Source organism: Manduca sexta, chromosome 28 (genome assembly GCF_014839805.1).
Source record: "Manduca sexta isolate Smith_Timp_Sample1 chromosome 28, JHU_Msex_v1.0, whole genome shotgun sequence".
In the NCBI taxonomy this organism is placed as follows: Eukaryota; Metazoa; Arthropoda; class Insecta; order Lepidoptera; family Sphingidae; genus Manduca; species Manduca sexta.
In genome coordinates this window covers 14,109,415-14,253,593 of record NC_051142.1, presented here as the reverse complement: position 1 = coordinate 14,253,593, position 144,179 = coordinate 14,109,415, and the positions used below count along the sequence as shown (strand labels likewise).

At 34.6% G+C, this 144,179-nt stretch overlaps 1 protein-coding gene across 1 annotated transcript; it reads left to right on the top strand.

The window, feature by feature from the left end:
- Nucleotides 1–56,389: 56,389 nt before the first annotated feature.
- On the top strand, nt 56,390–140,847 carry LOC115455614 (neuroligin-4, Y-linked). Its single transcript, XM_030184246.2, has 11 exons — nt 56,390–56,712; nt 100,194–100,642; nt 101,961–102,178; nt 120,029–120,181; nt 121,975–122,175; nt 129,603–130,101; nt 132,360–132,450; nt 136,050–136,223; nt 136,532–136,683; nt 138,594–138,712; nt 138,988–140,847. Exons 2-11 carry the CDS (start codon nt 100,317–100,319, stop codon nt 139,989–139,991), a joined length of 2,937 nt encoding a protein of 978 aa, XP_030040106.2. The 5' UTR covers nt 56,390–56,712; nt 100,194–100,316; the 3' UTR covers nt 139,992–140,847.
- Nucleotides 140,848–144,179: the final 3,332 nt, after the last annotated feature.

The following is a 144,179-nucleotide window of genomic DNA, read 5'->3' as shown; positions in this document are numbered from 1 at the left end:
CCTCTTTCACGAAAAAACTACTGAATGGATTTAGATGAAACTTTATAGTAATATTGGTTATACATCAGAATAACACATAGGCTACAAATTATAATGATTTTGTGTAATTTGGTTATAATATAACGATACATATCAAGTCAGAAAAAAAAATATCCCGGAAAACTCCTTCACGCGGGCGAAGCTGCGAGCAAAGGCTAGTGGCCGATAATTGTACGTAGAAACTAATAGACTAACAATGTGTATACAAACTCATTTTTGTAACGAGTATAAAAATACGTATACATACGTATGAATCCACCACTCGTCCTCGTTTTAACAAAATACCAATTTTATGTGTATTTTACGTCCCGTAAACATGGATTAAGTTAAAAGTGTCGTAAAATGTATGAGACGTAATGGATTCTTATTTGTATCCTCGCGTCGAGTTTTCTAGTGAACATCAATATAATCTAGCTTTATTTTCCTAGATATATATACTACGTACTAAATTTGGCGTTCTGAACATTCACTGTGTTCAACTAAATTGAACTGCAATCCGTTCAAACTGACTTTAGTATGGTCAATATTGACAGCTTGTGATTGTGTACGGAGTAGCGCTAATAATATAAGAACTCAAGTTGAAGTGTAAACCTGGATGTGAATAAAAAATATTAGTCAAATAAGTAAAGTTATTTGATGTTCAAGTGAATAAATAGGTTATAACAGTGACATTTTGGTTGCCATTTTAGATAAATTTTTGAACAAATAGTTTTTATGGCCGTTCGTGTCTATAAAATATATCATGTTCATATTTATTTTATATAAAATGCAATTTATACTTATATACTTTCGTTATATACCTAGCTTCTGCTTTTGCCTCTAATTATATGAAGGTCCAGATTTTCTCCTAAACCTTAACAATCTAAATATTAAAAGAAAATATTTATTCATCACGTAGGCGAACATAGTTGCACTTATAAGTAATAAGGTACTTACATGAGAATATTTAATTATTACATAAATAAAGTCGCTTATAATATCTTTATTTAAATTAATTGATAATTATAAATTATTCAATCTAAATTAATTGATAGATTATAATTAAAAGTGAGTCAAATTGCAGCGTATGTTATATGCTTTAAATCAGGCAAGTCCCAAGATAGCTCCCGAGGCAGGATTTTGTCACTTTGATTCCAGAAACAAATGTTAATTGGAACTAGAATTGTATCTATTTCGGCAATAGACAAACACTATGACAATTAAAGGCTACTCTGGCATAGCTCTAAATATCCCTTCAGAATTTATGGCATATACGTATATAACATAGATTCTAAATAAAATCCCATATAAATGACACAAAATATCACAAATACTACCTTTCATATTATTATTAACATTTGCAAACATATTTATTCATTTCATATAAATGAACCGTAAAATTGAAATTTATATGGACGTCAATAACTATTTGAAATTTGAAGTCAATGTACCGTTATATTTCACCATCGCTATGCAAAGAACTCTATAATCACAACACGAAATCTATTAGCTATAGTTCATTGGGCATAAAGATGGAATATACGGTCGGGAAGAATGACCAATAAAGTTTCAATAACTGAAAATTATTTATTCGTAACTTAGTAGACAAAATTTGAAAGTAAATGTTATCATTAAAAATAACTATTTTCCGGATTTTATTGCGGTTTTTATATATTAATTTTCTCCCGACGTTTCGAAGACTTTGCAGCCTTCGTTGTCAAGGGACTGATGACTGGCAGCCCCCCCCCCCCCCGTAAAATATAAAAACCAAAATAAAATCCTAAAAATAGTTTAATTTTAATGTCTAACATTCGCGTAAACATAAAAATAAATGTAATATTTTTTTTTTTTTCACCTTGCAGTGAACATTTTTGCTTTAACTTTCTTTTGGTATTCAAAATAGCTATAGATTAATATAAACTATTGATTTCAAGCTTTCTGAGTACTCTTATGTTGAGCTGTTTTTTCCATTGTGCTATAGACCAGTTTATTTCATATGATAAATCTTTAAAATGGAGATTGTATTTACAGATAAAAGGAGCTGCGCTGTTACAAAAAGTTATCCGGGAGTATGTAAAAGTAAAAGAAGACGTCCAGTTAAGAGATGAAGTGACGATATCAATGAAGTAGTAGGCAAAGTCTGGACCAGAATTGTACAAAACAAAATGAAGTGGAAGAAACTGGAGGAGATGTTATGGCAAGAAAAGTTGGACCATGAGGTTCTAAACCCATATTTTGTAAGAAAATATAATAATAAAAATAAATAAATAAATATATATAGTAGTAGTAATAAGAAGTAGTTATAATAGTATATATATAGTAGTAGTAATAAGAAGTAGCAATATAGCAAGTTAGTCATAATGAATTCTTGTATCTAGCATAGATATGTAGTTAGTAAAACAGTTTAAAATGTTAGTATTTTTTCAGTAATTATACATCTTATTATTATTATTAATTATACATCTAAAATAAATACTATTATATTTTTTATTTTTATAAATATTAAATACGAAAATCCATGAAATCGGTCGCATGATCGACTTGTTTGTTTATTTACTAATATCATGATATTTCTATTTCACGAAATCGTTAATCTAAAATACACATACACTAACGCTTTTTATCTTTGAAGGGGTAGACAGACGAGCAACTAGTGCGTCCAATTTTTACCATTTAAAACCGACGTTTTTAAGGCTAGCTAATCTGCGTAGCAGTGTGTATCGTAGTCGTTAGCCAACGATTTTATCGCCTATGCTCGTTACGAAAAAGACCATTGAACTAAATCAGAGAGCATTTGATATGGATTTGCGAATGACGCGACGCGAGTTCTGTCAGCTAATACGTCGCTTTGTCAAATCGCTGATAATATATTCCACTTTGTTTCGATAAGTTCAATGTATTTTGATATTGTTGTATAAAGATATTGGTAAAATTTAAGTGAAATTAATAACGGTTTTTACTGGACTTTTTATTGGCTTTCTATTTACAAAAAAAAAAACTTTGTAATTTGGTTATAAAGTTTAATTTTGTTTGCTTGTAGGATATTATTATCAGTTTTCCACACAAAAATTTACTCAAAATTTACATCCAAAATCACTATAGAATAATTAATAACAATTAATTTATATCTATTTTTAATAATTTTTAATTTACTACATAAGATTAATTTCAATTTTAATTATCACTTTTAGTCTTTTGTATCGTTTGATAATTTCATTTTCACTTTTTTTATGCCTAATATGTATATATCACTCATGTTGTATTCATCTGTTATTAGAGATGCAATGAAAATGTAATCGTATGTACATGTAGATTTATGTTCATTTTATATTGTAATCTCTATTGATGTTCCTAAATAAATAAATTTTATATATTTTTTCACTCCATTTCATTGTTTGCCCTCCGTTATAAAAATTGTGTTTAAACTATTCCTTACAGTGCTGGCTCGGAAGCTGTCCAGTGGTTAATAAATCCTTCTTTGGCTGCCTGTTCGCACGTCACTTGGGTAACCACTGGAATTACTGCTGCGGTTTCAACCAGCGCGACATAAGGTTGAGTGGCAACTTGTCATAATCAACAGTTGCAGAATATTTTTTCACTATATAGGATACATTTTTATTTATTTATGTATTATTTCAACATACCACACCAGTTACAGTTAAAGACAAGTATTAAAAGGTATTTATACGTTTACTTTACTTTTAAAATTCGTTAAATGAACCTATTATTACTATAGATGCGTCTCGAAAGTTGTTTATTTGGTTGTTTGTTAATAATATAGTAGCCCTGATCGACCAAAGTGATATTCGGATTTTCTGTTCGATATCACTCCGAAGTCTAGAATTTGTGCCCATTAAGGAAAAGAATACGATGCAAAGTCTGGAATTTGTGTCCGATATTACATTAAGAGATAAAACAAGGTGAAACGTTGCTGTCCTCGGTGTATCTTTGCCTAGCACTACGGAGACTAAGGCGTAATGTGTTATTATTCTGATTTCTTTGCTTTTATTATAATTAAACCAAAGCAAGCAGGCGGGTACGGTTTCTGAGTCCATGTAGGAATACAAAACTGCTAATTAAAATACGACAATATGTATCAATCCCAAATCTCCTGGGTGATCTATCCAGTACAAAATACCGTATAACGCTAGCGGATCCAGCGTTCGGACGAGTGACATATGGAACCTGCGTCGGAATAAATAACCAAATTTACCTGAATCCAGTGATGTTTGTTATCTGGATATGGCTCGATTTGATACTAGAATTACTTTCGCAACGCTTTCTGAGCATTGACGTATATTCTATAGACACGAACGTCCATATAAAATATTAGTTCAAAATCTGAACTAAAATGGCAACCAAAACGTCACTTATATATTCACTTTGACATAAAATAATTTTACTATTTGACTAATATTTTTTGTTCAAATCCAGGTTTACACTTAGACTCGAGTTCTTATATCATGAGCGCCACTCCGTACACAACCACAAGCTGTCAATATTGACCATACTAAAGTCAGTTTGAATGGATTTCAGTTCAAGTCAGTTGAACACAGTGAATGTTCCGAACGCTAAATCTAATACGTAGTACATATATATCGATGTTTCTGAGGCTATCTGGAGCACATGATAGATGCAGGCCGTGGGACGGTTTCCTGTCCCAGCAAAACATGACTTCTTCAAATCCTTTAAAAAAAAGATGAAAGTTTTCTTTAGCTTTTTTGACTAATTCAAACATTGAATTAGGCAGTGATTAAAAAATTAATTCGCTGAAAATATTTTAAAAATAAATTTATATCGCATAATTAGGAGATCGGCTAGTTCCTTGTCTTATGGTAAACTCTACACCAGTCCTTAAACAGGAACCATCATCAATATATATTTATACATCAATGGGAATCACACAGAACTATGATTTAGAAGTCACCTTGAGGTGCTAGATGGTAAATTATACCCCGCTTCATTTCAAATACTGAATAAATATTACCATGTCTCTTTTTAAATCCATAACAAAATATTGCAATTTAATTAATATCTTAACAATATCCATGAAAATAGTTTCAAATAAATAAGCTAAATAAAACCAAAAATAGGTTAAAATACATTGATATTAACATGCCTAAACAAAACGAAACTTCACATACTCCAGGCAACCTAATTCGATTCCGCCTAAAGGATCAATTGGACTGAATTTGTCAGTTGGACAACGCGTGATGTATCACTCAGAATAAATCAAGCACATTTGGGCGCACCGTTTAACTAGATGTGACCTATTAATTACCTTTAGCCTTTGATATAAATGACAAACACTTTGCAACTTTGTTTCTTCATGTTACCTCTTCTTGATATTGTTTTTTTATTTATTTATTACACTTAATATTCAAATGTATACAGATAGACTTAATGCCATAGGCATTCTCTACCAGTCAACCTTAGGGTGGTGCAGAGGTAATCAAGGCAGGTGCATCACGGTAATATGACACTGAGAAAGAAGATAAATATATAAAATAACTATAAATACAATATAAGTAACATTGCAACTATCAAAATACATAAAATATGTATTATCTCCTTGGTCTAAGTAAAACCAATTTCATTTATTTATAACAAATATCCAATGGCATTGGTTCGATCTGATACATATTCGCAAACCGGAATCAATTACATGACCACTTTTATATAGATGTTAAAAAGAGGAAACCTAATTTAAGATGTTTTCGAGAGACGTCTATCGTTGGGTAAAAATTGCATTTATTTGGATTTCAAAATGCTTATTATAATTGAAATACAACTACAATGCCACGATAGCAATAAAAGAGCGACGGTAAATTCACCATTCATAAGTTAAGTAACAGATTACCTCCATCGTCTTCTTGCCCGTAACACTGTTGACAGAGTGATCGTGGTACATTTTTTCGAAGCAAAACAAATGCTCCTTACGATCTCTTCAACGTAGTTCATCAGTTATTTCGTAAACTATTAATTAAAATAAAAACAGTATAATAAAATCTTATAATTAGTCACATCTAGTATTCATACAGCATTGTGGATAGAAACAGAGGGCGTACACAGGCTGTATCCAGTGGGTCTGTATGGCCGATCCATTTTTTTCATGAATTATGATCCGCCGGGGAAAATATGGGGAAAGTGGGGCGTCGCTATGACGTCACAGGAACATGACACGCCTGATGGAAATGTTTTTACACGACACGCAATCTCTGCAAGAATGTAAAAGGGTTTTTGCGGATCATTGTTTTGGTAAATTAATTTCAAAAGGTCACAAACTTAAACACGCTAGTCATGTAGGTGCGTACTTAGCGCCAATTCCTTACAACTCTATGTATGAAACAAGAAAGTGCATTATATTCAGTATTATTAGACTATATAGGTTTAAAATTGATGTAGAATTTCTGTATATCCTTACTAGTCAGATTATTTCTGCCGTCGAACAGCAAGCATTGTTATGTTCACAAAAATATTATTTATTTATGATAGTATAGAAAGGAAATCACGTCCTACATCTAGTAGTCTCAGGAAAACTATTTATAGCTTATCTATTATTACCATCAAGCACATTTCGTTCATAACTTTACACGAATATCAAACCGATATAACAGCTGGTTTACAAACTATTCAATCTAATTTCAATATAAGTAAAGAGCAAATAAAGTCCAATATAAGCTGTAATAACAATATGTTATTCAGAACTGCATGTGAGAAAAGATAACATTATGCGACTGGTTAACCGCTTATGTATGTAGCGACTACGATGCAGAGTTTTGTAATAAATCATAGTCCGCAAGAGCGCTTTCTGGCTCATTGTGGCTGATACTTCCACCGTGGTGGGGCAGCGAGAATTATCTAAAAAATGAGGTTATTAAGCAAATTTTTGATATGGATGTTACCATTGCAACAGATGTTTCATACTTTTAATATGGTATTCTGGAGTTTATTTCAGTTTAATAATAAAACCTTAAACTGCATTGATGACGTTATTTACGTAATTGAATTATGTTCAATTGTTTATAGTATATGTGTTATAAAAATGCATTCCGTTTGTCGTCACTTAAGTAGTACATCATTTCTGCAGCTCCGCTTCCAATTTTTGCAATACCATAAAAACAATACACTAAATCATAATACATAATATAGTCTCCACTCCATAAAAAAGTTCTTGTGTCAGTAACTATTAGAAACTTTCTCTGACCAATATCGAAATCTGACAGAACTGACAGAAATCGGAAACAGATCACATTAATAATATGTGTCTCGCTGCAATTGTTGCGTATCTGACACACAAACGGACATTACGTAAATAATTGTCTAAGACCAAATATTTAGTTTATAACCTTTCAATTTACTTTCATCTCATGACAATGCGCCACGACGCTGATCTATAAAATTCTTTTCTTTGAAAATAGTTTGTAGATATTAGTTCTTTTTTTTATAATTACTGTTTTATTTGTTGATTACATTTTCTTTGCTGTTTCCATTGTCGGCTACTAATGAGTTAGCACTGCCATTATAGGTGCCCCAAGATACAGACATGACCTAGTTTGGCGGCCCTGATAATAATGAAATTCTTAACTCACATATATCAATCATTGCTTAAGTAATTCTTAATGATATTATTTTCGTTGCAATAAAGTTCTATTATTAAATATGATTGAATTTCGGTCAATCACATATCCAATAGATGCAAGCCACAAATCCGACTAAAATCGTTTCGGTGTAACGGCGACCTTATTTTACACAATGATCCAATGAAATCCTTTTATCTGCAAACACTGATCCCCTTTCTCAGATATATCCGTGATTCTCCCGCTGGAATCTTGAGGATCCAGCAATTAGAATGAGATGGAAATGTTAAGACTTCTCGTTATGTGAGCTAGATATGTATATTTGTTTATACAATAACGAGACGAACAGTTCTTTAATCAAAGGCAATGCCACTTTGAACTACAATGTGTTGGTAAATTTTTCACTCGATTACGTTGAATCAAGTTTAGGTAATGATTTTAACTGCCTATATATGTATGTACCTATGTATCTATGAATCCATTTTATGTTCAATTCTAGTGTCGCTCTTAAAAAAATTGAATATTTTGATAAATTAAAAGTCTATCTATTCGTTTAAAATTGATTGTGCGATGATTATAAACTTTATATTTTTCAATATTCTTTTACGTTATTTTTTTTTTGTTTGTGTGGAATGGTTATATGACAAACTAAGCAAAGCATTGCCAAAATAATAAAAAATAATAATTTTCACCTATTCAAACTGATATTTGCTCACAGCAGCATAATTGCTCCTAAGTTGTGGTAAGCTACCACCACCTTTTACCATATTTTTCTTAAACTGATACCCAGTAACTCACACTGCGTAGCAACAACAAACCGGCCTTACCAATACATACAGATCCTTTCATACCAGAGTAGCAAGCACCTAGTGACGACATAAACGGATTATTGAAACCACTTGTTTGAGGAATAAGGGTCATTAATCACTATAAACATGGTTGTTATGACAAGACTGATTGATTAGGGAGGTAAGGTGACCTATGTTATAGACAATAATAATTTAGAATATCAACTCTGTGTAATTTTTTTTATTGCTTTGAATGAAGAGACGAACTTGCCATTCACCTGATGGTAAGCGACACGACCGCCCATGAATAGTAGACACACCATCCAACACCTTGAATTACAAAGTATTGTTTGGTATTCCACTGCGCTCGCTATCCTGAGACATGAGATGTTAAGTCTCACTATCTCCAGTACTTACACTGGCAACAATGTCCTTTATACTGAAACACATCAGTGACTACACACTGATACTTACAGCAGAAATAGACATTGCGGTGGTACCTACTTAGACGGAGTCTTACATATGATAGACCTACCACCAGTAGTTTGAAGTAAATTAGAGGAAAGTGGTGAGCACGAGGTTTTACTGATTAGAGAGATTAACCATTTTATGTACTCTGGGTTGGAAGATTGTGTATACCTCGCAAATCTATATGAAACCATCTCTGTTAAAGCTTTTAAGCCCAAGGAGCCTGTCTATGCCCTGTTCTACTGATGTCGGTGGCCGCACCATTTGCGCGAGCTCTTCCAGGATGCCACTTGACCACCGAGCCGTCGTCCACCTTTGTAACAAACAGTTACAAAGCTGGACGACGGCTTTATTATGTCCCACTGCGCTCGCCATCCTGAGACAAGAGGTGTTAAGTCTCATTATGCTTAGTAGTTACACTGGCTACAATGACCTACAAATCGGAACACAACAGTGACTACACTGACACACTACACAATACATACATAGTTTTTTCCTTGGCTATAATAATATACAGTCCACAAAGTTGTTTGTTTTATTTCGCCTCCGCATCATCACTTTTTTAAAGATAATATTTTCCTCACGCGTTAGAGGTGATTTTACATTAAAACACACGTAATACTTTTATTATGACATTATCATTTTGAAAAGTCAAAGATGCATGTCCAGTACTTTTATATCAAATATGTGGTATTCGCGTCGGAAATGCAAATACAATATTTTTATTTAAGTATGACAATATACATTGCCGAAAACCATACTTCAATATTTAATAAGCAACTGATAGACTCAAATCACACAATGGAATGAAAACAAAAGGTTTGAAGCTCCCTGTAACTGTATCATTATGTGACATGACTTTATTAGTAGGTACTAAATATTCGTGCCATCTTTGCAGCACTTTATTGCTAATCCAAATTCGATCTTATTAGACAAATAAAAAAATTTAAGCGAGAAAGACAGTCAAATTTAATCATTCAAACCATTACTTTTTTTACTAATAGCAAAGCCATTAGTAACAAAAATACTGTCTCAAAAAATACCTCTAAGTTTGCATTTACAATATAAATATACCTTGAATTTGAAGGGTTGGCTTTGTCCATTAAAGAACGTATTTTGTGTAATAAAATAAATGGTTCTGTTAAATTATTCCTTAAGATAGACCAAAATTATAAATGTCATTTCTGTTCGAAAAAACTTAATGTAGGTGTTATGTTTTGAATTATTTTTATTAGATTATATACTCATAATATCTGGATTATATAATATTTAGCAAGCATTTTCAGTCTTACTTATAAAAATTTCGCAAAGCTATGCTTAGTTAAAACATAAAATACAAATTTACTCGATCAACTGTTCCAACCCGCCATCATGCCTCTTAATAAGGTTTAAACTAGAAAACCGGTAACGTCTTCGACAGCTATTTCAGCAATTCTTAATCACCTCTTAATACTAAAACAAGTTTTATAAGTAAGACTGTTTATGTTTAGAAAAAAAACAGCGAAAATTTAATTTCATTTAAATCAGTTTTTTTCATTCATAATACAAGGGAAAATTCATAATTTAAACCATATCTTTATCCCCACTTATGAACAATCTATCACCTCTGCCTAAACCAATACGTAGCCATGAGCTCCACACTTGCAGCCACCATTAAAATCCATTTTACTATCAGCGTGGTTTTATTGGGGGGTCGTAAATTACCCCCCGGGGGGTCGGTGCACCTCCGTCCCTGTAAGGTAGCAAAATTCCGAAGTTCGATGGGACAGGTCGTAAAACACGGTGTCATGTGTGTAGGAACGCCAACATTTTTGATTGTGTTGGATATTTCAAATTTGAGTTTTGGGGTTGACTGGCACGATTTTAAAATACATATACTTTCATGCCTTTTATTCCGAAAAATGTAGGCAGAGGCTCATCACGTGGTAGGGGCGAGCCTATTGCCATCTCAGGCATAAATTAGAGACTCCGTGCTGATACTGATTAGAAAAACCGGATAAAACTGCCCGAATCGGAGGTCGATTCCGAGACCTCAGCACTGCAGTCGCATCGTAATACGACTACGCCACCATAGCAGTAAGACAGGTTTTTAAAGGCAGGCAGCCAAATATATATTTTAACTGTATAATAAATTATGGATCTCTCATATGCGACATTCATCTAGATAGCTACCCTTACTTTTACTATTTCTGTTGCTAAATATTTGTTTGAAGAAATCTGGCTGCTAATCCTGTGAATTGCAGTTTCTATATGTCTAGCGTAGAGCATTACTTTATTATTCAATGTTCAAGGCGTTGTTTGGTAGTTATAGCGTATCAAGTGAGTGGCTTTCTCGATTCGCTAACAAGTTTAAACAATTATAGAAACTAGGGTCATTCAGTGCAATGAAGCGTTACAGTGGAGAAGGTTCGATATAACCCGATTCTTGTCAACTTCCCTTTAACAATTTGTGTAAAAAATTATTATCATTAGATTCGCAGTAATTGTATTATGTTGATGACCGAGTTTCCTTTCAGGTAATTTAGCCAATCACCACTAAATCCCGCTTTAAAAAGAAATGAATGAGGTAAAAGGATGAATGATAAATATATTTTGTTTAAACCGATTTTTATCAGTAATCCATTGTTAGCATAGTGTATATTATGGCCAGATGTTTTTTTTTATTTTCTAAAAAAAAGAATATCTCTTAGTAAAATAAATGTCTGATATATTACGGTCAGATGCATGTTTTTAGTTTTTAAAAAAAATATATCTCCTTGTAAAATAAATGTCTAAGATATTATGGCCAGATGATTTTTTTTTGTTTTTAAAAAAAAGAATATCTCCTTGTAAAATAAATCAACGCCACCTCACATCTCAGGATCGCTTAACTCTCATTACGTTGGAAACTATTTTTATGATGCAATTTATAAAAGATATTAGTGGAAAAGACTAAAAAACTATCGTAAAAATATCATCGAACACTTCAATCTTATCGTATATTAATAACGTTTGATTTACCCGAGCAGAAGATAGCAGCATTATAATTTAGGGCGGGCGGTTTTTAAACTTTATCCATAAGTTTTAAGGTCTGTTTTACGATGTTAAAATAAAATATAATCCATTGTTAGAAACTGAAGCGATTTTATATTAAAATAAAGAGAAATATCACTGAGTACAGATATACTTTCACAAATATTACACAAGCCGAACAACTGGTACGACTGGTAATGAACAACTGTTCGCTGCTGACTGACGATTGCCTCGGTCTGTCACACGCTGTGTGTTTTTATAGCAAAAGGTATCACAAATACCCTCACTAAAATATTTATATCCTAACACCATTATATAAAGTGGATTATTTAGCTAATATTAGTAGCACCTACACAAATGATTATATTATGTTTGTAAATATAGTTGACAGCTTAACCTTTGTAATTGGTCGTGTTATACCATATTTAATGCCTACTACTTCCTGCTTAGTATTTTTTTATTGCCTTAGGAAAACGAGCAGACAGTCCACCTAAGTAAGCAGTATCAACCGCCCATGGACTAAATCAATGCCAGAGGCACAGCCAAGCCGTTGCCTACCGAGAGGTGAGCACTGTTTTTAAACCTTGATCAAAAATGGACAAGTCATAATGCTCGGAAAACACCGATACAGGGACTTCATTCCAAAGTATTCGATTTTTAAATATCTGTCTCAATATAAATTTTACTAATAAAAAAATAATATATTTTTTTAAATTATGCTATCAATAATATGCACAGCTGCATGCAGGACATCTTGGATACCCTTACACCAATGTCACGCACAAACCGACGCTGTTTAAAATAATCATTCCCGTATACTTATCAGAGATAGCATTGTGGAAACCGATTTATGTCGGATTAATTGCTGGTAAATCAGTCGAGTGTGGTTGGTCTATAAACGTTGCGGTGTTGGGGACAGTTTTAGTAATTTGTGATTTGCTAACCATTTGCAAATAGAAGACATTTAGGCTGTATGTTAATTGCTTTGACTGAATAAGAGTTTTAAGAAATAAATTGATGGAGAAAATATTACGCATATATGAAACGTGATTATTCAGAATTAATGTCATATTCTCTTTGCATCATATTTGAGAATATGTGTTGAACGGCCTCATCGTGGAGTGGGTATGAAGTGGGTGACTTTCAAAGAAATGTGAATGAGAAGCAATTAATGAATCATGGTGAGATGATAGCTTATCCTCCTTATATATTATGATATTTTTTCTGCATCAAACTATAATTAATTACCGCTTCTATTATATCTAAGCTGTAATAAATAATCTGTTATATCAAACCTATTTAAAATAAAAATTAACACACAATTTTCTAAAACGAAAGGTACGAAATCTTATCCTAAGGTCGTTTAAACCTTTGAAAGTTTGAAATTTACCTTTGAAATATGAGTAGGTAAAATATTTTTTGGGCATATTATGTAAGTTTTCTTTGAAGTAATAAATTTTATGATTGTATGACAGAAAATATAAACGAGTTTACGTAGAATATATTTCTATGATACTTTTTGAAGTGCAGAGTTTATATAAATACTAGCTTTTGCTCGCGGCTTAGCCCGCGTGAAAGACTTTTCCGAGATAAAAATCCCGCTACATATTTTCCCGGGACAGAAAGTAGCCTATAACCTTTCTAGGGTCTAAACTATCCCCATAGCAAATTTCATAAAAATCCGTTCAGTACATTTTGAGAAAATCGATAACGTACAGACAGACAGAAAAAGGTACTTTGTTTCATAATATGTCTATACATAAATCTATATTTTACTTTATATTTCTCATGAGGATTTAATGTGCTTTAACATCTTCTCGATTATATTTCTCTAAACCCTAATAAATACTACAAAAAACCAAAGAATTTAATTTAAAAAATTACATCGATTCTCTTCACTGTCTACAAATTTTAACTTTGTATAAACTAGAATTACAAGATCAGGAAGTTGGTAAGGAGATTGGAGCCATTCTCTCTGTCTCAACACACTGTTCCAAGCGAATATGTGCGAGTCTTAAAATTTGTCTCCGTACGGGGATTTGCCTCGCATCTTTTATTTTACTATTCCCTGCGACATAGATGCAGGTAAAAATAACCAAATTTATTCCATGGATTAACCATCTGATTAACCAGACAGACAGGAAGCTGGTCGATTCCTAGAAACCTTAAGTGGCACTAGCTCACAAACTTAAACCACTCAACGTTTGATGCGAAAGTTTCATATAAAAATATCAACCCTCGTGCCGTCCAGTACTTAATCACGTCATCAGCAGACATTTCCTCGGAAAGCCACAAGACTAATCGCATAAGAAACTAAGAGTTAATCAAAGTTCCAACGTCTTTACCCATTTTATACGCGGCCGCGGTGTGCTCTACCACAGACATCCCAACTCGATCCGATACAAGGGACCGATAACTTTTTTTTCTTGAGTGAGATGTAAAATGTATTTTACCAGCCAGTTATAGTAATGTATGTAAACTGGTAAAATCTTATTCTTGTCTTATATTATTTCTGAGCTATTATGGCGAAAAGCTTATCTCCTATTTTATTATGGACGAAATCGATTTGGCGAAAAGCGGGAGCCCTAGTTGAACGTCCACTTACCTCTTCAAGAATCAAGGCGTGATGTGCATTTGTTTCTTTATACAAGCTAATAAGTTAAAATAATATGGAATGGCTAATGGAACCAATGGTAAGAGGCGAGAGCATGTTGGGAATCACCGTCAAATCGTCTCGGTAACTGCAAACAAACTTTTCGAATCAGCGAACAGTTTCCCAATCTTTTGATGTATCGGAGTGCTAACTGTATCTACGCCTTCGCTCCGGTTTATGGATGAAGTAATATTTTGTGTTGGACTTAGTTGTAATTAATTTTCGTGGTATTCTGTCTGTGCTAATTTAAATTGTGAAGTAAATTAGTTAAGACTTCTTATATAAACGTTTACTAAACGTAAAAGGGTATTTAGACAGCATAAGTAGCAAAGGGATCTATTCACTTCTTAAAAGCGTCAATGTACGCCATCAAATTGTGATGGAAATGTTTTCACATTCAAGTTTGTCATGTTGATCGGACCTAACTTATTTCAATACACATATGTGATATTGCAATACCTTGGTTTAATTCCAGAAATTGAGGTTATTAGTCAGCATTCACCATTAATCGTTTGTGAAGACTTCGATTTCTAACAATTTTTCATTTATTTCTTTAATTATTATACTAAAAAAATTAAATACAAAATCAAGACTTTGAAGTCCAACATTCATCACTAAATCTTTGACATTGTATAGATAGTCAATAATTTATAATTTATGTCAACTGTAATTCCGAGAAGGTCGGGAATTGAATCTACGTCTCTAAATTTGAAATAGCAATCATCGCTACCAACCAATAGTTGCCAGCGCCTTGCTATTTCATTATAACACCAAGCAGTTCAAAAACGTTTACTATCGATCGAGACAATAAAGACCCGAATATAATAAATGTCCATTTCTGCTGAGACCCAACAACAAAGAAAACATTTTCTTTTGTCTAAGAGGATTACAATAATCTTCGGGGCGACAGAAATGCGTCAGTAACTCAATTAGATCCACACAAATATTGCGTTAAAGTTCTTCTGTAACTGGCTTTTATTACTATTTATTACATGTTCATGCTTTAGTAAATTTGTTTAAATTGTCCAGATCCTTGATTTTTTAAAAGCAAGCTAGATTCTGGATTATATAAATAAAGATTTAGTTTGCATTCCATATCCAAATGGTACTAAGAAACTAAATGTTATTGATGAACAGCCTACATCAGAAATATAAGAAATTTTAATAACGACGCAGCATGTTAGTGTCCTGATTGTAAGATGGCTCATAAACTGTAGACCAGACTTAACTGACCCGTGACCTTTAGATGTTTAGTCTCATAATGACTAATAACATTGACCACAATATCCTTCGAACCGGAACGTAACTGCTATTTGGCAGCAGAAATAAAAAAGTGATGGTATCTAAACTATATCAAGTAAAAAAGACCTACTACCTTCTGTCACATAAAAATATTCGAATTGCTAGTCGTCTTATCAAGTTTGGAATAGTGACAGATTAAGTTTTCAAATAAAATTTCGATAACATTTGCATTAGTTAACTGTATCGCACGTATTAACATCCACCTACATAGTGTTAGTTGCTTTTACGTTTCTATCTTCTTTTTTTTATACGTGTAAAGCAAAGTTTGCCGACAGCACCTAATGGGAAGTGGAGCGGGGTCTAATAAAATTTCGACTGACGAGAGATGATTACCCCTCAGCAGTCGACAGAATTATGCCGGCCCGTTTGAACCGGATATACACAGGCTGATCCCGGAACGCGACACTTACGTGGGCCACTATTGCGGGTTTCAACACCTTGTACAATGGTCATTATCCGGACGGATATAAAATATATCCTACCACCAGCAAACTCTTCTACTTGCACAATATAACAAAACCAACAACAAAACGATAATAAAATCAAAACTCCATCTAACAAAGGCAAGATTCGCGTAGTTTAACCGACGTTAAACAAACAGTGCTAAAAGGCTGTGTAACTCATTTCTTTTAACGATACAAAAATGTTTATCCAAACTCACCACCCTCGGCAGAATTATTGCTTTTTCCTTGTGGTAGCACTACTATTTAGGTATCTGTCCTACTTAGAATGTTAGCTTTAGCAGATTTAACATATAATTTATAATATTTATAACATCAGAGGGGCCTATTCTATCTACGAGGGTATATTCGTAGTTTTTTTATTACGGGCGTTCTTATCGAAAAACAGCTTTGATAGCTGTATAGGTTGGTAGGGAATTTTTTGACTCTTACCTATACGGCTATCGAAGCTGTCTTTCGAATAAAACGCCTGTAATTGTAAAAAAACTATTTCGCCCCTATAGACTGAAGAAGCCCCTGACCTTTATAATGTGCAAGCTAATAATATCTATATGTTTTAACAGGAAAACGAGGAATTATTAATAATGTTTAGATTATTTGACGAAACAAAATAAATGACCAAACAAAAACGCTGATTAATGAGACTTAAGCTTAACCTTAAAATGGTGCAGAGATAAACAAGGTAGGCATCTGTAATTGGTGAAATAATTTTATTAAATGTATATGTATATACAAAATACAACATATACATATATAATGTAACAACTACTGTTAGAAATAAAGAAATAAAGAAAATAAAGAAATAATAGATAAATTTAAAACGTTTATGGTGTGTGGAAACCTAGACTCGTATCGATTCAAAAAAAATCTTAAACGAATTCCAAAATTCGCGAACGCTTCGCATCGCCTCCTTTCCCTCTCGTGTGTCCAGTGACGTGATTATTTCGTTATTACAGCCCGTGACGCAGTAAATTCTTTCAGATGGCTTGGTTTTTTTCTTTTAGGACCATGTTTTTTTTTTATCACGTTCATATGTGTACAGTGTACGCTTCTATGGGTAAAATCTGTCACTGAGTGTAATCGAATCGTCTTGATACTGAGTTTTTCTATGATGTTGTGTAGATTGAGCGATGACGAAATAAAACACCAGAAACCTAACAATATAAGCTTGTAGTTTTTCAATCAAGATTAAGTAGATACATTAAGTGCGAAAATCGCTACCTTGATTAAATTCATAATAGGAATAGAGAATATTTACCTATATAGAAGGCAAATAAATGTGTTTAAGGTGGTAGCTCAAGGTCCATTTTCATACATTTTGTTTCGGCTTTAATCTGGGTAACTAAACAAGTATTGGCAAGTAAAGAATTTAAATTCACGTCTAGTTAGTGATTAGTTCTCGCAGTTGAAGAAAAACGTAAAAATAATTAATAATCATGGATATTTCGGCCTTTAAAATTTAATATGACGAAATTTTAAAGGCCGAAATATCCATGATTATTAATTATTTTTACGTTTTTCTTCAACTGCGAGAACTAATCACTAACTAGACGTGAATTTAAATTCTTTACTTGCCAATACTTGTTTAGTTACCCAGATTAAAGCCGAAACAAAATGTATGAAAATGGACCTTGAGCTACCACCTTAATACATTTTACAAAATCGCTATAAAATGCTCAAAGTTTGTGTTCCATCATAGTTTTTACGTTAGTTATGTAATTATCTTTCTAAATCAACTTTGGAAACGACATTTTCAGATCTATCCTTAATCATATAAAGTACCTTTAGTTGCGAATCGCGTCATTAATCATTTGTTAGAACTAGGTCTTAGTTGAAGACTGAACTTTGAAATGAATTAAAAAGATATAAATTCAAGTAACGACATTGTGACGTCATCATAGTGCTCGGATTTTTTTGCAGATGATGGAACAAATAATTGGGTATTTTGAGAGTGAACACCTCTGAACACACTTACTGCGACAAGTATTTGGGAAGAGCTGGCAAACTTTACAAGAAATTTGTTTAGCCCCGAATATTGTGCAACCATTTATAATTATTTTCATATTTAAAACTACTCATTTACACCAATTAGGTTTTATACATTCTATGCAAGTCCAGTAAGGCAAAATATTAAAGATTTTTGAACCGATTTGTATATTTTATAACTAGTTTAGCTGTTAAAATGTACCGAGATGTGCGTGTCCGTATGTCGGTCTAAGGCTATGTTCGGCTTGCTTATTGACATCCAGGGTTTGTGAAGTGTACGATTTATTTATAAATTATATTAGTTTTTTTGTTAATGCTTTCCCATACATTCTTTCGTTGTGTACACCTACCTTCTATAGTCTCTGAACCATCTATTAGTTGACTGGTAGAAAATGCTTTCGGCATTAAGTCCGTATGTATGCTCTTTGTATATAGTGTAATAAAAAATATATATTACGTCGAACGTATGTTACGAGAGGGTTACAGATACTGGCTTAATTACTAGAGCGCTTGCATAAATCTACATGTTACTATTTATTTTCAGATGACTATGCGAGTACAACGTTCACTAATCTGAACTAGATTGTTAAAAAATGACAGTATACTAAGCTGATGCAATCGGAGCTATGAGTAATCGAGGTACACAAGCATTCCAGCTGTGTAGATCAACTATTATATCTTAGACCTTTAAACCAGAGCTACAGTAAAGATTTATACCGCATCATCGTGATAACAATAGTCTGACAGCGATTGCATCGGATCACAAGTATTGTACCATGCGAACCGGGTCACACCTGATTGTCAGACTGCATCAATATTTAGACATTGGTAGATCTAACAAGAGCCTTCCATACCAGCAAACCCGCATAGGACTTTTTTCAACCTCTCCGTTTTTTATTAAAAAAATATCCAACAGTCGACACCATTTATTGCTAAATCGGTTATGCTCTGTTACTTTGCAATGTACGAAAAAAGAACACAGCACAAGATTGCGCCCTGGATCGTCGCCAAATGTCGCCTGACCCAATATCATTTTGCGCTTAAAGCCTCGCGCACACGACCGGAAATATTGATGATATATTGAAAAAAATGGCAGTAAAGGAATTTTATTGCCTCGCTTTCAAATTGATGGGAATTCGGCTATTAGATTGTTCCATCTAACTTTAGTTGTGTCTTTATTGCAAGTGAAATCGTTATTGAATGCGGCTTCGGCCCGCACAGACGCGGTAAACTTGTTGCAATGTTACAAGCTGTTAATATTTTAGTTCCATATATTTAACTGGTAGGATATATTTTATATCCGCCCTGATAGCAACCACCGTACACAAGGTGTTAAAACTCGCCATAATGGCCCACGAAGGTATGTTGCGTTCCGGGATCAGCCTATATATATCTGGTTCTAATAGGCCGGCATAATTGCGTCGACTGTCGAAGGGTTCATCATCTCTTTCATCTCTCATCAGTCAATATCCTATAGGACCCCACTCCATTTACCATCATGTGCAGTCACGTCACTGCCTTGTACGTATAATAAAAAAAATATGACATATGCGCTTTTTGAAATTGCATACACATATTCAAATATTTTAATTACTTAATAACTATGACAATGTGTTACAAACTGCCTCGCCGTGGTCTGGATATTGTAAGCACTTGTAGCTTTGTATGCAACTAAAAGTAATTAGAGGCCACTAATTACTGCCTATAAATTATAGTTAACATTTCAGCAGTAAGTTTAAAGTTCTTATCAGTTGTAGTAATAACAATTTCTGATCGCGGCTTCGTCTATATTAAATTCAATTAAAAATACACTTTAAATTTAAATTCTAGTGTATTCCCAGCTTTACTTTCTACCTAGCAGCATAAATTATTAAAATTCTCACTTGGCCGATTCTTGCACCATGGCTTGTCCGATCTCTACATTTGTACTGGCGTATCGTTTTATTGGGCTTGAAAAGACAGCTAACAAGTTTCGTCCGTGATTTTACCATTCTAATAGTTGTTTAATACCGAAACAGTGAGACTATTAATGTTTTTTGTAGAAGAGGGTAACATTGAAATATTTGGTGGTCTGCTATTATTGGAGTGGATGGTGACCACTGTTACATGCTTGATCGCAGTGGAGAAGCGTACATACTACCCAATTCCTACTTCTTCCCTTTTAGGTTTATTTACGTTTGTCTTAGATTTTATTTTCTGTTAAATTAACAATATGTTAGTTCAGATTTTCTTTTGCGTTGGGTTATCTTTTAAAAAAATTCACCCTTCCCCACTGCTTGGTCGTAATGTCATGATATTATTACCCAATCAATATCTATAATATACAGAAGCCAACTTATTACAATTTTATTCCATGTTAGAGATACGTTGCAGATTTAAAAGTCTTAAAACCTATTTTACTTCTATTGCAATTTGCATAGATACTCCTTGAAAAACATTGGTCATATTGTTATTCAATGTCATAAATTATTCAATACCACAATGATTTTAAAACACTTTAATGTTGTAAGAAAACAATAAACTTTACAATTTGCCTCTCGAGAAACTTCCGAACAGTTTTAATTTACGGATGCCGAGACATTTTAAATTCAAATATGCATTCAACCGAGTTACTTTACCCGGTTAATGTAAAGAAAATAGACGGTGTGTTGCCTCTGAACGCAGCGGGAAGTGTTGACAAATATGAGTTTCGTATGCTTTGCAAATGGAGTATAGAGTTTTGGAACATTTCGAGGTTATTTTTCTTTGTTAATTCGTCAGCAGTGAGTCTTTACTTATATTGAAGCTTTTGTAGCAATAGGTAATGAAATTAGTTGATTAGTAACAGGTCACGTGGTCACCACAAGCCACACGCCCAAGAAAATATAGTCCCCAAAATCATTATATTCGAAACGTTAGTAGTTTAAGACGAAACTACCTTATAAAACTTACTTGCTTACATTATCCAAGGCATTTTAATAGTACTAAAACCACACCTGCTCTTTCTAAAATACGCGCGACACTCTCATAACCCTAAAAGACACAAAGAACGATACTAATTTATATGCTCGGCAACCATTTCCGCGCTAGTTCGCTGCGCAAACGTACCCAGAGATAATTGCATAATCTGCCCGCTAATGGAATGAAAATACTAATATCCTGCAGTCGACTCGGTCTCGGACGGGTTGCTTCGAGAATAGGGCTGTCGCTGTAAATGTTAACATAGAATTGCGGCGTTAAAATGATTATTGTTTTGAATTAGACTTTGCGGTGAATTTGAATATCTATATTCTATACTTATAATAAATCTGTAGAGAAGTCAATTCTGTACATGAAATATATTTCCAAAATAACTATCAGGGGGTGATTAGGGATCGATACTGATGCCAAAAATGCAATTAGTAAAATTTTTGTCTGTCTGTCTGTCTATCTGTCTGTCTGTATAACCGTTATAGAAACAAAAACTACTCGACGGATTTTAACGAAACTTGGTACAATTATTTGTCATACTCCTGTGCTGGTTATAGTATACTTTTCATCACGCTACAATAAATAGGAGCAGAGCAGTGAAGGGAAATGTTGGGAAAACGGGAGAAATTACTCAATTTTTTAAGCTTCCGTCGCGTGTGCAACCTTAATGGTTAAAGCTATATAGAAATCATGTATGACGGAAATGTTCTCCTTAAAATTATGTAAAAAATATCCCACGACAGCATATGTCTATCTTTTATGGTTGACTCACAATAACACGTGTAACTCCCGATAGCTTAGCAGTTCGAAGCTTTCTCATTATATTTGTCTACTCTTACGTTTATAACACTCTCAGTCATCCCTAATTTAAAAGTTAACATTATTAAATATTCCATAAAAAAGAATCATAGAAATCGGTATAGAAACACCAAAATTATACATGAAATACGCTAATAATAAGCCATCACGCGTGAATACTGAATCATGCTATAAGTTTCCTTCGATTTCACCAGGATCCCATCATCAGACCCTGACCGGACAATTGGACCACCTGCATACCACCATACATTAAAAAAACATCCCGACAAATTGAGCACCTCCTCCATTTTTGAAGTCCGAAATCCACGCAGGCGAAGCTGCGAGCGGAAGCTAGTTATTAATAAAATATTTCGTAGGTACAAATGTTTCATATTTATTTTTTTGGACAATGATCATATAATATAAACACGATGAAGGTAATGTAAAAATCCTCGATGTTCCTGGGACAGGGCATACCAGTACTGAAGGTACAATTTGTAATTTGATAATCAGTGTACAATCTTGTCTTCAGGTTTGAAGGACATTCTGTTGAGTGTAATAGCTGGCATATGTCTTAAAGCTAAAACTCATTAATAAGACCCCGTACAAAATATCAAAGTTGTAAATGTAGACGTTATATAAACTAAATTATGCACTAATGTGTAGGTATAAAAAAAAAAACTTACAAAAAATTATTAGGATAGAACATATATATTTCAAGCGTGCCAACCCTAACTTCATGTTGCATGTACATCCCTTAGTACAGGCAAGGCACTAACTCACGTATTTATATACGCCGTAAACAGTTTGTCGACGCCTCCATTGGTATACATCGACTTGTAATCCAAGGTGTCTACGAGTAAGGAGTTACATAATATATATATAATCGCTCAGTATTATATACTGTCCCACTGTTGGGCACAGGCCTCCTCCACTACCGAGAGGGATTAGGCCTTAGTCTATCACGTTGGTCTAGTATGGATTGGTAGACTTTACACACCCTCAAAATTCCTATAGAGAACGTTTCAGGTATGCAGGTTTTCTCACGATATTTTCGCAATATCGTTCGCAAATAATTATTTCATTTGGATTTTATTTTTTCTCTTTAGACTCGAGTGTGAAATTTCAAATTATACTCAGTTTTCTTTGTCAGTTTTTTATCACTCAGATGTTAACTACATTTGAAGTGTCAAACCTCGACCAAAAAAAATATCCAAACTGATTTTCACTTCAATACATTATTATTACTGGGCCAAACACACAAGTCAATGAAAGCAAGATAAATGACACAAAGACACTAGACTCAAGACAAACCCAAGTGAATAAAAACAATCACTTCCCAAATGATCTTAGTAGAGCAGACATTAACGAATGCCTCCATTAATCCACGTATCAGTCATGATGGAAAGGAGCATCAATACCGAGGCTCTTTCAGATGATGGTTGCGAGTGATTCGTCACTCTTTGTGCCATAATAATTGATGGTTGATATCTCTTGTACCTGGTTTCCGTTTGGCGGGATTTGAGCAGGTTTTCGTGTGAATTTTGCGGTTTTTCAGGGATATTTTTTAGGTTTTTTTTCAGAATATAAAGGTAACCGAGCAGTTTTTGCAGTTGCGATGACAAAAAGCAGAGAATCATGATGAACATTTTATAACTCATTTCATAACTTTAAATCTCAAAATATAACAACAACGTTTCAACTTTTCTTTTGAAACGTAAATATTTCAAGAAATAACTTTTCTGTTACAATTTACTGTTACCACTAAACAACATTCAACAAATGTTATTTGAATCAGAGAAATTAAATTAATTTAAACAGGTGCTAGAAATTTATTTCAAACTCTAAAACTCAAGACTGAAGTCGCACATTAACATTTTGTTTTTTTTAAAGTCGCGCCAAAGTTTGCCGTCTGCGGTTACTCAGACTGTCCGAATGCAGGATTGGTCGACTTTTATACAACAACCAGTATTTATAAACTGTAAATTTTATTACAACAATGGTAAAGTAAATGCAACAGAATTGCCATAAACTCGTCATAGTTTTGGCAACAGTAACTTTGATAGTTATTGTCAATAAAGCAACTGGTGGTAAGTGATGAACAAGAAAATCTTATCTGATATGCAGTGTTACAACTGCCCATTGCAATATGCTATTGAGCGCTTCTAATTACCAAGAACTTCGAGGTTACATTTTATGCGGCTCGCTATCCTAAAAAATAAACATTATGACTTACCCTCACTGGTAATAATTTCCTTCAATCCAGGATATCACAATGCTTGGTGGAAAAAGAAAAAGCTATCATACCTATATAGGATAGGATATATATAGAACTCTCACAAGCAAAAAGACGTACCGACCCCTAGTGCGCGAACACGCTTTGCCGCGGTTGGATTTTTAATATTCGCACATCTGGGAGATCATGGTAGAAAAAAAAGTTACCAAATAGTAGTTTCTAGATTGCACATATGCCCGTTCAGTTTAAAGATTGTTTAAGTACAAAAAAACACAAGTAAAAAAAGATAGAACCATCCACATTACTGAGGTCGAAGTCCCAAGGCGGCCAGACGTTACAAGGCTGTGCACACTTCGATAAAAGTATTACACTATGCATATATCAAATTTTGTTTTAAACTGAAATGCTAGTGCCGCCCGCTCTTGGAGTAGAGCCACGACACTATGTTACGTAACTGGCAATTACTAGTCTAATTGAAGAACAGTGGCTGTTACGTATCTAAAACGGGAAGAAACGCAAGGAAGTGTATATAGATTTTTTGAGTATTCTTGAAATGTCCAAGTAGTGTCCAAGTAGCTTGTATAGGCATGCGAGGAAAACAAATGGTCTCATATCCGTCATTAGTAGAAATAGTTCGTGTAAAACGTTGCAGTTACGTATGCTAGGATATTTTAATCGGTTATTACTTACTGCACTTTATTGTCCTGTATTTACAGTTTAATTTTAAAAAACATATAAGAAGAACATGAACAATGATCCACACGTTTTAATTGGGCTCATATTAATAAAAGTGCAAGAATAAAAGCGGAATTTTTAGTATAAAATTCAATTTCATATTAAAAATAACCATAGCACTTAAGTGACAGCCGCAAAATGTATAATAAAATCAATATTATCACAATACGGGGCTCACTTTAAGGTATGGTCAGTAAAATAGATTTTCTTGAAAGAGATAAAAATGGCAAATTTGTTAAACCATACAATTAATTTACAAAATGTATCTTTTATATTATTACTTAAGTTGGCCTAATAAGTTTAAATTATTGCTATATATTATTGTCCAAATATTTTGTTTGTGATATCATTGGAATTAGACATCAATACCCTTGAAAAAAAGTATAAATTACGAGTTTCCCTACTTACTAAACCTACGTGATATTTTTTTTTTTTTTATATGCGTGAATGATAGATGACCATAGCAAGCAGTATGATTTTTATCTTATCCAATTAAAACACTTCGATAATGTCAATAAAAAGAGTACAATATTTAATTATCGATAAAACAGCTTCGGTTTGACTTACAAGAAAAGTTAATGGAACTCGATAGATTTTAATTTAATCTCTACATTTTACATTAAAAATGTTTAGTTTAACATGCAAATGCATTAAGTGATTGCATTGTTAATTCACTCTAAACTTTTTATTTAACAATCACAATTTTGTTAAAATGTTTTCTTTTTGTGAATTTTAAAATAGCCGCTATTTTTTCTTTTGAAACTATGTAAATTTTACAGCGTTTCAGCCTGAATAATTTTTAACTTTAACATTTACAGGCTACAGCTGCGTTTAATTTGGACTGGAAGTATTTCGGAGAAATGAACTTGATACGGAATATAAAAATATTTATCCGTTTGTATGATGAAATCGGAATATTTTTACCTTTGAACACAATGAGCACTACAGAAAGGCCTTTGATAAAATTTTAGTTTATTAAATCTGCAATATTTTACAACAAAAGGGCACACACCTCAGACTTCTTTATGAATTATCCCTTGCTTTAACGACGAAGGAAAACATCGTGAGGAAACCTGCTAACCTGAGAAGTTGTCTATAGGAGTTTAAGGGTGTGTGAAGTCTACCAACTCGCTCTAGGCCAGCATGGTGGGCGAAAGCCTAATCCCTCTCAGTAGTAGAGGAAGCTTGTGCCCAGCAATGGGACAGTACATAATTCAGGGCTGATATTATTATAAATTTGGTATATATTTAGTGTTTTTATGAATGAACGCGTTTTATTTGAATTATTAGATGATTGCCTGTTTGAAACTATACTACCATTAAAAGTACTTGATAACATCATAAGGGATATCCACGATTGGAAGACTAATTGAAAGCGACATTGAGTTTTATAATATTTGGAATCAGCACATTCTTCTGTGTTTAAAAAAAAGTCGCTTAAATCAATTAGCCTGCCAACAATCGATACAGAATCTCGTGTCTATTTACTTATTTAATTACTTGTTGGAAGGCTTACAGATTAAGAACTATCTCATAGATACAGCAAAAAATGTCTATCTATCCCTGTAGGATCTGATAATACTGCTTTTCTTGGCCACAATATAAGTGATATTCTTTCTATTAAATTTTTAAGAAGTGTAGAATTAATCCATGGTTTTGAAAACGGTTCGCACAATGTTTTTGCAAAAAAGTCATTAAACTGAGGATTAGCATGTCGGTAGAAAGGCAAACAAGCAACGGTGCATTACATACATTGTTGGGGTTAGGTTATTTAATGTTTCCATAAAATCTGAAAAAAATATGATATCATAATACAATATTTTGCTACGGCAATCTGTCCCGCCCATCCCTTCACAGAGACCGTTAAAATAAAAAATGCACAGTCAAATTGAGCACGTCAAGTTCATTAACCACCGTGCCACGACGTGTCTCCCAAACGAAATTATTAACACGGTGCAAACTTACAACGACATGTAAATTGTTTTGCTGACTGTACATAATCACTTTTTTAATGGAGTTCGTGACCGAGCGCGCGGTCGCGTGTTGTTAATTAATATTTTGCCTTTTTTCGCTGTCTGTACTGCAAAACCGGATGGTGGTTGTTAAAATGGTCCGCGTATAGAATTTAATTGAAACATTATTTGTTATTTGGACAGACTGTAGCTGATAAGTTGATGGTGTTCGTTTATGTCAACTGAAGTGCAGAGTCGACGAGTTTTTGTATTCAGATGCTGTATGTATTTGTGGCTGATGTCATTTTCCTGTTTATTGATTGTTTTTATTGCAATTTATGTGTAAACGAGTAGGCCTTTTGATAAGATAAAAATATTTTACAAGAATGCGAAGGTGAGAAGGCATTTCGTTTGTCCCTCTAGAAATATTATTACGTTCCTCATACGAAACGCAACAGTAATAAGCTTAGTTTTCTCTTACATTAGAAGTCTTTAATTTTTTTTCCTACGGTACAAAGATTTTATTATTTTCTCACGTTATTATTCTTTAGACGAAACGGCTTCTTATCTAGCTTAGTCATAATTATATTAATATTAACATTTCTAATATATTTCTTAATAATAACTTTAATATGGAAGGCGTTGAACTTAAGACGAAATCACAAAGCGTTTTAATGTAAGTTAAGGCTCAAGGTTACTTTTTGTGCCCCGACATCGAACTGAATATTGGACTAAATTCTGCATAATATTGCACCTGCTGCCAATTACTATTATTATATATGCAGTAATTAATGATTTTAATTTCTTCGAGCCATTTTGACTAAACATTTCAAGTATTTATACTTTAACACAATTTTCGTCTCCGCATTCATCATTCATTTGATGCGAGCTCAGTCAGTTTTATCCTTTTCAAAACCATAACTCACTTTAACAAACACGCTTGCAGGACGTAAAACTCAATAACTCGCAGATTGAGATGCGTATTGGATCCAGAATCATATCGTGTGAGTAACGATCAGTCTGATCAATTTCGATATTTTCCAAAATGGTGGAATTTTTATTTGCTTGTGTGCTCGTATGACTTCAATATATATTTGAGTATTGAAGATTTATGCAGTAACTAGCTGTGCCCGTGGCTTCGCCCGCGTGGAATCAGTATTTCACAAATCTTTTCCCGCGCAAATCCAGACCTACGATTTTTTTTTCACCCACGCGACCGCTTCAACAGTAATCGTTACATTTCAGTCAATTTACATATAACTGTTATATATTATTATCCTAAACCTTCCTCAAGAGTTGCACTATAATTTAGTAAAATTCGTACATAAATCCATTCAGTAGATTTTGAGAAAATTAATGCGAACAGCTTTTGGGAACTTTGGTTTATAATAGTATGTATAGATTAGTTGTCACTCGCAACTACACTCTCTTTTAAAAATATTAGAACAACAGTCTTAATATGCCCGTTTTTGGGTTTAAAAATTACCAAAAGTTTTACACCTTGTGAACGGTGGTCGCTATCCCGACGGATATAAACATCCTACCACCAGCTTATACAGATTTCTCATAAGAATGTATTTTTTATTGCTTTGAATGACGAGACGAATTTTGCCTGATGGTAAGCGATACGACCGCCCATAAACAATTGAAACACCATCCAACACTTTTAATTACAAAGTATTGTTTGGTATTCCACTGCGCCCGCCATCCTGAGACATGAGATTTTATGTCTTTTTATATCCAATAGTTACGCTGGTTACAATGTCCTTCAAACCGGAACACAACAGTGACTGTACACTGCTAGTTGGTGGGAGAAATAGACATTGCGATGGTACCTACTCAAGCAGCCTCACACATATGAGAGACCTATCACTAGTAAGTAATTAAAATGTGTAACATGAATCTCGCTATAGCTATTTCTATGAAATAAGATAATTGATCCATATTAACCAAGTCAAAATAAGGGGTGGCCGTCATTGTGCCACGTATTAAAGTTGAAGCCTTTATGATCAATTGTGAGACCGTGTTTCGAATTCTTAATCCGTTCCCATAAAACCGAGATTAGCTATGCAAATGTGCGTTTTGAAACGTAACACCCATTAAATTCTCTTGTGTAAGTCTTTGATGAGCTCTGATATTAAGATGTAATTACTATCTGGTTTACGGGGAGAATAAGAGCTGGCCACAATCACAAGTTGACCGAGGTTAATGATTGTTGAAATTAAATTATTATTACATTAGCTTATGGAGATTCTTGCTAAATCTGAAATAGGTAAATAAATTGGCCTTTCATACTTATTTATTAGAAGACTAGATTTTGTCCGTGGGTGCGCTCGCGTGAATAAGTTCTTCCGGTATAAAAGTCTCGCCTTATTTTTTCCCAAGATAAAATATTTTAGTAGCCTTTACTACTCAGGAGTATTGTAGTGTCCTATTAGCGAAAAAAAATCAATATCAGTTTAGTAGCTCCTCAGAATAGCACGTTCAAACAAACAAACTCTTCAGCTTTATATAATAGTATAGATGTGAGAGGTTAACCTTCTTACAAAGAACTCATCATGTAAGGAATATTCTTATAGCATTTTCAAATAACTAAATACTAATCACTTACCTGATAAGCAATTACAAAGACCCGTGAACTTTGGTCACTCTATACTAATACTTATGGTTTGCCAGCAAAAGCAAATTAAAAGTCTCGGAAGTTTTACCGCCATTCAATAAACGATTCCAATCGCTTTATTCAATCCATGTCAAAAATGGACCAATCAGCACAAAGATTTCGTTTGACATTCTCAAAAATGAGTTATTTTGATTGGTTGATTCTCGGACGCGGATTAAAGATTAAGATTGCGATGAAGATGCGATCGTTTATTGAAAACTGCCGTTATTTAGTAAATCTGGCACCTAAATCGAATCTAAGGTATACACAAAACTTGCTGTAATATGGTTATACAACAATATTAAATAACGTACATGCATAAAATAAAATAAGCGAAGAAAACTTGACGCCACGCAAACAGCTGGTCGTAAAGCCGCAAGATTGCCTTAATATTACTACATGTAGCACACTAATCCCACATTATAGCATTATAACGTTCAAGAGATCATGAGGCGGTTAACATATATAAGCTCACGGTTTTATTCCTAAAGAAGTAGGTAGAGAAATAATGAGACCACACATATTGTGCTATACTAAAGGCTATACTGAATTCCGTCTGGTTCAGTAGTAGGGATGTGTCATGTGAATCATAGAATAAACGTCCGTACGTGACTCGGAGAGCCTCATTGAAAATCAGCGCTGCGGTATCAGACTGGTACTGCAGCAAGAAGCCGAATGAGGGTTCCCATCGTTGGCACAATAGGTATAATTTATTTTTCTAATTTTATGTTTTTATTCTCTTTTTATTACTATGTGTAGGTGCGTTATACTGTATGTGTGCAATAATAAAATCTTTCTTTCTTTCTAAAAAATCTTCTAATCCATGCTTGTCTATGTTCCGAATTAATACTAAAACGAATTTATTTTCCAAATTGATTTTACAACTTATAACACACACTGACAACAGACGAAGGGTTAAATCCATCCAAAATATTTTACGAACAGCCATATCAGATTTAAATTTCATTTTCCATTATTAATTTTAAGAAATATAGCATTAACGTCATCCATCAAGCGTGGCAGATTATTAGAAAAACTTCAAACATGGCCGTACAAAGTGAAAAAATAAACCACACTTTTCAACTTCAAAGCTTTTCGCTCAGAAATTGAGAGAGATTTTTTCGTTACAACAAAGGGATTCGATTATAGTCGAAGAAAGGGAGCAAGCTGTGGCGCCTTACATTTGTAAGGTTCTGAGCTTAGTGCGAGCGGGTTTGAGTTGATCACCATTTAATTGTATTAGTTTTTATATTATGTTTGGGGTTTTTGCTTAAATATAAAACCTATTTTTGGGTGAATTACGGGCAGACATTAGTTCTTTGAGGCTTTATAGAATATATTTTGTGCTTTGTTGTAGCAAATACATTTTCGAAATACGCGAATTGATCTTTTTGATTGTGTTGTATTTAATTTCGTTATTCAATTTTATCTTATAAGTAAACAGGTTGTTCTTCTTTAATGGACTTAATCTTGTGAATAGCTATATAAGTATTATAGTAGTAATAATTCCTCTATTTACCTATACTGCCAACAAAGCTGTCCTTCAAATAGAACGCCCTTAATTGTAAAAAGTCGGATATTCCCCCATACACGGAATAGGGCCCCCTAACCTAACTTTACAATATTCAAACCTAAAAAGTCAATAGCTATTACTATGAAATCAAAAGTATTTCTTTTTGCACCACAAATACAATATATTCTTCAACAATCAATCGCTTTCAATATTTCCATGTGCCCATCCGAACAACATTTTCGTCTGAGATTGCACACGGATGTTATCACAGAGCTCATTATGTGTCTTGTTGCCTATTTATTTCCCTGAGAAGGTAAAAAGGCCAGCCCTTGCCCTTTCGTGAATTTCGTTCGGTACTTTTGGCAGAAGATAGTTTTGTGGTTAGTTCTTGGTTTCATTTGAATATTATAGATTTTGTTAATACTGTAAGTATTTTTGCTTCGTGTTTTTGAGAGCACTATTTATATTCTTCTGTGAGACGGCAAAGTAAACTCACTGCATCTGATAGTAAGTAGGGTGGGATCCAATAGAATGTCGACTGATGAGAAATGAAAAACTCTCGACAGTCGACAAAATTATGTCGGCCTATTGGAATCGGATATACACAGGCTGATCCCGGAACGCAACACACTTACGTGGGCCACTATGTCAAGTTTTAATACCTTGTGTACAGTGGTCGCTATCCGGGCGGATATATAATGTATTATAGAATGTATCCTACCACCCGTAAATTTGATTTCGATTCGAAATTCGATACATATTGTAAAGAAATTGCATCACACTATAAAGAAATTCCAAATATCTTAAGGGTGATAATTATTTTATACTAGATTGCAAAAAATATTAAAAAAATGGGCCGCCCTGCCCGCAATAAATACTATGGAATTTGGAGATCATACTACTTTGAGAACACAGTTCTATTATGTTACAAACGTACCAATTAGTTTATTTGCTAAAATGTATATATTTTAGTTCCTTCTAAGCTCAATTTAGTATTCCATTAGCTGATTCAATCTCAAACTAATTAGAATGTGAAGTTGAAAATCCTCTCCGATAACAGTTAGGGATGCAAGAAATGGCGTCAATCAAAGTTGATAAACGTCATCTGTGCAGAGAGTAAAATCAAAATGAGAATCTGGAACCAATACTCCAGATATACCAAATATGAAATTTGAAATAACCTTACCGATCAACTATGATTGAAAATTGACGTTAGATTTGTAAGTGACCAAATGCCGATCATTGACTTGGGTGGCGTAGGTTTATTGCGTATTTGTGTTAATTGCGGTGTCGGGTTGAATCTCCGGGTCGGGTAAAGTGATATTGGGTGACTCTGTAACAGCCTGGAGTCTGAAGTGTGAGCCCGTTATGGTGCTAGGCTTGCCTCCTATCACATAATGGGACGGAATACACACGGCGGAATGTTGGTGCACTAATTGCGCCTCTTCCTACTCCTTCGGGGATTAAAGGCGTAAATGTGTGTGTGTGTGTGTGTGCGTGTACTGTGAGTGTGTGTGTGTGTAAAATATCGGAAATATATACAACTCTTTAAAAGTGTGAAAATGCGTGCATTCCGTGAAATTCCGACCACCAATAACAATCAAAATATAGAATATCATGGCTAAAAATAATAAAACCGATTTTAACCCCTTCACGCAAAGAAACGTCCAAACTTTTATCGAGTTTACGAGAACATTTCCACGAAATCCGTTATGACAAATTATCCGGCGAGCTATGAAAATTCCCAGGAACAGCACGGATTAAGTTCGTGGATTGCTAATTCTGGAATTCCTGTAAAATGTTATTAACTCAGCGTCCCGGGCGGAGCACTCATTACCGCCCGACGCAGTTGTTTTGCAGTATATTTTATTCTTTGTTCCCGTTTTAGTATTTTTATTGTGGTTTGTTGGAAATGTAGCTAAGATTATCGAGATTTGTAGAAGGTATGGGTATTTTTACTTGAATTGACGACTTATATGTTTATTCTGAACAATATATAATTGATTTACAATAATAATAATATCAGCCCTGTTAAAGCCAGCGATAATTCACAACGCATACCCACAAAATTTTAAAAAATTCTGAAGTTCTAGTAAAATATAGAAGATATATGATCCTCCAAATACGAGAAACGTCTCAAAACAGCTCCTCCGGTTGTGGGTAACTTCAAAAAATACCATCAAAATTCTAGGAAACAATTCAAAGTAAACGAAAAGGTTTGCAATTGCGGAACGTTGAAACAACTCTTCAAACTTGTAAGTCGTATTTTCAAAATTTATTTAAAAGGGAAGGATATTATTCTCTAAAATTTCGGATCCAAAGGTTGAAGGTCGCTATCCATCTATTCAGTTGTCTGAAATAACTTTAAGAAAAAGTAAACCGTGTAGAGCCAAAAGAAATTACCATAATCATAGAGTTTGACCTAAATGTATTTCGGGTGAAATATTTTATTTTAAGTTGAAAGGGCGATTTGGGATTTTAATAGAAAATATTGGTTTACATTCTGAATAAATTATGTTTAAAAGTAAGGCGAGTAATTAAAATAGCTTCTAGTACTAGCTTCTAGGTGTTTGACTGGTATTAATGGACCCTTAATACTTGGGTTTAACGTCTAAATTTAGATGAAAATAAATTGAATACTACAGACGAGCAGTATTATCATATTGTGTTTTACTTTGAATAACATTTTAAGTTGTAATACTGCGCAGTTGCTTCACAGATATGTGGTACTTTATGGTAATTGTGTGATAACACACAATTACCATAAAGTAAGCAATTTGGTGTATTTTATCTAATCTGAATATGACTTTTTAATATACGGGTATGATCTACTATTGCAAAAAAATGCGTGATTAGTAGCTAAGACTACGTTTTTAGGGATTCTTGCTTTCCTATTGGTCCCTTTGCAGAAAAGACGATAAATGCCACATCAAAACCATCACAAGCGCCATCTAGCAACAATGCGTCTAAACATGGTGTTAAAATGACCGCATCAATCAACGTCGCGAGAAGACACAAAGATCTTACGTCTGTAAGGGTTTTATTGGACCAAGTTTTTATAAAGGATGAATCTAATACGGATTCTCAAAACATCTTTGATGGTTAGTTGAAAGACTTTGGAATCTTTCTATATGTCTGTATGGATAATGATTACAATCCGGAGTACCAGTGATATGTATTTGTAATGTATTTAGTACAAGTTACTCGCCTGGTTAGATCCGCTATTTATAAAGTTTCACAATTTTGAATTACAAGCTCCACGAGGTTATATTATATTATGGCCGTCACTCCTAGATATGAAACAAAGTTCATAAAATCTAAACACTAGAGCTAACAGACTGCTTGCCATCACAAATAAGCAAAACGGTAATACGTATTCAGAATCACTCTGGCTTTTTCTTTGATTCTTTTTGTAGAAAAAGAATCAGAATCAACAAAAATATTTAGTCTGCAAACATTTGACGTACACACCTCAAAATTTCTACGTATATTTGAACAAAGCACCACTAAGATTACGTGTAATGACGTAATATCAAAAGTAATTCAAAATAAACGCGGGGAGAATATAAAGAATTCTATCATCGCGGAATTCACGCCTGTTCACATTTGGCCGGGTTTCATATGAAGAGAGGTCGGTGGTGGAGCGTCTGATAGCGGGGCGCGTTGGTAATTAAAAGAAAAAGGATTTTTTATTTTTGCTACATTAAAATAAAGTCATTTTAATCATTAAGCTATGTAAAACTCATAAGGATCAGACGATATAAAAAGAAAGTCACGAATGAGACGATAAATAAATAAGAACAACCAGCTTAGACGAGAATGCAAGGACACAACAAATGTGGATGGACACTTAATATGAAATAGTTTGATAAGTTGTGCCCTTCGACGTTCGTCAAAATTACGCTGGCAATCATCGGTTGAACCCAGTACGCGAATCGCCAAATCAAAACAATGTTATGTATATTATACTCAATTTTGTAAGTAATGGTGTATAATAAAACTTGATGTACTATCCAGTTGGGTAGAAATTATAATTACATTAGGTACCCTTCATTAGATTATGTTTTTTTTTTCATTGAAAATGAAAGAGACATTGAGTGGTCCTCAAATAACAATCATTTTTTTGTTCACTATTAAAAACCCGCTTCAAATGCAACTAAATTACGTGACCTACTAACACTATTCGCCTTCGAGCCAATTAATAAATCCGCTGCAACATACACCATACCATCTTCTCACTTCACGCAAGCAAGTGTAAATATAAGACGACATGACGACTGAGATGAAATAAACTGTACAATCTGAGGCATCGTTTGTGATATCATTTCGCGTGATACGAGCCGTCCTGCTCAGTGGATTGGGATATTCATTTGTAATTTGGGCCCAGTTACGCTTTGGTAATTTGTTTCTTGGATTTTGTGGGTAACAAATTAAAATTTCGGTTTATGAAGTGACGCTTTACCAATGTTCTGAATTTTTTGTTTAAAAAGCGGTGTTCTAGGAAAAAAAAGGTTCAAGTAATTATCATGCTGGTGGTAGGATGTATTTTATATCCGCCTAGATAGCGACCACCGGGTGTTATAATAACAATTATTAACACTAGGTGTTAAAATCCGTTATAGTGGACCACGTAAGTGTGTCGCATTCCGAGATCAGCCTGTGCATATCCGGTTCCAACAGGCCGGGATAATTGTGTCGACTGCTAAGGGGTATATATCTCATCAGTCAAAATTCTTTCAGACCCCACTGCACTTACCATCAGGTGCAGTGGGGTCCCTTTTGTTGTAACCATATAAAAAAAATGAAATTTGATCTTGAATGATTTTCTTCATTTAAAAATTTAAAAACAATTTCACAATCATTTATTACACCTTGTTTAGAAGATTTATTTATTTATTTATTAATAGACACACCAACGATTTATCACAGAAAAATACAAATGAAGGATCCACAATATAAGGTACTTATTCTAGGCGATTTACACGTGTATACAACACTATTGGCTAAATATTTCATTCTCAGAATAATAACAAAAGCTGTCACTTATCATGTTTTCATGCTTGATATAGTTTTCGATACTGGTTATTGCTTACATCATAATGTTCGTGGTCGGCAGGGAATCGAAGGTATCCCGACAATTATTAAGTGCTTACAGCCGGTCCCTAAAGGAGACTGATGACTGATTCTAGATTGAGTTGGGTGGAAATTGCTCATGTTGTTGACATGTTGGTGAATTAGATATCTTAGTAACTAGTTTAGGATATAATTTTGCACTAGTATTAATTTACTTGGTTAGTACCGTTTTACAAAATAAATTATTTGAAATTATCTCCTTAATAAATGTACCAGCTATTTCATCCTTGTTAAAATTAATTAGCATGATATCGTGTAATTTCTTATTCTTTATACTTTTGTTTAAAATTTGCATTTCAGTAGGAGTATTAGTAGTAGTTATACCTTGATAGCGAATCACGATTATCTTGTATAAATAACTCGCAGTAGATAACTTTTGCCTCATTTATTTAGTGATGGTTCTAATTCCAGGTCTCGAAATAGAATACCTGTAATATTTTTAGTTACAAAATACCCTTAAGTATCCCCGGATTAAAAAAATTGTGTCCCATACTCAGGGCAATATGCTCTTTACCTATCTTATCATAGGACGGATATATAAGCCAGCGCGTCTCTACCTAAACGTTCAGGCATACAGGATTAAGCTTGTAATGTGTTTGTATATACATATGAACACATGTTCATGTTTTATCTTCATTGATAAAGCATTCTGTAATTAACAATAAGTAGGTACACACATAAATTCGAATGCCAGAAGCATGACAAATATAAAGGAAACGGGAAATATTTTTTGTTTACACTGAATCGAACAAAATATAACATTTTTTCATCATTTTATTGTCCGTAAATGTTTATTAGTTCGTATAGTAAAAAATATTGTAACATCTTTATTTATAAGCACTTAAACGTAAACTTTAAACTAAAACGAAAAGCCACTAAACTAAAAGTTGATCTCGGTTTCAAATCCAATACAATTTGTATACAAATAGAAAAAAAAAAAAACCTCTTCCGACCCAAAAGTTGTATTCTTCGACCTCTACGGTATCACCTGTATTATCCCCTCGAGTAATAAAGACTAACGCCAAGTAATATTTTTTCGATTTATGCGGCCCTGGTAGATGTTTCGCCCCTTACTTGCTCTTAGTTAGCTAATGATATCGATAGATCTCTATGTTTTGTGTCCTTTATGTAACACCACCTCGGTGACGTAGTTATATTGTATGCGCGGACGACCACCAGTTTGATGTCCAAAATTCGATTCCGGGGTCAAGTAAATTGATATTTGCTTTTTCAGATCGAAGCAGCCCGATACAAAATTCTGAAATTCGTGCCCGATATGTCGATAGACTCTCCTTCCCCTATCATATCATGAGACGCAACACGCATGCCGAAAAGTTGGGTAAAGGGTGCGGTGAAAAGCGTGAAGTGTCTTTGTAAATTGGCATAATGCTACATCACACGAGATGTTAATTAAACAGAGCAAAAGAATGGTTGCACTAGGTTCGATATCTAGATATCCTGCATCGACAAAAGAATTGGCACAATTGAGTCCAAATATAGTATAGGCGTAACATCCTTCGACGTTCGCGAGGATCAATCAAACTGGATATATACAACAGCTATTGTTGCGAGAGTAATTTACAGCGATTCTTTTATTATGTGTAAACTATCTCAACACGATATCATTACAAACATTGAACAAATTTACTTACAGTCCTGAGCCCACGCCTTTGTCACGAGGTACTAACGATTCGTTCGCACAGGCCCGAGACAAATATTTGCGGATCACACAAACTTTTGTCCCGGTGAATAAAACAGAGCCCTTCTTTAAAAATAAAGGTATAAAACTAAACAAAATCGACGTAACATTGCCGACAAAAGCCACTGCCAATCCAAATAATATTCAGTTCAGTTCACAGAATTATATTGAGCGACAGTCGCTCTCTTGGGACTGTGTTGGTTATTTCAATTGAAAATAATATAATCATAGTTACAATACCCGTAATGGCTTCAAAATTGTGTTGATTATTGTTTAATTATACTAATGTATTGAGGGTATTGACTCGTTAAAGCTATTGTTTTTGTTATGATGAATTAGTATTATATACAGAGTCGTTTGGACATTACATTACTGACTGAAACTACATACTTATCTACTTGAAAATAAAATTACAATAAGTTACTTGAGACGTAGATGTAAAATAAAAGAATTTAAGATTCGATCAAAATAAATGATAATAAGTAAAATAATAATTTTATGCGCCCTAATGCCACTAAGAGAAGTACTCTAAGAGAATTCGTCGCAGCGGCAACATCATACTTTCAGCCAGTAATACACTCATGCACACGCCATATTCGCTTAAAACTACAAAATAATAAAAAAAATAAAACAGAAAACTAAAACCAGAATTTTTGGTGAAAATATTCGTTATAAATGGATGATTTTTGGCAGAATGTCAGCAAAGGTGAATACGAGTATATGGTTTCATTTAGTAACGCAATATCATAATCCCTGTATAGGATGTTAAGAAGATTTGTATTTATACCCTGCTCAGGAATATATCATGCTTTCGGAAATCCTAAATGTGTCGGTGCAAGAAATGAGCCATAGTATTATTCGACAATGCAAATCAAACAATTTCCTTTATTTACCTACTTTCCATTCCTTTTGCGAAGTTTATATCCTGAATTGTATTGAAATCGAAGGAACCACTCGATCGAATTGAACGAATCAAGATGTTCATTTCTCTTCCTCATCACTATTGTTTGCGATAGAAAGTAATTTGCAAACAAATTATTCCGAGTTGTTGAACTTTGTTTTCGAGTTTAATGAAAGATTTGATTCCAGTATTTGTCGCTGACAAGTCGGCTGAGATTTAAGAGCCTGTCTCAGTGCTGACGAGTAAACATAATATAAGAGTTGTGTTAAGTAAAAAAAATAAATATATATGTTATTAAAAATGAGTTGCGTGTCCTTGTTTCACTGGTTTATTGCAACAAGCGAAATATATTTCACAAGTCAATTGACGTTTGGTTTCAGAAAGTTCTCTTGGTATATTATGAAGTTTATCTAGATAGCCTATCCCAACAAAAACCGCTATGATGCTTGTTGATCAGATTACTTTTTTGAGATCATATAATCATATGCAGCTTAGATCACTCGTGTCGCCCTAGTGCCTTGTAATGACTGCCTCGGTAGTAACTCTATTACGTGAACGATACCACACCGGACTTTGCTCTGTCAGCCCGGAGTTCTAAAGTTGTGCCAAATATGATTATAGGCTCGCCCTCTATCACATCACATTACGGGATGAAATACACAGGCAAAAAGTGGGTGCACTGGTTGCACCTCTGTCAACCCCTTAAAGGATACGGGCGTGATGTATGCCGGTGCAAGTAATAATCCGTTTATTTATCATCACACTTATTAACCTATAACACTAACGATAATTATATTCATTTCTTATTATAGAAACTCGATACTAATTTATTGATGGCCTTATTTATTTATTTATTATCTTAATAAAATTAGAATGGTATTTAAAATTAATTTAAATTACAATATTATGGTTTATCGCTATTCGTCGTCAGTGAGACAGGATCATAACCTAACTTTATACGCTTTGACTCGTCGAAATTAGAAGGGTTTCTCGTGTTCTAATGTTAAATTTATTTTCATCTGCATCTCAATTGTTTTGATTAACTGTTTTAAAGATAATAATAGATTAGGATTTAATATATTGATACATAGAGCGTGACCCGTGTCGTAAGAAAATGTATGTGTTAACTAAATTCTGTGATTCGGCTGTATCTGTTCCGTGTGTTGTAATTATAAATACATACGAGGAAATATACATCAGAAAGTCTTTCTTATCAGCCCGTTGTAGTCCACTGCTACTCATACTATCGTGCTTAGCGCCAAAGCGGTATGTCAGGGAAACCTTATTTCGAGATAATCGAAGTTTGGTAAATATAGTTTTATAGTTTTGTATGTAAAACTGAGATAAAGAAGCACTTTTAAGGATTTTTTTAACAAGTTGTAAACAAGATACCGTTATTTATGTAAGTTCATTAGATGGACATTTCTTTAAGCTATGACGAAATAAAAATCATGATTTTGATTTTTTTTTGAGATACCGCCTATGAGCTTAGCACGGCAGCATAGGCAGAGGCCTATGGGAGAGCCCAATGTATGCCTGCCTGAGCCTGTTCTGCTGCGTTATGCACCCAGTAGCTGAAGACCGTGTTTTGTAAGTGCTACGTTTGCCAAGACGCGGTCTGCACTCCAGAACACGGTTACTCCAGCGATTAGCTGTTATGCAACATATTATGTGGCAAGCCTATTGTCCTTTTAACTTATTAACTTTCAGAGTAAATCTAACCTAAACCTAATTTCTGTACATATTCTCTTTACATGTATGTAATTTTAATAGCATTTAATGTGATGATGAGATAATAATAAAAATAAATAAGTATGGCAATAAATTTCTTTAGTAAAATTTGGAAGTCCAAAAATAAACCCAAGAGCGAGGTGTCCGGAATAAACACAATTTGATTGAACAAAACACCCACACCTTATTCTATAAATAATACGTAGGAATGTTCTAATTACCATATATATTTACACACGCGAATTCCGTATTTATTTATTAAAAAAACTTCTACGCAAGTTCGGTTATGTCCTTCCGCTCGTCGTTTCAAGATATTTTCGTAATCATAAATAACTATGACTTTCCTAGTTTCTGATTTTATACAAATTAATTATGCGTGATACCCCAACAAATCACAAACTTTTGAATATAAATACGAAGCAGGAGATAAAAATAGCTCTTGAATTGTTGTACTACTATACTAAAATATAGATAGGTATATATTATTGAGTTACTATACCGAGTTATATAATAATAATAAAATAATAATATCAGCCCTGTATTATATACTTACTTGCCCACTGCTGAGCACGGGCCTCCTCTACTACTGAGAAGGATTAGGCCTTAGTCCACCACGCTAGCCAAGTGCGGATTGGTAGACTTCACACACTTTCGAAATTCCTATAGAGAACTCAGATGTGCAGGTTTCCTCACGATGTTTCCCTTCACCGTTAAAGCAAGCGATAATTTACAATGAATAAACACATAAAACTTAGAAAAGTCAGAGGTGTGTGCCCTTGAGTTTCGAACCTGTGGACATTCGTCTTAGCAGTCCGTTCCACACCCAACTAGGCTATCGCCGCTTTATCTATCGAGTTGTAAAGGCCGGCTATTTCGGCAGTCTTGTCAAATTATACATTTGAGAAACACGAACAGTCACGAGATTGTTGTAAATAAGGATGAATAAAAACACAACTCAGTACACGAAAACAAAAAAAGAAGCTGCGTTGAAAAAAAGATAATCGGCTACAAAAAATATATAAATTTCCTTTGTTTAGAAAATGATTTAAGGAGGATTTATGAGGTACAGATTAAAGGGGCTGTTCCATTGGCATTTTAAAGCATTGTATTTCTTGTCTTATTGGTCTAAAATATGGGCTTTGAATTCTGTCAGACGTTGGAGAGAATCTTATGCTGTTCGAAAAAAAAACATATAAATGTAGACTCACAATCTCAATAAGTTTCGACTTTTAAAAATTATTCTGATTACATAGAAAGGCTAAAATCTAAATATATGTACACATCGTATATGGTAAGTGAAAATTTGTTCCGATACAACTGTTTGACGTAGTGTAAAGCACCTCATCTTTTTTTTATTGGTTTGAATGACGAGACGAGTTTGCTCTTCCCCTAATTGTAAGCGATACGACCGTCCATAAATAGTAGAAACACCACCCAACACCTTGAATTACAAAGTATTGTTTGACATTCCACTGCGTTCCCATCCTGAGATACATGTTCAGTCTTATTATGACCTGTAGTTACACTGACTACAATCTGCTAAGAAACAATATCAATACTTTCGTCTTTAAATTAAAAGTACTGCAGCTCTCATGACATGAAACATAAGAAGTTTGCCCTCACAATAAACAGTAACAAAACTTAAAATTAAACTATATTTCGGATTTTATCGCGGTTTTAATATTTTCGTTTACTTCCGACGTTTCGAAGACTTTCCAGCCTTCGTGGTCACAGGGGGACTGAGGTGTTGGTCATCCGCAAAGTCATAGTTACAATATCTAACTCCATTTTACAATTATACGACTTTTTAATTTTTTTCTGTTGGTAGTCCGATCTACGCAGAATGAGCTTACAGTATCTTTAAGTCAGTAACAAAATTGACATATATTCTAACAGGAATACAATGGTGTACAGCAGAAATAATTCATAAAAGCAACGCAAAAGATTTTAGTATATTAAAATGCTTCTCTCGAGGTTTGCAAGTCGTAAAAGGCAAGTCGGCTGGGTTGATGGTTCCGCCGAATGTCGATATGTGACGCGATATTGCTGACTTTACCTTACAAAGTAGAGTAAAGGTGGTTAAACAACTTCCTTTGTACTCTGTACGTACCGTGGATCAAAAAGTACTGGGTTTAAATTGCCTGGTTGGACAATACTTACAGTTGTTCTTATTTCTTGTAACCAGACCGCAGTGGAAGTAGTTGTTAGTCAAGTAAAAAGCACTAAGTCAATTTCGTGCAACATTTGAAAAGGTGTGTTGCGCTAACGCACATTAAAGTATGTCGTAAGAAAATGATTTTATTTTTACTTAACAAGTTGTTGAATTTATAGAAAACACGATAAAAACAAAAAAAAAACCAACAATCCAGAACCTCTACTACTAATTACTAAATTAGTTACTAAACTACACCGCAATCTCACATTACGTAACATGGAGAAAGGAACTTAACGTATACGTTCCTACCGCAAGCAATACATCTACGATCCATTAACACCTAGCTCGGTGCATCTAAATGGATGCTGGAGCTCGGCTTACATATGCCTTGGGGTGTAAACTAGCACTCGCATAAGGACACCTCTAAGGGCAGACAAACCAAATTCGAGCGTCAAATAGCTTTAAATTTTATCGTCGACAAATCTGTTACATGGTCATTGAAATACATGAGTTATTCCGTTACATCTTTCACTAATAAGGTTACTTTATCTGACTTAGATGTATTAGGATATGATGTGACTGACATTCCTTTGGATAAAAGTCTCTAAATGAAAATATTATTAAAAAAAAAATATTGAAATAAAACAGTATTTCGGATATTTAGCAGTTTTTATATATTATTACTGGAAGGAATTATGATATATAAACAAAGGCCGCATTAAAATCTAAAAGAGAGTTTGATTTCAATGTCTAACTTTCGCAATATCATAGAAAAATAATTTAAGTACGTATCTGCTTATTACACGTCTCAATACTTTTAAAAGTAAGTGAAAAATATAGCTTAGTGATGAGTTATCCGTGCAGTAATTTGATTTAGATATCGAATGAAGCTCGCCCGAAATTATAATATAGAAAACTCGATGAAGTAAAAAATACATATTTTATAATTGCCGGAACTATGTTTAGGCTCAGATACGTAGGATTTACAGGCTAAATATTCTATCAATATATAATAAGTAATAACAATAATATTATGATATACGATTTTATTTGAGAGTTTCTCCATAATAATTTCGAATGTATATATGTGAAGTCTACTTTTACCGCACTAGGCCAGCGTGGTGGACCGAGGCCTAAACCCTCACAGTAATAGAGGCCCGTGTCGAGCAGTTGGACAATATATTTATACAGGGCTAATATTATTATTAGTTTTTACTATATATAAGATAATAAAAATGCCTCATCCGCGAATGGAACCGAACCTTTAGGCCCGTACTTCACTGATTGTTGGTTGAATTATTTTTTATAGAAAAACAATGGGCGACACGAAGCGATTTAAGACGAAGACAATGACTAGCACTTTCAATGTAATGTTTTCCTATTTTAAACTTTGAAAGATAAGATTGTTTGTGTACTTGTATAGACCTATATATTGTGTGTGTTTATGATAATATATTATATATATACTTATCGGGCCCTAGGTGATACAGCGAAAATAGTAATGTAAACCCAAAAGACCTAAGTTCATTTTTCAATTTTTACATTATGCCTCATTACATTTGTATTCGATTTTCGAATCGATTTCGAGATTCGATTTTACGGCTCTGGATACTAGTGAATAAGGATGGTCAAATTGAAGATAAACAGTATTTATTTATCTTTATTGAATAGTGGGTACGATTAAAAAATGACATAAATACCATTTCCTAAAAATCATTAAATACATTACGTACCCGTATTATAATAAAATCTCAAAGAAATCTGTTCTTATTTCAAACCAATAAGGTATTCGATAACGACTCATTTGTATTCAATGTTCATATTCAACGGTGTACTTATTCTGAAGGCATTGTTATTATGGTCATCATAGTATTTTTATCTCGAACATTATTTTACCATGGACTTCAAAGGAGTCAATAATAGGGAAGGTGTACAATTAGTTACTAAAAACTAATAAACCAGCCTGCCTGAAGAACATCAAATGGCTTACCCATTCCTTATCTTCCAAAATCAACATGGTGGTTAACATGATTCCATAAGAAGTATTGGTGTATGGACTGTGGTGATATTATATTAAAAAACTCACTTGTTTGCTTACTCCGTAGTATGAAACATCAAATAAACAATTGAATTTAAAAAAAGCTGAGGGTAAGTAATTGCTTGCTTTGGCGTTCTATTGGCTCACATTAGTGAGTAAAACTTTTGAAAGTCCAAACCATTCTTCTAATCCTTTTCTTTCCTTTAAGGTCTCCGGAAAAATCACCATTTTACAAGGATCATGACTATATACCGTCTTGTAGCTATTACTCATATAATTATAAAAAAATAAATCATCAATATCGATAACCGCTTATCGTTTATAAGTGACGAAACTCTGTCAGAATAAGGTCACGTCGATCGATGTCTCCAATACGGAAATTAGTATGGGAGAGCTGATGTTTATAATAATAAACATTGCGGGCGGGTTTTTCCCCGCTCCTGTGAATTTACTGCATAATGTTATCAAGATTTAGTCCCTCGACCAAGAAATTTCATTGGAAAAGATTTTAACGTTACTGAGTTTTTTGAACTAAGACAACTTTAGGCTGCTTTGAAATTCTTTGTTAAAATGAAAATTTTTGTAAATAATATTATGCAGAAGATATTATTGCGTAATCCTCCGGTCGAGTAAATAATAGATGAACGTGATTATAACTATTACTTTTAATTAATATAAAGGGATACTCTACATATAACAAATAATTTTCTTGACACCGGCACTCGCGCCTCCTCAGTTATCACGATAAATAATAATTCGACCGTCCGTTTAGTGTTGCCATATTTCGAATGTTGCCGCTTTATCATTAATAAACCCTTAATGCCAAATTTTAAGACAATAGTATGTTTCATTCTGTTTTTTACCGACAACGCTAACAATATCTATACATACATAACATCACGCATTTATCCCCGAAGGGATATGCAGAAGCGCAACTAGGGCACCCACTTTTCGCCAAGTATGTTCCGTCCCATGATGTGATAGGGGGCGAGCCTATCGCCATATCGGGCACAAATTCCAGACTCCGGGCTGATACTGAGCAGAAAAACCCAAATATCACTTTGCCCGACCCGGGATTGGAACCCAGGACCTCAGAGCGCTATTGTACCGGACATGCAATACAACTACGCCACCGAGGCAATATCTATACATATAATAAAACTGTAACTGGCCGATATCTGATTTTATTTTTCTATGTGGTCACGGCGAGTCACTCCACTGCGCCTGGTGGTAAGTGGAGGTAGATACAATTAAAGTTCTACTGACTAGAGATGATTACTCGTCGACAGTCGACACAATTATGTACATTATATATATTGAAGAAAAACTAAAATTAGGCGTCTTTATAAGAGCAATAGAAGCTAAAACAACAGTTTTTAGAATTTTTGTCAGCAAAAGCACCTGTTTCACACAGCTTTTTTTGCGTTTATTTTATGTAGCTTTCATTAATGTAGTGAACCCTCTTTCCGTCGTGTGACTTTCGTTCCATAATGTGATAAGGAGCGAGCCATTGCCATATCGGACACTAATTCCAGACTCCGGTCTGATTGAAAAAACTCTATATCACTTAGTACAACCCAGACATCGAACTCGAGACCTCAGCATTGCAGTCTTACCGTAGGAGATAATATGTCTAAAAAAACCTTCCTAAGAATTTCGAAATTATGTGAATTCAGTGAAACCTGCACTAGACCCCCTTGGACTAAGGCCTAAACTCTCTCAGTAATAAAATCTATGACCATCACAACAATATAATACAGAGCTGGTATTATTCATTTGATATTTGTTTTTAATCAACCTAGTATTTCCACGTCCAATTTAATATGGTATTATTACCTTTAGTCATAAACAAAGAAAAATATGTCAAAAACACCAAAGGTATCACTAAATAAACAGAGCTATCTCTAGCTAGTTTCACGTTTCCCGTTTCATCGCAAAGTGGGTCGCGTTGTGCCGGGACGCGTATCTTTGTTACAAGAGTACCAACGCCTACAGTTCACGATAATTACAAGGCGTTTTCCCGGCATATGATTGAAATAATTTACCGGAATTGGGTGTTACCGGTATTGCCACTCAAAAGAAGGAAACCTGGAATTAAACTACCATGTCAAAAAGTACTGATTAGTTATTGGTTTTTAAGGTTTTTTAAGGTTCCGTAACTCAAAAAGAACGCTTATAGGATCACTTTATTTCCGTCTGTCAGTCTGTCTATTAAGGCCCTTTCCTCAGAAAAGCATACAGGTATCAATTTTAAATGTAAATCAAATACTCGGGACTACGGTCGCTTTCAGTTCTGAATAAAACTTCTAACTCAACGCGATCAAAAGAAATTACAGTTTATGTCTCATGTTTTGCGATAAAACAAGAGAATCAAAACCTGTAGGGTACTTCCCGCTGACCTAAAATAATTAAATTTGGTAAGAATCAATGTCTTACAGCAGACGTAAAGGAAAAAATGTGAAAATCCTAAATATGTACTTATGTACTTATCTTAAGCACAGCCTGTACGGATCCGTACGGAACCCTTGGTACGTATATCCAACATGCATTTGTCCGGGTGTTTTACGTCTGAAATACACAATCGAATCGCGTGCCTCGTGTGGCGACTCATGACTGGCAATATTGTAGACCATTTTAGCAATACCTTCAACAATAATCATCATTATAAAATATAGTTGAATCATCATCATCATCAGCCCATTGCAGTCCACTGCTGGACATAGGCCTGTTCCAAGGTACGCCACAGAGCCCGATCTGCTGCTTTATACTCCAGTCGCGACCAACCCTCATGTTATAGTTTAAATATTGCCTATTAATAATATAGACCATCATTCTTCAGAACATAACAGTAGCTGCACATTGGCAACAGAATCATACTTGTGTCTTTTTAATAAACAAGCTTTCATACACAAAAAATCTACTCTGTATTTATGCTTTTAAGTTACATTTTTCTTTGACATAAAAATTATATTTAGCTTCATATTATTTTAGATCTAAAATAAGTATAAAAACGCTTCATTAAATCTACACCGTTATTGGAATTGTGGAGCCGCAATACAAATCTTAGATCTTTATTAAATTTACCTTTATTCGGCTACTCTTGAGAAACTTAATAGACACCAGCAAAAAATGTCTCAAGGTCTTCTTTATTTAATCCTAATATAACTAATATGTATAACGGTTTGTGAAGACGTTTGTATGCTTTGATTTTATTAAAATTAAAATCATAAACTGATGAATGGATTTGGTTGAAATTTTGCATACATAAAGACTATGTTCTAGATCAGAGGTACTCGAACTTTTTTCTCATAGGTCACTTTCAATATTTAGCTGATAACCATTTGATTTTTGTCGCGGATAACCTGCATTACCATAACCGCTCAGCCATCGCGGAGGGCGTCTGGACAGTTATGCTGGGTGCCTTACAACTTCTATCAGTATTATCTGCCTACATTGATAAGTGAAGTCCAGCCAACATTTTAGTACTTTAATATAAAACCAGAAAAAAATTCATGGACCCCGCTTATGAATTGTGAACCATCATTTTTGGTCACGCCAACGTAGACCCACGTCAAGTTTCCCATGGACCCCTGAGCGTCCTGGACCACTTTGGGAATCAATGTTCTATATTGACTTACGCCATTTTTAGTTCGAGACAGTACGCAGTAGGTCTTTTATATTAGAAAAAATCATGTAAGCGAAGTCGCGAATAAAAGTTAGAACAAAATAAATATATATCTTTTTTCGTAAGTTAATAAGGAATAATTAAAAGTATTGCGTCTCTCACAATAACCGGCCACCGGTAAGTATATCACGGTTAATTAATCTCTACTAATCATTATAAGAGAATCATGAGTACTTATTTGGGTTTTTCCTGCTCAGTATCAGCCCGGAGTCTGGAATTTGTGCCCGGTGTGACGATAGGCTCGACCCCCATCATATCATGGGACGGAACACACTTGGTAAAAAGTGGGTGCCCTAGTTGCGCCTCTGCATACCCCTTTGGGGAAATGCGTGATGTGTGTTTATGACTACACCTAGTGATTAAAGGAATGGGAATTAGGAAGGAGGCAGTTTAGGCCGGCGTAAATCTCAATCATACACAATGTTACCATAAGATGTTATTAAACAAGAATTATTAGATGTATTTAATTTGATTATCCGTGACACAATAGTACCATCCTTCTCGAGCCAGTCTCTTTATAGTGTATAATATATTATCTTCAACAACCCTCAACTAGTTTTAACCGACTTAAAAAGGAGGCGGTTAGTAATTCGTGTGATTATATTTTTACTGATTTCTCTAAATTTTGGAATCATACTAATGGTCTTACCATTAGTGTTATTAATTTTATTTTTGAAATAAATCAATACAATAAAGCATTAAGTCCATTATATTTCTTATGTTCCGTCTATTTTGACAGACAGACATATTTCAAAAATCTGAAGGCGCCACAATAACCTTTGCCTAAACAAAACTTAAATTAATATCAGACTAAAAAGCTTACATTAATTTACTTTATAATATTAAATATATTCTTAATTCGATAACCTAAATTCGATAAATTCGATAACCTTTCCAATTATCCTTGCAGATGCAAGAATAATTGGAAAGGTTCTCTCATTATATGGCACAACTTTAATCTTCCCAAAGAATGTTTATTTAAAAAGCGAATAGTATTCTATAAACTTGTCTGAAAATATACCAATTCCACCAATTTACATTTTACACAACTAATCAACGTTGACCAGTGGTTGCTAAAAATCGGAAACGCATTCAACGTACAAACAGAAGTTCGTAACTGGTTTAAAATATGCACATCAAATCAGTTGTTTTACACATAGCGAACTCGATACCCTATGCTTTTAAATTCAAAAATAAATGCTTTTGATACGTCCAAAATTTACTTTTTTTATTTTTTGGGGAATATATTTTCTTGTATGAGTTATTCTTTTAGTGTTTTTAATACATGGTGAGCCAACTTGCAAATCCAGGATAGATCGAAGGTCGTAATATGCTTCAGGTATGAGCAAAAAATGAGAAAATAAACTAAGATTTACAAAGGCAGTGCAATGTTAATGGATTGATTTAAATTAAGTAAAAAAAAAATCCCAAGCATTTTATACAAATCAAGGAGAAGACCATCAAACTGCTTGCCTGATATACGATACGACTGTCATAAACTAGAGCAAAACCAGCTGAGCTCGAATCACAAAGCACTGTGCGGCACATCAAGGGAATGCCCTTGATCCGCACGCTGATTTACTGGTTGCAATATCAAATCGGAATTTAACATCGCTGGTCAAACACTAGTGATGACCAGAACTACAATATACATAGTGATTCAAAATAATCCATTACAATTCTACTATACTGAAATCACACAATCACCAAAAAATTTTGCTGCTGTAGTACATATTTTATATCCTCCCGGATATGACCACCGAACATAAGGTATTAATCCGCCATATTGGTCCACGTAAGTGTTTCGCGTTTCAGGTTCAGCCTGCATAACCAGCTCCAACAGACCCTTACAATCAGGCAGGCGGTGATCATTTCTTTTCAGTCGACATTCTATGGAACCGCACTCCGCTTACTATCAGGTGCAGTGGCGTCACTATAGCACGTATAAAAATAAACAAAATTGTCCGTAATATGAACATGAAACCCAAGTTCCAAATATAACTACAATTCGTAGCATTAAAATTGACATGTATCTCAAAACATCAAAAGAACATCGAATCAATCATGCCAACGATGATGGATTGCGTTCCGTTCTGCCAGTAATCGCTCGATCATCGAAAGATTTGCTATTGATTGTGCTTGTGAGGAAACTGCTTACGGAGTGTGTTGTTTTACTAAGTTTTACATTACTTTAAAATTAAGAATATCAACAATTAGGTATTGTCTAAAAATGATGCGTCCAAATTAAAGCAATATTCAAAGGGGTTTTGAATTAAAAAAATATTATTAAGTGTTCATTCATATTATAAACATAATCTTTGAAACTAAAAAATCTCTTTAACCAAGACTACATATTCAAATGATCTATCTTCAACAACTCTCGTGGGTAAAGTAATTATTTTTTAAGCCATCGTCTGCCACTTTGAAGACATAACGTTACCGAGCTATATAATCATATCCCAAGTTTCATCTTCATCAAGTATAACGTTCTTCCACTAACCTACAACTTGTAAATAAGTTTAAAAGTAAAAAGGAAACAAAACTTCATCGTTAAAACTTTACCTTTAGCGGTTAGGAGATAAACGCCGTTAAAAATTAAGCTGCGGACTCTTTTAAAGTATTTGTACATACTTTTTACCTTCACGCAACTTTTGATGGATATTAAGCAATTTTAACGAGTTTTATGTTTGGCGGATAACTTTTTTAATTTCTTCGTGAGAATTTAATGGCTATATAGTGATCGGCTATATAGCGGCGATAGCCTAGTTGGGTGTGGAACGGACTGCGGAGACGAATGTCCGCAGGTTCAAATCCCAAGGGCACACACCTCTGACTTTTCTAAAATCATGTGTGTATTCTTTGTGAATTTATCGTTCGCTTTAACGGTGAAGGAACACATCGTGAGGAAACCTGCATATCTGAGAAGTTCTCTGTAGGAATTTCGAAGGTGTGTGAAGTCTACCAATCCGCACTAGGCCAGCGTGGTGGACTCAGGCCTAATCCCTCTCAGTAGTAGAGGAGGCCCGTGCTCAGCAGAGGGCAAGTATATAATACAGGGCTGATATTATTATTTTATTATTATAGTGATCGGTGAGCATTTTCATTTAGATCATTGAACTTAGCAATCTTTTTTGTACTATGTGACCACAGAGGCTACAAAGTAAAAAGACAAAGGTTTAGCTTTGAAACGTTTAATGAAAGTCAGTCAGTAAAGTCTTGAAGAGCTGAAATCTATAAACCGGAATTCGACTAAAAGTAAATTTTAATTCGAATAAATACATAATGTACGAGTAACTACGAATCTTTTTAAAAAAAATCTTCGACGTAAGATGAAACAAATAAATCTTTAGATTTCGAAATGGAACTAAAATTACACCATAATTCATTTTAGGTCTAATTCTCAGAGCAATTGTACATAGTTTATCTGGCTTTATACATTGTCAATAAATATCTAAAGGAGCCTTCACTGCATTTACACGTTATGTAACATCCCGAGTCCCGGGCCCATCAATCTTTAAAACGCGTTTCTAATTTATCAGTGTACGACGTAATTCGGAACAGGGCGAGGTGTTTCCCAAATAATAGCTGCTTCTTTTTTAATTAAAGCCATATTGAAAAGTTTTCAATTTTGTTTACTTTGGGTAATTGGGGCTCAACGAGACAATGGTGAAGAGGTTTGGACGTTAAAATGAAATTCTTAAAATTATTGTAAGTCGGATGTTGATTGAAAAAATATTAGCAGTATTATTAAAGCGACAGTTTGTGAAAATGTTTGGATGTTTGTTAAGAGTAAACTTAGAAACAGCTGAACGGGTTTGGATGGAATTTTTTACACACATGCGCCATGTCCTGGATTAGCACATAGGTTACTTTTTATCCCGGAAATTTAATTCCGTGGAAAATAGTTGATATTTTTAATGTTATCTTTGAAACAGATGGCGCTGATATCGTACCCATGAAGTTATGGATCGTTAGTGATTTAAATGCTTTTGTAGATGGAAAATTTTAACGCGGATGAAGCCGCGATTATCGCCTAGTAATAAATAAGCACGAATGACTATAGCAGTCACAGTGTTTGAGGAATAATTCTGAACTCGTTACTGACTGTAATGTACGCAATGAAACACAAGCTATCGCAAACTGATCGTTTATTAACAGGCCTATAATACTGTACACTTATGTGGGTTTTTATATATAATTTAACATTTATCTACCGTATATACTATGACACTAACTCATAAAGACAATAATTGATACGAATTGGCTTAGGACTTGTCCATATTTGAGATGTTGCTATTGTTTACTAGCAAACAAACTCGATCGTTCCATTCAGTTGTCTAAAATTCATGGTGCTATTACTTCACCTTATTAACTGAAAATATATGCTCAGAAATGAACTCCAAACTTTACGATGTAATCGATTCTACCTCTCAAGTGGCCTGCGTCAATAATTGAACGCCTCTGGTGTGAGGGGAAGTGAAATCGGAAATTATCTAATGGGTCCATTTCCACGATATGCTTGAGAATTTAATTTAAACCTTAATGAAATGGTAATAGGATTTTAAATATCTTTATAAATACTTATGTTTTTTATATATTTGGATGTTAGAAATAAATTTAGAGACAGACGAATTACCATTCAATTTTGTTCACAGGTCGACCAAGAAAAATAAACAGTGGGATTTTTATTATTGAAAAGCTGCTTCATAGTATCATAGACGTGTGCATTAGCGACTTTTAAATATAAGTAATTTGAATAGTGTATTATATTAATAATATAATATTTTGATACCTTCCAAAATTTGTAGAGGTGCAACTAGGGCACCCACTTTTCGCCAAGTGTATTCTGTCCCATGATATGATAGGGGGCGAGCCTATCGCTATATCAGGCACAAATTTCAGACTCCAGGCTGATACTGAGCAGCAAAACCCAAATATAATTTTCCCTGACCAGGGATTCGAACCCAGGACCTCAAAGCGCTGCTGTACCATCCATACAGTACAACTATGCTACCGAGGCAGTCACACACTCAGTTTTAGTTGTGTCAGTCGAAGTTATAACACAAACCCGAAATATTAATATAGTCCTTAGGACGATTGAAATAGAATCCTAAATTTAAAACTAGGAAAGATGTTTAACAAATTTAATATGGAGACACGAGGCACCGCGTATGATAAGACGGTTCCTTTGAAATACGAAAACGACAATCATTGTAATGGTATCAACCGTCACTTTCTAAAAGTAAATCAGTTCAAACTTCCAAAAGCCACGTACATCAGATCGCTTAAAAAGATAAAGCAATTTAATATTAATTTGGATGGTAATGAGAATTAATTGCAGACATTATGCATTTATATACTTATGCTCAAGCCATTCTAGATTTTTGGTCATGTCGGATTGCCGTCACATCGGACTATGAGAGTGAAGGAACGGAGAGTGCACCTGTGTTGCGCATACACTTGTGCACTATAGCATTGCCGCCGAGCCGAAATTCGACTAAGAGGGATTCCATAATATAAAATCCATTACCAGAGATAGGTTCGATAATCTTCGTCTTATCACTTAGTATTAAATATATTGCAAATTCAAAATTCTTAAATTCAAATGACCTCGTTCCTAAGACCTATTTTAGGTTCGTACCATTAACTTGTGAACTATAATATGTCCTACGTACTTGGCTGATCTCCGTTGTGCTTGGCCGCCGTGGCGAAATTCGGTTAAGAAAGAATCTATATTATAGATCTAAAAAACAGTAGAGGTGAAAATAGAGAACACAAGTTTCACCTTATTTTAGCCTCTATTGCAATGTCAAACACCATTTTCGCGTCAAGCCATTATTTTTTACACAAGAAATTACACATTTTTAGTTGCCCGAGAGTCTGGGAATCCCATTAAGTACTTAACATAAAACTGCTAAGTATTAAGTCTCATTTATAGGGATAGTAAAGTCTGTCTGTATATTTGTTCACGTGTAGCATATTTACTCAAAGTATTTCGATGTAGGTTTCTGGATTATGCAAATCGTAATTCCTGTAATTATGGGCTATTTAAATAATCCCGATTTATAATGATATGGTAAATATAAAAATAAGTCATGAAAATATAGATCCAAATGCCATTGCTGGTGGTAGAATTCATTCAATAACCTCCCGGATAGCGACCACAATACACAAGGTGTAAAAATCCGCTATAGTGGCCCACGTGTGTCGCGTTCCGAGTTCAGCCTGTGTACATAGGTTCCAACAGACCGACATAATTGTGTCGACTGCCGAGGGGTAATCATCTCTCGTTAATCGACATTCTTTTGAACCCCACTCCAATTACCATCAGATGCAATGGGCGTCACTTTACAGTGCCCGAATATAAATACGTTTATTCAAGCATTAACTTCAGAAATATAAATACAAATGCTTTTGATACTTTTCTAGCATTAACTTCAGAACACAGCCTCAGCAATTTGATAAAATAATAACTTGATCTATAATGGGTATATGTATGTAGTTTAATTATAATTCTGTTTATATAAGTCGATCAACGAATGATCTGAAGGATGCCAACATTATAATGTAATTAATGTGTGTAATTGTTCTGTCCTAGTAGTCGATATAGCAAAAGTCTGAAAAGGCTGTTCTCCTCTATTACATAGTTAACTAGATTATTTTATCGTTCTTACTGCTGTTTTTCAAACAAGAAAATGCATTTCTAATTTACGTAGATTTATGAAACCTACTTAAGAAAACATTTAGTGTAAATTCCAAATCAGTAATAAATTGGCAGCCTTTGACTTACTGCCTTCTCGATTACGGCAGTTTTGATGTTGATCGGTTGAACGTTCGGAACAAATTACATACATCGACTGTTTTGTTACATAGTGATTGCAATTCAAACTTATTTCAAGCTTCACAATTAATATTTATTGAAATACTTGCGTTTGTAATAAAATCAGTCCCTTTTATAAATGTAAATATAATAAATTAGTACACCTCGCATCTCTGTCTACTCATTCAAAAAACGTCGTGAATTTATGTGAAAAAATGTCTTTGCGCATAATTTCTCCATCATGGAATATAAACACATAATAGCAATTAACTTTATTAACTGTATTGGTAACGTTTGGGTACAATTTTATAATAATTAATTTTGATACGTGTGGAGCGCGCGGGTGTGCGAGTGTAGTGTATTGCGCATGCGTCGTGCCGCCGTGCCGCCGAACTGAGCTGTGGGGTGACCATGATGACGGGAAATGGAGCTTGCTTCGGAGTTTTTGCGGTTCGATTTTTTTTTTCAAACTTTAACCATTTTTTAATATTTAACAGTCTTTGAAAGAGAAAATAAAGACTAAGTTAAGAGGTTATAATATGTGCTATAGATCCTTAATGTCGTAGATAAACAGTTAGGAAGCGACCCTAACACTCCAAAGCGGGCACAAACTGTAGTCAACTAGCTTTAAAAAAACTTTTTTTACATTTATATATTTTCATCATGGGTTGGTTTGTTCTTTAATTTCATTAGTTTATATTTGTCGCCTTTTTTAAATATTTGTTGACCGTATAAATTCATAATAACTTCATCTTTATGTGGTAAGTTAACTTCCGCTTCATTTAGTATATTTTATAAGCTAATTATGAAGCAAACCTCGATTGTAATCATGTGTATTACGAACAAAACCTTCAAATCTTAAGAATTTACAGAAGCGTTTTTTATTGAGAGACATATTAATACATTACTAAATCAAGTAAAATATATTTGTTTTGCTTATAGTGCCGTACTTCTTCATTTTTTTAATATCCCAAATAGTCGAGAGTAGAAGCAGGCACCCTAACTGCAGCCTCCAGCGCCCGAGAAGGTTTCATATTGACCTATACGTATTACGAGTACTCTCGCCACGCTCTCTTTCAGGTTGTGCGAAAGGGATGCAGCACAACATAGCTGGAAATCCGCATGCGAGCGAAAAGGACAGCGATAGTCGGATAGACGGCCGGGCTTACTCATTTCAGTGTGCTCTGAACGCCAGTCAGCCGCGGACTGACGAAACTTTCCAAATTCAAATTCGTGCGCGTGTGGTGTTCTTTTTTCAAAATAGGACCTCGCGTGTGCACACTATAAACAGTGTAATCCTGACAAATAAAATAGTTGTGCTGTGTGTTTATTATAAATTGATAAGTGTATGTTGTTGAAAACGGTCGTATAGCCGTGTGTGAAGTGCCGGTGACGAAAAATATTTGTGACAAGACCTATTTCCCAGAGGAATCGTGCCAAGTAAGTAATACGAAGCTTAAAAACATCTTTAGGTTTTGACCATCTAGTTGGTATGAAGGCCTTATTTGTAGGTTATTATCGGTAATTATGCATATTTTGGCTCATTTGTTAATATTTTAGGTAAATGTAATCAGAAGACGTTTAAAAACTATTGAGAGTACGTAATTTAATTTTTTCTCTTATCCGAGGCCATAGATTAAGTAGATTTATTTCGTTTTCCTCCTAACGCTCCCATTTCAACCGTTCCCGCCGACTTTACTTAAATTATTATTCTACACGGGATTCTTTCTTCATAAATTACCAACATTATAATTTTATTTTAGTAATATTCTTACGATAACAATGAGAATAATGCAATATTTCAACAGTATATTCAATGTGAACCTAATTTCAAATTATGTTAAAAAAAATATTAGCTATATTATTTAAGGGACCTAACTTATTAAAACTGATTTTATCCCAACTATATTAATTAAGGGGCCTACCTGATCAAAACTGATTTTATCTCAATATGATTTTGTAATCTAGTGAACTTATAGCATCGAACTTATCCATTAGGGGTTTTCAAGAGGTTAACATTGATTTATTATGATTATGCACTACGTAAGCTTTATCAAAACCGATTAAGTAATATAGGTGTGGCATTTAAGAATGAACGAAGGTAATTAAATAGCAATTTAAGTAAAGCTAGTAGCGACGTTGTAAATTCAAGATTTGGATATCAAATAAAAGAGGAGACACTATTTACCTATTTATTATCAGATTCTATACATTCCTAAATAAATATTAAATTGATTTGTGAATGTTTAATTAATTGTATATGTCATTAGGCGTGTAAAAGTTAGCTAAAAATAAATTTTCAAATCGTTTATTTATTAAATTTTAAACAGCATCATTAAACATTAATAAATAAGAACACAATGTAGTTATTACGTTGTGTATGCATACATCTTAATTCGAAAATGATTGTCTTCATATTTTGTTATGGCCTCTTCTAATTAAGGCTTCAGAAGTTGAAGGAAAGTAAATTAAGTTTTGAAATAAAATGAATTTATATTTTTCGCGTAAATTTTAAATATCTCGTGTTATTTTTAACGCTGAACGTAATAATCACACAAATTACCGAGAAAATTATATTTTCTTCAAAATTCTTAACATAAATCTCGCCGTTTTCCAAATTAAGGATTTTATTTCTTGTAAGAAATAGCGATGTAATTTACGAAAAAATTCTACGAAATGTACAAGTTTCCAAAAATAGAAATCTTCTGCAAACGAATTAATAAATATTCTTTGAATGTTTGTTGAATAATTATCTCTTAGATGAATTAGAACCAGGTATCAAAATGTACCAACCCAAATTATCTAAAAATAAATTATTTGTATGTAACAAACAATCAATCCAAATATGATACTTTACTGTTCAGCAAAATACGCCAAGAACTAATTATATCTGACAGGAACAAAATTGTGAACTAATTCACACATTTCTTTATACAAATAAAAACTCTGTTGTAACAAATAACAATCCACAAATGTTGTTTAAAAGTACTTGGAACTTTAAGCATAACAATTTAGTTTTTTCGAACATTTTAACTGACGTTCGACTTTATCCCCGAACGGCTAGGCAGAGATACAACTAGAGCACAGTGGCGAAAGGTAAAAATTTTCATAAGGTAACCCATTGCAAAAAATATGTCTTAGTATACATATCTCGACCAAATTAACAGAATATAAAACAAACATAAATAAACCTAAAAGGTAAGCCGGTAGAAATCGGGTTATCTGGACGCTTCGCCACTAAGAGCTACTACTCTTCGCTGAGCGTGTTTTCCATCCCATCTTATTATAGGTCTCTCATCATTTGAGCACATCTGTATAGAATATTACAATCTTTGAGGACACAAGCCCGGCTATTCGACTTGTACTAAACTATAAACCAATAAACGGATTTCCCGTAGTAATGAAAGAAATTAGCCTTCGGTCTACGAAAACGGGCTAATACGATTTGGACGGCTTTGTGTATCTTAGAAATTCTTATAGATCTTCAGGTATATAGGAGTCCTAGCGATATTGTCTTCGTTAATAAGGGGTGATTAGGATTAAATACGTAACTTATACTAGTCAAAGGAATTGACTTCGGGTCGGAATAATCCAGTGAACTTCGCTTTGATAGTCCATTTCCCTTCAGGCTGTCAGCGTTTCTGACTTATTTTATATCATTTATGTTTCTACTACGTCATTCGTTTGTACAAATAAAGGTATTTAGATAGGCTACATTATTTTTTTTGTATTGTATGACGAGACGAGCTTGCTATTCGCCTGGTGGTAAGCGATACGATCGCCTATAAACCGTAGAAACACCATCGAACACCTACAATTACAAAGTATTGTTTGGTATTCCACTGCGCTCGCCATCCTAAGACATGAGATGTTAAGTCTTATAATGTTCAATAGTTACACTGGCTACAATGTCCTTCAAACCGAAACACAACAGTGACTACACACTGCTGCTTGGCGGCAGAAATAGACATTGCGGTGGTACCTACCCAGGCGGACCGAACTTATGAGATCTACCACCAGTGATCATACCTATTAGCTACGCGAAATGCGGGTAGTTGCGTCTCTACTGACACCTCCCTGTGAAAAGGCGTGAATATATGCATAAAATATATGTCAGCCGGTGAACAAGGTCCCTAGCTCATGCTAATAAATGTTCTTTCAGAGCGAATGTTCATAATTTTTTCACTGTTTTCCCGGAGGCATTTATTAGGGTCCGCACGGCATAAGTATAATTTTAGTACGTTTTTACAAGCAATGTTAGTTAATTTACTTTATAAGCTGGCATGAAAAGTTAATTTTGTAATATTCTTGATATCTCACAAACAGAGTTCCAAAACGTGACTTTGTAGATTACACCGATCTGTCTTGTTAAAGCAGTGCAAGAGTCCTCGAATGGAATATTACGAGTATTGTTAATGTGAATTATGATACTTCTGCATAACATATGAGCTCAGGGGCCTTATCTTCTATACCACGAATAAGTTAGAAAATGCGTGACATGCACATAACGCATCGCGTCGCATTCAAAACATCAGATATTTGCATACAGAATACCATTCCACGATAATTTCATAAAGACAACGCAACACTGCGTTACGGGTTTACACACAGAGAATAAGGCCCCAGAATGACGACCGGCATTATCAGTGAATACTGTGCCTTATTGCTTTCAACACATGGAGTGAATTCCAATGACATTCAACATTTCTTATGTCAAAATTGTGAAGACAATTGCTATTTATGGACTGAGTCTTATCAAGCGCACTTTTCGTGTTTTCTAATCGTAATAAATCATTTCGACGATTTGCAATATGATTGACTTAAGTGACTTGTTTTAACTGAAACTAGGTTCAAAAAACGGTGGAAAATTTTCCATTTCCAAATATGTATAAGACTCAATATCGCTGATAAAAGTCGCTTAAGCCAATTAGTCAGAAAACCGTGCATAATATAACCGACTTTGAGAACCCATATTCTCAGATTTAACAATACAATTCTGACTGCAAATATGACTAAAAATAACACGTATGAAATAATATGTTTAGCAAGATAAACTTAGTTAAGGGTTGACCTCAGACGGCCTATCTTGGAGCCCTTAGGCGAAACTTTGTAACAACATGACAACTTCAAAATGGGATCAGCGTGGGACGTAATATTTTAATAGCCTCCTAACTTATACGCGTTTGTGTAACAAATTACAACTGTGTTACTTTCTTGATGTCATATTTGCAAAAATAAATATAATAATACTAGCGACCCGCCCCGGCTTCGTACGGGTGCAATGCTGACTATTTAATGGATGTTATTATTATACATATAAACCCTCCTCTTGAATCACTCTATCTATTAAAAAAACCGCATCAAAATCCGTTGCGTAGTTTTAAAGACTTAAGCACACATAGGGACAGAGAAAGCGACTTTGTTTTATACTATGTAGTGATAATGTAATATCAGCCCTGTATTATATACTTGCCCACTGCTGAGCACGGACCTCCTCTACTACTGAGAGGGATTAGGCCTTCGTCCATCACGCTGGAATAGAAATAATATTTTTTTTTTACGGGCAAGACAATGACGTGATGATAAGTGAAGTGGGATCCAGATAGTATGGACTGACTATAAATAATCATCACTTGCTAGTCGCCACAATTATGCCGGCCTGGGCGAACTGGATATATACTAACTGATTCCCGAACGCGACACACTTATGTAGGCCATTATGATGGATTTCAACACCATATATGACATGGTCGTTATCCGGGCGAATACAAAATACATCCAGCCATCAACTTAAAATATTATTACAATTTTTCGCTCCAGTTATATTCATATCTAGATTTTACATCCAAAATTAGCCCTCGTGAAGCAATATCACATTTGAAGACATACAGACTGACAATTTAGTGTAATGCAAGAATAGAGTTTCCGAACGCGTTGGGTCGCAGCCAAAAATTTAACCCAACTTCGGAGCGTTCTATTGCAAGAGTAGGGTTGTTCGACAATCGACTTTTAATGTCTTTTGAAGAGGCACATCCACTGTGGTTTGTGTTTCGACAAATTAAGGGCTAGATTAAGGGTCATCATCAGTGATGCTTGGTATATATTTTCTACTTGATTAGATGACCGTGTATATAAAAAATTTGCTTTAGTTACTATTAAGCAGGTCGTGTTTGTTACATGTGGCAGTGTTTAGGCCAACATAATATTTACGATGGTCAATATGTTCGAGTGTTAATATCAAATTTGTATAGATCAATCTCAGTATCCAATAATTACACCTTACTGTACAATTATTTTACTAGAACCTAAAAGAAATTATGTACCTAAAATAAACAAAAAGATTACGTTGCCTGTTTGTTATTGTTATTTGGTTGGAAGGTATTATTATTATTGGGTTATTTGATTTGCTGGTGGGAGGATACATTTTATATCCGCCCGGATAGCGACCACCGTACACAAAGTGTTAAAACCCGCCATAGTGGCCCATGTAAGTGTGTCGCGTTCCGGAATCCGCCTGTGTATACACAGTTCCAACAGGCCGGCACAATTGTGTCGACTGCCGAGGGATAATCATCTCTTGTCAGTTGACATTCTATTGAACCCCACTCTACTTACCATCGGGTCACAAAAAGGTAGGTCTATCTGGAAAGTAGTTCTTCAAAATAGACTACGACATAAAACAGACTTAATAAAAATTGCCTTAATGTCTAAACTTCAATGGACTAACATTCGAATTAAAAGCACATACTTCAACGAATCTATTCGTGGTCCAACAGACCGTTCTACAAGTACCGACCATATCTCATACTCAACCCTTCAAACACGCGAGCCGTTCCGAACTGCGAAAACTAATTTCCCACTAAAAACCACAGCAAAACCAAACATTCAACCCTTACATCGCTCGTGTAACGGTAGAAATGTCTAATTGGGTTAGATATACCCTTTCCAATCCCTTCATCCGAGACAATAGGCCCTGTGTAATTTTACCATTTCTATCGGCGATCGGTTTTCAATTATTCACGTTGACTTTTGGCTAACGCAGCGGGTCCTTGCTTTGGTTGAAGCGTGCGATTAAGGTTTGGTAAGGGATTTATTTTTTGCCAACGAATTGATTTTGGGGTATAATCGGGCGATGTTTGCAAACGGGTTGATATTTTCGTATTGATTTATGAGATTATGTTGTTTTCGAGTTTATCCTTGGTTCTACCATTCGAGACGAGAGGCTGTTTTCTTTTTTTTATAATGTAATAGTAACTGCAATCATTAAATTTTTCGCGCTAGCTTTATTATTAACCGCCTATTTTAATAAGCGATCCCAACCATAATCTTCATCCGATCTCGAGGATTCAATCAAAATAAGTCATTCGTAAGCATGTCAAGAATAACTCTACTCTGTTCGGTGCATTTTGCGATCGATATTTTTTTTATTGAAATCCATGGTAGTAATAGGACGAGTAAAGGAACAAAAATTGTACCTGTGTATTGCGCAGTACTATAATATCACCTACGTACCTGGCTGATCTCTATATAAATTGGCCCCCATGGCCGAAATACGGCTAGAGATTCATTCATTCAATTTTAATATCTGAATTGAGGATATTTTATTTGGTGAAAAGCATATTGACATTTTAGAGTCGAAATATATCATAGATCAGGTTTTGAATGAGATTCCAAGTTCGAGCAATTCTGACACATTTTTTTTATGTTAACCCTACTTAACCTTACTTAGAATCTTAGAACTTGTCAGTTATGCAGGTTTCCTCGCAAACTTACATGTTTAATAATAATTTGGTAAAAATTACATTATCAAACAAGGCGGGCCCACTTTCCACTAACAGGTTGGATAGGAAGCAGTCGATAAGGTTCATAATAATAACGCGTAAGTGCACCGCGACATGCACGTTATTATTTACACGAGTTTTGACCACTGCATTACACGGGTATTTGGTGCATAGAAAATATTTATTTATTTATTTATTTATTTATACATATATTATAACACCATAGGTAGCTCTATTGGAAAGGTAGTTCTTCAAAATAGACTTCGACATAAAAAAGACTTAATAAAAGTTGCCTTACTGCCTAAACTTCAATTTGTGGAATAACATTCGAATTAAAAGCACATACTTCAATAGAATCTATTCGCGGTCCAACAGACCGTTCTACTAGTACCAACCATACTCAACTCTTCAAACACGCGAGCCGTTTCGAACTGCGAAAACTAATTTCCCACTAATATGGATGTAATTGTAATGATAAGTAATTTCTACTCGCGGTTCCGCCAGCCTGATTCCATTATAAGTATCTTCGTGTATTCTATCTTTAAATATACTGGAATAATATTGTATCTAACATTTATCAGTGTAATAATTTCCAGAAATGGAGCTATCCTTAAATTATCTACTGCATTAAAAGTAATACAGTTAATATTTACTTAATATAAAATCCATCACGCGTCTGTCTGTTTCAACGCGGTGAACTCAAAACTAACAAATTGTCTACTGCATTAAAACTAATATAGTAATTATACCATCATATACATATAAAATCCTTTGCTCCGTCGTCTATCTGTCTGTTTGAACTCGATAAAATCAAAAACTACCAAATGTTGATGTTTGACATAGAGATAATTTTAGCCCCTGACAACGACATATTTAACTGTGTTATCTTTGACATAGAGATATTCTACTGTTCTTATCCCCTGACATATTCTACTGTTTTGTCTCAAGAAAATATGTATCGTGACTTTTAACTCGGAAAAAAGTCTTTCACGTAGTCGAAGCCACGATCAAATTCTAGTATAAAATAATCATATTGTAAGGAGTGGAGTACAGGAAATGTAGTACAGAATGGTCTCTCAACTACCCTTACCCCTGTCACCTTCATACATTCAAAAGTATGGGCAGCTTTCTGACAAATCTTGTATGTAACTACAGACGTTAAGGTAGGCCATACCACCCCGATTTTGAAATTCACATTTATGCCCAATTTAATTCTCTTACAACAAAAAACACTACAGTTGATATTAAAATTAAACTATTTTCCGGATTTTATCGCGGTTTTATATTTTAATTTTCTCCCGACGTTTCGAAGACTGCAGCCTAAAAGAGAAAATTAAAACATAAAACTCGTGATAAAATCTGAAAAATAGTTTAGTTTTAATGTCTAACATTCGCGTAAACTTAAGAAATAATTACTACAATTGATACCAAATTTTGCGCTATCAAAACATAATACCCATCGTAGTTTCTAGAACATATCTTCTATGTGGACGTAATAAGCTAATTAAAAAGTCTTTAAAAGAACTTAAAATGTCACATAACTTTCCAACCTATATAAATTCTCTTCAATATTAGTTAAAGCTCTAAACGCTTCGTTTTAAAGATTCAGCGAAACAAAAGCAAAGTTATAAATCATTAAAGAAACAACAAACTTACAAAATTATTAAAACATCCAGCAAGTAATCTGTTACGGCTTCAAAAATTATTCTAAAGGTGAGAACAAATTAGTTGAGAGTTGGCGGATTCATTTTGTTCAATGTTGTCAAATGAGACAATATTTGAAGATCGAAAATGTTAGCTTTTAAAAGATGTTTTTTTTTGTTTTTTCTAACATTATTAGTGTAATTTAAAAATTCAAAAATAGATTTACAGCTAATTATTATTTATTCATTATAAACTCTACGGTTATGATTTTATACTTAATGAGAGCACCAGTGGGCTTTTCAAAAGGCCATAATAATTAGGAACAGGGTACATACATCTAATATGATCTGCACATTTACTTTTTGATTTAAAATTCTAATATCAAACGTTTCCTACGTCTACAATCTCGAGTGTATTTATAATAAATACATACTAAAAGCCTATTGCCCAAGTTTCAAGTAAATTTTATATGTCAGTTATTACACAGCTAAGGCACATAGAGCTAATTTTATTGCCCTTTATTTGGGAGCATAGATTAGAGTGCCATTTGTATTTCGTCAGCTTATACATTTATGTGACGAGTAGCATTTATTTAGAAGCTGTAAAACGGGCCCTTAATCGTTTCCGCTGTCGCTTATATTATATAACATGTACCTAACATAAGCCAACTCTATAAATTATACCGTACAACGAAGTTTACGTAAGCATACGTCTTGGAAACTTTATATAATAGCTCATCTGTATAAAATTACCATTCCATTCTGTAGTCTGCACGTAATATTATATTTCTTTAATTTAATTTCGTATTTTCTATGTAGTTAGGTTGAATTTCTATTATGAACACGCTTTTCGAATACAATTGTAATGAAATCATAATATTATTTATGATTCTCAGAATTTATAGAGTAGTTTGTTTCTTTAAGTTTATATACGCGAGGGACATAATTTTACACTTCAGTTTATTTTTCTTTAAGTTAAGAAGGTTTTATTTGTTTATTTTTGTTGTTGTCGAGTTCAAGAGACTGTGAAACTAGTGATACTTGGGAATGGCGACAGTTTCTGAGAAACAGGTTTGTAACTTAGTTCAGCAACATCTACTTGCCTTATTTTGTCATTGTATAAGATGGTGTGATTTTTCTTTAGCAATAAATTAATATTGTATATATTATCAGCCTTGTATAATATACTGTTCCACTATTGGGCACGGGCCTCCTCTACTACTGAGTGTGGTTTGGTACACATATCCTCAAAATTCCTATAGAGAATTTCTCAGGTATGCAGGTTACCTCGCGATGTTTTCCTTCAGCTTTAAAGCAAGCGATAATTCATAAAAAATACACACATAACATAAAAAAAGTCAGAGGTGCGTGACTCTTGAGTTATAAATCTCCGGACAATGGCCACGCCAGTCCGTCCCACACCCAACTAGGCTATACCGATTTTAAAATAAATATTGTAAGTTGCGTAACATCAAGCACTATTGATAATTATTGATTATAATTATTGCAAAAAAATTAATATCATCAGAAACACTAAAAGATTCTACACAATATTTTCTTCGTATTAAAGTAGTCGTTTTCTATCGTGATATTATTTTCTCATAATACATAAAAGACAGCTTACCAATAATATTATATGCACATGTTATCATTAATGTAAATAAATTATGAAGGATTGTTTTATTGCCTTAGTAAGCAAACGAGCGAACGATCCGCCTGATGGTAAGCAGCAAACCGCCGCCCATGTAGTTTACAATGCCAAAGGCACAGCTAAGCCGTTGCCTACCGAATAATAAAATTCATAGTTATAGTATATTTTATTTTATTTTTTTGTTTTAAAATTGACGTAGACAGGTAAATTTTCCACCTCCTAATAAAATTTTCATCACACAGCACTTACAACACATAAAAGTTGCTCAGGAAAACATTTTAACCTAATTTTTGAAGTTCATGTCACTAAAACTGTAGAAGTTTATCTACGAAGCGGTAAAGAAGCGCACTCACTGTCCGGAATGTTCGTACTTACGTAACATGAAAATTTTAAGATGTCTCGAAGAGCTGTTGTAAAAATTCCGAAGCTTATGCTTGAGTTGGGTTTTATACAACTAAACGAGACAAGCCAGTCACCTATATAAAGAGTGGCATTGGCTTTTAGAATTTTGATATATAAAATTTGCGTACGGAGATACGAAATTATAGGATCCCTTGATATTAGTCGTGCGGCTGCAGTACTACTGACGCACTGCAAGGTAAATTAATATAAAAAAGCATCTAGTGAAAGACTAAATGGGCTCTTAAGTATTTTATTATAGCATCGTTTGTGTTGTGGCAGTTCTTATGGTTTTACCTTACCACGCGACTGATTTGAAGGCAGCCTAAGTCTCATAAGGCTTAATTCCCCTGCCTGCAATATACCTTAAATAGAAATACATCTCGGCTTTCACACTCCAGATAAAGAATATGGTAGAGGAAATATAGTGTACTATAAGGAGCGTAGCATAGCATTTTTTTCCCTTTCAGAGGAAGGTGTTTTTATTATATGTAGTAGTCTAGTAAACCCTGCCTTAAATTGATTCACTGTTGGGGATTAACTTTCTTTATTATTGATATGGTACTATCCAAAGTGACTAACGAAATACCTGCATTCTAATAAGACGTAATATCAATGAACAAATTATTTTTTGCACACGTTAGCTAAAACAACATAAATAAATCAACTCAGATTTCGTTCCGTGAGTAATTAGTGTCTTTTGTTCGAACATAACCGTTGAAATTTTTAGAAGGATGAAAAACATTTTGTTGAGCCTAATGGGTTCCGCATCGGCTCGCGAAAAAAAAGGGTTTTTTAATGTTCCAACGGTAATGAACTGGCGTATTGTTTTTTATGCAATTAGCCTTTTTGGGATTGTGTGGGTTTGAGGGAATTTTGGCAAAACTGGGGAGACTGTTAATGTTTAATGGAAGTGTTGTGTGTGAGTGTAGTTGTATGTGTTAAACATTGAAATAAACTACTTAAAGGATTTATTTGCGGAGTATAATTGTTTACTTTACTCTCGACGTTTCGAAGTCTGCAGCCTTCAGTAATGGTGTAAGTAGTTTTATTTGAATATCCAACATTTGCGTAAACATAAGATTACTACTGTTAAAAATGAATTATTCATTTTGGGTTCATAACATATTTGTTTTTTTCTTGATATCTAAATTTTTTTTACTTTACTTACTTACATGGTTTCTGTGGCAGAAAAGAAGAGAAGCCAAACCAAGGTCTTTTGCCGAGCTAATATATAAAAAAAAAACTATTTTAACCAGAACTCAACAAAGCTAACAATAATCGATGCTGGAGTAATATAAAATTAACCTTGACGGACATTTACCTATGGCAGATCAATCAACTCATAAATTTTTTTCATTCCAAAGTGAAACCTAGGGAGCCTTTTTCAACCCTTTTGTGAAGTTGTTTAAGTAAACTTGAATCACCAATTAACATGACATCTAATGTAGAAGTATTTATTTCAAAATTACTTTTAAGAGCAGTGATGGATTGCGAGCTTCACAGACACACTTACGCTTTTCATCATCAGGGTAGGCAGAGACGCAACAAATGCACCAACTTTCCCGTGATATGACAAGGAAGGAGCTTATGGTCATATCGGGTACAAATGCCAGACTCCGGGCTGACACTGAGTAGAAAAACCCAATATGACTTAACCCGACCCGGGGATTGAATCCCATACCTCAGTACTGCAGTCGTACCGTAATACAACTACACCAACAAGGCAGTCTTATTTAATTAATTATCCGTTAATTACCGAGTAGCACTTACTATTATGAAATAAGTGCTAATTCAAATACTCACAAGATTCCTTATTAAACCTTTAACCCGCTAATCTAGAACTCATTCATACCATTACACCGATAAGGATAAGGGCTACGGTTTAGTAACCACTTCACACTCCAAAAAATCCTACCCGTGGACTAATTATGTCTTAGATGGTACTCTTCTACCATGTGTGACGTCATCATGACCAGTGCATTTCAAGACACGTGGGCGACTTGCGTCACCGTTATATGATCTCGTTAGTAGTTTCTAGAAGCTTAAATAAAAAAACTACCACGAGTGTCATTAAGTTATAGTTATATAGTTATAGTTAGCATAGCTTGTTTTTTTTATACATAGATTTGTCGCCGCTTTGGTCGGGTGATAGTGGCTTGTTCAGTATTAATGGCTCATTTACATACTTTGATGAAAGCATCCAGAACGTGATCCAGATGTGCGCTAAATTTCATCGGAATCTGTTTTTTGGGATGAAAATCATTACTTAGTCTAGCTAAATATCCAATTTTATCGCTATGTTGCCTTAGAGTACAACGTGTAAAATGTTGTCTTATTTTATTTTCATCATATTTTATTTATCTTAGAGTATTATAGACTATTATAATATATGTTACAATTAAAATAAGACGGGTAGTCATGCTTCTAAATATTACAACATTTTATTGGATGTCTTACAGTGTAAAAAATTACAAATATTAAAATGTAGTCAAATCCTATATATGTATACACGAACAAGAGGTAGATGACTCATTTGTCATCATTTAAAAACGATGTAGTAACAAATAACTGCAAAATCTCGTACAATTAAAACAAATATCAAATAAATTACTATAACCCCCTTATTCATAAACGTTTTTTATCTAACGACCGAGTAAGGCTGTGATAACAAGTCTGTTTCTCAGTGCTGACGGCATGGCAGTCTTCGCAGTGTGTAGACATAGGGCCGTTGTGATTGGCTAATATTGAAATACAACAATAATAACCAATCACAACGGCCCTATGTCTATTTCTCAGTGCCGTTGGGCACTGAGAAACAGGCTTGTTATCACAGCTTTACTCCGTCCTTAGATAAAAAACGTTTATGAATAAGGGGGAAGAGTACAAACATACTGTTAAACTTTACAAAGAAATCGATAGAGAATCAAAGAAATATAAAAAATAAAACACATTTTTTTATATCTATGCCGTCTCCTATATCTAATTATCTTGTAGATAACTCTTTTTACTTGGCACCCGTCTATATGTATATCCAATACTTACCTACTCCAAGAGTAAAATTATTCTACTTACAAAAGATGTTGCATTTCACAATTGGACTTAATGAAATTATGCTGAAGTGCTTTACTGAACGTAAAATAAACTTTGACACTCTCATATCACTCCCAGTCAGTACTTAGTTTTTACCGTACGTTGGAAGGCACCCATCCTAGTGAAAAGACAAATATTTGTTACCTCTCCACTAGCAGTTGTTTATGTTTTCTTGTTAGCGAATTTGTGTTACAAACCGTATGAAAATTGGGTTTTAGTGTGTGAAATTCGGTTTGACACTAGGGTATATCAGTGGCGAGGAGTGACATTTTTCAAAAGGTAAGCCGATGTAAAAAAAAGCCCTAGTAATGATATCGGGGCCAATTTAACAGAAATCAAAAACTAAGACAAACATAAATAAATTTAAAAGGGAAGACGGTAGGAATCGGATTGTATGGACACTTCGCTACTGGGGTATATAAATAGCCTCAATAAGTACCTATAAAGAACAGCTTAATAATTGAATGACGAAAACGAAAAGTACTTCCATTCGAAATTTCCTAATTTTCGAATATTAATATTGGAAATTTTCCTTAGCGAAGTAAATTTTCGATACCGTAATTTATATTTTAGTAAGGGATAGAACAAAACGCCGTATTTTCGAGTTTGTGAGCCTTTAAAGGAAATCAGACTCTATGTAAACAAGTATAAAGTAGGTTATTTTAAAAAGATTATCATTTTCTTTTTCCAAATAATTAATTTTCGTAATATTACTAAGCAATAACAAAATTTAATTTAATTAAGACGTTGGAAAACAGTATTTTTATTTTAATATTTGCCGTCGTTTTTAAATTCGTAAATATTAACGAAAGGTGTCTTTAAAAAATAATATTAAATTCGTTGAAAGCTCTCCAAACTTAATTCAATTTTTAATTTAATCTACTTTTAATCTATTTTTGTTTTCTTACCTATTATATATATAATAGGTATATATATATATATATATATATATATATACCTATTATTAATAATACAGTAAGTACAACATCTAATTAATATTTCAATATAAAATATACAATTGTGAAAAGAAATTTAGAAATTCGTCGAATCTCGAATTCTAAAGTGTATCACAGTTTTGTATTTTTCTACTGCCAAGCTAATCTCTTTACTTAAAATTTACCTTACTTAAAGGTTTACTTATAAATATCTTTTCCTAACATTATTTGCTTACGTACTATATATTACATTAATTTGTGGAATTAAATAGATAAATATGATATAAAAGACAATGAAGACGATGTAATTTCGACCTTAAAAACGTTTATAAAAGCAACATATTGTGTGACATGCGTACTTACAGTTCTGTACAGCACTTTGTAATAGAAAATATAAGGTGCTATTGGGACAGTTTTTGTTACTCATGTAAGTTATACAAAAATAATACATATAGCCCTAATAGGTACACTTAAAAAGAGCATCGATAGCCTAGTTGGGTGTAGAACAAACTGCCGAGATGAATGTCCGCTGGTTCAAATCCTAAGGGCATACACCTCTGACTTTTAAAATGATGTGTATATTTTCTGTGAATAATCGTTTGCTTTAACGGTGAAGGAAAACATTGTGAGGAAACGTGCATACCTAAAAAGTCCTCTATAGAAATTTTAAAGAAGTATGAAGTCTACCAATCCGCTCTAGGCCAACGTGGTAGACTTAGGCCTAATACCACTCAGTATTCTTGGAGGCCAGCGCCCAGCAGTAGCACAGTATATAATACAGAGCTGATATTATTTATATTATTAGGTGCACTTAAAGAAAACTTATTAAACTAGAATGATATAACTTCACAAAATAACGCAAACCTATAAACCTCAGCAATAGGAATATTCAGCCTAACCTAAATCATTCTAGTCATATAACTTTTACCGATTCCACATGAAAGTTACGGTTGAAGGATAGACAATAAAATAGACGTTTTGGTTAACTTATGTCGCGTGGCGTGCGCTCACAATCCGCAGGTTTGTTTAGTACCTATAACACATTTGCTACATGTGGCACAAGTTAAAAGATGTTTGAAAGAGCCAAGGGATTATAAGACTTAAAATCAGTGTTCTAGAATAAACATTGCAATGTTATGCTACAATACTTTAAATAAATGGCTGGTAACGTTTCTTCTTTTTAAAAACCCGATGCGTCCAAATTGCGCCCGAGAGGACTAATGCGACATTTTGATTGATACTAGTGTAGGTAGTATGAAGTATTCGGAATAATTATTTGAGCCCTGTGACAGCTTAATGTTTTCAATGTATTCCTGTAACGCGTCGTAGCACCATTAATCATCATAACTACCTAGCCTACTGCGTGGGTGATAGAATTGTTTTATCCGAGCAAAAAAACTAAAATGGCCCGCCCCGATGGTATCACAGTTCCAATATTTAAATATTCAGCATCACCATTTTCAAGTATGTTGCTGGTAGAATATATTTTATATCCGCCCGGATAGTGACCACAGTATAATAATAATATCAGCCCTGTATTATATACTCGCCCACTGCTGAGCACGGGCCTCCTCTACTACTGAGAGGGATTAGGCCTTAGTCCACCACGCTGGCCTAGTGCGGATTGGTAGACTTCACACACCTTCGAAATTCCTATAGAGAACTTATCAGATGTGCAGGTTTCCTCACGATGTTTTCCTTCACCGTTAAAGCGAACGATAAATTCACAAAGATACACACATGATTTTTTAGAAATGTCAGAGGTGTGTACCCTTGGGATTTGAACCTGCGGACATTCGTCTCGGCCAGTACACAAGGTGTTAAAACCCGCCATAGTAGCCCACGTGTGTCGCGTTCCGGGATCAAATGTCTATCCGATGTCGACTGTTGAGGATAATAATCACTCGTCAGTCGACATTCTATTTGAGCCCTCTGCACTTACCATCCGGTACAGAGTGGTTACTCTGCCGTGCCTGCAAAAAAAAGTTATTGGCCACGAACTGACAAGCGCAGCGTCGGCCGTTCACCCACGAGGTGGACAGATGACCTCATAATAGTCGCAGGAGGTCGCTGGATGCGGGCCACTTACAATAGGTCTATCTAGAAATCTTCAGAGGAGGCCCATGTTCATCAATGGACAACCTGCCGCTGATGAATGGTTATTGATTAAAATACCTAATATAATCCTCTAAATACCTTTTGTTAGTTTCCCACACCGTACAGCCATATTTCCAAAGTTTCAACCCTCACGTGACGGGATCGTTTCGTGTGTCACGATTTTAACCCCTACCTAGACCCGAAGAACACACGAATGCCGAAGTAATTACAACGTGTAATTATTTCCACCATGTTGTTATAACATTAGCATGTATGTTGTGATAAAAGGTTGGAAATAAATCATTTTATTCATACTTGAGTAATTAATTGTATCATATTAATAGAAAGTGTGTTACGTTTTAGTTTTTTTGTTTGGATTTTACTAGGTTTTGCTCGCAGCTCTGCTAGTATAAAGGAGTTTATCCAAGATAAAAACTGCACTTTATTTCTCCTGGGTTACAATGGGGCGTATATTTAGCCTATATTAAGTTAGACCTCCAGTAATAAATCGGTATCGGTTGTTGGAACGTGTGTTCAAATAAACGAAACGAAAATTCTAAAAACTGTAGTTTTCGCTTCTATTGCCGTAAGACCGTCATGTTATTTTTTCTTCATTATCCATAATGTTAACACATCGATCTGTTCCAATATTAATATATGTAGAAATACAAAGGCAATAATACGCATACATAAGTCAAGATTAAAGGCAATAATGCACTGACCATTCGCTGTAAACTGTAGTAACACTACTTTGAACATTGAAGATTCCGATAGGTGTGAGGAAACTATAGTTAGGAGATACGGATATTTTTTCTACACTATTGAAAGTGACAACTGCAAACAAGGCGAAAAATTCCCAAAACTATATACTAACCGTTTGAATTTCCGGAGCAATCAGTGTACGAGTATAATGTTATATCCAAAAAGATAAGTCAGCTACAATTATTATTATATTAATATTATACGGAAAGTGCCTTTTTGGTGGATACTAAAATTGGACTTAGATTTTTTTTATTTATTTATTAGGTACAGTTACAGATTAAATGAATATTAGATCTTACTACACAAAAACAAAAAAAAACAAAGAGAGTCTGAAGTCCTATTACCGCTATACTATATTACAGCTATGTCCAAAGATTCGCCGAGCCTGCTACTAACGACCCTCACGTTAAAGTCTTGTAGTAGCGGCTGTGAGAACGGGATAGTCTTCATGCTCATCACATCAAATAAACTACTCGATTTAATATAAACTATATAAAATTTCTTCTACTAATATATTGTTATAGTATACTAATCAGCCTGGAGTCTGCAATTTATGCTCGATATGGGGATATCACACTATTACATCATGGAATGGAATGCTTCAGCGAAAAAAGGGGTTCATTAGTTGCACCTCTACCTACCCTTCGCAGATAAAGGCGTGAGTGTGTTACATTACCAAATTTTTACTACCTTGTCGCTCTAAATATTCTAACAAAATCCAAGGACAAGATTCCTACATTATTTATTATTTGGCTTGTAAATCAAGGCTTGGACGCTGTCGGAAACCGCGGGGCGCGGCCGGCCGCTATCGTGCGGTCATCGGCGACGTGTGCCAACAAACTGACTTAACAACCGTTACAATATCGTGTTATTCCGTGGTATTCACTGTGGTCTCTTGGTCTGTTCCCATTATAAAACGATATATTAGTTTGGTCTTTTTTGGTCTTAAAGTTGTTTGAACAAGCACATGTACCTACAACTTCACCCTTCATGTAGCTATGTGTAAGGTAGGGTGGTACTAAAGCGATTATGAGTTCATAATCGCCTATTTCACAAAAAGGCTTAAAGTTTAAAATCGATGATAACTTGGATTCTTCCGTGACTATAAATGTAAATTTGTTTGATTATTTCGACACTATAAAACACGTAAGAGCTTTCACATGTATGGCAATGGAATAATTTATCAATTATGAAACGAAAATAAGTTCAGTGAACCGCTGGACTTTTAGTACCCACAATTAAAGCTCTAATATAAGTTACTCCAAACCATTCCAACTCAGCTTCAAAGTAACAGAAATGAGACAGAAAAAATACGTACCCTTGGCTCTAGGTAACCACAGTTCCAATTTCGGTGCTACAGTTACCATGGCAACGGGAGAAACCCGAAGCCTTATAGAATCCAACTTGGTTCTTACGCGAATAAGTGTAACTTAGCACTGTTGGCACATCTCCAAAATGGGGTGTATCATGTTGCCAACCCTTTAAGGCTCTATTGACTTATTTTAAATGAGGTTGGCGCAGTTCAAGGACTGATAGAATGGTTTCTATGTTCCTTTTTTAATTATAAGACTTAAGTAGTGTCGATTTATGTAAAATAGGTTTTATGAATAAATAAAATACATAATTATAAAAATGTCTAATATGCTCTCTTAATATATCGCATCTGGTTTTAATCGCAGATTTATAAATCTCACACCGAACTCTTTACGTAGGGTGAAAGTGAATTATTTCTTTAGAATATTTTTCCACCTATTATTAGTTATATTTTATTTATTATTATATTCTTAGTTCTTGAAGTGAATTAAGAAGTAAGAAATAAATTCATTTTCCCAAAAAGTAATTAAAAATAAAAATTCGTGAATTATTTTTAGTCTTAGGTATTGTAATATTATACAAACACATTTCAGTTATAAAGACATTCAATTTGGTTGTAAATTTAGGTGGTTACTATTTAATAATAAGTATGAAGAATAAGGGAGAAGATAGATCACACTATCTCCCTCCCCCGCACATATCAGAACAGCAGTGACGTCACTATCGTGTCCTTACATCTTTCTTTTGGTGTCTTTGTTGCCTATCTACAAAACATCAGCATTATTAATTTTAAATATCAAGGAGTTTTTATTAGTTTGCGTATTACGAGATTATGATGTAATGAAATTTTATTTCCTTCTTTCACCATGACAGCTGTAATCTTTGCTTACAATGTATATAAAAATAAAACCTGATGCGAATATTTTAAAGACGAAAGTAACACTTTCTATTACAATTTTTATTTTTATTATAAAGAAATGTTATGTATGTAACGGGCCTACATATATAAATGTTGCTTTCATGGCCAGTTAATTTTAAAAACTTTTTTGTATAGGCAAAGCTATTCACTATACCTGGGTATATTAATGACATTTGAGTACCCAAAATTATTTTATGTTGGTATTTTTATAAAAAATTTAAATAGATACTTCCTTGTAGGAGGTAAGTTAAAAATTCCCATTTAACCAAAGTTAGCATGTAAAGGCTCTAATCCTAACCGACATGAATATGACCTTTATAAATCTGTCTTTCTATACTACTATTCTTATCAATAGTCTAACAATTATGTAAAAAGAAAAATATTTAATAAGTTTATTTGTACTTTCAAAGGAGTCTACAGCCTTACAATCCGCTCCAAAAACTAAATATGTCACTAAAACGTCAATACATTTTATCATAACATATTGCTACAAGAAATAGTGAATTCAATGTTTGTCCCTTGCGTGATATTCCCGAAAACATACTGCGTAGCGCTACGTGATACTACGCAGTTCGTAGTCAATAACTCGTAGCGCGTAGCTACGACGTAGCAAGACAAAATATCTACGAGGGAAATAAATCACAAATTACTGTAATAAACACGTGCTCCTGTCTGTATTAATATACTTTGATAAGGGGTTGAGGGTAAAATATGTTCATATACATAGTAGCAATAGAAATGTTGTGTATTGATTATAGAGAACTAGCACCAAAGTTGAATTAATATGAAATGTTTCGAAGTGTTGTGTTGTTTACAGATATTTAGTAACCATTTTCATAAATAGTAATTTCATAATACAGTACCTTTCATTATTTTAATATAGGTAGTATGGCGTAATTTTTTATAGCATACATAATAGTGGCAAGGAGTGAAATTTTTCGGAAGCGAACCCGACACAACATAATATAGGTACTAATATGTATAAATGCGGTGCAAATCGTTCTAATGATAATTAGTTTTTACATATATTACGAAAGGGAGGCCGGCAGGAATCGGGTTATATGGACCCTTCACCTATATAGTTTCATTCATAGGCATCTAGATAGTCAATAATATGTATGTAGTAAACTTAAACACATGAAGCGAAAATGATACGTAAAGATCATGCAAAACGGAGTTCAACAGCTTCATCTGCCCCCACGATACACCCTTGTAGTTATAGTTGCCTAATACTTAACACCTAAAACAAATGTGTAAACATATTTTAAGTTAAGTTAGTTATAAAAATCCTATTACATAGCACCATGAATCTTAAAGTTTCGACCGTTACGTAACTTCCTTAAAGGCATCACTGCCAGCTCACATGGTTGTTTTTTCGGTGATAAATTAGGTAATAAATTAGGCGATGTAAAAGACCCGGGGCGGTTTTTCATTGAAAATTGCCGCGGTGGAGTATTAGACGCCACGCGAAAATGGTGGGTAATGGCCTGCTACTACGGCAACTCATTTGGACCTTATTTAATATTATACAAGGCGGTGATTTATTTGAACTGTTTTGCTTTTTAAAGGCCCGTTGAATTTAAGAGTGATGTAACGGTGTTAATAAAATTATTTATTTTATTTATTAATTCCTGAAAGCGTAGAGAAATTGAAACCACTGCACCCGATCCCATCCCTATTTCATATTTTTTATAACCTGTAATGGGGTGAGACTACCGCTGAATTAATTTATTTTAGTGAAATCTTTTGAAAATGTTTGGTCATTATACATTTGTATACCCTTTTCCTATCCTAAGCAGTGATATGTAGAGCAATTGAAATGAAATATATTTAAATATAGTACGTCTTGCCGATTGTAACAATTTTGCCGGCCTCATTAACTGGACGTGATCCAGTGGACACTTGAACGAGAGTCAACAAAATGAATCATTAGATAGATTTTCAATTATTGCTCTATAATTACATGGAATATATCGAAGACTTGCTGTCAACAGAACAAAAGTATGAATGTGCTTAAAATATGGCAAAAAGACATGACACAACTCCGTGTCATTTTATTGAGATTGGTTGAGAGTGAGAAATACGTGACTGACGCATTGGTCTTTCGATCAAACACAAACATCAAAATTAAATGATCGACTCGAAGTGATGAATCGAAATGATCGACTTACAAGTCGCATTTTCGAATATTCTAAGCGGCAATATTACTTAACTACTGAAATACGGGGATATAATTATACCAGGAAAAGCCGAACTAAATGACTACTTAATTTCCTCGACAATATAATGAAAGTAATTTGTAATAATAATTTATCTTGTCCATTATAAGATATCAGAAATGGAATTACGTTAATGTTTTTGATGGAAGAAAAACTTGAGGGATCTTGAAAATTATAAGTATTATTATTTTATCTCATTTATTCTTTTTGGCGTCTTACAAAATAATATTGATTTCGAATTAAATTGTCCCAATTCTAGCAATTGATCTTTTTTATCCTAAAGATGGGCTGGGGGTCTTGGCACCCTAAATAGTAACTAGCTTTATGGTAATAACGGTTATAATTAGTATCAATATTAAGGAGATATTTTATGCACCACAGAACTGTCAATTGTTGCATCAGACACTTGACACAAAATGGCGGCATCTAGCTGTCAACAATTACTTTAATTTATTGTCGATCTTCAAAAAAAAAATAACAATCAGCGATAGCCTAGTTGGTTGTGGAACGGACTGCCGAGACAAATGTCCGCAGGTTATACCTGAGAAGTTCTCTATAGGAATTTTGAGGGTGTGTGAAGTCTACCAATCCGCACTACGCCAGCGTGGTGGACTAAGGCCTAATCCCTCTCAGTAGTAGAGGAGGCTCGTGCTCAGCAGTGGGCAAGTATATAATACAGGGCTGATATTATTATTATTATTATTGTCGATCTTCAATTTCTTTCAACAAAATTTATTGTACCATCAACTTTAAAGTACAATGTGACATTCACTTCTCGTCAGTGACATTAGATATTTAATCTTAGAATATTAGTTCGTAATATAACTCTCTCAGAAACTAAATAAAAATTACATACATAACTCAACGTCAAAATTTGAAATTAATAGCCAAACTTAGCAGACGCCTGCGAGCGTTGTATCAAAATAATAAAAATACATGAGAATTTAATCCATCAACAGGACCAAAAGGGTAAAGTTGTTACGTGGAGAGCTTGGATCAATTTTCTTCTTAAGTTGTGAGTGGCTTAAGAACTTGTTGGATTGAATACTAATTTATGATATGAGAGGACAATCTGACATCGCTTTCATTTATCAAGGGCCTGTTTCACAAGTTTAAAGTTAATTTTATTTGACAGTTATCGTATTAAACAACTAATATAGATAGCACTCATTTTTATATTTATTTGGAAGTGTAGTTTAAAGTGTGCCTTTTGTATTTCGTAGACTTATATTTGACGAGTGGCATTTACTCAGAAGTTGTGAAATAAGCCTAAGTGGTGTAGATTTATTTAATAACTTTTATATTGATTATAAAAAAAATTAATTAAAATATTTGATAATAAAAAAATAAGCTTCTACGACTGCAAATTATTTTTTTCAGAATGACCAAAACGTAAATGCCTTAACACACTCTGTAAATGTTTTTATTATTTATACAGACAAATATTACCATTTATTTTAAAACGAAACAAAATTAACAAATATAATCCAATTGTAAAACTATTGCGCATCCGCTTACAAAGATAGATTGTTTCAACTACTAAGCTCGTTCGACGGCCTAGAAGCCACATGAATAATTTGAATGTACATAATACATAAAGTCATTACGCTTGTTGTGGAACACCGGCCGTGTGGGGACAAAGTTTGGCCAACGTTAGAATTCACGTGCGTTCTACTTTTGCTTTTGTGATATGTTTAAAACTTTAGTATGGCAGGTGTTGAGAAATCATGCTTCGTTAGAAGTTTGTACGTCATGAGAAACTATACACACACACATAGAGAGAGAGAGAGAGAGAGAGAGACATATATGTGTATACGACCACTGCATACATAGTATAAAATCCGCCATAGCCCACGTGGGTGTGTTGCGTTGTACCGGTATAATTGTGTCGACTAGCAAGAATTAATCATTTTTTCTCATTTGGCAATCTATTAAACCCTAATCCACTTATCTTAGGATGCAGAGGGGCTATATCGCCAAGCCCTTGAAAAATTTACTTCATTTTCATTAAAAAGTTATGTGAACCTCTCTTTTTTATTATCTTATTTATTATATTAAAGCCATATGTATAATATTACTAAATGAAGAAACATTTCAATTGTTTGTTTGATGATAATGTTACATGCTCATAAATAGTAACACCTTATATAATAAAAATGTGCTATATGATACTGCATTCCTTGACTTAATAGCATAGATATTAAGTGCCATATTGCATAGTTGGTATCTAGACTACGAATACTTTGAAATCAGAGCACACCTTGCTCCAAAAGCAGAAATTAACGGACTCGCGCACATGAGAGCGTTTATATTTAAACCAAAGCTAGAACGTTGAAATAATAACGTAGATGTAACTCGAATGGTGAAAGACGAATCACGAACGGTTTTAACTAAACTGAAGAGTCCTTGTCAATTTCCAAGAACATCTGAAAACAATTCCGAGATAAATACTTGTTGATACGAGTTTACTGACAAATTTCCCATTAAATCTATTTTAATGGTTTGGAATAAATCATATTTCGAAAACATATTACTCATTAAGTAAGGGTAAGGTATCATGGAAATTATAATTTAAATACCCTTGGCAAAATAATACTTGTTTATTTTTAATCGGAACAGCCCAGCTACAGGCTAATAATATACCAAGTAAGTGATCTCTACTGTCTAAAAATGTTCATTACTACGCGGGGAGAGATTTTATTGCTCTGGAATTTTTTAATTTTACTGACAATAAATAAGCTCAAACTTGATCAGTCAATAGTGCCACATTGGTAGCATTTGTACGTACGTACGTACTTCCGCAGGACTCTACAAGCAGTAATCTACAAAAATTGTTTAAGAAAACCAGTGTAACATTTCCTATTCTAACTGTACACATCTATAATTAACGCCATCTAGTGGCAGTGATCTGAACTAATTGCTAACTAAAATTAAATGAAGCAAAAATCACACGAGTTAACGTAGTAGTGGCTGCCTAGTGGAAAAACATAAATGGGACATTTGCGTCAAGGCGGCTCTTGAAGAATGATGTGCCAGATAAGGTATTTTCGGCAAAATTCCAGTGGGTTCGTGCGTCGACGTAAAAAGGGATACAATTACCCACAGGTATGAATTTGAAGATGAGCCAGCGTTTTTGACAGTGAAAAAACGACGGCCAAAACGCTCTAGTCTATATAAAGTGGTTCCACTTTGTTTTTTAGTTGAATATTAGCTTTTTGTCCTATTTTTGCTGGGAACTAATTTTGTGGCGGGTGGCAGACTTGTTTAAGTTAGTGTATATTGAACGCGCCTAAATTGAAATTGTTTTTGAGCGTAAGCACAAAACATTTAGTAATTTAGTTGCCTAAATTATCTCTGTTGAGATTTTTTTAGCACAATTATGAAACGTTTTGAGAATAAACGGAGTTTTTTTATCATGATATTTGAAATAGAAATAATATTATATAAAAAAATAATATCTTTAAATTCATACTGTTTAGTTGCTTAGTTTATTTTTTTCTCATACTCTAAGAAATTGTATTATTATTTTTTTTATATTGTATCTGGTCCAGCTATATCGTAGCATTAAGTAAAATATTAATATTCTATTTTATATGCCATGCATGCCTATTATCTGTACGTTTACATTGTACCATGACATTGTAATGTTAGTATATTAAAAATAAAATGATGTAATCATGCTGTTGGTATGCTAAATAAATTAAAATAAAATACCTTGACTGCAGTAGCGAATGATCCATATAATGCAATTCCTGCCGGCTTCCCTTTCGTATTTTATGTAAAATCTAATTATCTTTAGAACAATTTGCAATCTGCATTTATGCATATTGGTAGTACCTATATGTTGTGACGTATTTCCTTTTGGAAAACGTCACCCTTCGCCACTGCTTGACTGTAGCAAAATTATCATAAAGAGCCATATCCTTAGACATTTTAACAGCTTCCGCGCAAGTACTCAATGAGCTGTGAAACAAGAAGCTGTTTCGAACTCCCACTGACAAAAATGTTTGTGTGATCCACGGATATTTATTTAACATCGCGATATTGTAGGAATAAAATATGCGACGTCATTGGCATCCAGGAAATAATATTTATCTTGTTATGCGTAACGCTACATATGCCACTAGACTACCTTTTGATTAATAATATCAGCCTTGTATTATATAGTGTCCCACTGCTCGGCACGGGTCTCCTTTACTACAGAAAATTAGGCCTTAATCCACCACGCTGGCCTAGTGCGGATCGGTAGACTTCACGCACCCTTAAAATTCCTGTAGAGAATTTCTCGGGTGTGCAGGTTTCTTCACGATGTTTTCCTTCACTGTTAAAGCAAGCGATAATTCACAAATAATACACACATAAATTTAGAAAAGTTAGAGATGTGCGCCCTTGGGATTTGAACCTACGGACATTCGTCTCGACAAACCGTTCCATATAAACTGTACTAGTAGCAGAGTGAAATTTTCTGAAAGGTGACCCGACATAACTTATAGGTACTTACTAATATTCATAAATGATCTGCAATTGTACCAATGAAAATTAGATTTTACATAAATTATGAAAGGGAAGGTAGGAATCGTGTTATATGGATCCTTCGCTTCCAAACTGTATACTCGAAGGAATAATGGTTGCATGTTGATTCATGGTAAAAGGTATTAAACAAGCTACCCACTCAGACAGATTATCATATCCCAGAAATCTAGTTCTTACATTGTCTCGACTACTTCGATTGTTGTATCACGTGCTCGTTATGGTCACTGCTCTGAGGACCCGGCTTGTAATCCCTGGTCGAGCAAAGTGATATTTAGCTTTTTTTGCTTAATATATAGAGAATTTGTCTCCGAAATGGCTATGAGCTCAACTCCTACCATCATGGGACGGAATACACGTGGCGAAGAACTAATATAAACTCTCCGTCATAAAAACATGATGTGTGTAATACTTACACTGTGTTTAATTTATTAACATACCTGTGTACTCCCCTTTTAAAAAGTCCAACATATTTTAACGACCCATAAAAACACCAACATTTTACAGAAAAAGTTAAGCATTGAACTTCACAACATGGCTGATAGAGATCTGTCACCGTTTACGCGTCGAGTTTTTACTGTCCTAGATAGAATCGAAAATGGCGGCACGGGACGTTAAGGACCGTGGACGCCATATTGCTTTTGTTCGTCTTTATGGGTTTTTGAGTTGTAGCTGATGTGATCTGCATGGATTGGTAAACAGGTTATGTTGAGTTGCCTATGTTTTTGTTTTTTCATAATCTTGGGATTTGAAATGGCTCAAGCACCTAGTTTTAAACACAGTTTAAATATACTTAACTAATCTAAAAAAAAATAATAGAATTGCCCGGAATTGTAATTTGTAGTAGAAATATAATAATTTAAGATATACCCTCATCGAATGCAATTTTGCTGTCTACTAATAGAATTATTTCCAAAAATACCAAAAGCTAAGTTGAAATAAAGTATGCCGCCGCAAAACCAAACGCCTTACATAATGCTTGGGCTCAGAAGTCCCCGTGCATCGAAATACGTCGTCAGTGTCAACGGCAGCGTAAGGCATACCTTCCACGTTGCCGTCGATCCCTAGTGCCACAACATTGTATTAAATAAATACTAATATCATCTAACGGCAGACAGCACCCTGCCGGAAGAAACACCGATCAGTTGTCAACCCGGCGCATACTACTTTTTTTACTCTTCTACTTTTTTTTCTTTTTTTCACTACTTCTCTGACGGTGGGAGGGATCTTCAAGTTCCCGATCTCGACACTCATCTTCTACGAGAGAAATAACTCGCAGAAGTGGGCCACCACACGCCAGGACTACTAACTGATGACCGGATGGAAGCAACGAACGCCGGCAGTGAGAGGTCTAATCCGACGACTGCACTGAAAGCGCTGCGCTCCTCGTCCGATGCTGGACAAAACTCCAATGTGTACTGGGTCGTATCTAGTGGGCAGTTGTCACTATGAAGCACAAGACCGATACTTCGTTGCGTACTATTAGAAATAAATACTCACCGAAGGATCCATGCCCGGTCACTTGCGAAAATGAAACGAAATCAATACATTGCTATAATACTTTCCCATTTCGAAATAAAAGTTAGTCACGTCTCGTTCCGTTTGGATAAAAATTACAGAATTCAAAGTTGGAACGTCAGAATGGGAGGACGTGTCGCCATGAATCAATCATCGTTCCGAATTCTCACGAATGTTTCTTATAGTTCGTAAAAACCTTAATTTTGGTTCGTTTCGCTCGCTCGTAAAACTTGACGCGCGTTTGCGTTGATAAAACGCTTAAGTCTTCAAACTTTTTTGTATTCGCTGTCGGGTTATGGTTTGCGTTTATATTGCTTGGTATTGCTTGCCGTAAGTACTCATGAAACCAGAGAAATATTGAGGGCATTGGCAATTTTATGGACAAAGATTGACTTTTAACATGGAGGTGAAAGCGGTCATACCTCCCAGTGGCATCAGCCTATCAGAAACCCGTCTATTATTGCAAGACTAACAAGTCGATGCCATGATATTAAATGCTGCTAATCAAAACTTATCTTAATTTAGTTCATGACGCTGCTTTACGGTCATCACTTGAATATATAGGTGATAAGTATAATAATACCTACATATGGCAGTATTAACATACAGCGCCATCTGGTCATTGTCACTGGGACTACGCAAATAAACATGTCTGCTCAGTGAAGTAGACAATAAAAAGACCTAATTCTCATCAGTTAAAAATGGAAGTGGTGTTGAAAATAATAAAATATTGCCAAATAATAACACCAAATGGCGACAGATAATCTTGAGCTGCTGTATCAGAAATTGCGCTACGTGCAGTATATATATACGACTTATGAATAACAACCGTGGTAGAGGCTGCGGTAGCCAGAGGAAATGTCATTATAATTAAACCAGTAGTCTCCTTCACACAGAAACACAATAGTACAAAAGCGTGCTTTATGTTCTTTGGAGACAGGATTGAACAAAACAGGTAGGTCCTACCAATCCTAATGAATCCTTGCCTATATAAAGAAACTTTATTTTATAAAGAAACTATTTTTTTCATAAATTAATATCTAAGCTCGAGTTATTAAAAATTCTAAGACATTTTTCAGGAGCTCATTTTCTTTTTAGAGAGCATAATTGAATAGTCTAGTATGATGTTGTGTCTAGCTTTTGTTCGCATAACAGAGCCTTTTAGTAATATGATACCTAATTGTTTAGAGAATAATGTACAAGATAACATCCTCAACGTGCCTTTGTAATTCGTGTCTAAAGGAATTTAAAACCATAAAGAACATGACACGACTCGTTTATATAACACAAAGTATTCGTTTGATATGAAGGTATAAAAACATAAACTCGTTTTTTATATCATATTCTTATTATTGAATAATCGAGGATAAGGGAGATGGGAGAAAAGGGTATTTTGTTTTTGGTAGTAGTAATATTTCACAGACCACGGGAAATTACTCGACGCCTTGTTCTTGATAAAAGTACTAAATTATTAAGAACAAATATTCTCCAAGGGCTCGATAGCCTAGTTTATTATTATTATTATTTGTCCTCCCTCACGTCAATCTAGCAAACGGCCCAACGGAAGGTCAGCGCTGGCTTCACTGCCAGCATATTGCTGAGTTGGAGCCTTTTTCGACAAACATAATTTTAAGTGCTATTTTTATCTGTTTCGTTTATTTGGTATGTGTGCATAACATGTGTTTGTTGCAAAATAAATTTCTTTTCTTTCTTTGTAGCTGCCAATAGAACGGACTGTGAAACGAATGCCCGAAGTTCGAAATCCAAGGCACAAACCGCTGACTTTTCTACTTTACCTGTGTATTTATCAATGATTGACGGAGAAGTAAAACATCGTGGGTAAACCTACATACTTAATAATTCTCCTTAGAGAATGTCAAAGGCATGGGAAGTCTTCCAGCCAGCACTAGGCCATAGTGGTGGACTAAGGCCTAACCCATCTCATTTGTAGAGGAGGCCAATGCCAAGTAGTAGGACAGTATAAAATACAGTGCTGGTATTTATTCTTTCTCCGATTTACGAATTTAGAACCATCTCATAATCAAAGAACATACAAAATAATTTTCTAGTAATATACACTTGAAAATTACGCATGTGAATTAAAATTTAAAAAGTACTTTCCCCAATTCGTAATCCCACAAAAGACAGAACAGTGAACACCTGTCCCATTAATTTGTACGTTGTAATTATAATTGAAACTTGGGGGGATTTTAAAACATTACATACGAACCAAGTTCCGACATTCGTAATTATCAGAAGCTTCGCCGAAGAATGTTCGAGATAATTGAAACTCGAATACACACGAATAATGTAATAAAAGTTTGTACGATTTCTAATGTACTTAGTATATTACTTGGAACGATGTAGACTTTAATTTTCTTAGAACAAAGCGTCTCCTTTATAGATGTTGGTTAAAGATTGTTCACGAAATTAAAAGTATTATACAATAGGGGCAGCAAAACACTATTCACCTAGTGGTTATTTATAACTAACGCTGAACATCTACGCCAGGAGAATTTAAGACTTGCTTTGCCGACCTCTTTTCTTGTTACCAGTAGACTTGTATTTTTTTTCTGCAGGGCGTATACAAAACATCAGCTTTGCTTTTGTGTTTCGTTCAGCTTATGAAATTGCTGAAATCCCCATAAATCCATTATATTGAGGTATAGAGAATAAAATAATGGCATTGGAAACTATCGACACATCACATTCCGTACCAAACAACAGCACCCGCCACTTCAAGTTGGATTTGGCGGACTACTGATACTGTACGTATATTATAAAACATTCCATCGGATTTCCACACTATTTTATGCGCATACTGTAAAGTGACTCCACTTGATGGTGGACTGGCGTCTAGACAGAGTAGTGATTGACGAGGTGATTATTTCTCGTCAGTCAACATAATTGTGCCGGCCTGTTCGATAGTGAATATTAATATATTTTTTATGGTTGATTTTGGACCACAACCTGTGGACCACTATGGCGAATATTATCTGGTATACGATAGTCGCTATACCGGCAAATGCGAATACCTTACCAGCAACCCAGCTCAAGAGTTTGATGTATTGTTCTGTTAACGGTTATTTACATAACTCGTAAATATCCAGCAATAAAATCGATCACAAAACCCGGCGCCGAATCCAATATCATTTTTTTTCAGCTAATCGCACATCCACACCCCATTGAGCCTCAAACGGCTCATGAGCCACTAAACACAGTTTGATTACGTCCAACGCCCAATTAGGCTAAACCGTTTAACACCAAACACTTAAGGAAGGAAATTAAAAAAAATCATCCGTCGAAAAGTGCTTGGTCGACTTAAAAACGAGGTCGGAGCAATAAGTGCGTCGTTGGCAGGGTTGGCTCTCGCCAATAAATACGAATGGGTTTGTTAACCCTGTGCATTGAGAGATCGTAGTTGATCGGTGAGCGGGCGGGCTTTTGATACCCTTTGGTGCACTTTTTTGAATGTTAATGTTTAAAATAGCATTTCGATGCACTTTTTTGAGAATAATGTTTCTGCTTTAAAGAAGCATTACAGTTGTGTTAACCATTAATTAGGCAATATGGTTACTGCGTATACACATGTAATGTCATTGATAGAGAAGTTCTATAATATGAAAAGCTGGAAAGTGTTGATACCAAAAATTCATAACATTCTTAGGAATGCACACTGATATCAAATTAAATAATTTTGGTTCCAGCAAAGAAAAAATAAAAGATCCATTTTTTTTTGTTACTGTTTATTTTAGACCTTATTGAAGTCTCTTAATGATTTCATTAATTCAGTTACTAACAATTCTGATTTATTATTAATTCCAATAAATTATATTGAAATTTTTATGAATCATTTCTTACGTGATTATAGATGACAATACGGGTAAATTTGATAAATCACTCGGGATGTAGGACTTCAAAATATCGCAGTCGCCTTTTATGATAAACTTAGTATTTTTGCAGCATCACCCGCATGAAAAGCTTTTTATATCTCCATTCGTTGAAAAAATAAAATAAAAAAAAAAATTGTAGTATTGTACTTCATCCTAATGCAGGTCATAGTCTATGCGTGTGCCAAATTTCATCCGAATCCGTTCAGTTGTGCGTTTACTTCTTACAAACTTCCAAACATACAGATATCTAAACATCTAAACATTGTTACATTGATATAAAACAATTCTTTCAGATTTTTATGATATAATATAATTTCCTGGGGGAGGACACCCCCCCTGTAATCATGTAGGCTACAAAATCTTTGAAACGTCTGAAGAATATTATATTATAAAAAAACGCATTAAATTCCGAAAAATGTTTTACTTCAGTGATTTCAGTCTGTGGTTTTCATTCATGTTATAAACTCAAGACAATTTTGGTTAATTATAATGCTAATTAACAAAAAGCTCTGATCTCAATATTCACAATTCACTATGTGGATTACACTCCATATTCTCCTTTACTTACAATTTATTCTTGACATTGTTTTTCTAAATTAATACCAAGCCACGAAAGAACTTTGAGTGGAACATTTTTTATGCCTCAAATCAAAGCACTCTTGTCCACAACGAGGTAAAGTTTCAGCATTATTAATTATACTCAGCGGTACTTTCTGCCTGTCACGACAACCCTGTAACAAGTACGGCTTGACCCCTTCTGTTTTTCAGTAGGCATTACTTTGCGGATTTCTTTCGCTTGACAACAGAAAATGGAAGTTTTTTCTTCGGTTATTACTTGAGAATTTCAGGGTTCCGCTGAAAGGGTACGCGATTTTTGTTTGTGCTTTTTGTGAGCATTATTGTTGGTCATAAAATAGTATTGCTTGAAATGTATAATATTATTTTAATTGTTACTTTTGCTAACGTAAAAATTATACAATGTTTAACAAAATGTATCTAGAAATATATTGTACGTTGTCATAGTTGACAATGGCGGCCTAAACGAAGTAATTTCGATGAAAAGATAATATTCCTTGGATCATTATATAGCTTTTGTTTTTGTCTTCTTTGTTCAACTTATCACTCTTAAAAGATTTTCATAAAACTCATATTGGCAGGTACTTTATTACATTCATAACCTCGCAAGTTACAAATTTGAATGAAAAACGTATTTTACGTAAGAAGACCATCGAGCAAACGCACTATTAAATAATAAAACATAAATGAAACTACATCTAATTCTAAATGTATTACAAGTATGTAAAACAATCATTCAAAGGTCTGACGTTCCCTGTTTCCTCGTCAGACTGTAGCTGACATTTCTAAGTGTTCTGAATTGTGTTACGTAATGAAACATTCGTCTTGCTGAATTTCAGCGAAAAACAGCAAATTGCTTTACCCTGTATTTATAGGCTGCTGATTTATGTGAGACAATATGCCTTAATTTACGCTTTGTAGATAGGATCTAATTTACGGTTATCTCTTGCTGTCGGTTGGGCTTTTTTTTAAATGTCGAAAAAGTGCTATAAGCCGCATAAGCGCCACTGGTATCTATAAAACTATTTAGGTTTTGATGTGAATTTTCACATCATGCCTTTTTCCTCTTTATAGATATTGAAACGGACCTAATTTTTTATATTCGCACGGAAAAGTGACCCTACTGTATTTAATGCTAAGCGAAGTGATGTCCAAATAGAGTGTTGACTAACGAAAGCTTATTATCCCTTGCCTGTCGAGACAATTATGCCGGCCGGCATATGCTGATTTACCAGTGGTTCATTCAGACAACTTACCCACTTACCTTACTTACCCTAACCGAGCAAACCGTGATGGCTTAGGTCCAGATAGTCTTTATATTATTTGGTCTTTGCCACTTGAGGAGACCTTTACATAGTGGAATACTAGAAGTTGGTAGGCTGGTGGTAAGGTATATCCGCCCGGATAACAGCCACTAACATAACGTGCTAGTGGCCATAGTAGCCTACGTAAGTGGGGCATTTTGGGATCAGCCTGTGTATATCCGGTTCCAACAGGCCGGCATAATCGTGTCGACTGCCGAGGGTTAATCATTACTTTTCTTTCGACATCCTACTAGATCCCGTCCACTTATCTTCAGGTGCAGTTGGGTTACTTTGGCGTGGTCGTATGAAAAAAAATGCTTGTCTTGTAATATCAAAAGAATTATTTAATTCTGAACAAATGAGTTAATTCGTTCCGTTTCATAGATGTAAGTCGGCCTAACGAGCGAGCCATAATGGCTTTTTAGGCGCACAATTCATTCCTTTACTAATGAATTTTAAATGAAACAAAATAATGTTTTGTTTAATACAGCGGTGGCGCCATCTGTCGTTTGCGGGATTTGTTCAAACCGCATAATGATTACAGTTTTGATGAATGTGTTTTGTGAATCAATTATATTCATTTTTGGCGAAATTATTTGCGGTTGTAGTACGTCTATTATTGAAATTAGTCTATTGATATGTATATATAAAACATCGGATTACATGCACTATTCAAACCTTAAAATATGAATGTAAATTGTAGTAAAAAAGATAAAATACGAATGCAAGTTTTTTTTTTTAATTTATTCGCGTAAACATAATATATCATTATTGTTTAGTATTGCTTAAATGTACGGATAATTAATAGATAGATCATTAGCAGACTCCATTTCTGTGCTTACCACTTGTATTTGCCAATTTCCACTAATCAGCAGTGTACAAGCGTCGTTGTATACAATAATATAATTAAAGGGCATTATGCGATTTAATATCTAACGTATTAAGTGCGTTATTATTTGGCAAGCGATTGTATTTATCATATAATTATATAAATAGGGTCTTGAAATAATTTTCAATAAATACGTTAAAAATAAATTGCCGATGTAGCTCAGAAAGCCGCTGAACACAAATGGAACCGGGATGGTCAAGTCTGTTGTATGCCTGACGAGTTTTGGGCCAGAATTGCTACCTTGTGGAGCCCTGAAACTGCCCGTAAGCGTCGAAGTCGACCAAAGAAAAAATGGTCTGGACTAGAATCATTTTAAAATAACTGGTATACTATAGCACAGTATCGTGACTCATGGAAGGACTTTGAGTACTACCACGAGTTCTCATTTATTACGTAAACATTAAATTTATGTGATTTTTTTTGAAACTCTATTATTGGTACAGAATTTAAAATTGTCGGTTCCAAAACAATTTCTTACCTCATACGTTAATTTCGCAGGTAGCGAGTTAACAATTTATTCATACATCATGTAAATGTTACAGTTCCCAGGGGTGTTTCTTTAATTTGAAACTATAATGTTAAAGCGGCGAAAACGTGTCGGACCCCAGTGAATTAACATGAGCGGTTAATTTTTAATGTGAGGAAGGGTTAAACGTTGTGAGATTTCTGAAGGCCGTTTTAAGATTCGAAATCCAATTTTAATTTTGTCGTAAATAAGGTCTTAATTTGATCGAACCCTATAAACTTGTGCTCGCTAATATTATTTAAATAAGTATAGTATCATTTTAAAAAAAATGTGAGCCCTGTATTATATACTATCCCACTGCTGGGAATGGGCCTTCTCTACTACTGAGAGAGATTGGGCCTTAGTCCACCACACTGGCCTAGTGTGAATTGATACACTTTACACATCCTCAAAATTCCTATAGAGAATCTCAAAGGTATGAAGATTTCCTCAAAATGTTTTCCTTTACCATTATTTAAAAAATTAAATATATTATATATATAACAAGCGATAATTCACAACATCAATAAAAATGTATCTTTATAAAATGCTAATTTATTTTGATGGAAAGTTTAAGAAGCTTTTGTTAACAAAAATCAACAGGATTTTTTTACTATTTGAAAATAAATTTCGTGTTTGAAAATAAACGTAAAATTTTATTGGCCGAGAAAATAAATTTCGCGAACAATGCTTTTTAGTAACACTTTATCGTTTACAAACAGTTTGAAACAATGGACTAAAATGTTAAGTAAATTTGAACTCTATTGACTCAGTCTGAAATCTGCTTAAGCAAGGGATCCTCAGCCTCTATTGATATTTAATTACCGCACTCACAGCTAACTTTAGACGTAACCTAATGTAATTGAATGATATTACGTTACTAATCAAATTATAAGCTAACTCAATTATTAATACTGATTGATAGACAAGGTCAAATTTGTTTAAATTTGTTTATCACTAACTGTATTAAAAAAATGGCACTAGTTCTTATAATATTTCTAATTACATTACACATGTGGCTCCTTCTATGTTTTATTAAAGAACAAACTCTCGCTATCCTTAGTAAGACCAAAAGTACCCTATGTTTATAGAACATGGTGTTTCTATATGCCATATATCGAAGGAATCGAAAATTAATCGAAATAGAAGAAGAAATTGGATGTCTAATAATCTCTCTTATACGACACGCAATGGTAAAATCATCAATCCACTCTGGTTTTAACACAGATAAGTCATTCATGCTGTATTAAACAATATGGTTATAGATTCTAACACTCAAATTAAACTGTCTGAGAATCCTCCAGATTTCTACCATTGATTCAATAATTCCTTAATGTTTTGCAAGTTCCGACAATCACCCATTCGTTTACCATATCAATTTCCTCTGCATTATTCATGTTACCCAAACCGGGATCACGACACTGCTATATATCTCAGTACTTGACGTTACGTTGTATGAATATTATATTCGATATGGCATGGTTTCTCTCCACTCTCTTAAAGAAAGCGTGAACTAGTTTTAATGGAGGACTTGAAGATTACCTGCATATCGGTAAAACATTGCTATCTGGAGGAACTAACTATCCATATATCTAATTATGAAGTATTTACTGGATATTTAATAATGTAGAGAACTATAATGACTATCCAAAATTTTAATTATGAAGGACTGTCCGGATATTTAATAATGTGGCTAGTTAGAACATCAATCTCCCTACAACCAAAAAACTATGTAGTTTAATAGCAGAAAGAGATAAACCCATGGTATCCACAAATGGATCATGCAGCAACCTCTATTATAGCATTCTATCTTAGTGTTACAAAAACTAAATAAACATTGTGGTATTAATTTAAAAATTTAATAACGAAACAACAATTAAGAAAGAAATTAATACTCCCCACAAACTTAAAATTAAAAATATTGAAGAAAGCAAAGTAATAACTGGAAAAATAAAAAATAAAAATCAACGTAAAATGACGCTCGCTCACTGAACATTTGAAAAAGGACACAATATTTTAAAATGTAACAGTTCTTGAGAGCTACACGGCGCGTCTTCCATCGTAAAATTTAATTCCTGTTTTATTGAAGGAGAGATTTTGTAATAAACTTAATATTGCCCGACGCAGACTGGTGTCGAGTTGAGACCGGGCTCAAAAGATAAAAAAAAGAAAAGGTACTGCTAGAAGTGAGCCAATCTATTGTTTTAGAGTTTCAATTTTACTTAGTTCTCATCTACGTTGATTGCATTTTTTCTGTTAGGTCGGTGGTGATGTGGCTTCAGAATGTTTTAATTAAAATGTTGTGGAATCGGAATGCAAGTAATGTATACTTGTATTAAGTAGGAATACAGTCTGGCTAGCTTAAGCAGAAACGTGCCAGCTTTTTTGTTCCAATTCGAAATACATTGAAGTAACTGTAATGACTAGGCATTATGACTGAACATTAATGTCTGATGATGAAGTGTAACACCATTCCGTATTTTAACATACTTCAAAGAAAGGAGGAGGTTATCAATTCGACGTCTTTCATTGGTAATCAATATACAGGTCATGTAAAATTATGTATTTGGTTTTTAAAGGTTTTTGAAGGCGGTATAGCTTTTTGTAATTTTTTTTATATATCTAAGTTCTGGATGGTCGCAGCTGTTTATGATCAGGCCTAAGGCTTATTTCACGATGTTAAAGAAAATACTATCCGTTAATTAACGTATAAGACAGCTAATGCTAAATGCATTTCTTTGTTTCCCATTTATTTGGAAGCTTAACTTTTGTATTTGGTCGCCCTATATTCGACAATTAGCGTTTACACAAGCATCGTAAAAACAAGCACTTAGTGTTTTTTTTTTTGGTGTTTCGAACCCAGCAGTCAATAATGAATGCTGGGTTCGCCGGTGCGAATGAGATGTTTAAATCCCCTAGTTTAGCGACTGCAGGATCCTGGAATAAAGATGGGAGGGAATAGTTTAGGAGGATAAGGAAACCTCTCAGGATGGAAAGAGCGGAGAAGGCCCGACAATATTCGTGAGCTCTTATAATCCTTCGCCTTTAGGGATTATTTTCAAGCAAGTGACTTCGTTATCTTGGCGTGTCAAGTAAACAGTTAAATTTATATTATCTGAAAAATAAACGATGATCTGCGTTCTCAATGGCCATAAAAGATATTGCGATTCGTGCACTGTAGCTATTCGGTATAATTTTTCGATTTGATTCAACTTTCAGTTAATATTTTGAACTCATGCATTTAAAATACATTTAAATAACTGAAAATTTATTGAAATGAATAAAATTATTTTTATATCACAAATATTTTGAATGATAAAATAATAATAATTATTCTTTTCTTTTTCTTCAGCTGGAAAATAATTAGGCTCATACGTGTCTAATTGATCCTCAGTAGTCAAATACTTCATAGAAGATAAACTAAAAATCAGTTACAAAACTGGTATTCAAGAATTATTGTTGTAGAACAATGGAAATCGACCATAACTGAGACCTCAATAGTCCTATTAACTTAAGTGAGCATATAACATATCCATAACATAAATATTGATAAAATACGTCGTGTCGTACCATCCTACTCCCGTATGTTATTCTCAATTCCATACGCTTCTCGGAATATATGGGTAATTGAATGTTCAATGGTTGCAAGAAAATTTGATTGAGGACCTTATGGTTCTGAATTGGAAAATTTGGAACTGGATTTTTGAAATGATTTTAAATTAGTACGTAAGCATAATTAGATACTGCCTCGGTGGCGTAGTTTTATTGCACGTCCGGTACAATAGCGCTCTGAGGTCCTGGGTTCGAATCCCGGGTCGGGCAAAGTGATATTTGGGTTTTTCTGCTCGGTATCAGCCCGGAGTCTGGAATTTGTGCCCGATATGGCGATAGGCTCGCCCCCTATCACATCATGGGACGGAACATACTTGGCGAAAAGTGGGTGCCCTAGTTGCGCCTCTGCATACCCCTTCAGGGATAAAATCCGTGATGTTATGTATGTTATGTATAATTAGATAGATACCTTATGGCAAATTAGCACTAATTTCAATGAATATATGTTAGAAGAAATCTCGAGTGTTACTGATAATGGCCTTTAAATATATTTTTTTAATTTCTAAACTTTAACCTTCTAGAAATACCAAATGAAAAGTTGATTCCAAGAGATTGCATTCCGCAGGTCACATCATTTGGAACCATTATCAAATTGCTGTGAACTTCAACTTTTAATCGATAAATTCGTCGAATTTAACGTGTTGAAGAGGTTTATTTCGTTTCACCTTTACCATCGATTTCATCTTTTATTTATGTCACCTTAGCATCTAGCAAAGTCAAAGGTCGTCTGAGGTCAATAGTTTTATCTATTACAACAGTGACGTAAGTCTATCACGCGATTAACGATTTTAGAGTTTATTTTTAGAGCGCTTCTGACCTGGTTAGGTAATTGTTGTTTAATACTAAACTGAATTGACAGCTATCGATGTAGTAATTAATGGAACATAGTATTTACTTAGATTTTCTTTTAAATAGCAAATAGGTCATAGGATTAATAAGATGGTTGGTCGTTTTAAAGCAGTAAATCTGATTGCCTTTATCGGTAATTAAATACATACGGACTAAATTAGATATCGCTGGTTCAAAATTTAACACCAAACTTGAATAAGTCAGTAATTAATTGTAATTATCTATATTTCTTTGCACACCTCTATAAGAACTTTAATTATGCCAAATCACAGTCTGCTTCGCGTAATGTATTTTAAAGGGAAACTATATTTATTTAAGTAATTACTAGCTTTTGTTCGCGGCCCATAATTTTTTTTCGGGTTAAACTTAATTTAAGTTAAAACTCTTAATTTAAGTTAGGCCTCTAGCAAAACATCAGTGGAAACCGAATTCAATTCCACGCAGTAGTTTTTGCGTGATGAGTGTACAAACATACAGACGGACAAATATTCTAAACACTGTTGTTTGAGTTTTATTGCTTATAATATAAAACCCATAGGGTCATATTAGTAATGATTTCTTATGTTTATGCGAATGTTAGACATTAACATAAAACTATTACTTTTTCTTTATATTCTCTAATGTACAGGCATCGGCACCGGCGTGTATTTATTACGTCATGTAAAGATTAATTCCGAACTAAATATTTTCAACCTTATTCTTTCAATGACTGCCTCGAAATTACCTCAAAATAGCTTAATAACCTCACAACCATAGACATAGACGTAGACCTACATCAGCATTCACCTCCTCAACCCTAATGGAGTTTTTATTGATTTATTACTCACAGCCAGCGAATACCGAATAAGCTATCATGTTTTTAACGTCTCTTGAGAACGTCGGGTCGTTTGCAAGCGGTCCCGCGATCGATGACCGATGTTTTTATCTCTATGTATCTGAGTGGTTTTTCTTGTATGGGTTTTAAATAATATTGGGTGGTGGACAAGTAAGGATAAAGTGAAAATAATACGTAAATTGCAAATTCGTGTGGCTGATAAATATTTTTAGTTTTTTTTGGGATATAAACACGGGATTACTTTGTCGCTTGTATGATTATATAATATCAGCCCTGTATTATATACTGTCCCACTGTTGGGCACGGGCCTCCTCTACTACTGAGAGGGATTAGGCCTTAGTCCACCACGCTGGCCTTGTGCAGATAGGTAGACTAACCCAAGAGAGAGTACACTCAGTAGAGAGGGTTCACACACCCTCGATATTCCTATAGAGAAGTTCTCAGGTATGCACGTTTTCTCATGATGTTTTCCTTCGCCGTTAAAGCAAGCCATAATTCACAAAGAATACATATATATTTTTTTAAAAAAGTCAGAGGTGTGTGTCTTTTGGATTTGAACCTGCGAACCTTCGTCTCAGCAGTCCGATCCACAACCAACTAGGCTATCGCCGCTTGTATGGTTGTAACCCTAGTTTGTCTATCAATTGTATTAATGAAACTAATTCATTAGAGTGTACTGTTTTATAGTTTTAAGAACTGAACTCGCTCCACTCACAATTTCAAACCACGATAATATGTTTAAACATTTTAGGGAAGATAAAACCAGCAGTACGGCTTTATCTTCACTAAAATAACTTCAATGGGTTTTATTTTTATTAATATCAACCACGTTACACAAGGTGTAAAAACCCGCCATAATGGCCTACGTAAGAGTGTCGCGTTTCAGTATCAGTTTGTGTATATCCGGTTCCAACAGGCCGGCATAATTGTGTCGACTGTCGAGGACTAATCATCTCTCGTCAGTCGTCATTCTATTGGACCCCACACCACTTACCATCAGGTATCATGCAGTGCTTTGCCGCGCCCGTATATAAAAAAGTAAAAATTAACATAGAACCTTGTAATAGTGATCCAACGATTTGTATACAAGTATTGCGTACATAACTTTCTTCACTTTACTAGCACACGGACTCTTGCATATTACAGCTCCTTGCTTTTTATTTCATTTACTATATTTCTTCTACCATGTATTGTAATTACACGCAAATAAATTCAGGGTTTGATACGAACTTAAAGTAAAATAAAAACGAATAAATTACTTAGTTAAATGGATTACTGGGAAATCGAGGTATTGTGTTTGCTTGTAAAGGTAAAAACGTTCCGTATTTCAATAAAATTCTTAGTATTCGTTATTATTCAAACGAGTCCACTTGTTTAAAACGTTGTTGAGAACTTTTACGCTTAGAACGATGTGGAACTGTTTTATCTATTATAATTTGGAGAATGTTTGCGTGTAGTTGATTTTGCGTCTTTTGATCCGCGAAATTAAATGCTTGACAGAAGAATCGTACCCCATATAGTGATAAACTCGTAGTCAGTGAGTCCGTATACCCCGATTCGTTCCGGCTTCCCTTCCGTAGTTAATGTAAAATCTAATTATCATTAGAACGATTTGCGGTCTGCAAATTATTAGTTTACGGGTATTATTAGTACATATAAGTTGTGTCAGGTTCTATTTCTGAAAATTTTACCTTCGCCATTGTCGCCCATCAAATCATGGGACGAATATAGTTTTACTAACAGTAGTTATATTATTTGGACTCACGTCTTATCTTTTCAAGATACAGGTACTAGCTTAAGTATCTGAAATACTTAATTGGTATAATGTAATTTTGTTTCCTATATACCCACATTATAAGACAAATATATATTGTGAGCTTATAAAAAAAATATATTAAGATTTTGCAGTTGTTATGAATGCTTCCTATTTAAGAAAAAACGTGATAAATTATATAAGGATCTCCATATATCATATTTATATCCGATTCTAACATATTGCGTCCCATGAGAAACCCAACCGCAACCCTTCGGAAGTAGAAGTTAATGGTACGAACCGAAAATAGGTCTGAGGGACGCGGTCATTTGAATTTAAGAATTTTGAATTTGCAATGTATTTAATACTAGGTGATAAGACGAAGATTATCGAACCTATCTCTTGTAATGGATTTTATATTATGGAATCTCTCCTAGCCCAATTTCGGCCTCAGCGGCAATACCCAACATAGATCAACCAGGTACGCAGGAGATATAGTGCACAAGTGTGTGCGCATTACACAGGTGCACTCACTGTCCCTTCACTCTCATAGGCCGGTGAGACGGCAATCCGACATGACTGGAGAGAGTTCAGGCGTACCAACAGCTTTACGTGTTTTCCGAAGAACACTATCACACTCCTAACATCTTGGCTCCGAGTTGCGATTGACTAATATTTGGGATGTAAAAACTCGGTCACTATTATTTTTGGCCCAATCTGAGATTCGTACCCAGGACCTTAGTGCGGTAGTTGTACTCGCAAACAACTTATATTATTATTACTGTACGTTGAAGACAAAATATATTAAGTAGATAACAGCTTCACTCATTTATTCAGTGACGGATATCACAAAATGTTCAAATAACTAGTCACACCCATTACTACCCCTGGCCCCCAACAAAAACTCACATTTGAGATCAGCTCTCCACAGCCTTATCTTTGAAGATAGAAAAATACAATATAGAATTTAGTATTCATATTTAAGCTACATTTATATGTAAAACATGTACGATATCCCTGCGGCTACAGCAAATTGAATATACGAATATGTGTTATGAAAAGGTCGATTTTTTTCGTAGCCACATAAATTTCTGTTAACGATTGCAAAGGGTAGAGGTTGCCGTCTATTTTTGTACAGACTTGTGTATTTTTTTATGATATTTATGAAAAAATTCTTTATGTACAAATTGATTAATATTTTGAACATCTGCGACCTTAGTATATAATTCATTGTTTTCACGATTCTTTTGGAATTTTTGTCTGTCCATTTAATTATGAATTGATAGTTCAGAAAGTGGCAATAGCCTTATTGGTTGTGGAACAAATGTCAAGCTGAATGTCCACAGGTTCAAAACCCAAGGACACACACCTCTGACTCTTTTAAAATTATTTACGTATTCTCTGTGAATTATCGTTTGCTTTAACAATGAACAAAAACATCGTGAGGAAACCTGCATATGTGAGAAGTTCTCTATAGGAATTTTGAGAGTATGTGATGTCTACCAATTGGCACTAGGCCAGCGTAGTGAACATAGACCTAATCCCTCTCACTAGTTGAGGAAACCCGTGCCTAGCAGTGGGACAGTACAATAATACGGGGCTGATATTATTATTATAGGTCGTGAATTATTTTTTTTCGTAGGTCACAAATTAAAAATATTTTATCAGCACGCATAAAATCAATATTATAAATTACTAAATAAATAATCTTATTTATCATTAATTTCGTTTTTGGGGAACATTTTCAACAAAGTTCATAGGTTCAATTGTTTAGGAAGCTAATGCTTAGTAGCCGAACAACATGGTGTGAATAGTTTAATGAAAATATCTTTCATTTGTTTCAGATCATAAAAATGGCGTCGTCAAAGCAACTACACTGTAAAAACTAAAAACCATGTAAGGAAAAAATACAACACCAAAAAGGACCAAATAGAGAAATGGATTTGCACAGGTGATCCGAACATAAAATGGCCAAGCAAAAACTGCCGCTATACATTTGCAATTCTATAAAACAGTATTTGTACAAAATAAAGTTATTAATAAAACATAAATTTAGAAAGGAGATCAAGGTACAAGAGAAGATAAAGCTGTCGTTGTTCTTGTTACTGCTGCTCAGTGGAAGTTCGTACTGTAATTTTAGTGGGAGGAACTCCATGCTACGGACTCGAGTCATCGGTACTAGGTACGGGAAGTTGCAAGGTGTGATACTGCCGATGGATCAACATAAGTATTTGAAGCCTGTTGAGGCATACTTAGGTGTTCCTTATGCTACTCCGCCTACTGGATCTAATAGGTAAGTAAAATTTTATCTGGAGCTCGATTATACAATAAACGATCATCCCACGTTCGATGGTAAATGCAGACCACTTATAATAAACTAATGACAAGCAGAAGACATAGAAACATCTCTGTGAGAAATAAAAATATATATCGATCGGTTTATTAGTCACGTGGTGAAGACCCCAAGCCCGATTCCTCGAAATGAGCAATATTTTTACAAAAAAATTAAACTGCTGGTAATGGCTAAACACGTAATTACAATCTTTCAGCTTTAAAACTTCACAGTACCACTATTATATCGTCCAGTTAATACAAATTAAGCTCTACGCGACTAATTAAACAAACTGAATCCTTATTTACCTGAATGCGAGCTGGTAAAGCACATCGCAAATTGCCACGCGAGCACTCAACATTTCGAATATTTTTTCAACTCCAAATTTATACAGTGTGTTTACATTCCACGGCTCTCACACAGCGAGCGTCCAATTAGCGAAAGTTTCAAATTAATGCCCGGAAGACGGTAGGTTCATCTTTCAAATTTGTTTTAAGGGGTACAGACAAAAATAGATGGTTCATTACCGAAGGAACCCTGTTCCCCCGAGGCGGTGCTCGTTTAACAATAACGTGAGATCGGGAACATTATTTTAACCGAATTTATTTTATGTTGCTTTGTAATTAATTCCCGCAGCTTTATTTATTGTATCGTGTGCGTTTATCACTTCAATGTACGTGATGAAAAGAATTATAGAATCTAAATCTGGATATTGAATGTAGAAAGAGTCGGATAGATATCGAAATGATCTAAATATGGTTAGTGGAACTTCTAACTTCTAAGTTACTTAAGTTTGACCCCATTTGTAGGAATACGAAATGCCATTGTTTAGTCAAGTTAGTTTAAAATTTAAAGAACAAAGCGTAGTAGAAAAGGTTAAGGAAAATGAAATTAGCTGGAATGAGGTCGAGTAGAAGAAATTTATTATTGTAAAGAAATAGGGTTAAGCTAAATAAAACCTAACAAATATAAAGAAAAGAGAGATTATTAATTTATTAGAAGCAAACAGTAATTGTATGCTTTTAAAGTATTATAGGTATATTAATATGCTATAAGTAATTGATTAGTACTGTCTATGAACATCTAGAGTCGATACCGATGAATTAAATGCTCTGAGAGATATAAATAGACAGGAATATCATGCGCGTACCGTAATATCAGTAGGAACCATTAAAGCATTGATCCTATGGTTATAGTTGGAAATACGCTTAGTACAAAATCTTATTTACCCCACTTAAAGAAATAAACTACTAAATATTTGACCCAACTTTTTCCAAAGGTTCGCGCCAACCCGAGCCCCTGCGCCGTGGGATGAAGTGAAGACGGTGGACCAGATGGGACCAGTCTGTCCGCAACGATTGCCAGATATTTCCAACGAGACTTTGGCTCTGGAGCGGATGCCGAAAGGACGGTTGGAGTACTTGCGAAGACTACTGCCTCGATTGAAAAATCAGAGCGAAGACTGCCTATATATGAACATTTATACACCAGTGCAAGGTTAGTAATATTTATTTTTAAACTTGAACACTATTAAACAACAACTACTAATGATATATTTAATGGAGAAGATTAAGAGATGTAAATTACTGAAGATATAATAAGCGAGCTAAACACTGTATTAAAAATAACTACTAGTGATATATTTAATGGAGAAGATTAAGAGATGTAAATCATTGAAGATATAACAAACCAGCGAATCGATTAATGACCAGAGTAATCCCTAAAGAAATTGTATGTCTGTCGACCTTTACAAAAAGTAATAAGGATTTTTGTCGTGGTTCTCTCACTGACCGTACCAATAAAGCTGCTAATTCTGATATCGGTTTTCTACGAGACAATGGTACTATTCCCTGCCACTCGTGCTATACAAAAACCTGTCTACAGCACTTGCACATAAACACTACTAAAACACCAGTACTAAAAAACAAGCAACAATATGTAACAGTGGGTGGTCTTGTTGCTAATAGGGATTTATACTTTCTTTTTGAAGTATTCCTGGCTCGGCATAGACTACGTAAACATATAGCCTTTGACGATAGATTTTTGTATACTTATTCGTGAGATTAAATCTATATTGAATGAAGTACAAAGGTGATATATTACAATAATATTTCAGTATCGAATATACCTATTCAGGTTAGTTGGTCTCTTGTGAGATTTCGAACGATGGAACGATATTGTTCTTTCCACAAATCTAGTAGGATTCACCAGGACTTGACTGCTACTTCTATCATGATGACTATTTTACCATAGTTATCTATTTATTTAGGAAAAACGTTGGATACCGCCTTCATTAGGCTTGTAATATAATATTAATTAAAGCAAACTACCCACATTAATTAGTGTATTTTAGACAGTGTCATACAATATAGACTAACGTAACGGTCAATGTCGAATTTGTAATAAATTGTTCTCATTTGGCAAGGTCTGAATCCTTTAATTTGTTCCCTTGTGTTCTACATTTTCGCTCTGTCATCGTGTTCCCCCTGGGACCGTACTGCCGTCACGTGTGGACCTCTGACCCGCTATTCCTCTTATGTTGTTGACAAAAACCCGTATCTACCCTATCTTTAATTTCACATGTTGTTTTTATAGAGGAAATAGGGGAGAGCGTATGGTTATCTATGTGATTTAGATGTGTGCTCTTTGTGTTGGTCGGTGTTTCTGTTTGTATTTATCATAACAAATAACAATATGTTAGATTCTCTTAAATCATCGAATGTTCAATTTTTTCAATAGAATTATCGATTACATAGTCTAAGCTGGAGGTATAAAATATATCCATTTTATATCCGCTCCTATAGACATAGTGGTCCCGCCATAGTGGCCCACGCAAGTGTGTTGCGTTCCGGGATCAGCATGTGTAATCGTATATCCGATTCCAACAGGCCGGCATAATTGTGTCCACTGCCAGGGGTAGGCTCGTCAGCCGACATTCTATTGGAGCCCACTCCACTTACCATCAGGTGCAGTGACGTCACTTTGCTTCGCGCGTATAAAAAAAACCTAGGCACTAAATACGTACTCGCTCTTTCCTGTTTTTAAAATATGAAGTAAATCCTTGAAAGTATACTTTAAAAACATACTTAGCTAGTGTTCGTGCTTGTTTCATATTAATTTGATTTCATTAAGGTGCGGTAAAATTTTACGTAATTTTTTAAAGTAATAATGAAGTTTAATTATGCAATAATACGCTGTTTCGCGTGAAGTTCGTCATTTTAGGTCTAATTGAAAAAAGGCTAATTAGTGGTACTGTCGTGTACAATATCTAAACTCATTAGGGAATTAAAATTACAGTCAAAGTTCCATACAGGCTCACTGGAAATATCATTCCCGTTTAGAGCATGTAGATTGATTCAAAAGCAAAGCATATGTCATGGGAGCGCTATCTCTAGCGAAAATCAATAGTTTTCGAACAATTTGACAGTTGATTTTTATATTAAGCATTTATCAGACCAAATAAGATTCAATTATAAATTTTACTAAATAGAATTAGGGTGTTATTTTATTTTCTTGTATTTTGGACTCTATACTTCCATAGAAAACAATTACATGCTTACATAAAACAGCCTCAACATAAAACATCCTTATTTATTCAACTTTCTAATGAGGTATTAAACATAACCATTAACTTTGAGGAAGAAAAAAAATATAAATGAGTTCTATTCTGGTAAAACATGTTTTGTAAGCATCTCATTAAAGGGTATTCATGTATTGTACTTACAACTCTTTTTTATATTCATTATTTGCAAATCCTGCTTCCTGAGAAATCACGTTATGAAAGTAAAAATATCTAAGTGTTAATATTCTCGTGATGAAATAAGGTATATATTTGAGACGAGAATTAAACATTGTACTCACTCTCCTTAAATAGGTCCCTCTACTAACCTTACACAATATTGTATATACATTGTAATACGTATAGGTACTACGAACAAAGAAAAAACAGAATTAACATTTTTTTTATTGTTTTTAATGACGATTTGAGCTTGCCGTTCGCCTGATGGTGAGCAATACGACCGCCGATAAACAATAGAAACACCAACCAATACCTTGAAATACAAAGCAATATTTGGTATTACTGCGCTCGCCATCCTGAGACATGAGATATTAAGTCTTATTTTGTCCAGTAGTTACACTGGCTACAATATTCTTCAAACCGGATCACAACAGCGCCTACACACTACTGATTGATGGTAGTGGACTCTCACACATGAGAAACCTGCCATCAGTATGTTTTTTTTCATTTTTAAAGCCTTGCTATGATGTAAACTTTTATTGCAATACCCTATCGCACTGCGTTTATATTGTATTCCGCTTTTCTCCTGCTTGATAAATGAGATAAGATCGGGACTTTCCCAGGCTTATGAAACGTTCAACCAAGTCGCTTCAAAAACATCCCATGAACATTAACCCAAATAATAATCGAATAAAGAAGCATCAAAAATTTATATTTTATTATTTATTTTTCGCCTTTCATTCGTACAATTCATTGCGTACCAATTAAAAAAGGAAAGGGTACAATTAGCCGTTACCAGCTAATCGGATTTAATCATAATCGTAATTATTTCGACATCTACGTCGCAGTATTTCACAATAAACACGGTCGTTTTAATTAGGAAATTGAGTTTTTAATTATAACTATTTTTATGGGTAAATATTGTGTTTTTGTATACAAAGGAAAGCGACGGTAGGTGTAACCAGCCGATTCCTATTTTAAATTTGTTTTTAAATGTGTGACGTTACTCAAATTGAATTAAGTAAAATTAAACGTGATCATAATGTAGTATGTAATATTGACATTGTGTTAATAAATGAAACCATATACTCGTCTTCACCTCTGCTAACATTGTGCTAGAAATCATCAATGAAGAACGAATATTTTCACCAAAAAGGTTTTACTTTTCAGATTTTTTTTACTTTGTGCGATTTCATATTGTACAGCAATGCCAAAATGGTCTTTTATAAAGATTTTTATCGATTTTGTCAACCTTAAATATATAAGTATAACTATTAATAATAGATTACTTATATATTAATCGCTAATTATAATCATAGCTAAGTGTATGTAAATAAGGTTAACTAATTATAATACTTCTCCAAAGGCAAATTATATACTTCATACCTACCTATATACTTCGTCACCTTGTCCAGTTAAAGGTCACTTTGTTTTGAATTAACACAAAATTTCAATTATATCTTGATAAAAAATCTTCGAAACGCACAACAGAATGATAGAGCTTTTTTTATTTTAATGATTTCTATTCACTACATTAAATATATTTTATGCGTAAATCATAATTGGAAAGAAAACCATCTCGATATCACAAAATCGTTTATTAAACGATAAATAAGATAGTCTAATTTTCTTACTTTTTCAATAATTCAAAAGCTTTGAACCGAAATCGAAGTAAAGCCATCCAACGATAAATGAAATATAACTAAATATCTGTGCCTTATATGCGAAAATTTAAAATTTATCTATTTTTGATATCATTCTAAATTCAAATCTGATAAAAATATATCATCGATAATATTTATTAGAAGCAGCCATAGACGAGTTGGGTGTGGAACGAACAGGCGAGACGAATGTCCGCGAGTTCAAAACCCAAGGGCACGCACCTCTGACTTTTGTAAAGTTCTGTGTGTATTCTATGTGAATTATCGCTTGCTTTAACGGTAAAAGAAAACATTGTGAGGAAACGCACACCTGAGAAGTTCTCTATAGGAATTTCGAAGGTATGTGAAGACTACCAATCCGCACTAGGCCAGTGTGGTGGACTGAGACCTAAACCATCCCAGTAGTAGAGGAGACCCGTGCCCAGCAGTGGGACAGTATATAATATAGGGTTGATATTATAATATTTTGAGCATCTATTCCTAAAACAGATCTATACAAACTCCCAAAATTAAACCCATTTATCACATTTCTCTGTAAACTCCTCTAGGTAGTGGCGGCGTGGCCCTCATGCGTTCTATATCACCAAGTCCGTAAACAAACAAAAACAAAACTACATTTGAAATCCACTCCGATTCCCATGAGATCACGGGTCATTAAACCCGTCGGTAAGACACATCCGATCAACGGCAACATTTATTCTTCCCGGCATCCACGGATGTGCTATACTTTTCTATAGTTATCGCTGCCGTTGATTTTTCGTTGATTTCGTATTACTAAGGCATAATGGGTAGGATATATTATAAATTAACTACATGTCCCCGCGGCATTTTTTTATTGCTTTGAATAACGTAACTAGTTTGCCATTCGCCTGATGGTAAACAATACGACCGCCCATAAACAGTAGAAACACCATTCAACACCTTGAATTACAAAGTATTATTATGGTATTCCACTGCGCTCACCATCCTGAGACGTAAGATGTTAAGTCTCATTATGCTCAGTAGTTAAATCGAAATCAGCTTCAATTGAAATCAGTGTGAAAGGTTTTATCGAGATAATCCTGACCCACAAGATTTTTTACAACCAGGCGACCTCTTCAACACTAATCGTTATATTTCACTCAGTTTACATAAAACTGTAATATACTATTAACTTGAACCTTCATCAAGAATTGCACTATCTTTAAATAAAAACTGTACAAAAATTCGTTTAGTAGATTTTGAGAAAATCGATCACATACAGACAGCTGTTGGGGACTTTGTTTGCATAGATAGATTATGTATATTTTTTTCACTTTATTGGCTTAACACATGCTACCTTATTGTGGAAACTTTACTTTATTGTTTTCTATTTAGTATTCATTTATTTTAGTTCAAATATTGTTCTGATTGTTTCCCGAATCTATATATATAAAAATGAATTGCTGTTCGTTAGTCTCGCTAAAACTCGAGAACGGCTGAACGGATTTATCTTATCTTGGTCTTGAATTATTCGTGAAGGTCTAGGGAAGGTTTAAAAGGTGAGAAAAATTCGAATAATTGCCGGGAAAATCCTCAAAACAGCATTTTTCTATTTCCCATACAAACGTTTTCTAACTAATACGTAGAGTCAATTTGAGCTTTATTGCTATTGTATAAAGTTCACTGTTGTCTAAGCAATGTAGGTGTGTTCCTAACATCAAAGCACTGTGCGTTGGAGCACAGAATATAATAATGTAATGTCGCGTTCTGAAACTCAACAAAAGTGATATCGCGGACCCGACTAAATTGAACAGTCACAAAATTTAATATATCATTAGTTATTTGGTTGGCTTCACGATATTATTTCTTTTGTTTTACTTTAAAATGCATGTTTTCGTTATGGACAATTTTTGAGCTACTTTTGCATATCTATACTTATAATAAATCTGTAGAGAGGTCAATTCTGTACATGAAATATATTTCCAAAATAACTGGGGGTGATTAGGGATCGATACTGATGCCAAAAATGCAATTAATAAAATTTTTGTCTGTCTGTCTGTCTGTCTGTATAACCGTTATAGAAACAAAAACTACTCGACGGATTTTAACTTAACTTGGTATAATTATTTTTCATACTCCTGAGCTGGTTATAGTATAATTTTCATCACGCTACAATTAATAGGAGCATAGCAGTGATGGAAAATGTTGGGAAAACGGGAGAAGTTACTCCATTTTTTAAGCTTCCGTCATTTCGTGTGCAGCCTTAATGGTTAAAAGTTCCTTCGATTTCACCAGGATCCCATCATCAGACCCTGACCGGAGAATCGGACCACCTGCATACCACCATAAATTAAAAAAACATCCCGACAAATTGAGCACCTTCTCCATTTTTGAAACCCGAAATCCACGCGGGCGAAGCTGCGGGCGGAAGCTAGTATTTAATAAAATAAACTCAATTAATTCTGAAAATATTCCGAAAACAATTAAAATAGTACACAGAATTATTATTCCATCGACGATATTGCGGTTAATTATTGCAGCTTTTTGCTGGCTTGCTTAGTTTGATTGTATCGAATTCTTTCGGGAAACTTCTTAAAGATTGTATCGTAGGAATGTTGAATAATCGAGATGTTATGTTTTTAATTACTAGGGTGCAGTGTGATGGGTATATTATTGTGATTCTTTTTTATAAATAATCTAAAAAATAATTAATTTATAAAATATAAATGTAATTCAAACCTTCTCAGAAATTAATCAACAAAAACCTTACTGAACTTAACTTTTACACAAAAAAAAGCACTCAAAATGCTTAGGTATTTAATTCATTCTTAAAAGAACTCAAGTATTTCACGCGAAACATTGTTTTGGCAAAGAGTACTTAATAAATAATATTATATAAAATATTATTTCTTGTTAATGGTACGCAAGATTTTTATTTTATAACCACTGTCTGATGGTTTTGAATTAATTGTACAGCGCTACCGATAATACTACGAAGTGCCAAATGTATCAAACTACAGCTTTTATCGCTCATAAAAGTTGAAACAAATTTAAGTCGAATGATATAATCCGTGTAAAACATTTACAAGAATTATTAAAGCATTAGTCAGTTAACCGTGGACTGAAGATATTTATTATAGTTAATTTAGTTAGGTATATGGAGACGAGGAGACGGCTGCAAACAACGACTTAGACACTTCTGTCAGAGGAAGCCCATTGCCGTCCCTTATGCGCCGAAGAGGGCCACCGCGGAGTTTTAGTTGGTATGCCATGCGTTGTATACAGGGTTAGGTACTCAGCCCAGCGAATGCCCGAAGGTCAGTATCAAATCCGGGCAGGCTCAAGGCATGATGACCCCAACATAACCGCTCAGTCGTCCCATGAAGGTTGGACGGTGGTCATAAGGCACTTTCTCCGCGAAATCAAAAAAAACGTATACAGATGAGACGTGATATTCATAACTATCTATATATCTGATAGTATAAAATTTGTGAGATTTAGTACCGGGTGTAATTTACATAGTAGAAGTGGATGGGTTGCAATGGAGACGACATGCCAACCAACTTCTTAAATGTGGTCAAGATTTAGAATAAGAATACCTACTGATTTATTATATAATAATGTTTTAGTTTATTTATCTCTAGTTATTTTTTTTTTAAAGCAGTAGAGTGTTAATTAATTTGTTAATTTTGTTGATTAGTTAGAAGATGTTTCTTTTATGTATTTGGTTTCTTTTAAAGTGTGGGAGAGTGTTATATATTACATTAGAACCCTTTGGTAATTTTTAAATATTTTCTTAGACGTCTATCAATAAAAACATTTAACAAAACCGTGTGCCAAAATAGCTGTATTAATTAATTACAGGCAAAATGTATCTATATATCTGATAGACAAAACAATAGTTCAAGAAACCTATTAAGAAACCAAGCAGTAAAATTACTTAAGATATTCGCAACCCACACTGCCCCATTCATTAATAACACAGCACCACTGCCTTCCTACCAATTTTAATCACAGTTTACAAAAGGGAAGTCTTCGATACTTCCGCAGACTATGAACCTCCTTTGTCATTTTAATACTAGGAATTCAGACGACACTTTCGCAGATACAATGGCGGGGTTTATTAAAAAATGAGGTTTCTTTTTCTTGTTCATAAAGCGTGGTTTGTGATATCATAAATAACTACTGATGGCCAGCGTTTACTTTATTAAGCATTTGCCTGAGTTCTGCAATTCGGAATTTTCAATTTTATGTAGAACTTGCTGGTGTATAGCGGCATGTATTACACGGGGGTCAAGTAATTTTGGTACATAAACCCACTCAACTATTAACTAGTACAAAAAGTCCTTGCACATTACTTGGCAGTAGATATAGTATCTACGTAAACCGGTTCTCGTTTGCAATATACATATAGGCATAACAATGTACTTTATAGGCTTTTGTAATATATCGAAAAGTCAAAGTTCGGTATTATCGATGTTATCCAATTACCTAATAAGGCGTGTTGTAAAGTTTTTCGGTATAATAGGCTTGAATATCTCTTGTTGAAATATCTTTAGTTCGACATCTCGTTTATATTATAACTTGATTATATAATGGGGTTGTTTTTTTCATCTTGCATGTATTTTATAATGATTTCTTACATTTACACGAATGTAAGACATTAAAATTAAACTATTTTTCGAATTTTATCGCGGTTTTAATATTTTAGTTTTGTCGGGGGCCCTCCGTGACCACGAAGGCTGCAAAGTCTTCGAAATGACGGGAGAAAACTAAAATATAGTCTAGCTATAGTCGTACCTTTTTTTAAAGTATCGGACCCGTTACTCAACACCAGGGAAAATCTGCGCATGAAAGAAATAATACTGTAATGTCCCGGTTAGTGACTGCAGGGCCCTGGAGCAATTAGGAAGGGATAGCTAGGAAGGATGTGTGGAGGAAGGACAGGAGGAGGGGACAAGACTAGGAAATGTTCGCGAGCCCTAATAGTCCTCAATGTGAATTGGCAAATATGAGGTATACACTTTACTGTGTGCCTAGGGCCGCGACAAATGTCCTCCCCTGCATGGACCTGTACCTTGACCTCTATTCTTAAGGTGCCTTGGGCCACGTGTTAAAAATTATCCTTATATTTATTAACTGAATGATTTATTCTCATAGGGTTAGCATAACAAGCGATTATAGGAACTTTAGATTTCGTAAAAAAAATTATGTCAGTTGTACCAAGAAGTTCAGCTGAATTGATAAGGTTCACTGGTGGTAGGACTCTCATATGTGAGAGTCCGACTGGGTAAGTACCACTGTAATGTCTATTTCTGTCGCCAAGTAGCAATGTATAGTCACTGTTGTGTTCCGGTTTGAAGGATATTGTAGCCAGTGTAACTACTGGACATGATAAGACTTACATCTTGTCTTAGGATGGCGAGCGCAATGGAATAAATATTACTTTGTAATTCAAGGTGTTGGATTGTTTCTGCTGTTTATTGGCGGTCGTATCGCTTACCATTAGGCGAACGGCAATTTCGTCTCGTTATTCAAAGTAATTAAAAAAACGGTACGTAAGACGTGTTGTTTCAATACCACGAATCTAGCAATAAAGTTAACCAGAGATACATTTACCCAAACCACCCCTAATACATAAAAAGTCGATAAACCAAATCACTAAATCAACCGCATAGACGTAAAATGTAACAATTAACCAAACCTTTTACATTAACAGAGAAGTTTGCAAGGAAAATAAAACTGCGTACATAGTAAACACATTCGGCGCGAATATCTGGACAAACAGGCTTGAGGCGACTGACTTACGACACATATACAGTATACACCGAGATTTTATAGTCGTTTTGGAAAATGTGGTTACTTAGAACAATTTGTAGGGCCAAAAAAAGTTAATTGTACTGTCGATAACTAAAAAAATCGTTTTTGACAAACAGGCTGAAGGCGACTGACTTACGACACATATACAGTATACACCGAGATTTTATAGTCGTTTTGGAAAATTTGGTTACTTAGAACAATTTGTAGGACCAAAAAAAAGTGAATTGTAATGTTGATATTTAAAAAAAATGTTTTTGATCATATTATTTTTCACTCGTTCGAGTTTGGTAATATTAGTAACGTCGCGTCAATTATTCATAGTTAAATTGTCGCAACGTTACTCGAGATGATTATCCCTCGGCTGTCGAAGTAATCACTCGTTAGTCGACATTCTATTGGACTGCATTCCACTTACCATCAGGTGCAGTGGAATTACTTTGCCGTATAAATATAAAAAAGATGAAATTTTATATACAAAGATTCATTAAACGTAACTGCTTCTTATTTGGAAACTGTAATGATACAAGACGCTAATAATACCTATCATACAGAATTCGGCACAAATTCGCTACGAATACAGATACAAATCAGTCGCCAAGAAAACTGAGAGTGCTCGAGATAAACAAAATTACTGTGCCAATTACGGACGAGTGCTCGTTCCTCAAAAAGTAAACTTGATTGAGTAATACTGTTTAACTTACATTCCAATGATTGATTAAATTCGAAATTTTGCGATAATGTTTGGATGACCCACAAGTATGAACGGCTTTGGTTATTATTGAATAAAATTATTTGCATTTTTTGTCACGTCGGCGAACATTGGTGCACTTATGACAAGTTAGGGGAACACGCTAGGTGCACTTATGACAAATGGTTATTTAAATCAAAATTCACATAACGGGTGACATTTATTGACACTTTTTTGTTTTAATGCCTTAGTAGGCAAACGAGCAAGCGATCCACCTGATGGTAAGCAGCATCCGCTAACCATGGAATAAAGTAATTCCAAACGCACAGCCAAGCCGTTGCCTACCGGGAATCGTCGATATAATTTTGATCAAGCGATATTGCAAGCGCATGAGTATTTTTAAACGAAATTCTTGTAACAAGTCAGTCGTCAAGTTTCTGGAACTAGATAAACAAAGCGAGATTGGCCCATTACGCACGAGTACGCATACGCTACGTAGAAATTTGATTCAATTCAGTTTTATTTACGTTGCGATGATTGTGCTGCGTTTTTGAAGCGCTTCGTATTGCATAAGGTTCTACTATTGAACTTTCGAGAAGCATTGTTTCTATTGGTTTTTATATTTTGTTATCGTTGGATGTGACACGAAGAAATTTTTAATTGTTTCTGAATTATTTATTGCAAAAGGAGGACGCTTTTTATTGCAGAAGGGTTCACTATTGAACTTTCGAGAAGCATTGTTTATGTATTTTGTGGTCGTTGGATATGACACGAAGAAATGTTTAATTGTTAGTGAATTATATATTGCAAAAGGAATGCTAGCAACCGTAAATCAAGATATCGAAGGCATTTTGGATTTCCAAAGAAAAGTATATGAGTTGAAAGAGGGAATATTTTGGGCTTCCGAAATAACATGGAAATACATGCAGATCTGAACATGGGAAATGTTCCGCATAAAATGCTTATAGCTGTTATATCCAAACATATCCCTGTTGCCTGAAGAAAAATCCTTTACGATGGGACAGATATGCAATCGAACGCAAATGAAGTGAAAGGGGGTTAAATATTCAAGATAAAGTCACGCGAAGTGAACAAAATCATTCAGATTTGAAATTAGATCAACACTGTTTTCCGTCGGACCGATATCAAAGAAACCCTTTGTTACAAAAGTCAACGCGGAGCTTATCTCTACGAGAGGTTCTCTTCATTCCAATTGAATATTTGTAGAATGAGAAATAATGCTAATGCTATATAAGTATTATAAAAGTCTATATACTTTCTAAATAAAGGTTTTAGTCTAAGCTCTTACTTAAGATTCATATTTTTTTATTGCTTTGAATGACGAGACGAGCTTGCCGTTCGCCTTATGGTAAGCAATTCGACCGCTCATTAACAGAAGAAAAACTATCCAACACCTTGAATTACAAAGTATTGTTTGGTATTCCACTGCGCTCGCCATCGTAAGGCATGAGAAGTTAAGTCTTATTATGTCCAGTAGTTATCCATCATATACAACTGAAATTTAAATGAAATGAAATGAAACGAAATGAAATGAAATTATTTATTTGAATCTGTAAAATGTTATACATTATTTAGATTCCATCAATATTAACTCTACCGTCAGTTCAGAAAGCAGTTTTCACCAGAGAAGAACAGGCAAGAAACTCTGGTGTTGCTCTTTTCAATCAGTTTAAACACAAAAATTTGTCCGTCATTCTGTGTTGCTTCTTTTCTTGATGATTTTCTTTGGCAAATATATAATTATTTACAACCTTTAACGTTTTATACCGAAAATGGTCAGGACTACGCCCACTAGACAGTTATTTTACAATTTTTTAAGCCGAAAAATGGGAAGGGTTGAAGTACAGTTGTAGCGAAGTTACCATCTATTGTGTCTGTGGCTCCCTCTCGGAGCTTTCACTCACGGCTTGAAAGTGATTGGTGAAGGAGCGAAACGTGCCTGACTCTCTTCAGGAGTCTCACATTATTGGCCGGCATTACGGAAAGAGCAGGAGGTGAGGTGTCAGCTAGCGTAATGCCTAGGAGATACGAATGCCTTTTTACCTACATCGATACTTTGGGATCTGAGACTTTTGGAACATTTGAGGATCTAGATCTAAGACCGGCGCCAATGTATTTTCACCTTCATCGATACTTTAGAACCTGGGTCTGTTGGACCGTTTAAGGATCTAGACCTAAGACCATAGTTCTGTGGCATGAGTGACTCTTATAGCACTTGCATAGAACGCACGCGAAGGCATTTTTTTTACGAGTGCTATCGAATGTTGGGTCTGTGGTTGTCTTCCACTGTACTGTAATGGGTGAGTTCTGAAGGAACCAGTATGCCTATATCTATATTGTTAAGACAACTCTCCAGTACGGCACCTCTCCCGTTAGTTGAGTTGTAGTTCCAGAGACCCCGATCTAACAAATGCTTATAGCATTAAATGATACTTTTAAGTTCCAAAAAAAATACAGGAGAATACAACAATATCCGTTCTATCGCTCATCCATAACAAAATTCACAAAATCTGGTTTCATTCATATCTTGGCTGTATCTGTTCTGAATAAACTCAGTCTAGTGAATATATAAAATACGTACAAATTAAGTGTAGTTTAATTAAACCAGCTTATCCTAAAGCTTAATGTAATACAATAACTAATTAACTTATTTCGTAAAACGTACAAAATTTGTTTAATAAAGATTACATTATAAATTGGCTCGCGTTGAAAATAAATTACCCCTGAGGTTTCATAACTAAACCGGGAGGGTATTATAGCTCTAAATTTTGTAAGATCGTTCCTTCAACGTGTTAGTTAAAATCTGAGATACATTGAATGTCTCATAATTTTGTTGATTATACCGAAAACATCCTATATTTTAAGTAGCGTTAGGTTCAATATGGAATGGAACGAAAATGTAAACACGCGTAATCATAAATTCAACTTATTCAAGGAAAAATTCAATATTCAAAAAAAAAAGGAAAAAACTAATTGTGTCTAACAGAACGTCCACCTTTAATTGTAAAAGCATTAGTAATTGTGTGTAATAATACCTGTTACATCAATTACAAAACGGACTATTGAAACGTGAGTGCATACCTATTGACAACTAGTCAACGCATCAGTACAATACAATGGCCATTCGAACCTATATTCTAATCAATTCACCACACGGAAATTGAAATCCATTTAATTTAGACGGTGTGATTGCACGTGTACAATATGTTACCGCTATTATTGCTGGATTTGATATATCTGAGGCTTTCAAGGCATCGAATCGGCCTAATCTATCAAAATGTATTACACCGGAGAGAGGAATAAAAACCTAAAGAATTTGCTTCTTAAATTTAAATCAACGCCCTTTGCACTATGTTTTTGAAACAGCCGTTGTCATTTTAGAATGAGAGATCAGAACAATGTTGGAATTAACTCAACATTCAAAGCTGTTCATGGTGATAGTTATGCTTCTGGATGAGTTTTTCCATCTGGCGCATCTTCATTTTTTTTTCTATTTTCTTTGATGTGCAGCATAAACCTACTTCTCAAGGGAAACTATCAATAAACCCAGCAAAAAGCTTTCAAGAATTCAAAAAAGTTCTAGAAGTAAAACATTACATATACGTTTTCTGAGTATGAACATAATTATTATTTAGTAAAGTATGCAAAGTATTTCAATTTTAGTAGATAATTATATCAGTAGTCTTCCAAAGGTATTTAATAGGTTTCTGGTCTGATGCCATCACAAAACAGTCTAGACAATAACTGACGCAACTATTTTATTACTTTAAACTCCAATCTCTATTTAGGTCAACTTGAATATCAATTACCAAGCAGACAACAAAGACTTGCTAACTCTTCTTAATTAATATTTACATCAATTAATTGTCTGAATCGTTTCGTTAGCGACTTAATTACATCGAATCCCGACCTAGGTTCTATTACAACCTTGTCTTCGGTATTGAACAAAACCTCAGCATTTTTCTGCATTGCGTTGCTTTTGGAATATTCCATTGGCATAAAGCTGAGTTGCCATTATTTCTAATGTATACTTAATTCCATTTAATTTAAGGAGTTGGCATTCGTGACGAGTGTTTCTGTCTAGTGTAGCAACAAGAACAGCAGAAATCAATTCAGGACTCTTGTGTCAAATTAGTAATACTTCAATTTCTCTAATCAAACCTGTGACCTCGTGGTCATTGTACTTCTTTTTTTTTTAAAGACAGTCAGCATCGGTCATCTAACAGTTCGATCAGAGTACAAATTACAATTTGAGTCCTTTTTCATTTAATTTGTTCCCGTGAGTTGCAATCATCATCGCAAGAGATATGTTCTTAATCGGTTTTAAGGTCAAGCTTATCTTACTTTGTTATTTTGTATATTTTTTAGATGTAAAAGCAGAAAAAACAGAACACAAACAAGTAGATCATGTCTTGGATTAATTTATAGGCTACTTTCATGTCAGTAATTTGGTCAAATAAGAAGTCAGGATTTTTCTGTTCTGCTTTTTAAATTGATGGCTCTTCGTGCAGTGTTTAGTGTCTTTTGTAGCATTAAAGAATGTCACGCGGGCAAAGCTCCGTTCTACACCTAGTACATTATATTTTCCAGCTTTGCTTACCTCTTCGATGTAAGCAAAGCTGGAAATATTACATTCATTTTTGTTACTTGAAGTGACAAAACCTATTCTCAAACACGCCAACCAACTTTCATATGTTTGACATCCAAACAGTTTAGTTCATCAGCATTTAGGACCTAAACGACTGGATAATCTAGTAAATCTCTCCAAATCACTATCTAATGGATGTTGGATCGATAGTGCGGAAACTATCCGAAAGCCGTTGAATTTGTGGCGATGTTGATTTGTGAATACGCAACTCAAATACTCGTTGATCGCGTCCTGTTAATTCTATCACATTTGAAATTTGATTGGAGTACTAGGGATTGTTGACATGCCTTGATTATTTTCTATTAATATCGAATAAATAGTACGATAGATAAGTATTGGTAATGATATTTGATGATGAAACGAGCATGGCATTTTTGCTGGTAGTAGGATATACTTTATATACTCGCGGATATCGACCATCCTACCCAAGGTGGCCCACGTATGTATGTCGCGTTCTGGGATCAGCCTGAGTATATCCGGTTCCAACTGGCCGGCATAATAGTGTCGACTACCGAGGTGTAATCATTTCTGGATAGTGGACATTCTATTAAAACCCACTCCACTTACCATCAGGTGCAATGGGGTCACTTTGCCGTGCAAGTACAAAAAAGCATAATGGACTTGATAGGTTAAGTTTGGTACCAACATTATACCGTAGACTGACGTAAAGCAGCAAAATTTTTATATTTAGCACAGTGGCATAGTCTAAAGGTACATTCCTAAGAGTCATTTAGAGTTTTATTGTGTTAAATCCGGGCAATATAATAGCATTTTTGTATTACTGAAGATGCTAATAGAAGGTCAGACAGATCATTTAGGATCAGATATCTTGCTTGTCAACCTATGTAATAATGATTAAAATTTGTATATGCGATTAATAAGTTTATTGAATAATACTGCGGATATTACGTTTATGATATTTCCAAGAAAAGCCAACGCAACGAGCATGCACTGAACGTGTTCATTTTATTGAAGCGATTTGAAGGTAGACATCTAACAGTTTCGAATCGTGAGTGTCTCCTTAACTCCTTTATGCGGAATGTAAAGAAACCGCATATTTGCAGCACCTATCGAGAAATACGTTTTCCAATGCCCGACTTTTTTTATATAGTGAAGGTACACTGAAAAAAGATTGAAATTAGGTATTTATTTACTGCATCATTACTGCACATTTTTTTTTATTGCATCTGATGTTTTTTTATTGCTTTGAATGACGAGACGGGCTTGCCGTTCGCCTGATGGTAAGCGATACGACCGCCCTCAAAAATTAAAAATATCATTCACCACCTTGAATTACAAAGTATTGTTTGGTATTCCACTGCGCTCACCATCCTCAGACATAAGATGTTAAGTCTTATTATGTCCAGTAGTTTCACAATTGTAAGTAGGTTTTAGATAGGGTATCGATTGCCATGCTGATCATCCTCTCCAGTCGACGAAATTATGCCGGCTTATTTAAATGCCTTGAAGTACTTAACCGTTTACGACATTTATATTTTATAAAGTTCATTCTTAACCCAAAATGTCAATAAACAACGCGAAACAATACGTTACTCGAATAACAATGAACACAATTTATAAATTCGCAACGGCGTATACGCAATTTGGAGAATGCTATGGGTATTATGTACTGAACGGATTGGCATTTGTCCAGAAACGGACTTTATCTTCTAGAATGATGCCAAAAGTTAACAAGTGGAAATTATAAATAACCTATAAATAAAAACACAGGTTTTTGGTTGCATTTAGCGGTTTCGCGACTGTTCTGAGATGCGAAACTTGTACATTTGGCATTGTTCGCGAAATTATGCGAATAATTTTAGGGTTAGCATATTGTATGACGTTATACAATTTTTTACTGCCAAAATCATACCTCTTAAATACGTAACTGTCTCTGCATTACCAGTGATATACAATTAGTAGAAAGTAATAACAAGACAAATTATAATAATATTCTTGAGTCAAAAATACATTAAATTGAAACACAATTATTATTTCACGAATTATGCATAACATACTATATAAACATATATTTCTTTTTAGAACATTTGCTTACCTTTGCAAACATTTGTTCTAATATACAAATACCCAGCGGCCAACACTAACCATAAATAAGCACTTTAATATATTGAAAGACACATAAACTCTGATATTTATAGGTTTATAAAACATCCCGGGACGGCCTTTGTGAATTCTAAATGACGTATGCCCGGAATTTTCATATGAAATTATTGATGTAACATTAAAACCCGGCGGCAATTTGTTTCGTTATGAAAATACACTTCGCGTATTACAAAGCGTATGCCGATTTTAATCAGCTTTTGTTATGTTCCTTTTTGGTGAAGTACAATTTACACCTTTCAAAAGGTAAATGATTTTCATTCAAATGATTACTTTTAAATCTATAAAATAAAAGAGAAATAGAAATTAAATATAAAGGCGTTATAGATATATTCCGCTTCAAAGAAATGTTCTTTGTCCATAATGCTGTGTACGCTATTGAAAGCCTAAACCGTTTTTGATACAATTGATCATGACAGTCTTTCGCACGTGGTTTCATTTCAACTCAGTATTTTTTTTTTTTTTATAAGGGCACAGGAAAATTACCTCACTGTACCTGATATTAAGCGGAGTGGAGTCCCGATAGACTGTCCACTGACAAGAGACAGTTATCCCCTGCCAGTCGAGGAGGGATAATCATCTCTCCGTCAGTCGACACTCTATTAGACCACTCCACTTACCATCAGGTGCAGTGGGTACTTTGCCATGTAGAAAAAAATAATAATAGTAACAAGACCGTTTATTACAGTGGGTCCAACACTCCAAGCCAAGTATCCTGTGGTGGTCTTCATCCACGGAGAGTCGTTCGAGTGGAACACGGGCAATGTGTATGACGGCGCCGTGCTAGCGAGCTACGCAGGGATCGTCGTCATTACAATCAACTACAGACTTGGGATACTAGGTGAGTTTATTAAAATATTGTTAAACTGAATTGAACCTTAATGACCTAATTTTTGTACAACATGGTAGGCCGTAATCTTAAGGTTTTTGTAATAGGTTATGAAGGTTCGCATTCGGAGATTCTTAGTTTAATTCCCAGGGGCTTTAGACAAAATGTCCTTTCTACAATACTTAATACGAGAGATATTCCCCCCCTTCGTGTATAATTGCAGACAATATATAAATAAAAACAACAATAATTTTTGATTTGCTTTGACAATTTATTTTGAATACATTTATAAACCGGCTAGCGTTCTATAAAAATAGAGTACTATCTTTAAGAGCATAACCAACTTCTTCCCAATAGACTTATCTCTGAAATATGTTATTCCTATACAGTTTTTTTCATGGTATTAGCATTAACAATTGTAAAAAGGCATTTTATCTAACGCCGCAGGTCAGGCAAAAATTGAGAATTCTTGTCTAACTACGTAACCCTATAACTAAACATCACGTTTGTAGTTTGAAACTACTCATGTATAATATAGCAAGTACGCCTCATACTTTGAAACATAAAGTTCAGTGTAGCGTGAACTCATCACCTTGACACGTCAAATGTTATAAGTCACGTGCTAATTACACCAGCTTCAATAAACTTCAAACCTGAACTAGGCGCTTGCATACTGATACTTGTAATGAGAGAAATAGTCTTAAATATCTAACCCGGCTTATACACCATGGTCCAAATGAATTGTGTTATTGGAATGGAATAAAATTGTAATATCTTTTGATTCGTATTGATGACTTGATTTCACACATCAAGAAGCTGACATAGTAACAATGCAATGAAGTCGATTAATGTTTTGAATATGTTTTAAATGAACGTGAAAATAATTGGAACATCGAAAATTGTTTTGGTTTTCTCTGTAATATATTTATTATTAATATTAGCTGTGTCACTAGGTCCTGTTAGATTAGTTCAATCAACCCAACTGATCCAACTAACTAACCTAATTATGGATTAGTAGACGGCAATCATTCGCTACAACGGTACATGCTGAATCAGCTTATCCTCAAAATCGGACTCTCGCAACTCAAACTCTTGCGATGTGTATAATGTGTTGATTTCCGAAGAATTTTCTTTCATTTATACCGCCATTTCCTCATATTACAAGTTAGAACACTACCACAGCGACGAGGTTAAAACATCCCTGCAAAATGTTTCTTTACTTTACTAAAAGCATGCCCATGAATCAAAAGAGCGACTGCCATTGTTCAAGCTATTCACAAATTAATTCCAACCTCACCTTAAATTCTATCTTTCTTGAACCATGAAAAAGTTGCAATGCTTTCAACTGCAGGAAGGTAAAAACCAGGCGCTATTAAATAGTTATGTTTGCGTACAACCTAATTATTCCTGTTTTAGCTGCCGAGGTTCTCTTTCGTCACGTACCACTCTTCCTAATTAAACATTTCTTGCTAAAGTTTTCGCTCCGCGCCATTCGAATGTCCACTCGAATCTTAATAATTTAAGGTCGCGTTTCGAATAAAAATGAATATAGCGTAAAATTTGTAAGCAAATATGAATATTCGCGAGATGTAGTTCGCGACCTGTTTTTTGCAAACAAATCTAATTTATAACTGAATGAGAAACAAGGAACGTGGGTTTGGTTCATTTTAATTCAGATTTTTTTATGTGGTATAAAGAAGTAAAGTCCGTCATGCCAGACAAAATAGTTCTCACAACCGAATATCTTCACAAACATTATCATTTATAATATTAGAAAGATTATCTAATGTCATTAATTCTCACAGGATTCCTAAACGCAAACCCAATACCACATATGAAGGCAAGGGTTGCGAATTATGGCTTGATGGATCAGATAGCCGCGTTACATTGGGTGCAGCAGAATATTGCGCTATTTGGAGGTGATGCTGGCAACGTCACCATGCTAGGCCATGGATCAGGGGCGGCCTGCATCAATTTCCTCATGATTTCACCCACTGTTATGCCTGGTAAGTTTATATTTTTAATTTAAATACAGAAGACTGCTCGTCTTAAGGAAAATATCCTTGTATGATATACGGATTACTGTCCCATAGCTGGGCACCGACCTCATTTACGAAAATAATAAATACCTGTAAATATAGCAACACCATAAAATTTTAAACTATAATTTGCAAGGACCAGTGTCCCTAATGTCCTCATGCAATACTACGCCACTGAGGCAGTCAAAAATGATATGAAATGATAATTTAACTTCATTAAATACACGATATACACACACACGACTGCCTCGGTGGCTTAGTTGTACTGCATGCGCGGTACGGCAGCGCTCTGAGGTCCTGGGTTCGAATCCCGGGTCGGGCAAAGTGATAATTGAGTTTTTCTGCTCAGTATCAGCCTGAAGTCTGGATTTGTGCCCGATATGGCGATAGGTTCGCCCCCTATCATATCCTGGGACGGAACATACTTGGTGAAAAGTGGCTGCCCTGGTTGCACCTCAGCATACCCCTTCGGGGATAAATGCGTGATGGTGCGTGTGTGTGTGTGTTTACACGATATACCTAAAAACTTTCTCGCTTATCCAAAAAGTATTTTAAATATTCGTCTGTTTGTTCCGACCAATCTCAGAAAGTGCTAGACTGCTGTAACTTTCTTTGACAGGAAGCTGACGTCAGAAGGAATAACTTAAGTTTTATTACTCAGTAATTCGTTACTTACCTATATTATAAATACGAATGTAATTTTGTTTTATAATTTCTACATAAAGCAAGAATATTTATAAAGGAACATGATTTTTACAATGAATGTTACAAATATATTAAATTTGACGATCGAATTCCGATCTCTGGAGGACCACTAGACTACACCTAGTATTATATAATATTTTAACAAATTCGGCGAAGTCAGAATAATTAAATACATTCAAACAAAATAATACGAACGTACAAATTCTCCATGACCCATAAAACCAACAATGTCTTGTTAAGATTCCATTTCAAAGTTCACATTACTTATTTGCTGTGTAAACATGAGCTCATTTCCATAATGTTTATTATAATATTTCACTTATTCGCGTTCTATGCCAAAACCAACATATTATATTCAATAGTAAGAAATATTTCTCCTTGTATTCTAAAAATGTCGGGTTAATATCGACCGTCTAGTGGTAATAAATATTTCAACGTTTGACGGCAAGACACGTCGATCTTAAGCAACAAGAATTTTAAACTATTCTAGGGGTCTCGCGTACAAAATCCATCTACAATGGTTTATATTTATGCCTCCGAAGAATAATTACTTTGTTTTTTTACGTCAATCAATGTGCAAACATTATTGTGGTTGAGAATGGGAGATATTTATGCTAGATATATTATTCAATTTTATAAGAGTTTTATATGAACATGTTTTGATATTTTTTCTCAAGCCTTCAAATATTTTTTCAATTTAATGTCTTACATTCGCATAAACATAAGAAATCATAAGAAGTACAGATATGAATATAATTCTAATAAGAATCATTATCGAAATATAATTTGGCTATAATATTTTACTTCTGTTCGCAATTTTAGTTTTATCTTTGTAAAATACATTTCGACTTGTACATTTAGAGAATTTTGTCATAAAATGAAATCCCGAAGTCACTTTATATTCTGGTAATTCAACCAAATCTCGACTGAGCAATAATTATGGTCGAAATAAAATCTCTACATAAACATAAAAGAGCAAATTTTACGTACATTTCTTGGAAAATAAATATACAAGTAAATCAGGACTGAAATCTTCATTTCTCCTTGAGTTCGGGATAAAACCCCGAGGCGTCTTTATATAGTGAATAAATGGCAACACGCTAAAAGCATGTCTATGAGACGGGCTCATTTTTTATCGGATACATGTTTTTTTTTAATTTCGACCTTGGGGACTTCAAACCTTTGTGCCTAGAAGGGTTCACTTTGAGTTTTTTAGATACTTATAAATATGGTATAGTGTTATGTCTACTAGTTTATTCATTTATTAGTTTCATAATAATAGAAATAAATATAATAATAATATCAGCCCTATATTATAAACTGTCCCATTGATGGCCACTGGCCTTCTTTACTGAGAGGCATTAGGCCTTGGTCCACCACGCTGACCTAGAGCCAATTGGTAGATACCCTCAAAAAATACTTACAGAGAACATATCGGATAGGTATGTAGGTTTCCTCACGATGTTTTCCTTCACCGTTAAAGCAAGCGATAATTCACATAGAATACCCACTTTACTTTAGAAAATTCTGGAGTTTTGAACCTGCAGAACCTGGTCTCGGCTATCGGACTCACTCCCAACTAGGCTATCGCAGCTTTTTTAGGTATAAACATGAAGATATAAAACTATGGAGATGTTGGCATCCTAATAAAATATGCACAGCTAATAGCAAAGTGAAATAAAAAGGGCATAATATGGAAAAAAAATATCTTATGTGTAAAGTCACCAGTCAGAAGCCAAAGCAGGTTAATAAAAGTTTTTTTCAATAACTTTAGACCTGAAGTCTATTAGAGCATGTCTGACTCGCTTCTACTCAAATACATGCTTTGAAGAGAAGTCGACCTTTATTGCGCTTAGGTTCGGAGCCTTTGTTTTAAAGAATGATTTTATTTTTAGAATAAAATTTCATATATTACATCAATGCTGAGCCCAAGAATTTTATACTAATCTCTTAGTAATAAACTACTGAATGTTGAGGCAAGCAGCTTGTCAGCTTAATGGCAATAAAGTCACAGACAAGTCAAAAAGTAGGATTAAATATGATTTCGATTAAAAAGTACTGTACCTAACAATGACGGAGGCCATAGAATCCGATTCCTGCCGGCTTCCTTTTCGTAATTTATGTTAAATCCAATTACCATTACAACGATTTGCAAACCGCATTTATGCATATTAGTCCATATATTATATTGTGTCAGGTTTCTTTTAAGAAATTTCACTCTTGACCAATCGTACCCAAATAGCATATGGACTTCTATTTTAAAACATACGCACAATACACTCTGAATTCGTATTTTTTATATTTATATGCGAATGAAAATTCTTTAAAACGTATTCAAACAGCGAAAATTTTAACGTCATATATTTCCAATCAGTATTGCTTTCGCTTCGTACCAAAATTCTTTACCCATTTTCCCAGTTATGTGCTCGATAGCAACTTCAATTGTTCCAGAGCTCGGCGAATTTTTAAACGAATATTTCGCGAAAATAAACGCGTATAAGTATTAATAAATATGACAGGCGTATATTGGCTCCGATACTGGTGCGTCTACAAAATTCGTTTTGTATTCAGGGTTTAAAACGAGTTAAAAAAAAATACCGAAAAGGCTAGTAGATAGGTTGATCGTAAGCCGCTGTCTATATAAAGTAATGATATATTGAGAGCTGCGAGAGCTGTGACGTATAATGATTTCTTACGTTTACGCGAATGTTAGACATTGAAATTAAACTACTTTTCGGATTCTATCGCGGTTTTTAATATTTTAGTTTTCTCCTGACGTTTCGAAAACTTTGCAGCCTTCATGATCACGGGGGGGACTGAAGTGTTGTTCATCCGCAAAGTCAAAGTTACAATATCTACCTACGTTTTATATTTATAATTCTTTATAGAGGTTGATCTGGTTATTTTATGTCTGTTATGGTAGACATCCTTATCACTTTATGGGTTGTAAATAGATGTAGCCGTCGGCCGATCGTGGGTGCTTCAATTGCACCTCTCTTGGGTAGTGAATTTTATACCTGCAGATTTAATCCAGGTATTCGAAAAGCTCAAGTCATGCAATACGCCTGGCACGGTAACATCGAAGCTAACAATTTATTCAAGTAACAATAACACAATGGGCATGAATTGAAACTTAACACAAAAGGCATATTTGTCACTAACCAATATATTTGTCATGTATCGGTATTATTCCCACAACGGAACAAGCAATATAATACTAGGCTAACAGAACTCAAACAGAGCCCACTTGATGACAAGCTTGTGGCATCAGTATTCAGTCTACACAATAGTTATAATACAATCCAGAATGTGTTATGTATACCGTACGTCCTGTGTCTAAAGGTTGACGCACACTTGCCCTGACAGTTGGCTTCTGATGACGTATGTTGTGTGATCGTTATTTTGCATCATCCATACCGATTCGAAATTTAAATTTAAAATGAATAAAACATCCGTCCTCGGGTCTTACGTCAACATGAATTACTGGTTCGAAATTCAAAATTAAAAACCGAATGTGTATAAAATGTGTGATCTTTTTATTATTTTCGACTTTAGAGTCTATATTATGTAGCCGAAGCGATGAGTACGTCAGTCTTTAGAACACTGGTCACGGATGACCTAAATATTATATTGGTGTTTGCTTTGTATTGTTAATTTGCATATCTTCATGTTATTACCAGCTGTGTCTGACTGTATTTGCGTAGAAAATGAAGGACGGAATGTTTTAGTAAATTATATATGGAGTAGTAGTATAATCCTTTGTTATTTGTAAGAGATTAGATATACGATATAATTACCGGACTAAATAACTTACTTAATTTCTATATTAGTTGATGGGCACGTGAGATTTGAAGTATTTTGATATGTGATCACAATCAAATGAAAATAAATCAGTAAATATTGCTTCTAGGGCAATGATATCAACCGGTCAGCCGCATATTGCGTCCTTGTATTTAAAATATCAATACAACCAAACTCTTCGATTTATTTGGAAAATACATAATCTCTACATATCAACCTATTGGCGGTAGTCTACAAATTTAATGATCATAAATACCTACCGATTTTTATATGAGCACGAGAAACTGACCCCATAGCACCTGATGGTAAATGAGTAGGGTCTGGATCCTAGATAGTGTCGAGTGATGGGAGATGATTACCCTTCCGCAGTCGCGACAATTATGCCGGCCTGTTTGAAACCGGATAGACACAGGCTGATCCCGGAACGCGACACACTTACGTGAGCCACTATGGCGGGTTTAACACCTTATGCATGGTCGGTCGTGGGGCGATACAAACAGGTATCCTACCACCAGCAAATACGTTTATACTTCATTTAACTGTCACAATTTAGATCCAATCGAAAGTCGACGAAAATCGACGGTAAGACTTTACGATCGTTAACTTATACCGAGATAACAACCGCATTCCTCGTTCATTCTTCACGAAGTTGTCTTCTACTTCCAATTGAAATCACAATCCCAAGTTCGTAGCGAACTCGTGCAAGTCTTATCAGAAATCGTGGAAGCATTAAGTTTCCCGTTTAAACACTTACCCCCTTATTCATAGACGATATTTATCTAAGGACGGAGCATTGCTGTGATTTCTCAGTGCTAACGGTATGGCAGCCTTCGCAGTGCCTAAACATAGGGCCGTTATGATTGGCTAATATTGAGACACAACTTGAATCTAGTTGGCTGTCAGATAAACAAAGCTGAGGAACAGACTTGTTATCAAAGCAATGCTCCGGCCTTAGATAAATAATGTCTATGATTAAGAGGATTAGTTTGTTTCACTATTACGATGTGTGAGTGTTAATAAATGCAATAGGAAGAAAGATTATTTCATTGGTTTTGAGCTTTTATTTTAGTTAAGTGAGACTCGTAGATACCAGAAAATATTCTTAATGACTGCTATAAAATTTGAAAATCAAATTGAACTGATTTTTTTTCAAGTGTACAGGAAAACAAAATTTTTCCTCCAAAATGAAAATCATTTACCTGTCGGACTTCCACCCACAAGGTGGACAGATGACCTAATAAAAGTCGTAGGAGGTCGCTGGATGCGGGCCGTTTCCAATAGGTTGGTCTGAAAATCTTCGGGGGAAGACTATGTTCAGCAGTAGATATCCTGCAGCTGATGATGATGATGACGATGAACCCCTATTTTTTTTTTCAATATAAAAACAAATTAAAGTTTGCTAAAAACTACATTTTAATTAAAATCCACTTCAACATGGCACTAAATCGCCAATCAACATTTTTGAATGCCAATTCCTCATAATGAAAACGCTGCGTCGAAAATTTAATTACAATACACTTTTGATGCTCATAGCGCAAATTGTGGATGGATATTGAATATGAGTGTACCATTTGCTATGCGATGGACTATTCGTATATGAATGTATGTGTATTTATAATCAGTCACAAAAGTGGTTTAACAATTCAAAACTTCAAGACATCTATTCACGTAAGGTACAATAGAAATATTTCTTACTTTGTCTAAAATAAACACAACATAATATGATACTTCAATTATTAAAATTGCTAAGGACCCAAATTATTCGTAGGAGATTTCCAATTTTTTATTTGTGCAACTCCTGTTGTCGCTGACTATAGGTTTATAGCGGCATAAATAAACTCATTTCTATCTTTAAAAAGTAGTGAACAAGCTCTTTTACCGATATATTTGATGGTCTTCATAGAAATTGGTGACATAAGATGGTTCAAAGTGAATAACGCAATATAGTTCCATGTAGTACTTTATAATTCTAAGTTCTGGGATTATTTATTATGCTTAGGTGTGACGCTTCTCGTCAAATATATTGATGGTGATATTCAGTATATAATAAAAATAATGAAGATAGATCGACAGCCTCTAGGGCTGCGGCTAATGACCCATCTGTGAAACGAGACACCGCTGGTTCTATCTCGCTAAGTCATTTTATAGTAAAGACAGCATACATGCAAGTGGGTCACCATTTGGTAAATTACTACTACGCCAAACATCCACAATAACATAGGATTCATCAATGTCCAGTTCTATGGCTTTGGGAGTAAAGTTGTTGTTACTCCTAGATTTATCCCCGAAGGTGTAAGCAAAGTGCGACCACGGCATCTTGTATTTCCTGGTGTCTTCGTCTTCTAATTTAATAGGAGGTAATAATGCTCGATAGCTTATCGCGATCCATTTCGGACACAAACTTCAAATTCCAGATTGTGTAGAAAAATGCAACATCCCTTTACCTAACTCAGGAATCGAATCCGATACCTCTTCAAATACACATACCATATCTAAAAACTTATCCACATGTGTATGACGATTTAATGCATTTTATTAATAGAATTTTCTCGTCATACGATCGTATAAAAATACAAAAAAAAAAAACATTTTAGACTGTTTCGTGCACTCTCGCGTATAAATTGTTTTAAGTGACTTTAGTCTATCAATTTGTGTGTCGATACAGAATTGAATTGGATTATACTATTATGTTATGTTCTCACATATTCTGAGCTATTTTTAGAAGCCTTGTCGTATATGGGATTAAATCAAATTAATCATCCTATTTGATTAAGTCTTAACTACGACTGAAGCGATGTTGAACAAAAGGTTTTGGGGACGGTAGATTTCATCTTCAGAATAAATAGTAAGTTTATAACAGGTTACTAATTTACTTTAATCTCTTCTAGGTCTATTTCATCGAGCGATCCTTCTATCAGGATCAGCGCTAAGCTCATGGGCGTTAGTAGAAGACCCAGTCAGCTATTCCGTCCAGTTAGCCAGACAATCCAACTGCACTCTACCAGAAGACATCGTGAAAGACCACGAGCTAATAGTGGACTGTCTTCGAGAGGTCCCGCTTCAAGAACTCATGTCAGCTGATATCAGTACGCCAAATTACTTGACAGCATTCGGTCCGTCAGTTGACGGGGTCGTAGTTAAAACAGACTATGCGAAAGAACTTCTCACCTATTTCATCCCAAACGACCTTCAAGGCTTCACGAGTGTGTCGGGCGTGAACAATTTCAAAGCCGACAAAAGGAGCGGGGACAGAATCTTCGGAATACGGGGCGGGCAGAATAAATACGATCTACTTTTTGGCGTTGTCACGAGTGAAGCGCTTTGGAAATTCTCGGCGCAAGACATCCAGAACGGCTTCGAGGGGGAAAGGAGGGACCGAATAATAAGGTGGGTAGATGTTTATTCAGCAAATTGGTGTTTGAACGGTGCCCGGGTCAGGTCCTTACGAATGGCCGGTAATGAAAGGTGTATCGGCACTGTATTGGACGCCTCGCACAATACAGACAACGCTAATGAAGTAAACAAACACGATATGTTTAAATTTGATCTTTGTACGTAGTTAGGGATGCGATAGTTTTAGCCTTAAGATATCGATTACAGTTATTTAATTGGATTGGAGGATAAATTGAAATTATAATATTTCTAGATAGGCAAGTGATGTTTCTGGTTATAGTTACTAGCTTGGTTATAGCTTATCTGCAGGCAGCACGGTAAGAAACTAATTAAACTAATTTGTGTTTAAAATCTAACAGTGATATCACATTAAGAGTTTCTGAATAAGTTTAAAATATAAAACGTCAGATATAAAGCAAATACTTAGTAAAAGGCAATCTTTTTTTATATTCAGATAAAATCTTAACTACAGGAAAGATATTCCCTAAAATTGCTGCAGATAAAACTAATAGCCAATTTCATCGTGGTAAATATATTGTTTAGAGTCGTTAAACTGAAGGCAATATGCCAGTGATAAAGTTGTAGCTCCTTTACTCCGTTTTTATAGTATGAATTTGTTCAAACACTTATTCCTTATTGCATCAATAAATTGTGGTAGTGATAGCGTTTTACGTTTTCTTTGAGTAGCAAGAGTAATGATTGCGTATACGAGAAAAATATAGTGTAATCTTAAATTTTCTTCTGTAGTCGACGTAACGACTACAAATAACAAATTAGGATTTCATGATTTTAGCTGTCTGTATATTGTGTACTCTGCAAACGTAGTGTACGATGCCCTCCAGCTAGATCGAGTGACGATCTGCGAAAGGTCGGTTGTAAGAACTGGATGCGACAGCGTGAAGACAGGGTAAAATGATTCATATTGGAGGACGTCTAAGTCCAGCAGTGGAAAAAGATATAGGCTGATGATGATGATGACGTGTATTGTTTACACTTAAAAACAATTATCTACCCCTTATTTTTCCTTTAAAACTACTTATTATTTTAAATTGAGATCCACGCAATAACTTAACTACGTGTCATAAGATTGAAGTCACACATCTCTAATGTTGCAACATTTGATAAATTTTCTGCATTTCTGTTTTAAGTCGTTTGCAGTACGCCTCTAGACCTTTTTACCTTATTTTACGATGTCAAGCGAGCACTTAGTAGCCCTGAAGCAAAGTACTTTTCAACAACTTAATAACCTCTAATGCTGTACGTAGACAACGTGTTTTGTTCGCTGATTTTCATATAACGACCAGCTTTGTTGGTTCCTTTCAATGTTGACTATCTTATACAATTACGAGCTGTATTCTTATAATATTAACGACTTTTTCCGTGTGAGTTAAACATTGAACCTCCGCGTTTTATTTTTACAGACTTTTTATTAAAAACGTCATAACACGAACAAAAAGGTCACGTTCTAAAAATACCCGCAATATGATGAATTGTCGACTTTTAAGGAAAGAAAAGGAAGAAATACCGTAACGACTTTTGTAGTCCCAATTTTTCCGGTCGTCTGCGTTTACTTTAAGCTTATTGTATTCATATTCAATGGAATTAAATACACGTTTATATGCATTCATATAAACGTATTTAATTCCATTATCTAATTCCAAAAGAAAACACTTGCTCGGTATTGTAACATTGGAAGTAATTAAACCAAAATATATTGGCGTACACATTTGCATTTCGTTCACCAAATTTGAATATTACACACATTGCCAAATTGATGTTTATATTGGTCTAACAATATCCCATCCGCCTAATGTTACGTGCATTTTCAAACAAGATAAATTGAAACAGAAGGGCGTTTACTCAGATGGGATGGTAATGTGTGTTTGAGCGATGAATTGCGCTAGATTAGTAAACGTGTGAAGCTTTGCTTTGTGATTGTGATACTTGCCTAATTGTAATTACTGAATAATCAAAAATTCAATCAGAACTTTAACTCCTATAAATTCACAGACTGACCAATTTTTAACACGAAGAAAATTCGTTTACATATTTTGGCATCATATCGGCATATACATTCCTATTAAATTGTTGTTTTTAACTAAAATCCGCTTCTTAGGAAATAATCTGGATTTAAAATCTTTACGTAACTAGTTTGTATTAATGAATAAAGTATTAGTGTAAGAGAATGCGTACTCAAGTTCTTCGTAAGGAGAATATACTTAGACTGTTTTTAACAAGATTTTTTGTTTCAGGACTTACGTAAGAAACGCATATACATATCATTTGAGTGAAATTTTCTTCACTATTGTCAACGAATACACGGATTGGGAGAGAACCGTACAGGTAAGAGATTTTAATGACTTCTTCATAATACTTACTTTAATGAATTATAAAATACCATAGCATATTTTTTGATCCTACCAAAAAACCTAGGCTAGCCTCACCAGCACGTGCGATATGCTCGCTAAAGGATGTGTTTCTTGATCCAACCATCCCACATTGGATAGGTTATACAATAAAATCCCATCTATTGGTATCTATTACCCGAAGAGAAACATTTGTAGAAATACTCAAATTGTACGATGATGATTCAAAATTCAGAAAAATTCAGAAGATTCAGAAAGTCAAGTTCAAAACCTTTTTTGTAGAAAATGTATGTCACAATTTTAGTTAAAACAACTGCAAAAAGAAAATATAATGAATAAAAAACTACATAGCTTCACCAGTAATCCTCTCAGAATGAATCTCCAAAAATATTGTATTATTCATGTCACAGCAAATTCGTTTCGTGTAGTACCTGACAGTCCAAGTCCTGTCGCTGTGTCCGACATAATGTAAATTACTCTTCACATATTTAATTCGGCTTGTTTGCCGGCGTTCCATTTGCATTGACAATAATTAAAACTGAAATGACGAAAAATCCTATCACATCAACGCTACGAATACTTATACCCAAAGCTGTGAACCATTCTACTTTTCCTAAGACAGTCATAGTTGATTTTTCATATTAGTCAAAATTTACTTCAATTCTCATTATAGTGAAATACAACAATTCATCCACATTGATGCTTAACAGTAGAAACGATCATAGTAATATTAAATCAGGCCGAATCCATGTCTTATGCTAAAAAAAAATAAAGACTTATATAGTACTAGCTTTTGCTCGCGGCTCCGCCCGCGTTATAAAGTTTTTCAGGCTAAAGTTTTCCGTTATAAAAATAGTAGTTTCCCGGGAGCCTATGTTCTTCCCAGGGTCTCAAACTGTCTCCATACCAAATTTCATCTTAATACGTTAGGTAGTTTTTGAGTTTAACACGTTAAGGCAGACAGATGCAGCGGGGGACTTTGTTATATTATTTAGAACTTTTTAAGTGAAACAATCCCGTCATACATCATTGTTGCATAACTTTAACCGTTTACGCAGCGCAGGCAACGGAAGCTCTCAAAACTCATAATTTTCCCCGTTTTTGCAACATGTTTCATTACTGCTCCGCTCCTATTGGTTATAGCATGATGCTATATAGCCTATAGCACTCCAGGAACAAAGGGCTATCCAACACAAAAATATTTTTTCAGTTCAAACCGGTAGTTCCTGAGATTAGCCATTACTGCTCCGCTCCTATTGGTCATAGCGTGATGATATATAGCTTATAGCGGTCCACAAATAAAGGGCTATCCAACACAAAACGAATTTTTCGGTTGAAACCGGTAGTTCCTGAGATTAGCCATTACTGCTCCGCTCCTATTGGTCATAGCGTGATGATATATAACTTTGAGCACTCCACAAACAAAGGACTATTCAGCACAAAAATATTTTTTCAGTTCGAATCGGTAGTTCCTGAGATTAGCCATTACTGCTCCGCTCCTATTGAATATAGCGTGATGATATATAGCCTATAGCTCTCCACGAACAAAGGGCTATCCAACGCAAAAAGAATTTTTCAGTTTGGACCGGTAGTTCCTGAGATTAACCATTACTGCCCCGCTCCTATTGGGTATAGCGTGATGATATATAGCCTATAGCACTCCACGAATAAAGGGCTATCCAACGCCAAAAAGAATTTTTCGGTAGTTCCTGAGATTAGCCATTACTGCCCCGCTCCTATTGGGTATAGCGTGATGATATATAGCCTATAGCACTCCACGAACAAAGGGCTATCCAACGCAAAAAGAATTTTTCAGTTTGGACCGGTAGTTCCTGAGATTAGCGCGTTCAAACAAACAAACAAACAAACAAACTCTTCAGCTTTATATAATAGTATAGATTAACAACTGAAGTTAGCTAAAATTGAGTTTCTCGAAGCCGACCACTATTTATGTACTATGTATTTTGAGACTATGCAATTTTGTCGCGTTCGCGATTCACTTTCACTTTTGTTGAGTTTCAGAACGCGATATTCGATCCTCCAACGCGCACGCGAATTTGAACTTTATGCAGCGGTAATAAATTACAAATTGACTCTCCATTTTAATTAGAAAACGTTTGTATGGGAAATAGAAAAATGCTGTTTTGAGGATTTTCCCGGCAATTATTCGAATTTTTCTCACCTTTTAAATCTTCCCTAGACCTCCACGAATAATTCAAGACCAAGATAAGATAAATCCGTTCAGCCGTTCTCGAGTTTTAGCGAGACTAACGAACAGCAATTGATTTTTATATATATAGATTATTCATCAAATAAAGTAATACCATACTTACAATCTACCAAAACAACCTACAAATCCAATAAAGCATCAGTGTTCCATTTCTAATTCGAGATCGGTCCTAATCTAAGCTCCACTGATGACTGGGCGCTTGCCACTTGGCACGTCGTACTTGGCACAAGGCCCTAAGAACTCTGCCCGTGCCAAATTTCTATTGTTTAGATGTTGGACCTACTTTGTATGAATATTTACGATAAAACTTTTTGTGTGCATTTGATGGAACGCAATGAGCGAAAAGTTTTTGTGTTACGTGCAATCGCGTACAATTCCCTCCACGCTGAACTTTTAGAAATTTTATACTGAAATTCCAACTTTTAAAGTTTTCTAACTAGTGTATTCGTGTTTTATCCTTTCTGGCTTGATTTCCAGTATTGTTGTTTCACACCACTTAAATTTTAGAATTGTTTATTGATTATAGGTCAGTGAGGTCTTTAGTAAAATTTATGAGACATTCGATTTCTTTTTATTTATTTATCTTTTATAAGGGCACGGTAAAGTGGCTCACTGCCTCTAATGGTAAGTGAAGTGGGGTCCAATAGAATGTCGACTGACGAAATATGATTACCCCTCGATAGTCCACACAAGTATGCCGGCCTATTGGAATGGGATATATAAGGCCGATCCCGGAACTCGGCACACTTACGTGGGCCACTATGGCGGGTGTTAACACCTTAGGTACGGTTATCACTATCCGGGCGGATATAAAATATATCCTACCACCAGCAAATGGGTAAAGATTGTGAACACAGTGCAGTGTCATGCACTTTGTAATAATGCCTAGACCAAATTGTAAAGTAGTCAGATCCCGTAAGTTTTACTTCCAAAACCCATCAAATAAGATTTTTTTCTAAGTCCATCCTCGATAAAATGTAACTTTTTACAAAATAATTGTCTCTCATGTGTAAGAGTCCGCCTGGCTAGGTACCTCCGCAATGGCTACTTCTGCCGCAAGGCAACAATGCATAGTCACTGTTGTGTTCCGGTTTGAACAACGTTGTAGCCAGTGTAACTACTGGACATAATAAGACTTAACATCTCATGTCTCAGGATGGCGAGCGCAGTGGATAAAAACCATATTTTATAATTCAAAGTGTTGAATGGTATTTCTAATGTTTATGGGCGATTATATCGCTAACCATCAAGCGAACGGCTACCTCGTCTCGTCAGTCAAAGCATAAAAAAATGAACCTCGTTGGTAAAAAGCCTCTTCATTTTTCAACACAAGTTTTTTTTTCCAGCATCCAATAAACACACGAGATGCTGCAGTACTGGCGATATCAGATGCGCAGTACGTGGCGCCTCTAGTCCAGACTGGGGACTTCCTGAGCGTGGCCAAGAGCTCGCCCGATTCAGGACCCAACACTTTCTTCTATGTTTTTGATTATCAGACCAAAGATGGAGACTATCCTCAGGTGGGATTTCAAAATTTAGTTATTAGGACACCAATAATAAATCTACTCTAGTTTTAGTTATAATTAGTCTGCTAGCTAGATTACGAAACTTGCTATGTCAACAGTCTACTATTCCATGATTTTTAACTTCGACAACATTCGATTTCGGAGTAATTTCAATTCGATTCATTCATAAATTTTAATTATTATATTCATTATCGTAAATAGGTAAAGTTATAAGTTTAGCTCGTCGATAATATATTTCATTATCATAAAAATATAGATTATCAATAATCTCTACTCTTTCATCAAGTATTTTTATTTTTTAGCGCATGGGTTCAGTGCATGGAGAAGAATTGCCGTATCTCTTTGGAGCACCCTTGGTTGAAGGTCTTGGGCACTTCCCCAAAAACTACACGAAATCAGAAGTGGCGTTATCAGAAGCTTTCATACTGTACGTGGCTAACTTTATCAAAACTGGGTAAGCATCTTCAAATTATTCTTCAATAGTATTTTGTAGACGAGATCCCTATAAAATCTTTAATATAAGTAAACATGAAAACTATAATAATTATTACAACCTGCTTCAGCAAGTAAGAAGATTATTTTTCTTACAAATTAAAAGAAAGTTTCAACACAAACTGGAACAGACAAAATTTAATTAGCGAATACGAAAAAATGTTTGCAGTTGTTTTTTAACTTTAAAGTAAAGGTGTTCTTTTTTAAATTCATAATGTTTGCTTTTCTTTTAAAAGGTAGAATCTATATAAGATTGTAGCTTTCTCGTATATACTAGTTCGTCTAGGTAGTTAGTTATAAAAGGATTATCTATTAGCACCGACAAACAGCAGAATACGTTCTACGAAATCTCGTATTACCGTTCGAAGGGCATTGCAACCACTATCATAACTGTTAAAAGAATTTTATTACACAATAAATGTATACGTATTGATACATAAACTTCAACCTTAATAAATCCATTCATGTACGAATATTGTAGAGGTGGAAGCAATCAACATAAATCGTAGGAATTTCATTACACGTTTTACGTACAACACAGTATAAAAAAAACTACATTTATACAAAAAGGTTATAAAATGTTTTATCTTTGTGGATGTAAATCCCAATTCAGATTTGGGATGGCGACTCCGACATGCAAAAATATACATTCAATATTAAACAAACCTTTTTACATGACATACATTTAAATATAATTAATGAACATCGGCGTGTCTTATAGCTTCAGGTCCGACAATACTCAAATTTGAAACAAATTATTACGAATCACACAAAAAATTATATTCGGCCTCTTGTTGCCTAGTTGGCTTATATTTATATTACAAATAAAACATTTTATTATAGATAGATCGGCCCTGAATTATGTTCTGTCCCACTGCTGGGTACAGCAATCCTTGACTACAGAGATTAGACTTTAGTTTACGACGTTGGTCTAGTTCGCATTAGCAGATTTCACATACCCTTAAAATTCTTATAGAAAACTTCTCAAGTATACAGGTTTTCTCACTATGCTTTCCTACACTGTTAAAGCAAGCGATAACTCACAACTTTAGAAAAGACAGAGGTGCGTGTTTGAACTTACGGATATTCGTCTTGCCATCCATTCCACTTCCAACTACGCTATCGCAACATTTCCACATTTAAAAACAATTAATTCAATGTCACTAGTCAGTACTTCCTTTATAAGTCACTACTGGAAACTTTTCGAAGAACTAGTTTAAATTCTCCAAGTTTCTCAAAAAAATATGGCCCGTAACTTTGCTACTGCTTTAAATTAAACTTTTTAGTGCGAAGTAAGAAATTCGAGTGAAGAATGAGATTTGGTAGTGTTTAAAGTAAAATTGTGAACTGAAGTTGAAAACTATAATTCCAACGTCGACTTAAGTCCAAGATCGATTAAAGTAGTCACAGTAATGTTAACTCGCAAGTACTTTTTAAAAACCGTGAATTTCGTAGTGATTTTTAGAGAGAACTGTGTATTTATTTCTTGAAGTGTGGTAAATTTTTTATTTGTATATCCAAGTTAGTTCTATAAAAGTTTCGTGTTTTTTATTTTGCTTCTATATTGTTTCTGAGTCCTAGACACATTCAAATATCTGTACCATGCCAATGTCTTGTGAAATTTTAATGGTATTTTAATCATTCTACACTATGAAAGTACTAAAAATTGTTACTAAAGCAATAAGTCATCATAAAGGTTATTAATACTGACGTATAATATATTTTTTTACAACTTCATCAAAATTCTGATAAACACACCTTACCACTGATTGAAAACAAGTGGTAATTAAATGATCTCACGACATCTATTTAAATGTAATGTTTATAAAATAAATAGAAAAAATATCATTAAAATAAAAATTTTCATCACAGGAACCCCAACGAAGCGCAACGACAAGAATCAGTCCTGCCAATATCAAGAGAACGAAATAAATACAAAAGTATTGTATGGGACGAATATGATACGCTCCATCAAAAATATTTAGAGATAGGTGAGTGACCCTTCAATTCATAAAACAAACGTGATCAATTAATTAAAATCGTTTTGCGGGCTTCAAAGACCCATAAAGACCGTCCGTACAACTCCTATAAAACATTGGAAATTTTATCATCATTACATTGGAGCGTAATCTACAAAAGATAAAAGCCGCTCCCGGCTCCAACAGTAATATCAATTTTGAAGTTAATTAAGCCGACCTTTCCCCATTCAAACGGTACACGAACCGGCCGCATTCCTCAACCCTTTTCACGATAAATTCCATTGCAGGGATGAAGCCCCGGATGAAAAACCATTACAGAGCCCACCAGCTGTCCGTTTGGTTACGGCTAATCCCGGAAATCCACCGCGCGGGCATGAAGGACGTGGTCGCTAAACACAACCTTTTCAGGAACCATAACGACCCGGACCTTTACGACGGGTTGGTGCGGCCGGACCCGCTCACTCGTGCTAACTACTTCGATCCCACATTGGAAATGTACCGCAAGCCTATTTACAATGTTACTTTGGACATGCCATCGACGACGATGGACACTTACGTGACGACCTGTATTAGCGTGATGTCAGCAAGACCTGGATCTGCTGTGACTCACAACCAAGCTCCGAATAACACTCATGCTCAGGACGTATCGAATTTGGAAGTTGCTGGATACACAGCGTACTCCACAGCTCTCAGTGTGACCATAGCAATTGGTTGCTCGTTATTGATTTTAAATGTGTTGATATTTGCCGGTGTTTACTACCAAAGAGATAAAACTAGATTACAAGTCAAAGCGCTACAACAGCAACAGAAAAGAAATCACAATTCAACATTTGATAGTGTTTCGTCGAAACATCCTCACTATTTCGTGGGACATTCTCAAAGCTCTAGTACCATAGTTGACATAGACCATCAAGATAAGAATGCTATCATTGCAATGACGAACCGAGTGCCACATTTCACAAGCTCCAATTGCCCTAATGTATGTCATACAGGAATCCAAATGTCAAACCTGGCCCAAAAAACCAGTCCCCCTACAAATAGATGCACAACCCTGCCTCGGAAGGTGGGGTTTACCTACCAGCAGAATCAGATTTGCAATGCGTCGAATTGTATGACGCTTCCAAAAAACGCAACCTTCAGTGCTAGTAACTTGCCTGATGTCCAAGCTCAGACAGGTCAAGGGCAAGGAGCAGGGAATGGCGCCGTCATGCCGCCATCATCGCCTCAATCACAGCATTTCTCGCAAAAGTCAAGGGTTCCGCAAGCAGCCATGTCGGAAATGAACGTATGAGATATGGATGATATTTACAATTATGTATAAAGTGACACTAGTGAAGTGAATAGACAAAACATGGTTGTAAATATCGTGAAACTTGTATAAAACGAAAATAGTGCGAATGAAGACAATGGTGATTTTATAGGGATATAAAAATTCTGAATATGTAAACTTTCGGATTAGGTACTTCAAAATGTACAGTGCTGGACGTGAATTTAGTGATGACGGTGAGTTCACAGTAACCTTTTAAGAATCATAGATGTAATTTGTAATTACAATTCTTTGTCACGAGAAACACGAGAATACGAATAGACTTGCTAGAATAGAGGAAAATGCTGAATCAACTTCACGAATGTTAATAGGTTTTTGCAAAAGGGTGAAATAGGTCAAAATTATCATACGGAATTTCTTCCGAGCCGGCGACGTCGTTATGCACGTGACAGTTTTGGTTCGTTCGTAATTATAGTAAGACATCGCTACGTACCACTGTTATATACTACCGGCGAAACGATTACGACTTTACCATTAGGTTTACCATCATTTTGTCGGTTTTAGATAGACAAAATAGCTATAGTCAATTTTGATAATGTAAGATTTGAAAACTATTATAACGTAAATTGTAATCAGTATAGCTAAGTCGAATACCGAAATCAAGTAACGGAGCAGAAACATAAAAGAGATGAAATAGTTCTGGAATAGGAAAGACAACAATAATAGTATGGGTCATGTTTACCAAGATGTCGCCGCACATAAAAGTTATTATGAGAGGTCAGATTTATATTACACGAAAATGTAAAACATAGTATAATAAATAAGGATACCAAACAATACAATAAAATTTATACACGAATTTGCCTGCCACTACAATCAATATATATAAAAGAAAGTAGTGTTAGTTACACTATTTATAACTCAAGAACGGATGAAACCAGGAGACGGACATAGGATACTTTTTATCCCGTTCCCACGGGAACGGGCCGTGACATAAGACGTGGTATAAGAAAGCAAAATTTGGTATGAGATAGTATAAGACCCTGGGAAGGTTATAGGCTACTATCCCGGGAAAATATATAGTGGACTTTTATCCCGGAAAACTCCTTCACGCGGGCGAAGCCGCGAGTTTAATATATAATTGAATACAATATTTTCTGTTGTCTATTCCACAATTTACTACATTCCTTCTACGCTTTTGAATTTCGTTACCTGGTTTCGATTTTCGGCATAACCACCCATGTCTCCTACAGGACGTTGTTAAAAGCATCATTAAGATCTCGTGTTTCACGTCACAGAGACCTTTGCATAGTTTGTGTAAAGTTAAACTGCGCGTAACATTTAATATAATGTAAATTCTTTTGTTAATCGTGTAAATATTATATAAATTTCGTGTTACCATTTAAAATGGATACAAATGTACGATGTAAATTGAGTCATGTATTAATTAATGGTAAAATAATTATAATTATTATGAAACAATATTGCATACTTGCATGAAATACGTACAGATTCAACGATTTCGATGTGATTTTATCTTAATATGATTTTCATAAAGACTGTTTTTGATAATTTAGTTCTATTTCCCGTAAAAAGAATAAGTTTGATAGCTCATATTACTTATTTAATCTAATATTGTTTCTTATACAGGGTGTTAAAAAAGTGGTATAGGTGGATACAATATCATGTAAATAGAAATTAAATTGGTACGCTAAAACCAATAAATGATTCCCAACTTCTAGAAATTTACCGGAGATAAAGTAAAATTTTATAGTTTAAAAAAAACTCTAGTCAGGAAACTTTTTAACCAACTTCAAAAAAAGGAAGAGGTTCTCAATTGCATTGTATTTTTTATGTATGTTACCTCAAAACTTTTGACTGGGTGAACCGATTTTGATGATTCTCTTTTTATTAACTTAATTTTAAATACATAAACATGTCTCAATTTACACGTATTATCTAGAATTATCTAATATTAAAGTCGAAATAAGTCGATTTTCGCCAATACCGATACATAATCGTTTTTGAGATTCGACCTTTTTGTATTTGTAATCCACGAAAATATGCCATAAATTTGCTTGTTACATTCCATAATTCATGACCTGCTTTCAGTTAGAAAACAATTTGGTAATAAACGTATGGCACAATACATCGTGTTGGGCCTTCTTTTAATAAAAAAAATAACTGGCAACAAAAGAAAGCCAAGGAATATACAGTAAAATGTATTCCGTAGACTTAATATAAATTTTGTGTAAACAGCTTTTTGGTGGACGGTATCTTGGAGTTTGAACAAATTAGCGTACTTTGTCACTCACGTCTTACTTTAAGCGTTATAGAAGACAAAGGAAAGTAAAGTTTACAAATCTTCTTTTCTCTACTATTTTAAGCCGATTGTAATGCTACCCTGGTGTACATGGAATCGATTAATTAAAAATCGATTACCAAATCAATATAACAGTAAGTCGGAAAAGGCGGTTCTGCTCTATTACAAGACTTCTTACTGCTGTTTATTAAACAAGAATATGTATTTAAAATTTACGTAGATGTATGAAACTTAGGAAAAAAGTTCTTTGACGTAAATTCCAAATCAGTAATAAAAATTGGCCGCCTTTGACTTACTGCCCTCTGATTACCGCGGCAGAATGCAAAATGATGACTTCGTTTTAAGTTCTGAGTAATAACCAGAACATTTTTATTGACTCAGTTTTAAGTTCTGAGAAATTGCATGAATATTTATTGTTTTCACGGAAGATGTCTTACTGACTACGGTTAACTTTACCAGTCTCATATCGGTGATGAAAACATATTCATAACTAAACCGTTTAAAATATATTAGGTATAGCCTAACTACGTAAACATATAGCCTGCTTTTGGGACGCCTTTTGCTGTTTTGTTTTAAAATTATCAGTACAGGAAATTAGTAATCACATGGCGAGGATTTTTATTTTACTGGTCAGTTCAAGCTAAAAAAATACCTCTACCTAAAATCAGAGATGTTACTGACATATTTTCCCCAGTTTCAAGTAAATTCATGGCATTTGACATAGAGCGCGCCACTTATATTATTGACAGCGCACCGTTACGTGTGTGCCCAACTAATGGATGATCATTTGTGTCAATACAAAATGGATCGTGAGTGGCGGGCCTAATACAGAATTTATGATCTATTCACATAACGAGCCTAATGGTTCAAAGTTTCAGTTCGCATGACAATTAAAAAAAACTGATGAACAGCATCATACTCGGGCACGAATGTGTGAACAGATCATTTTTGTTATCTCAATAGTCATTTAAAATGACAATTATAATATGTAAATATTACTAGAATCTTAAAGACTGTATACTATATTAAGGGTGTTTTATTTTACGGCTTTAATTAATCTTTTTATATGGATTTGATTATTTATATTTACATTAGGCTGGTTTGATGTTTACTTTGTTATGTTGTTCATGAAAATCTCATATGTGCCGATTTAATAAAATTACAGGCTATAAATATCTTTCGATATCCAACAATTCCAAGTCTACGTACAAAACTAATAAAATTTCTTCTTTTGAACTTGCCCTTTCAATATTAATTTGGCTTTTTACGCCGACTCGCTATCAAAGATAAACGAAGTCAACGTCACTTTCGTCCGACAACTACCTACCTATATAAAACTGTCTATTTTAAGCGCCAAGGAATAATAGCTTCTAATTACAATTTTATAATAACCTAATTAGAACTCTTACAACCAACAGGCAGACAGCAAATTGCTGCTATTTTATAGTACACAATACACTTAGTTCGTGGCGAAAACTGCGTGAATATTACGATTACTCTGACGTCTCGAGTTCGAGCCAGGTGAAGTGATATTGGGTTTTTCTACTTAATATCAGCCCGGACTCTAGAATTTGTGCCATATATAATATGCACAGCGGAGTCGATGCACCAGTTGCCTCTCTGCTTAGCCCTTCGGGGGTATGGTGTGGTACGGTTATTTGCTCCTTTTTCCGCACTTAGCCCGTAAAAAGTCGGGCCGTTGTGCCTGCCCTTCGGAGGTAAAGAGCGTGTATGCGTGTAATAGACCTATTCTATATATCGAATGTTTATTCTGTGAAGCGCGCGCTATATTAAACTGTTATAAAGTACACACGATGAAAAATAAACACGTGTCCTAACAAAATAACTGGCAAATACAAAATCAATCACAGGCACGTAAAAAATATAAA

Bases quoted from the DNA above. Each gene is read 5' to 3' on its own strand.
- LOC115455614 (XM_030184246.2), top strand. From the start codon at position 100,317: ATGGCCAAGCAAAAACTGCCGCTATACATTTGCAATTCTATAAAACAG. The intron at 122,176-129,602 runs GTAAGTTTATAT...AATCTCTTCTAG, and splicing joins TTCACCCACTGTTATGCCTG to GTCTATTTCATCGAGCGATC. The intron at 130,102-132,359 runs GTGGGTAGATGT...TTTTTGTTTCAG, and splicing joins AGGAGGGACCGAATAATAAG to GACTTACGTAAGAAACGCAT.